This window comes from Falco biarmicus, chromosome 9, assembly GCF_023638135.1.
Source record: "Falco biarmicus isolate bFalBia1 chromosome 9, bFalBia1.pri, whole genome shotgun sequence".
NCBI lineage: Eukaryota > Metazoa > Chordata > Aves > Falconiformes > Falconidae > Falco > Falco biarmicus.
Window position 1 is genome coordinate 50,309,910 of NC_079296.1, and position 144,179 is coordinate 50,454,088.

Genomic DNA, 144,179 nt, shown 5'->3' on the forward strand with positions numbered 1-144,179 from the left:
CATTTAGCAAATACCGGCTGTAGTTCGGTGTGGTTCCCCACTGACAAACTCTCATTTCAGTGACTGCTTTCCAGAGGGTTATTGAATGGTGGTATTATATATTGTTCAAACCAGATGTCAACAGGTGTGTTGGGTTTTTTTTTGTGTTTTTTTTTTTTTAAAAAAAAAAAGAAAGGCAGGGTTTTGTCATTACTTTCCACCCTAGGGTAGCAGGAGATAATGGAGTTATATTACATTTGTCTGGCTCCTATTTCACTTGCTGTAATTAATAAAAAGCTATAGGCCACAACTTTCAGTTGCAAAAAGAAGGTCATCTTTGTGGGGTTTTTTTTGTGAATGGTCATTTTTTCCAAATACATGTTTCATAGCCATGACCCTAGTGAGTCAATCTGTCATTGCTGAGGCACCTGCTTTTTGAATCCAACTGTAGACTCATGAATAATTGTGTATTTTGGTGACCCTTTGAAAATGTTTTTTTCCAGTGGTGTTTGTGAATGAAAATTTACCATAGCTTACAAGCAGTCACAGATCTTGACGACAAAAAAAAAAAGAAAAAAAAAAAAAAAGTACAAAATGCATAGCGTATGTCTTCACGGGTCACAGTTCCTTGGTAGTATACCACATAACGTTGATAAACCCCTCTTGGTGAAGCTGCTAGCCTTTTCACAGCGATGCTCCCTCGTCGCTGGTGGTTGCTCACGGATACAAAGGCAAAGGTTACCGTGTTTCTGCATATCTGTCTTCTCCAAGTGTATTTTTCAGTTAATGTCTTCAAGGTTGTTCCAGTATGCTGGGCTGTTAGGAAGGCTTTTAGATTCTCCTCTTCCTCCTGGTGTGGCATCTGAAATGGCTGTCTGGACAGAAGGTGGGAGAAGTCTCTCCAGCAGGTAGGTTGGTTCTCTCGGAGAGCCTGTGAAATGCGGTCACTGTGTTACCCAGCAGCCAGGACGAGTTTTTGAACATATTTTCACGGTGAAGTGCAATATAACACTAACACTTGCAGGTTTGGAGGCAAAATACTTAAACAGAAATAAAATACAGGCTCATTTCAGAACATTTCCAAATACTCAGGGTATTCTACTACCGAGGCATATACTTGTTTTTTAATATGCCACATAACAGTGATTGTCAAGTATCGGTGTCCTCATTTTCAAAGTTTCTCCATCTGCCACTTACGACACATCTCTTTTTACCTTTCTGTTTTCTGTCTCTAGCAATGCTTTATATAAGCAGTAAATTAATCTGGTGTTTCACGTTACTTGCAGAACTAGTGTCTAGTCTATATCCAAGCTTTGTCAGCAAGCTTTGGTGAGGCTTTCGATATAATTCATCTTCTCTGGGCTCTGTATCTCTTATCTGGATTTACTGTGTAATTGTCTCCTCTTGCCTCAGCCCTAGCATTATCTTGTGCGACGGAAAACTAACAAGATTGCTGCTGCAGGAGTCGTTTTCCGAGACCACAGCTTTGATCACATCACCGTGCTCTTGAACTCCTTATTCACCATGTCAAGAAGTTGGTCTTATCTTCCAGCCTCAGCTCGCAGGACTCCCCCTCTGAACACTTGTTTTGATTTTTGTGGGCTTTGATGTTTTCTTATGTTTGGTAGAAAGCTGGGTGGGTTTTTTTCTTTCTTTCTTTTCCCATTTTTTTTACAAAGAAGCTGTTTATCAGATGGACAGTGCAGGATGAAGTTACGGACAGATGAATGGCAGCAAAATGACCCTGGAAATACGCCGTTCTGTCATAGCTCTGCCTCTGGGCCACCCTCCCGTTTTTCCTTGCTTTCCTACTATTAAGCCAGGATACAGAAGCACAGAAATGGCAGCAGAAAATGAAACAAAGCAACCACCTCCTTAAGCCAAGGTGGAGCTATGGCACGGTGCTACGACAATAAAAGCTCCAGGCTGTGCTGGGGAAATGGAGGGGAAGAGGAGGAGGAGATCCAAACCTGGCTCGGCCCAAGAGCACCACTGGCTGCTTTGTCTTTCTCCCACCTCGGCTTGCTCTGGTTCTGCTGAGGAAGCTGCTCTGCCATTATCACGGTGTGCAAGTTTGTACACGTAATACGGGATGGTTCAGGACTCGTAACCTCCAGCTATAAACTACAAGACTTCTTAAAGCACGTTGACTTACTCCATCAGCCAAATTCCCCACTGTCCCTTGCACAATAGATTTGCAAGTTTTCATAAAACTCATAATCTGGGCTGAAAAAACCTATTTTAATCCTTCTTTTTTTGTTGTCAGAATGGATTTTATTCAGTCTTCTTGATCAATTATCTTCTGTGGCTCCTAGATGAACTTCTTCCTTGTGTACTACGTGGTTTGGTAACCAGGCACCTTTCTGTTGCAGAAGAAAATGGCCCTGGGAACAAGAGGGCACGTATTAAAGCAATGGACCTAATGTTTGGAGAACAACTGGAGAACTTTGGGAGTAGAAAATATGGTTTATTAAGTAACAAGTTATTTCTCCACTTTAACAGAATTCCATTTGCCTGAGAAAAAAGCCGTTTCCTATTCATTTCTGGGTGATAAGGGCATCCTGGGCACTGGTACACAGCTACAAACACAGCAGCTTTATACTCCTTTTTACACAGGATTTCCACGCCTCATCCTGCCAGAGGAAGTATCTCTGAAGTCAGGAGTTATGCATGTCGAGAGTCATATGAACGTAAGTTCGTATTTTAAGAATAATTGGGTCTTTCTTCATAATCAGACACACCCTCACAACTTCTGAATTGGTTTTGGCCTTTGCTTACGGAAAACAAAATCAGAAAGTCTTTCCTTGGCTTCTCAGGATGGCGAGGCGCAGGGTTTTTTAATTCAAGAGGTCAGTGGCTTCTGACACTTCCCTTGCTACGTATCTGTTGCTCCGCTCCCGGTTTGGGGTGAGGACAAGCCGAGCTGAGCCGTGCTGTTAGCACATGGGTTTGGCTGGAGAGAGGAGGCTTGGCAGAACCGCCCCGGCTGGAAGGGTTTCAACCTAAAGCCAAAGCCACGTGCTGAAGGAAGGTTTCTCTGAGCATCCACATCTCCACGGAGCAAGAACACGCCGTTGTTGCTCTGCAGTTTCTCCTGAACAAGTTGAGATAAGCCAGTTCTCTTGAATATAAATAATATTAATTAGTCTTTTTCCCTTGCCTGATAGGAAAATTCCCCTAAATAATTCCCCTAAATGTCTTTTCTGCTCGGCTCTTAATTCTTTGAATAATCTGGCATATCTCCACAGCACTTTATGTGTGTATGCGTGTCGTATGTCATACACGGGCTATACGTAACGTCCTTTTCAGGAATCAAGGAGCATGCACTGGCCAGCCTCTCAGCTAGGAGCTGGTCACACAGGCACAGGGCTGAGTCACTCCCTGGTGAGCTGGGGCAGTAAATGTCACGTCCTCGTGCCCGTCTTCGCTTCCCTCGCACCCACGCTCCTCTGCACGGTCCCGCTCACGTGGCGCTGGTGCTTGTGTGGCAGCGTCACGAGAGAGGTCCAGAGGCTGAACTGGCTGGAAAATAGTGGGGTTTGATTGCTTTAAGGTCTTTGTGGGTCTTTTCAGATGAACATCTTGCTGGATGGGTTCCCTGGCCTGGTTCGCTATGTGCTTACTAAGGCACAGAGGGGTAGGCATGGATCTGAGGGTTTGGAGCGGGGGGTCGTCTGGCTTCAGGTTGCCTGTGCAGACGTGAAACCGCACTCTTGATTTGAAGCCTCAGGGGAGAAAGAAACACGTGAGGGGTTTGGTTTTTATTTTGAGTTACGAAATTTGACTTGCAACATCTATATTTGAAGTTACCAAGACAACCATTTGCATTGGAGGCAGCATACATCAGGTGTTCATGGTGTGTACTGTCAGTAGCTGGAAATCATTACAAGGAGAAAAAAATAAATCCCAAAACACAAACAACAAAAAACATAAAACAAAGGTATGAAGTTGCAAATATCTGAGTCTTTTCTATCTTACCTTGTTGTTATTTCAGTAATTTCTTACCTCTGAAATTTTAACTGCTATCTACAATAACTGAAGTATTGTATCATGACTTCTGGTTGCTTGCATACAATCCTTCCCTGGCGTATAAATCAACTGATTAGTTTGGAGTACTTGTTTGCCTGTTTCTTAATTCCTGACAACCCCAAAATTTTATTTCCACGATCTGAGAGGACTCGTTTGCAATGTATCATCATTGATTTTTCTGGGTTTTGTATGTTGCACAACTAAATCGGTGTTGCTGCCTGCAAAATGCTGTACAAACCAGCTCATCCTTCCTACGTTTGGGAGAAGGCGGCAGGCATAGCCATTTTTCCAAAGTGGAACAAAATGGAGTATTTTCTTTCTCCCTTCCCTCTAGAAAAACAATTCTTAAATACTTATCAAGCCAAAGAGACTTTTCTTTCTGACTGTTTCTTCCAGTCCTATTCTGTGGTTTACCTCAGCATCTGCTTTCTTTTTCCACTCTGCAAAGTTAAGCCTGGTTTTGATTAAAAGCAAGCTGAAAGGCAGATTAATGCATCGCAAGAAAAAGCAGCCTTGCTAATATGGAAAGAGAGCAGGAAGGTAATTTGTCAGTGGTCGCCTGGTCCTGGATGTGCTGTTTTCTGGTAGCAGCTTTTTCTCCCAGTAGGGCTAAGCCAATGCATAGGGGGTTTATTATTATTTTATGCCACAACCATCTCACGAAAAAACCAAGACATTCTTTGAACTGAACTGAAATCATCTGTTTATCCTTTCTGACTGCTTTGCAGGCAAATTCCTCAGCCACAAAATTATTTGCGAACATTTTTTTCTATTTCCCATTCCACCATTTTCATTTTTGATGAACGTTTAAAGTGTTCATGTTTCTGTGAGATTCCAGTGCTTTCTGATAGTATCTTACGTGACTTCAGCTTTCAAACCCAAGAGGTAGTGTGAAATCAGTGTCTTACAAATTACTGTCCCAAGCAGCCCCCATAGGCAATCCTAGTTCTTAATATTCCTTAGCTTTTAGTCAAAGAAATGCTGAATGAGTTAAATAATAACAGAAAAGTTAGGCAGAATAGGGAAAAAAACCCCAAAAGCCCAAAACCACAGCATGCAGAGTGCAAGTCAGTGAATGATGGAATGCTGAGACTGGAGAGGAGAAATAAAGGAGATCAGACTCTGCAGGAGGTGAGCGAGTTGTGCACCGATTCTGTATGCAGAACAAGATGGACATTTTTTCTGTAAACTGAAGGAGCCACGGAACTTGTCTTCTACCACCTGAAGGCAGCGTGAAGATGGGGCTGCTTCATTCCTGAGCCGGAGTGCGAGCATCTCCGAGGCAGTGGCTGCCCACGGGGAGCACAGGGCAGCGGAGCATCCTGCTCCCCAAGCACTGGGCTCCAGCACCACCCTGGGCTCCAGGCTGACCCTGTGGCTGCAGCAGAAAGCCAACGTGCAAAACCAGCGACTCCGCTGCTCAGGGGAGCAACAGAGCAGCTACCTATTTATATACGTGTAATAGATACATTTACCACTTTAAAAATTTCTGTTGTCTGCTGGATATCTCCCTAGCATAGCCTTCAAATACACATCAATATCTGGATTAATTTTTATTATTACTATTGTTATTACTACTATTATTATTTATTATTAATGATAATAATGATTGTTGTTATTTTGTCTCTTACTCCATTCAGGAAGCTGTCACGATCGCTTTCCCTTTTCAGCTTCAGTTTTCCTTAATTCTAGAAGTCCTGTCCTGTTCCCTCGGGATTTAAACAAATCACCATTAACAGCTTTTTATAAAACCCGTATTATTTCATCGAAGGAGTTTCCAGCTCCTGCAGGAGAGGGCAGCAGAGCTCAGCGAATGGAGCCGCCTGGGGGCAGCCACTTGCAGGGTGAGGGAGCAGGAACCAAAACCTGGGATTTTTCTTCCCTATATTCACTCCTTAACGATTGGCAGCACCAAGACACTAGCCAAGCAGGAGCAATCTCAGTTACAGATTTTCGTGTACCTTATAAAAGATTTTAGTGTAATTGATAAATAGCCACAGGTGGTTTGGAAAGGAAAGGAGGAGAGTGAGAGTGTCCGCTTCCCTTCTAAAGCAGCAAGAAGTAGCAGCGAGGGTTGTTATTAAACAAGAGTGCACACCCCACTGGAAATCTGTTTTAATTTGGCAAATAAGAAATGCTTGAAAATAATAAGTACGATTGAAAACATTATTTTGGATATAATGCAGGAACGGAAGGGATTGCTTTAAAACCTGGTGGCTGGTAGTGGTCAAGTCTGGTTCAGTTTATGTTGGTGTTGAAGGATTGCCTCTTAATTATTTACAATAAAGGGGAGATTTGCTTTCCAGAAAATAGTGAGAGTAGATATGATGCACACAGACATCACAGCAAGTGTATCCCATGTTCAGGTGACAGAAATAAACTGCTTCTATGGTTACCTGGAGGATCAGGGGATGCTGATGCCAATAGCCCACCGTGCACGCCTGGCAGCATTCCTGCCTACCGGCAGAGATCACAGAGGCTTGGGGTTTATGTGTATGTGGAGGAGGAAGAAAGGAGCAGAGAAAACTTATGACAGGAAAAGTTATCTCTGGTTTTCAAAGATGTATACCTCAGCACTTGCTGGTATGAGCGTTTCTGGTCAGCAGCAAATTGTTGTCCGTGAATTTGAGTATGATTTTTAGCGTATTTCAGTCAACTAAAAGCACTGGGAGTACAACCGGCCAGAGACACCGGTGCGTTTTGCACAACAAATATGCTGAAATAATCTTTTATTGTTATTAAAGCTTATTAACTCTTGCATCACGCACTGAATGCTCCTGTTGGCTTCGTGGCATCCCCTTCGAAGGGAAACCAAACTGGATTGTTTCTCTTTCAACATGCAGACTTGCCATGGTGCTTAAAGCCCTGCAGGAGAGAACGCTGAGCCCAGAGCTGTCCTGCTGCAGCAGGAAGCAACCCCTGCATCTTTAGCTGGAAAACCAATGCAGGTTTGTTTTGGGGTTTTTTTTGGTAGAAGCATCTAACATTTGTAACTAGTGACAAGAGTCCAGAGAGGTGCCGATCCCTGAGGCTCAGCTCTGCAAAAGGTGGTGGGTTTGTTCAAACTGTGTGCGTGTCCCTGCGGAGCTTCAGGTGGGTGACCAGTACGGGGAGGTTTGCTCCTGTGCTTAAAGCAAAGCATCTCACTTGCTAGGTAGAGTTTTTCTGCTAACGTAGTCAAAAGTGGTGGGAAAACAAGGGGAGCGATGGATCTGATATCGAGAGAACCTTATTATCAAAAAGGACCTTCTTACTGAAAGGTCTCACCTTCACCCTGACAGTATCTCCAAGGAGCTTGTACCATCCTCTGACCTCCCCAGAACCCCTCCGATCCCTTGCCCTTTTTCTATTGCAGGCTTAAGAATTACATGGGTTTGGGGACCAAGGAGACTATATTTGTACCTTGCACATCATCCACACCATTTCTCAGGAAAGATCACGGCTCATCAGCAAGAAAACGCACCAAAAACCCTGAAGACACGTGCTGTGCAATGTCTTTATGGAAGAAGGGTTTGCAGCAAACACAAAGATAAGTATTGCTTGATGCTTTCTTCAAATACTGATGTTTTATGAGGCAAGTAATTCTATTTTAAAGCGCAGACCTGCTCACGCTCATACCCTGAATCTAGGGATTTAAGAAATGCTTATGTATAAAGAAGCTCCTAGTCCTTATTGAATTGGCCCCCTCCAAGGTCTTAATTCGCTCTGGGGTCCCATTTGGTGTGTGCCCGAGGGACCAGGCGATGGCAGGGTGTAAGGCTGGCCTGCGGCAGGGCTGGCTTCGGCAGCTGCTGCCTGGATCTGGCCCCACCGCAGCGCGGGGACGGAGGAGAGGTGCCCCCTTGCCCCACGGGTTTGGGGGCTGCGCTCGCTTTGGGCTTGTTCACCCAGGAGTCTGAGGAGGTAGTAAGATGCTCTGAGTAACAAGCGTTATCTCTTTCATTTGCAACTCTAGTCTGAAGCCAGCTCAGACTGACAGCGCTTGCACCCCAGGAGAGTGATAAATTGCTTACATAAATAAAGATGATGTAAACACTGGCAATGTTAGGGGAACTCCCTCCCAAAAGCAGTTCTGGGCTCACTGATGCAGCCTGTGCTCAGCTCTCCTGTTATAAGAGGTCCAAGAAATTCATCTCCCTCTCCCAGCAGCGAAGCTGGGCCATGCTGGCAGGGCTGCCTCGGCCCCCCATCCGTGCTACAGGTCTGGCTGCAAGGGGCTTTGTCATTTACCCTGGTATGAATCGGGAATATCTGTTCTGAAAGAATCAGTTTCATTTCCTTTTTAAAATACCTGTTTCTCACGGCTCCTTGCTCTGTTGGTGAGAACTTCTAAAGCATCCTTTTGGTGGATGATTCACTATCTGTGAATATAAGTATAAATGCCACAATTCACCCCTGACTGCTGGAAAGGCCAGAAGACTCATGAAGACAAGCAGCCTGATTAAAAACCAGTTTACTGAGTGTTCCACAAAACTAATTCACCCAAGCTTCAACACCGTGTCTAATGCTTGATGCACGGACACTGGAAGGCTCCTTGAACACTGTCTGCTAGAGGCGCGCAGCGAACGGGACTGCTGCGGGGAGCAGCGGCAGGACTGCCTGCAGGCAGGGAATCAGCGCAGTTCCCAGCAGCAGCAGCAGTCAGAAAGGAAAGCGAGGGAATGGTTTTGCCTCCTGATTTTGCCTGCTCAGTCACCACGTCTCTAAGCCTGTGGCAGAGGAAGCTGAAACGATTTTCTTTAGGGCTTAAAGTAACTTTTGCCTTTGTTCTCCAGCCCTCGTCACGATGGATATTCAGAGCAATGCTGGTAGCTGAACACCTTGTCTCTCTAGGCAGGCTTCTGAAAGGGTCCATACGTGTAAGATGTAGGCAGTTTTTCGTTATGATGTGCAGTGCAACGATTTGGTGATTTGCATTAAATTCATGGGAATGGCTACCAAATTCTGGACTCGCCCATATGCCTTGGCATAATAGTCAGAGTACAGATAGCAAAATGAAAAAAGGCGGAAAAAAAAAAAAAATACCTGCTAACATTTTCTATATTGTATGTGGTTTTAGCTTTACTAGAGTAAGAATATTTTTCACAGTAGCTAAATGTAACTGTTAGAAGGTGACCTCTCTGTGTATCAAGTATACATCTGTATTCCAAAGTATAAAATTAGAATTGATGAGAAAAAGGGGGGGGGGGGGGGGGGAAGCCCAAATTGTTTTGTTTCAAAATTTCAACACATTTGTTGGTAGATATGTTTGACTAGCTCTGCAGCTGTTGAAAACATTTTAAAATATATCAACGACATTGATATGTATAATATATCCCTTTGCCATATAGAAATTTCAGGAAAAAATTATGTCCAAGCTATCTTTATCTGAAATCCTATAGGAGTAAGTAGTCAGTGGGAAAGAACTCTAGTGTATGGGCTGGAGCGTTTTCCTGGGACAGCTGTTGGTGTGACATACATACCCATGGACGTGGCTTTTTGGAGGCTTGTAGCGATATTGCCCCAGAGGAAAAGAGCACTTTGGAGATCTTTGCAAGTGTGTTTATTTGGCAGTCTAAAGCTGCTTAGCCAGTGAGCTAGAGAGCTCTAAAGCTTCTTAGAGAGTGAGAAAGTGATGCAAGATATTGGTCAACCTTGTTTATATTAAAAAGCACGTGTCATTTCCCCACTAATACAAACCAAACCCAACACTTAGGAAACACGGCTATGGCAGGGACTGAACACTGCTTTGCTCAAAGAGTTGCTAACATCCTTGGGTAAATGCCAAAATAAGCATGACTGGAGCAAAGGACACTGCCAGTTTTAACGCTGGGTGTCTCAGAAACTATTGTAATGGGAGAGAATGGAGGAATCCCAATAGCAGAAGACATTTTTTGGTGGATTATAGCACTTCTTGTGCCATGGGTAAAAACTTGTGTAATTTCAGTTTTCATCACCTGTATTGCTTACAGTTGGCCCAACTGTTTTTCAAGATCCAGTTAGCTGCTATTCATTTTTTTTTTTTTTTTTTTTTTTTTACGCTTTGTTTGCTTATTTATAAGAGGAACTTGCTTTCTGCTGGCTAATCTTCCCCATCTTTTTCCCGTTTCAGAGTCTTCTAAAAGATACCATGTTTTCACAGAGGAATGACTTATGCTGAAAGGCTCCATTCCCTCCAAGATCTTTCCCTCTTTTCATGTCTCTGTAGGGTTTCTTCCTTGCCAACTCTTTTCTCAAGTTCCACGCTGCTTACGTATGTAACTTTTGAGGATGGTTTTCTTCTCCATGTCTCTGTGGCAGAGGATTTTGTGGCAGTAATTATCTCAGAATGAATACTTTGTTGGGATTAAAGGTTTCGATTAATGTCCTTTTGGGTTTGTGTTTTTAAAAACATGTTCTATGTGCAAATCATGGACTGCTGTTTAATTTTGTCTTCCGAACTTTTGATTATTTAATTTTTTTCTTTGTTTTCTTTGACAAACAGTGTTACAGGTTCTCTGTGGGACTCCAGTTCAGGATTCTGTAATAAAACCAAGCAAAGAGTTAATTGCTTGGGCTCAATCCCGTACGATTGTCTGTCCTCTGACTCAATAACTAAAATCCTTAAACTGAGATAGCTGATGGGAACACTGACATTCACGTGAGGTGAATCATCTCCAAGAGAGCTTTTCAAATTCACTGTGATGCATCTTCAGGATGTAACTGAACACAGCTTTTCTGAAGCCGATTGTATACTAGCTGAGGACCTGCCCAAAGATTTCTTATATACCACGCCTTCACTAAATTCATTCATGCTAAGTTATTCAAAGAGAATCAAATGACAATGCACATAAAAAAAAAAAAAAAAAAAAAAAAAAGGGAGGAGAAAAAAAAGCCAGCAAAGCAAACTCATATTTGCTTTGAAAGTTTGTAGAAAAGGGTTGGATTCTTTTCTGTAACGTTGGCAGGTTCTAATTCAGCTCTGGCAGTAATTATTCAGAGCAAAGATGGATTCTCTATGAGACACAGAGAGAGAAAATGCACATAATTCCCAGGGAGTCTTGACAGTCTACACAATTAAACTGATTTCTGATGTCTCTGGACAGTGGGAAAGGATAAAAATGAAGCCCGTATTTGATATACATGAATTCTTTAGGTAGAAAAGCCAGCTTGTCTTCCAAGGTGCCACATGACTCTGCATCTGCCCGGTGGCTGTGGTTAGGCAGGAGGTCAGCTCTTAGGTGCCCTCTCCAGATTTGAAGTCTCATTTAAAATTGCAGCTTCTGCTGGAAAAACGTCTGCTGTATTTCCAGGTTGAATTAGTCCAGCTTCAGCTTCGAGCCGTTCGTCACGAAGTCAAGCTGAGGGCGTTTCGGCGTGCGGAAGCCGGAGAGCGGCCAGGTCGGACCCCTGTGCAAGGCTGGGTGCTTCAGGCGGAGTGCCGGGTGGCCGGGGTCCCCCAGATCCCAGCACGGGGGGGCTCCTTCTGCCGGCACCCCATGCGGGCGCAGCGGGTGCACGAGGTTTTCACTGCCGGCTCCCCTGCTTACGCCAACCATCATTGTCCGCTGCGGCTCTTCCCGAAGTACGAAAGGCCGCTGGCTACGTCGGCGCGTGCAGTGACGTTCAGCGTTGCTGGTGCCGTTGCAGGACAGGGTCAGTCTTTTCCTTTCGAAGCCCCAGCTGAAACGCGGCATGTGAGTTTTGCCAAATGGCTTCTGCTCCCCTTCCCGCTCAGGAGTGCTTTCGCCAAGGCATCGTTGCACAGCCCTCTGCCTGAAAGCCAAACGCAGATTGCATTGTGGTCAGATTTCAGATGCTGAAAATCATTTCTGACCTTCCCAGCGGTAGTGATTCCTTCAGGAAAGACTTTTATCAGGAGGTCTTCCGTAATATCGGGCAAGTCACCTAATGAAAACAGAAAAATCTAGACATGGACACACTAAAAATATTTCTCGGGCTGCTAATTGATAGAAAGTGGTCGCTCTAATGTGTCCTTACTCGCACGTTCTGGTGACATTCCTAGACACAAATAATTGCCTGATCTGTTATTTTTTCCATAGGTATCAATGGTTATAAAGAAAGTTAAACTCATTCCTACAATGTTGCTCTCCATTTCTGCATGCTGCCCTAGCATGATGTTCTGAAGCAGGCAACCTTCGCTACTCCTGTCCCTAATAGCCCAAAGCAAATTGTGTGTTCAACACTACTGGTCACAATAAAACCAGCTTTCCAGTGGCAGTTGTGACTGGTAACTCTAAGGAATATGGTTCAGTTTAAATATTGTATACAGCCAGCTTAACGGACAGTGTATAGCACATTTGGCACAATGCTGCAAGGACTCGCTTTGTCCCGTGCTGTCGAGTGAAATCCAGAGGATGAATTCAAATTGAGTGGAAACATTGTAGAACCATTGTTGATGAATTTGTTTGGTGGTTTACTCTTTTTTTAAAGCAGAAGCTGTCATCTCTTCTTGCTGGTAAATCAGCACCTTTTATTAGCTATCATATTTTCACATGTTGTACCCGGAAGAATCTTTTTATAGTGACCGTCTTCCAAATTAAACTTAAAGATTCCAGGAAAATGGTAACAAATGTTTTAAGTCAGGCAGACGTAAAGCTAATGAAGGAGGCTGGAGGAGCGCTCCTGGTGCAGTGTTTACTTTCTGCCTACAGCACCAGATAATTTCATCTGAAAAGCTGGACTAACTTACCTAGGTTACGTATAACAGGACAGGAGTTTAAATAAGGTAAAGCTGAGCAAATGTCAATAAACAATTTACCATAGGAAAGTTTCTCCTTAAGACTGTTGACTGCATCGTCTCCACAGCAATGCCCCAGCCTTTCCTAGGAGGATGCAGGACGTATGGATTCTACACCTTGCTCTGCCCCTGAGTCACTTGCTTTTTTCTCCTGTGCTTACCTGTCTGTTAAGTGAGAGTGGTTTCTGTCTTCCTATAGCAAACTGTCTGAAATCTGTAGGTTAAAAGGTGTGGCGTAACAGACTAGGAGTTCACAGGATCCTAGGGGCAGATTCAGCACTGGAAAGACAAAGTAAATGGAAAAGCGTATAATGCACTTTATTGTATAATCACTTGTTGCTGCCGCAAAATCATGGAATGAGGAAATACTGCAGCGGGTGTATTTACTGAACCCTTCCTGTGCCCTGCAGTGGGCTTCTCTGGCGAACACGATGCCTTTGCCGCTGTTCATTCACACACAGGTTGCAATGCAGAAACCTAAATGCTACCTAAATGTCCCAAGGTAAAGAATTCAAGGTTTCGTAACAAACTGGTAAAATAAGAAAGCAATGTCAACAGCTTCCAAATATACGAGCTGTTTCTGATCCACTGGTGGCAGAGAGACTTTCTGGTGACTGAACACCCAAAGCTGCTCGGATGAGCTTTCCATAGCAGGACAGACCTTCTGGGAAGACTGGTCAGACATAAAGTAGGTTGGCTTCCTAAAAAACCGGACAATTGCACTAAAAATAAGCAACAGGGATCATCTTAGGGCAAGGTAAATAAAGTCGTTGGAAGAATTTGTACCCATAAAACTGTCCTTGTCCTGAGTTTTCCAGTGTTGTCTGGCTCAACTTGGATGAAAAAATACATGAAATTCACCAAAATTGCCTGGGCAATAAAAGAAGCAGGACAACTTTCCAGTGAAAAACGTTCAGTTAGATGCGTTAGTGGGGTCTGGTAAGTTTTTTGGTGCATATGGTTTTGAATCATGGTGAATACTGTCCAAATTTGCTGTTCAGAGATTATCTACCCCTCTCAAGCCTTTGAGGTTTTTGTGCAAACTCAGGCAGTTAAACCGGGATCATCATTACTAATTCGGGTGTACACTAATGCGCAACAGGTTAATGATACTTACTTTAATATTGATGAAACGCAAAGATTGCGTTTAGCAAAACACCAAATTTCACTGCGTGTGAAACTGTATTCATACAAAAAAAATTGTGTGTTGAATATATAACAATTTTCATGGATGATCCTTGTAGATTTGAGTTTATTGGGGGTTGCTGCTTATATGTTTTGTCTCATAGCATTTTGAGCCCAAATTTAAAATCCTCTAAAGAAAACCAAACTGTGAACTACTTAAGATGATGACTGCTTTAGCGTGCCTTTGATCCCTCTGCAGACCCAGGCCTAGTTTAGAGAAGCTGTTCATGCTTTTTGATATTTTTTTCTAAAAAGGTAACAAATAAGAATCCCAATTTAAAAAAAAAAGGGGGGGGGGAGGGGGGAAGAAGCAGCCATGCTGCTATATTTTCTCGTATAAAACTATTCAGATATATAGCAGTATCACAAAATTAACAAGCACAAAAAAAGATTAATTAGTCCTTATCGAGGTATTTGGTAATCTCATTTCTGGTCATCTGAGGTTAATGAAATTTTGTTGTATGCCAGCTGGGAAGGAAATCATGAGTGGCTTTTTACTGAGCCTTCACTCCAGAATTTTACGCCGTCACATGGGGAAACAGGAATAATCTCTCTGTCAGGGATGTCCGTAATGAACTGTGAGCTTTCACATTTATTGTGGTAGCTGTAACATTGAGAAACGATGTTTGTGATCCACAGGTATTTGATTTACGGTGTTGTTTTATACTTCATCTTCTAAGTTTAGGTAGGACATGCAACATTAGTTGCGTGACCTTCAGATAGCTTCTGACCCACAGTAAACTACGAGTTTTGTGGAGGTCGCTTTGATCAGAAATGACCTAAAATCCTACGTATTTCTTTACCATCTTCTAAATATAAGTTATTACCTCTTACATTATGCCCTGGGAAGTAGTCATAGCTTCTGATCTGTCAATGAGCCTGCATTTCGGTTGGCAGATGATTGTTTGATCCTGTGGCCCAGATAAAGAAGTCATCTGTCCTGTAACCAAACTGTACCCAGAGCTGGTCAGAAGGTAAAAGCTGAATAAAAGTTTTGTTTTCAATAGTAAGTGGAGTTTTTTTGAACTGAAATTTTCATAGCAACACATCTGATTCCAAAACCAGATCTTACGGCTAAGATTGCCGTGGCTACGATGGATCTTGGTCAAATGAGGACATCAGAGTCAAGTCAGCAGCCTGGAGGTCACACACACCTGTGAGCACCCGACCACCAAGTCAGTAGCTGGCCACCAACCTAGTAAATCTCCAGAAGTATTTGCTTTCCCATTGCATTTTTTTTTCGGGGGGTGGGGGAGGGAGGGAAATCCACAGATAACCTTTTGTTTTTCTAAACTATTGTAGAATGAATTCCTGTTGTCTTGTCACTCCTCATTCAGAATCCCTTTCCTGACCCCTCTCTCTCTCTTTCTTTCAGTGTCACCTTCCCGTTTCCTCTAAAGGCTTCCCTATAGCTGGGATGGAGACTCAGGCTTACATCCCGTCACATCTTTGCTGGTTCGGTATCTCACAAGAGACCTTTGTAAAGTCTGCTTATGGTCATGCAATAAGGTAACCAGATCAGCAGGCTCGGAGCCAGCACTGGGACATGAAGTTAAGGCAGGGAGTACACGGCATTAGCCAATACTATTCTCATCATCTCCAGAAAAGTTTTCTCTGAAGTGGTTTGTTCATACCCCAAATTGGATGAAGCCAAAAAGGGAGCGCTAGCTTTAAGGCATACACAGTGTATACTTAATAAAAAGCTTTCAAGAGAGGAATGCGTGAGCTAATGCAGTCCTAGAGCAAGGATAGCTCATGCTTCAACAAGTTATATGCATTTTTGTGTCTGTTGTTGATAACTTGCCCCTACTTGTCAATGCTAATTATCTCCAGCTAAATGAATGTTCAGCTTTTAGTGGTCAAGAGATTCAATGCTTAAATGAACAATTCCTAAGCTGTCAGAGAATAGGTTCCCTCACACGTATGGGTTGGTGAGGTAGCATGTAAACACATCTACTCAGCACGAGGTCAGTTGGTGCACGAGCTCCAGTTAGATGGTATATACGTGATGGGGAGAAAAAAATGATACTGAAAACAAGACACGTTTCAGGTAGCAATGAGAGCCAAAGCCATCAGAGCGTGTGATGATATCCTTGTCAGATAGCATCTTGACGTAAAAATTGCCAAGGGAGATTTTGGAATCTGTACCAGAGAAGGTTCGTTTGTAAGGAAACCAAGGCACAGATATGCTAGGAACAGCGCAGATTGATCGTGCAGAGGCAGAAGTTTAGGTAACTGGCTTCTCACGGACTCTTACACTCTAATTTTCTGTCTGCATTAAATATTTTTGTTGTCTGTATAAATTACGTTATCTGGTTTAGCTTAAAAGACCTTTTGAGTTTCAACGGGCATCCAGGTATTCCAATGCGTTCAGCCATAAACTCCTCCACACAGGTTATACATTTGAACTAGTAAAAGCTTTTGTTAAGAGGGAAAAAGTGTGCTCCTGACTATTGGAAAGTTCAGTAGTCGAAAAACATTTCCTGCTTCTATAAATGACACATTTGAAAATAAAGCGTTTCATTACAATGGTCGTTTGGAGGCTGCAGCTGGCAGCTGGCACTTTGGGGGGGAAAATTATTGTGGCTTTGACAGTAGCAGAATAACAGTGTATGGATGAGATGGCTAGCAGTATTGATAAATATGTAATTCTGACCAAACCTGAGCTTTCCTTTGGTGTCAGCAGGCATTCTGAAGGAAGTGATAAGGCACAAATGAAAATATTCCTACAGAAAACATAATTTGGGGGCAGAGGGAGAGAGGGAGAATGCATTCTTAGCACTCCAGGGTAATCGAGGCTGGAGTGGACCTCAGGAGAGCTCTAGTCCTACCTTCTGCGCTGAGCAGGGTCAGCTCTGGGATCACACCAGGTTGTGCAGGGCTTCCTGAAGTCCTGGGCTTGGAAACCTCTAAGGATGGAGACCTCGCAGGCTCTAGGGGCAACCCGCTCCACCAGCCTTATGAGGGAAAGCTTTTCCATCAGCATGTTAAGCCACTTGACCCTAGATATTTGAAACCATGAGACAAATGTGACCACTAATGGCCTTTGAGCCACGTCTTTTTCTGTGAAAAGACAGGAACGTACATCATTGGGCTTTGGAGGCGGAACTTTGTCACTAGAGCACCCTGTTTTGGGAAAGTATTTATCCAACCTGTCCCAACGGAGCTGTTCCAACTAAGAAATTTCTGGTATGTAAACCGAGCAGGAGTCTGTTGGTTGGACCCTTGTTGGAAGGCGGTGGGCAGGAATACCTGCTGATGCTTTGCTGTGCAGTATTTCACGTGGGGTCTCACCTGGCAGGGGGGCTCTGCTCGTTGGATGGAGTCCATCAGGTAGGGGAAGGAAGAGGAGTCGCTGATTCATAGTGCCAGACGGAGCTTTTGCAGTCTGGTCCCTGTCTAGACTCGAGGAGCTTTCCTGGGGGCTTCAGGTGCCGTTGTCATGGCAGAACAGCGGATCAGGCTTTCAGAGGCTTTAACCCTGTGCCCCCCATGAGCTCCCAGCTGTGAGTTTTTAGGCTAGGTCGTGGACCTCCTTCCCTCGGAGGAAAGGTTTGCTATTTGTTTCGCCTCCCATGCTGCAAAGATTAGCAGCAAAGGACAGAAACTGCACTCGAGTTTCAACTTTAAATATTGAAAATAGCTGGGGAATGGCAAACCCACGCTTCGGAGTAGCAGGCTGTGGAGCTGAAGTGTTTGGCACGCAGCTGCGTGATGTTTCAGTGTGACTCCTCACACACTCCGGTTTAAGCATCTGTTTAACGATTTGGCTGACCAAAGCCAAGAACACTAAATATTGTATAATCACATCTCATGTTGATGCCTGTTAAAGTATGTGAGTATTATCAATACTGGGTGTCTGCAAGTAATTTGAACTCTGTTGCTAAGTCCCCAGGGTTTTCTTTTTTCTTCTTTCTTTCTTTATTTATTCTTCTCCTAGAATTTAGCCTAATTGTATACAAATATCAATGTTCATCAGTAGGAATGTAGGAGGTAGGAATTTTGAGTTTGTTTACTTGTTGATCCTGACCTCTTTTGTGGCTTTAGAAGTGGCATGTATGTGTCCAAAATATGATTTTCTTTTTAACACCTACCAGTAACTAGACTTTATGGATATTTATTAATAAAATCCTTGAGGAGGAGGTATTTTTAATATAGTGTGTCACAGTGTGATGGTATATTTTGAAGCTCTTTTCTGTGCATAGTAGATACTGACTTTTAATATTGTTTACACAAAAATTAAACCAATTGCTTGGTTTTCTGACACTTGAAGAAAAGCTACTGAAAAATCTAAATATTTACCAAGGTAGTAGATGTGTTTATGACTGATTTTGATCTGTAAAGCTTGACCAGCTTGGAATGGAGACTGATGTTTTAAAAACTGGTTTTCTTATCAAATGCTGTTGCAAATGGAAAAAATTAGTTTTAAAGGATTTAAGGAAATAACAGCAGACTCTAAAATTTTAACATGTACTCAAGTGAGTGGTCTTTACCTTCACAATCCTGTTCCTATGGATGACACTATTCATATGGCTGAAGGTTGCGAGGCTGAATCCAGAGTAAACACATAATTTAGTGGGATAATATTCTGAGTGCTTTTAAATGTTATTCAAGATGGTCTAAAGCATGTTTATAATTTACTGGAAGTGTTTGCTGTTCCCAATTTATTTTTCTTTCTCTGTTCATAGTATTTGATATATACTTACTCTGGCTTGTAACAACCCGGTGCATAACAGACTTTTCTACCCATTTTGAACACTTTCACATTAAGTAACCATACGTTAGAACATGTTCTATTTTTAAAAAAATAAAAACAAACCCCGAAGTTTTTCCATTTCTTTCATCATAAAAAAAAGGTTAAGACCTTAAGATAAAATATAAAATAAAGATACTGAAGCTTAATCTGAGCCATGAAATGGATTCTTATATGTTTATGTTTGCATTTCCAAGAAGTCATTTTGAAGACCCTGATGGCAAAATCCAGGGGGAAATTTGCATACTTAAAATGTCATTGGAATTGAGAGACCTATATCAAGAAAGTGATCCGGATTGGTTTTGTCCCTTGTGTCTTGCCCAGGTTTTGAAAGTTGAGTGCCTAGCACCTGGCGGGGCTGCCTTGATGGAGCTCTTGCTTCCTCCCAGGATGGCACCGCGTCTGCTATGGCTGTGGGCAGTGTCACCAAAGCTCACCTTTTCCATGGCTGACTCATGACCACTGCATCAGCTGAGAGGTAGGTGAACTGATCTTTCTTGCCTCCACAGTTCCCAGTTCTCCCCAAACTGTGTGGATCACTCCAGGCTCTTGGCTGTTCTGTGCTGAGGTATCGCCCATCTCTCGCTGAGGCTGAGTTACCGTGCCGCCGAGAACACAAGCTGTATGAGTACAGCTGCCGGGAGAGGGGGCGGCAGTCGGGCTTGCAGCCAGAGGGATGCTGGGGATACTTGTCTAGTCCCTGTCACTGGTGTTCCTGTCTGGTGAAGCTGAGTCATAGAATCACAGAGCGGTTTGGGTTGGAAGGGACCTCGAAGCCCACCCAGTCCCACCCCGTGCCCCGGGCAGGGCCCCCTCCCCCCAGCCCAGGCTGCTCCCAGCCCCATCCAGCCTGGCCTTGAGCACTGCCAGGGATGGGGCACCCACAGCTGCTCTGGGCAGCCTGGGCCAGCGCCTCGCCGCCCTCACGGGGAACAATTTCTGCCTCACAGCTCATCTGCATCTCCCCTCTCCCAGCTTAAGGCCATTCCCCCTTGGCCTGTCACCACGTGCCCACGTACAAAGCCCCTCTCCAGCTTCTTGCCGGCCCCTGTAGGTGCTGGGAGCTGCTCTAAGGTCTCCCCGGAGCCTTCTCCTCCCCAGGCTGAGCAGCCCCAGCTCTCCCAGCCCGGCTCCATGGCAGAGGGGCTCCAGCCCCCTGACCATCTTTGTGGCCTCCTCTGGACCCACTCCAACAGCTCCATGTCAACTCTTTTAGGACTCTTGCAAAAGATGCAATCATTGTGAGGAAATTTTAGCAACAGTTTAGATATGATGCAGAGATCTGTGCTATGCGATTTGTCATTAATGAAGGACATCATTTCTGCAAATATATCTCCTAAATGTTGTGCTTGCTGTCAGTGGTCTCACTGAAAGATCTTACTAGTGACTATAGTGTATACATTTATATTTTCTAATAACATATTAGCATGACCTACTTGCTGCTTGCTTTCATTAAAAAAAAAAGCTTAAGAAACTCATTCCTTACAAACTCATTTAAGGACATTTCACTATTTACTTCTTTGATAATATTTAAATTTCTACCTAAAGGACGTCAGTTCTTGAGAGTGCTGCTTAACCACCAGCTCTGCATTGCTGTGTCCATGCGTGGATACACACACCTGTGCCCAGCCAGCATTTTTGTATGTATGCATTTGATTAATATACTTGGGATATTTCTGCTCTTAACTGAACTGAACCTGAGCTGACATATATTTCAAGTAGACTTCTGAAAGAAAAGAGGAGCCTGGTATGGGGGAGAAGGCACAGAATCAGGCTTTTTACCTTTATCTAATTTACGGACCCTCCAGAGATTTATTTTATTTTGACTGTGATGGTGAAAACAAATTCACTGTTCTTGCAGGTTGAGATCTTATCTGACAAACCTTAGTACAAAGCACATTTTACGTTCAGGCCATGAACCCTGGAAAACAGAGGCTTATAAGGACATTGCTGACAAGGTTTAGCATTGCAGTAGTGTTGATGCCAGCATGGTTAGTTAAAATGATCTTGTTTTTAAGGTAAAGATTTGAATCTGTTTTTACACAGTAATGTCTTGAAAATAGAGGGAAAACATTACTTAGGATGAGTCATAAAAGTGCTTTAAAAATGCTATTAAGATTTAAGGCATAATGCAGATCCCATAAATCTACTCTGCATTCTTTCACTAGGAATGACAGGCTTGTATGAAAAGTAGGGATTGTAAATCAAGAATCTAAATAAGGGTGGTTGTTTCTTTCTGACATGTAAATATAGATTATACGTTAGTTGAGCCCTGACTTGATTGCCTTCTGGTTCCAGGGGGACACACAAAGTAGGCGTTTATTCTCCTGAGCAACAGTTTTACCTTGTAAAAGCTGGTAAGCTAAAATATAATTTATCATTCCTCTGGGAAGAAACTTTTTTCCCACTGATTCAGGAAGGGGATTTGCTTGGTCTCTCACTCAGTCCTCTTTTCTGCCTCCCGCTTCATTCACCTCTTGTTTAGAACTCTGTGTGTGTGTTTTGAGGAGATGGCGTTACTTCTGACAGCACTCCTGGAGCTCTCTAAACACAAATGTTACCTGGAAGGATAACCCCCACACACACACGCAAGCGAGCACACCCGGGCGCACACGTACACACATGCACACACCCTTTTCAGCGTACACAGGGAGACTTTGCTCCATTTCTGAAGTTGTTTTAAGAAGCAGCTTCCATGCCAAACTATCTTTCCAAATCCATTAAATGCCCCTTAGGAAATGCCAACAGCTTTCCATCGTGTTATCACAAATACATTTGACCATTTGCATCTTTGGCCTTAGCTTCATTTATTTTCTCCCCATACCCTTGTCTCCACTCTCCACGCTGCAACTCACACGGTGCAAACCTGCACAGCAGATACTCCCCTGCCCCTCCAGCTGCTTATCTGGACGGGGAGCAGAGCTGGCGCTCTCGCTGCAGCCAGCTTACTTCACCTTATCTGCTTTACGCTTCTATATTTAAACAAGGAGGGCTCTTTGTCACTGAACTAATATAAAACGTAACTTGACTAGATGCCTGACTCTTTAAGAAAGGGTATCTATCACTTTTATGTGGCATTTCAAAGAAGAAGGCATTTAATATGCTGGAAGACAAAGAAGGGAGTCTGTCTTAATGTACAACTAGCCGTCTAATGATTAACTTCTCTTGATACTTAATCAGTTTATGGTAGAAAAAACCCGCAGCACCATGGCATGGTTCAGTGTTGTGTTAAGGTGTCTGCTGCGCTGTCTAAAGTGATACAAAACCTGCATACAGCTGGTACAGAGAACTGTATGATACACCTCGGAGAAACAATGCAATGATAATCGAAAGCATTTAACACAGGAGGATGAGGAGGGCAGCAGGGAGCCTGCAGCCTGCAGGAGCCCAGTGGATGCAGACGTCCTTGTGCTGCTGAGGTGTTTGTGTCAGGCTGTGCCACCTCCCGCCCCCCCAGTCCCTCTGCCTCAAGGCCGGTGTCCCGCTTGCCCCGGCGCGCTGCAGGCCCACGGCAGAGCTCCCGCTCGGCGCAGTGGGGACGGGGGGGTGGACAGAGGGGGTGGGGGCAGGTGGGCCCCTGCCAGCGATTTGTGAAAGGCCAAGGTCTGCTTCTACCCCCACCTCGGCGGCGGGAGGCGCGACCTCTGTGGGGAACTGCCAACCAGAGAATAATGGGAATGCAATCCTTTTTTGACATGACTCCCTAAGCCAACCTTATTGCAGATACCTCCTTGCATATATGTTGGTTTGTATAGGGTAAGAGTCTCTTTCCTCTCCGTGCCTCGTTCCTGAAGAACCGAGAAGTTTGCTTATCTTCTCTCTGACTGCTACAGAAGTTGCAGATAAATGCATCTTCAGCCAGCTAAGGTTGGTTGGGATAATTCCTATCCCAGCAGAGGACAATAATCCTGTCCAAGCTTTTTATGTAATAAAAATACACCAAACATTTTGCAATTGTAGTCTTAAAGTACATCGATCAAAACTAAGGAAAAAGCGCTAGGAAATTTTTACAATGGGTGTGACTTTTTAATTTATGATGATTTTGTCCTTTTCTTCTCTTAAGAATAAGTTTACACAATGCAGATCTTCCATTGCCTCTATTTGCATAAAGCAGAAGTAGAAATCACCTTCTTCTTTCTTTTGGCATTTTTTTTTTATTATTATTTTTGTGTGTGTTTCACAGCTCGATTGCTGTGCCATAACAGTCCGTACAGTGTAATACCATGGAATACGGTGTCCATTTCATTACTGACCCCACCGGACTGGAGTGCTGCATTTGTCTGTATTTGTAAGAGGAACATGCTGAATCTGTTCCACCCTCATCTTAAAAGAGAGGCAAAGTCTTCATCCCAACTCCTCTTCCTCCAGAGGAAAAAGCCTTCATATGTCCGGCTTCTTTATATGAGAGCGTACTGCACATGAGAAAAAACAGGGCATTTTGACTTGCCAATGCATTTCCAGTTAGTTGAAAGACCATATACTGATTTCTTATGAGGATGATCACTATGTGTATTTTCAACTGAAATGATTTGAAAGTAAGGTAGTTGTGATAAACAGTATGGTTTTGTCGACTGTAAGCCACTGCACACCGTAACATTGTGCCTGCAGCAGTATTCAGCATGCCCCTTACGACATAGTCACGATCCTGGAAATTCAGCATGCGCTTGCCTTTCACAACAAGATAAAACCCCTGAGCTGCCTGCCCCTGGATCGAGATCCCTTAGCGGTGATTTGAATGGGTGTCTCTCTGGGTAGAGGGTGTTGGCACCTTCTGAGACTGGTTCCCATCCCAGGTGCATCGCACGGGTCACCCCAAAGGGCGTTGCAGATGTACTTGCCCTGCTTTTCCCGGGAGGGGTTCCCAGCAACGTGCAGTCCCTGCCACCGCCTGAAACCGCAGTTTGGCTCTGGCTTGCTTACGTTTTGGCTGAAACCTCTTCAGAGGTGTGTGAACTTTTGTGAACCCAGCCTGCACTCAGGACATGGGGCTCTGATTATTAAACACTTTTTCAATGTCTGTAGCAGCTTTCACCCAAAGACCTTAGGACACTTGAATGCACTCGTGATTAACTGCACACTCTGCACTCTGTCCCAGTAGAAAACACCTGGGAAAGCCGGGTCAGCTCTGGATATACTTTCCCAACATGAGGACATGGTGGAGAGGGACCTGGACCAAAATCTCATTTAAAATACCTCAGATGGCTCGGCAGTTCTGCTTTGCAGCTCTGCATTTTGAGTGGCCCTTTTCTATGGCATGATTTAAATCATGCTATAGAACAACCCCTTCCAAATTCTGGAAAAACACAGGTGCCGTATACATATATACAATAGACAAACTTATCTCTCTGATAGTCGTACAGCGAGATGAAGGACAGCCCCAGGCTTAGAGCACTGGTGTATGATTTGAAGACCTGGTTTCCAGCATTTTTTTCCCCATTACAGGATTTTTGAGGGGGGGAGAAAACAGTTCTGCCTTTCTGTTTCGTATGCATTTTTATTGCTTTATTAAACTGTTGCCATACTTGAAACAAAGAGACCATCCCACTGCAGTGCACTAAATGCACTGAAGAGTGAGATCTGCCCCAGTGTTAAGGTAGCAGTGGCCAGGTAGGGGTCATGGAGAACCCATGTTCAACCACTTCCATGGACCTGACGTGGCCATCTCTCAGCAGAGAGCCAGCAGTGGGCACAGGCTCTGCGTTACCTCCCTTGTCTTGCTCTAGTGACTTCCTGCAACACAGGGAAATCCTCGCCAACCTTTGGAACACCAAAGCCGTATCAGTCTCTCCTCCATACAGGTGGTATTTAGAGGGAGTTGGGTTTATTTTTCTTTTTCCTTTATTGTTTCTTTCAAAGCTACGTCTGTCCTGGAGCCCAAACTGCAGGTGAGTTTGCTGTCTACGTAATTGCATTTTGTACCTTTGAATATATCTGAAGGCAACTGTCAACACTGATCCTTAAAAGTCTTCTACCTCCTTTCAGTCTTTGGGACACAGCTAAGCCTAAAACCACAGAGCTGCACAGCCCAAGATTTCTGCCAGCTTCTTACGTGGCTGGGATTTTATAACGATATCACACTTAGGTGTGACTGACAATTCATAAAACCCCAGAAGTTAGAGGTGGAAAAGACTGTTAGGTCACCAGCTCCATTTCCCTGCCAGGGTGGGATATGCCGCAGGTGTTTCTGCTCTAAGACTTACAGAAGTGCTCTGCCAGCGGTGGTTGTCATTAATGAGCGTATTTGTGAGCCTAAGACTAAGTCCTAGTGGTTGTGAGCACCACCTCTGCACAGAGTGGGAGTCCCAACTGCTCGCTTCTTCCCGGACGTGGGACGTCACGGTATGAAACGTGATCTCCTGTGGTCTTTTGTCCAGAAAAGTATTGGACAATAAAGCACACGGATGAGCTGGGTTATTCGCTCAGGGCACAGGTTCTGTAGCTGGTGGGATTTAGACAGCTAGCTGTACCCACTCGGTATGATCACTTAGTCTAGCCTTCCCAATTTTTAAGTTGGGGAGGAATTTCCTTTTGCTACAGGGTAGTACAGTCACAGTTAAGTTTGCTCTTTCCCTCCTTAATAGTTTAGTACCGTGCAAGTCACTGGGGTCTTTTATTATGATATTTTCTGCAAAAGATATTTCAAGCTATTCATTACTAGCTGGATATTGTAACATTTTGCTGGAACTTGTAGAAGGAGGTGGATTTTTTTTCCTTTTTTCTTTTTACAGGTAAGAATGAAATTCTTTTACTTATTTACAAGACTCTTAATGTATCTGACAGAAAGAAAATGGAATTAAAGCAAATAGTAACTAATTTTTTTTTACCACAATATGAAATTCTGTTTGCTGTCTGATTGCACATCAAATGTTGACATTAACTAGCAGATATGCCACTTCCATGCCAGGGTTTCATTCTTGGAACATGAGATCAGGCTGGTTCTGGGAAAATAAATATTAAAGAAAACATGCTCAGTAAAGTGCTCAGCTCATAAAGGCCCCGTGCGAAGAAATCTGGGCAGCTGCTGGCACCCCCACTGGGGCTTGCTCAGCTCGCAGCTCTCACTTTCTGAGATTAGCATTACGGTTGTGTTTTTGCAGGTAGCCAACGTGATCCCGTTTCTGTTTAGAGTTACATGACTTCAGTTTCCCCCCAACACTGTATTTGGAATGAGCTCTTTTCTCGATACTGCGGGTATCAGCTCTTTTACTATTTTTCAGCTGCTTCCGTTTCACGATAACCTGGCACTTCCTTGGCTTGTTTTGTTACAAAGCAGGAGACTTGTTTTCGCAGTGTTGTTTCCTTCTCTTTTTGAGCTTCCTCAGGTTCCAGGAATGACCCTGCAGTCAGGTCCAGCGTGCTGCATGCCCACCCTTCCCTAGCAGCTGTACAGAAGCCAAGCGTGGCACATGCTGTCCTTGCCTGATCTTCGGAAGAAGTTGGGACTTAAGAAAGGAACGTGTTAATAGGACACTGCCAGTGTTTCCCCTGAGCTGACACTCTTGGCTACAGAGCAAAGACTGGTTCTAGGTCAGGGAAGTAGTAACCAAAGGCAGCCTTTGGCTGTGGGTGAGGAAAGTAACAGGCAAGTTAATTCAGCCTTTGGCTGCGACCTTTGGATACATCTAGCCTGATGGAGTGGACCCACCTTCTGTTGCCCCCTTCCCTTCTCTCCAACCCCTCCCTGAAGGGGCAGAAAAAGCCACAAAGCTATAGAGAACCAAGGAGGTTAAGGGAGCCTGAGCAGTTACTGAGGACTTCTGTCCCACAGCCATGTAGTAAACACCATATATCAAGTTTTAAATTTTATGTTCCTACAGCAGCAAGAGGTCCTGGAGAGGCAGAAGCTCCATCACACCAGTGTGCTATATGTGTGTGTATCCACTCCATCCTTTCTTTGAAGATTTCCTGAACCCTTTGAGGAACTTCCCTGCAGGTCGACCCTCCTTGCTTCCAATGATGCTCCATGGCTGTCCTGTGAACCAGGACAGGGTCTGAGGAAAGGCTAAGATGAAAACAGGTAGGTGAGTAAATATCTAATATGAAGGAAAAGGAGAGGGAAATCCTCTTCCCTAGGGTTACATTCTAAGCTGAATGGAGAGTTCTGGGTTGAAAGGTTAAGGAGAGAAATTATTTTTGTTTCAGGTGGAGCTCTTGTTGGAGGGAAGTGTTGAAATCAGAGAGCTTTGGGGTTAAGAAAGTTTCTGTGCTCAAGTAAGTGGTAGCTGAGCAATTACTTTAAATAATTTCAGTAAAAGTAGTGAGCAGGGAAATTAATTTCCTTTCAGAATGATGTGGTGGAAAGGCAAAACCTGGGGTTACAGCTCAGACAAAGGGAAAAGCTAAATGCTTTGCGTTAAATTCCTTGTGCATTTCATACTTTTACAGACATCCTTGAAATTTATAGTGTAGATGCTCTGGTTTGAAGTACAAGCTCACCTTGTCTGACCTCCCACATAACACAGGCCTTTGAATCTGACCCTGTAATTTCTGCATCAGGCACCTCTCTCCCTGTTTGAGCTATAACATGTTGCTTAGATATCCATCTAGTCTTGACTGGAAGACTGCAAATAAAGGAAATCCATCACATCCTTAGGTAGCTGTGTTTAAATCACTGAGATAAGCCTGTACATCTAAGGTTTTCCCTGAGGACAAGACAGTAACAAGAATTTGCTGAAGAGGCCAGTGCTTGCGGGAGGGTAAGAGGCTGCAGGTCCAGCCATTATTTTTGTAGAGGTGGGAAATGGGGACAATGCCAAGTGTTGCTCTAGGTCCAGTGCAACTGAAGTGTAACATCGTTCTGCAGTGGACTTGCTGTGAAATGTATTCTTTGCAAAGGTAAAGGGCTTTGAACGACCAGTGGGTGTTGGTTGGTTAATTATTTGTTTTTCGAGGCTGACATTGGTGGGGTGACTAGGCAGTAATGCTATAGTGAGAAAAAACTAAAACCTCTTTGATAAAAGGGAGGCGATGCTACCTGTGAAAACAGTTCTATTTGGAATTGTACTGTCTGATTACAGGTCATTTTTTTTCTGCCCCATTTCAAAAATTGTTTTGAAAATATTTCACTTATGTCTTTGGCATTTGAGGAGCCAAATTTGCTTTCGATACCAAAGACTTAGGTGAAGTTTAAGCCCAATGAAAAAAAAAGAAAGTTGTCTGAGGTAACATTATATTGAATATTTTTATTTCATGCTGACAACCTCCAAATGATGTTACTCTCTGATAGTGATAAACATGAACCCAAATCTCAGTTTTGTTGTTCTTTCTGTCAGAATTTCTCAAAAACTGTTTTCACAGTTTCTCAAACCTGAGCATGAAGTTTCAGCTGGACTGATTTCAATAGCATTAGACAATATACTTCCTATGTTATTTAAGTGGTATAGATTTCACCAAAGTTTGAACAAAGGTGTTGACTTGTGAACCATCCAATGGCTCTGTATCTCTTTTATATGGATCTTTTGGTATGTTTTAACATACTAATGAGGTTTCTTGTCTTTCTGTCTTTTTTCCCCCTCTTATCTACTAAATCTTTACTGTATGCATCTAATGTTCTTAGATGTGTACTTCATTCCTTTTATGTCTCCCGTTTTCCTTAATACAGACCTCCTTTCCCTTAGTGCCCATCAAGCAAACTGTAAATCCCAGACAAAAATAACATGTGGGTGGCTCCTGGGTGCAGGTGGAGCTGGGTGGTAGCAGCCCGGAGCTGAAGCTGTCTTGTTGCAGGGTGGACCTCAGCTGGTGTCCATCGGTACTCCTCTGGTGGAGCACTGTGCTCTGTTTTCATTGCATTTCACTTGAGAAGAGTTTCTGTAAGGCATGTACTCATTCTGTGAAACCAGTCCCGGGTGTCTCACCCAGAAATAACAATAGCATTTATTCTGAGGTGACATCTGTGTAAAAACGCCCTGTTCAATGGCACCACTGCCTTCAGTTGCCTCATTTCACTTTGTATTTGAACAGCATTAACTTGTATTTTTCCCATTCCATTTTTTCATGTCTTTTATTTGTTTTTCCACCGACAGGATCTGTGGAGTTTAAAGCAGATTTAAATCATCAAGATTTAGAGTGAAGTCAGTTCCATCTTCTCTTACAAATTTGTTTTTACCTGCATTAGCCTTCCCACTGATACTTTAGTTTTTGTCTTCAGCTCTCTTGCCAATTACAGACATCTAAATGAGATTTTTGCAGTATTTGAGACGACTAAGGTAGCACCTAGGCTACATTGTTCCACGTGTTTCTCTGTTCATCTAGACCGCTTCAGCATTGCATTTGCTGTCATGCTGTAGAAAGAGCCATTCCACATTTTTAGTGCATCTTAGGACAGAATGACAAGTATTGTTCGTAAATGACAGAACAGGCATCGGAAAGATATTCTGGTTAATTTAACTACAGCAGGATAACGAATCTGAAAAATACAGAGGAGCCTTCCTTAGGTTCAGGAAAACGTCTTTCAAGATTCACAAGCTTCCCTCTGCCTCTCCTCAGAAAACCGCCCAAACGAGCACTCTAGTGTGTTGGGGGTTTTCCTCATAGAAGTCTCTTAAGAAGCGGAGTCAGTGGGTCATCATCAGGTCAAGAGCCTTTGGTTATGAACGCTGCCTTTCATTTGCTTGAGTAGGCGACCACACGGCCCTGCATAACATTTGGTACAGCCTTGTATCACCGGTTGTTGGAAATGAGGTGACATGTTTATGGATGGAGGTGTCAAGTGTGCAATTCTGTAGCTCCAAATTTTGTGCAGTGCATCATTTCTCCTTGCCCATCCAACATCTCCTCAACAATGATACAAAATGACTTTGTTAAAGAGGTAGAAGGTGCTGAATTTGTTTAAGGGCAATTGTTTCAAATGCAGTTGACCTGGACTATGTGGGTAAAGATACACTTTTAAAAGCTTCTAAATAAGGGACTACGACAGTGTATCTTACCATTAAAACACTCAGTATGCCTAAGGTAAAAAGAAATAGAAGGTAAAAAATGTTTGAGTACCTGTCACATGAAGACCAAGGTATCTAGGGGGAAAAGATGAACAAGAAGGACTGTGAAGTAGAGTGTCATTCATTAATCTATCACTATATGTCAATTGCTTTGGACATTCTTAAGAGAAATTATATAGGATGTTATCTGAAGATACACAAAAGACTAAAATACATAAGAAAGTTTACCTTTCGAGTGCATAATGAAGTTAAGTAAATATGTTCAGTTAGAAGCCTAGTTTCAGGGATATGGACTAGACCTGCCAGTCTGTGATAGCTGCCTACACCAACTCAGCATGACTGGAAGAATTTTGTCTGCATAGAGTTGCTTATATGCAACTCTTCTGAAACTTCTATTATTACCACTACAATACCAAAAATCATAAAAGACGGGGAATTTAGGACTTCTATGCATAATGTACAAGTACATTAAAAGTCTTCACTCTTAGGGCTCACTGCTGCTTAGAATTGACTGAACTGGAAGCTAATGAAATACAATTTTTGAACAGAATGGCAGGAATGTGCTCTACAGAGCATTTGGCTACAAAGATGTACACTTCAGGGAATCTATTGTACCAAAAATATAGTTTCCTTTTTTAGCAGGCAATGGGGGGGGGGGGGGGGGGGGAAGTGTAGATTACTGTCCTATGGAAACTTTAGAGACTTGCTCTTCAAGGTTAGGAGCACGCTGGTAGACTTCTACAGTTACCAATGCTGTTTTCTGCGCAAAAAATTTCTGTGAAATATATTTTTCAACTTCAGAGTAGAGATAGGAATTATTGCGCTAGCCATTAACTGTTTAAAAGTTAGGATCCTATTTAGTCTAGGCAAAGGAAGTAGGTAGACACCAGTTAGTAACTCTTCCCACCTATTTGTAGATGGCTGTCTGAAGAAGGGGTGGGTACTTGAGCCCTCATTAATCTCTCTTCATGTATGAGAAGCAGGGGACCTACCATGTTGTTAGGCAGAGCATTGGAAATATGAAGTAAAGTGTTTATTTTCCAAAAAGCAATTAGGTGCTAGTGAGGTCCTGCCTGTTTTGGGCTCTGCTTCTAAAGGAACTGTTTAGAATTTGGCAAGCGCTGGCCTGTCCGATGAATGATGATATTAAAAAATAAAAGCATTGAATTTGGAAGGCAGCATCCAAATAACTCCCAGTGGTTTCTAAACCATATCTTGAAAAAAATCCCACCCTTATGCTGCTCCTGGAATAAAATTAACAGAGTAAAGTAGATTAGTACTGTCCAATATAACCCTCTGACTTCCAGGTCCCTTCCAGACCACTTTGCAAGTCCAACTTAGTCATTATCTCACGTTAAGAATTCAGAAGGAAATTGAGTACAGCCTCCGTCTACATTAGGCTAGATGTATTTTGGGTCTGTTTTCCTATGTCCTGCTTTGATCACTTATTTTGTTTGCTTCACAGGATAACAGTAATTATTACAGAAGCAAAATGAAATTAAATCAAAGTTTTTCCAAAAGGTTATAGGAAGTAGGGACTCATAGCCTAGGAAACTTTACCCAATTCAAGTCAACTACACAGCCTGTGACCACAGAAGTGTTTTAGGAAATTTTTTTTCATTTGTCTTATTTTTATGTATCATGAGGTGCTTAATAAGATGCCATGTGTAATGCTGAAGTGACCCGCTTCTACTTTACAAGTGCAATTACCTAAAGACAGGCTGGGTTTTGTGCAGTTTTCTGTTGGGATGTTGAGGAGACGGCAGGTGGTAAAGCAGCCGGTGCCAAATCTTACAGCACTGCCCTTCTGGAAAGTAAAGTGGAGGTGAAAAATGTTACCACATCTCTGGGTCACCTTTCCCCTCTGAGCCTCCCACTCTGGAGGGAAGCCTCGTTGTTCAAAGGCTCACATTGTACCCGTGGCCTTTCTAAATAACATAAACCACACTCTGCTTCAGTGTGGGTGGGCAGTTAAAGCTAAGGTAAACAACCCGCATTGCCAAGCAATATTATTTTAAGCAGTAGGCAAGATGCATTTCAACAGATGCGTTTCAAAAGGAATAACCACAAAGATATGGGAAACACCTGCGAGCCTTTGTTGTATGGGACTCTATGGTGGGACCTGATGGGAGTGCAAAGCCCACCTGCAACTTCTCTGCAGAGCTGTTGCAACAACATCTGCAAGGCAGGGGAAAAAAATGCACCTATTGAGGGGGCATGTTTTGTTTGTGAAAATGAACACGGGGGCACACAAGAGCCACTGTAAACGTGAATGCAAATTGTCTCCCTGTTATTAGTGGGGGAAGATGGGGTAGAGAATGGGCCAGAGGGGGTGGTTGTCACCTCCAGCCCAGCCCAGGATGGCACACCTGCAACCAGTTGTGTGACACAGCACCGGCTGTTTACCCAGTGTGTTTCCAGATCTCAGCCTCAAGATTTACTTACTACAATCCCCACAGGTACAGCTGTGCTTCACAGATGTCAAATTAACAGCACATTTTTGTCAAACACACCTTGTCTTGGCTAGTTGCATGTGATGTCTTGAAAATATCATCACCTCGAGTAGGGAGGGGACAAACTTCTAATATAGGAACAAGTAACTTCGTATAACAAGTTTATAATCTTTCATAGATTAAGGCCAGAAGGGAATATTTGACATCCTATGTAACACAGGGCAGACTGCATTATTCCACAAAAGGATGTATTTTAGAAAGACACCAGCTTTTGTTTAAAAAGTTTAAGTGATGGGGAAACCATGCATGAGAAGTCATTGCAGTGATTGACTGCTATCGAGTAAAAGTCATCACCTTTTTTCCAGTTTGAATTTATGTAGCTTCAGCTTCCAATCTTTCAGTCTTACTATGGCTTGGCCTGATATGTTTTTTTAAAAATCCTCAGATATTTTTTTTTTTTTTATCCATTTCACTCTAGATTACGGTCTAGCTAGTGGCAGGTCACCTTTGGAAGCTTGAATACATGTAGTATCTAAAATTATTCCAAATTGTCTACAGGTTGTTGTATTCTTTCATCTGCCTTTTGACCCGGCTCTGATGTTTCAGTAACAGTAGTAATACATACAATTCCTCCAGATTAGGTCTTTTAATTTCTTATTCCCTCTATGTTTCTTTATAAACTTGCCCCTTGGTTGTAACATGGTTGACACCTTCCCAGCTGATGAGCTGCCGTGAGACACAGCACATGTCCCCTTCTCCCCGGGCCCCTGGGTGTCCTGATCCTCATGAACACAGCCCAAAGTACAGTAAATTAGAATAAATGGAATTGCACTGAAGGAGCCCCATGCCCCAAAAGTAGGTCTTCTGCTATGAGAAGGTTTGACTTAACTCATCTAATCTGTAACAACTTAGGGAAATGCCACGGTTATGTACAATACTATTTAATGTCATTGCATCCCTATAAAACCCATCACAGCAGTGGTCTGAAGACGTGGCAGTATTACAGCTTGGAGCTGTAGAGGTCTTGGACCACAAAGTGTGTTTGTTTTGTCAAAAGCCTTTTCCTGGACTCTAGCTGCAGGCTCTAACAAGTATTTGCATCATATTTTACCAGCATGTACGGCCTTTCTCTCTCCCTGATCCAAGCAAAGTGGAGGTCATGTAGCTATGACTGATATGGGAGTAATTCTAAGGGGGGAAAAAAACCCTGCAGAGAGACTGGAAAAGGGATAGAAATGGATTATATTTGTCTACAAAACCACTGTGTAGTCATGCCCCAAGACTAAAAGATTACAGGAAATACAAAAATGCATCACTATCCTGCACTGGCTGAAGCTAATCTGCATCTCTATAGGCTTAAACAAACACTTGGTGGAAAGACTTGTTGGATGACACCCAGCTTGGGGCTCTTGTCAAAAAGTTGCTGTACAGATTTTGCCATCGTAGAATCATAGTCATTTAGGTTGGAAGAGACCTTTAAGATCATCAAGTCCAACTGTTAACCCAGCACTGCCAAGTCCAGGACTACTTATGTTCTCAGTGCTGCATCTACACATCTTTTAAACACCTCCAGGGGTGGTGAATCCACCACCTCCCTGGGCAGCCTGTGCCAGGGCTTGACAAAACCTTTTGGTGATTTTTTTTTTTTCCCAATATCCAATCTAAACCTCCCCTGGTGCAATCAAGACAGTGATCTGTTTCCTGCATCCACTTGGACTCAGATCTGTTTACTTTCATCTTTAAATAACCTATTGCTACTCGTTAAGGGGGTTTCTCAGTCCTGGAGAAGTGGAAAGGTAAGTGGGGTTCTGGCTCACATACCGTGAGTGAGGGTTTTCAACATTCACATTATAAGATCTTTGCAGAGAGCATGACCCAGAAAATATCAGGCTTCACCTTTGCTGAGCTCTCAGTGACAGGCAGTAACACACGCATCTTTTCAGGGCTAAACTGGATAGGTTTGATCAAGAAATAATTGCAAGGTAATAAACAGGGACTCCTAGGATGCAATTTTTACAGGTTTGCTTTTCACAAAGCACATTGTAGCACACATCACTGAGCTTCTACTGTTTTATACGTTTTCTCAGCAAAAGAAAGATCTTCTCTCTTCGTTGGAATAATATAAAAAATATAGAATTAAAAAGCCTAAGGACACCATCTGAGGTTGAGGGAACATTTATAAACCCTGGGATTTTTACAGGTTTTTAAAAAAATTAAGATCATATGTCTAACCGTTTGAAGTTTTCTTCCATGGGTTGTTTTCATAGTGAAAAGTCAACTTAGGAAAATGGCTCTATATTGAGATTTCATTGTAAGAAAGAAGAGAGAAGACAGGGTATATGTCTGTCCCATCCTAGGACATGGGTTCAAGTAATATATTGTGATTTGCTCAAATGTTGTTGCTGTCCTACAGGAGCCAGGGAATTTTTCTTCTCAAAGTTTCCTCTCTCAGGTAGTCTCCCCACTTCAGTTATATGGAAGAAAGGAGTGCAGTGCTATGCACCTGTGTCCTGCAAAACACTACTGACTTTGCAGTCCAGGGACTGATCTCTCATAAGACAGAGATTAATTCCGATGAATTCCATGTCCCAGCTGTAATGGGACATTACTCGTGTCTTACTTTCGCTGCTGGCATGATGTGACTATAGGCAGCGTTACAGTTGGTGCCGTATGCCACAACGAAGGCAGGTCAGAAAAGAAGAATAAATCCGAAAGCATGATGAAAAGAAAATAAGAGGATTAACCTATTTCTTTACCTCTTTACATTCTGCAGATTGTGCTCATATTGTAGTCAGTGACATGATAATCATCTCGGTCAGGGAGAAGAAAGAGTTACAGGGGACGATGCTCTGGGGAAATGTTGCTTTGCTTGAGGAAAGCTGATGTTGTATTAGCAGAATCCTGAAAGTTTAAGGGCTGCACTCCTGCTTTAAGTGCAGTGGACTGACTTTGGCTTAGAAGACTGTAGAAAATGGCAGATTTCTGCTCTTTACGCTACTGATAAGCAGAGAAGCTACTTAAAATGTTTTCTAAATTCTTGTTCTCTGACAGGTAACTGATTGCTCTTTTTTGGATTAATGGACCATTAATACAGGCTGTCTCTGCAGGCTCAGGGTCTGTTCCTTTCCTCCTGGCAAGCTGTAGCATGATACAAGTATGCAAGTGCCAAAAGTGTCTTTTCCATCTTTCTTGGTGTCACACTATAAAGTACTGGAATGCCAAACAAACAAAACACATCCCATTGCTGTCAGAAGCCTGTCATGCTGCTACTAAAATCTGGAACCATAAAAGGAAAGGTCATTTCTGCATTTTGCACAGAAACTAATGCTTTTCTTATGTTTATCAAATGCACTGAGGATTCTGATCCTTAACTGGAGCTGAAATATAGAGAAATACTGAAAATGACAGCAGCACTGTTGGAAAATAGCCAACTGACTTCACACTGGATTTTGAATCCCGTTTGGTGAAGGTCTACTTTTCTAATAACCTGTGCCTGGGGCTCACTGGAAGTCACGCATGGAGACCACTTGCCTTTTTCCCTACCAGCAATACTTCTCTTCTTTCAAGGATGACAGGCCAATAGCATCCCAGGGCGTGCTGAGCTGATGCCAGCAGTATTTCTCCTTTGTGGATCAAATAGCAGGAATCGGAATGAACCTTCCTCAAATTCTCTTTCAGGATCTCCTCCAGGCAAAACTTTGAGGTTTGCATAACTCTGAAAAGTAATTTGACTTTCCTTTGGCAATGAAAAATAAGCCACTTATTTATGCCAAGCAAAAATATATTTCTTCTTAGTAGCATTTTTCATCGCTAATATGTCGTTTCTGTCTTGCTTTTTAATTTTTTTATTTTTTTCCTTCCTCTTGCTGTAATTTTCCCCTCCTTTAAGGACATTTTTACATATACTGTTTCAGGCATGCTGAGACAAGAGTAACATATTTGCAGTAGTTTATCAGAATGCATGAATTTGATGTGGTCAGACAAAACATTTTGGTTAGTGGTTTGAATGTGTTGTTGAAAACTGAAGTATGATATGAATAAATGGAAAAATCAATTTTCCTTTGTGTCTTGAAGTACTCCCAGAAGCCCCAATAAGGCCAATCCAAAAAAGAAAATAAGAATGTCACTTTGCAATTAATAGAAATGTGGTTTTGATGCAATGTAATACATTGTCAGAATAAAAGTAAAGCGGCTATCATCTTCGTTTTTGATCAAGGCTAAGAATTTCTGTGATGCTTTTCATTTTCTCACATGTAATGTGATTTTTAGTTTGGAGCCAGCTTACAGCCACAGAGATGTCAGTAAGTGGTACCTTCTGTCATTAGAACTTTGTGCTAGCAGTTACAAGAAAGCTTAGTTCAAGATGTACAAGATCCTTTGGGCAGTTTCAAGAGATGGCTTGTGTCTCAAAGGTGGATGTTTATTAACTGAAACAAAAACAACAAAAAAAAAGATTAAGAAAAATTCACATATGTCTTCTCAGTGGTAGAGCTGTGACTGCTTCTTGCAACGGTTTTTGTGGTGGATTCTTTTGAAATTCTTGAATGTAGCAAGCTCTATAATGATCATCTCAAATTTCTGGTGATTTTCTAATGTTCTGGTGTGTTTTAAAATATCACAGAGATGCCCTGCCTTGAAACAATCATGCTCCCCTCATTCATGCTTTAATCTTTTTTGGAAGAGGAAAGAGAAAACAGTCTAGCTGTACATTATGCATTTAAATCAAGAAATGTCAGAGGGGCCGTACCAAGAGGGGAGCTGCCAAGACAGGTTAGAAAGAGGTCAAGCTGGATCACATCGATCACTAGTTACAGCTTTAACCGCACGGAGGAAAATGGCTACGGCACGACGCTGGCAATGCACGGCTTTGGCCGTACCTCTGTCAGCTCTGTGGGTGATGGAGCACAGGTTGGAAGTCCTTGATGTGAAGTATGGTAATGCCCTGTGGAGTTGAAGTTAATAATACAGAGAGGAACAAGGGAACAGAATATTAAACAAAAGGGGCAGGTTGAAGTGATTTATAGGGAGGGCTGAATTTCTCATTACTATGTGATGGAGAAAAAGTTTTTAGAGCACCAGAAGTTTTTAGGCTTTCTATGGCTAGAGGTGAGTGCTTTGTGGCGAGATGAGTAGGCAGAGGATCTCCTCGTCTTACATTGCGTAATTATTCCGTAGTGAAAAGCATCTATTCTCTTCTGTGTGCTCTCTTCAGGCGTTCACGCTCTAATCCTCCTCATAAATTAAGAGCCAGTAATCACCTACTGCTCTTCAAAGTTTCCTGCTCCTGTTTGATGTCATTATGCTTAGTTCATCCTTTACACCAGGGTTAAGCCTGGCTTGCTTTTTTTAGTGCTGCCCCTATTTAATCTTCTTAATTTATGTGATGGGCTGATATTTGTTTAGAACTCTAAAATAGATTTACATCGTAAAATGGAGATGTCACTGAAACAAAGAGAACCTCTGTTAATAAGAACTGGAGAGTAATCTTTCTGTCTTCTCTAAAGAGATTACATTCATGAAGAGAAACCGTGTAAAGAGGAAAGGGTTCACTTTGTGCAAGATTGTTTTTTAAAGAGAAAATGGAACCCAGGAACAGATTTTTGGTATCATTTTCTGTTATTGCATAGCAAATGCAAAGCATAGAACTCCATACATGTTGGCATGTATGACATGGCAGAGATGACATGATCTAGAACATCTGTGTACTATTAGATTCCATTGACTCTTATTTTTATTATAAAGAGTATGTTTTCAGAAGCAAGAGATGCATCATTTATTGACCACACAAGACAATTTTAACTCTCCAACCCATAACAACACTAACTGAATTAAAGACATCACTCAAAAGTAACTTCTCTTTGTTTTCCTGCAACCAGACAAACCTTAGGATAGGCAGCTATATCCATTTTGGGGAAGATGATGTCAGAAGGTACATTGACAACTCATTCAAAGGTCAATCCTGTCAACTCTTATGGCTGATCAGGCTGCAACGCTCATGTGCATAGCTGGTGGTGTAATCCAAGCTTGTGACAAGCCAAGCAGGACTTCTCTGGAACCTAGGTTAAGTATAATGTTATAGAATGGTGGCAATGGAAGAAAATGATGTAACAGGGTTGATCTTAACCATGAAACGGATTTCTACTGGTGTGTAGGAACTTCCAGCTTAGTCTTCTGGTGTAAACGAACCTCTCTACCATACAGCAGCAGCTGGTTGCTCCAGTGGCTCTTTGGCTGGCGATCCCTGTGCAGTTGTTATATAGGAACATCCCTGCAATCCTGACATTAATTCCTTTGTGCTTACTCAGTGCCCATGTATATACCTTTGGTCATTTAATAAGACCGAAGGAGCCGTTTTGTCACCTACCCAGTATCACCGCAGCCGAGTTTACAGTCAGTCGGGTGGAGAAGCTGTGGATAAAATTTGTCATTTGCCATTTCTCAGCTGGGCTTCCTCATCTGAATAGCAAAAAACCTCAGGCTAAGCAAGGTCATTTAATGGGAGTTATGAAACTCTAAAAGCAGGCTTAGACCATGATCAGCAACTAAATTTATTGTAACTGTTCAGATTAAGGAGACGTTACTTAGATTAGCAGTCTATGAGGTTTTGTGGATTGGAAGGATTGTTCACTGTTGTGTTTTGCTTAACAATAAATGAGAAAGGATATATCAATTAAGCTTATCAGCAGTATTGTTGGGAGAGATGGAACTTGAAGTGGCGAAATAATAGCCCTCCACCCAGGATCCTCAAAGAAATAAATCAAACTGCCAAAAGTGTGGCTTTTGCCGCAATGATTGCACTGATTTTAGGTTGTTCGTCAACAGAGCTTTGCTGGTTAGGCCTGGATTTCTTTTCTGTTTTCCTAACCAATAAAATTATGCCAGCAAAACTTTCGGGTTTTAGACAGGATCTGAGTGACGTATTTCAGTTGAATGATCTCAGAATTTTTTGTGTGTCTCTGTCTCACAAATGGCCTTTTCAACACCAATTTACCAAAGCTGGTTTGTAAGATCATTAGACCTTTGGTTGGTTTTATATATAATTTTGTAAAACAATAGCAGCATAACATACAAGGGCAACCCTATTCCTCTAATTAACTCTGTGCCTTTCAGATATCAGCGTTTCTGAAATAACCCTCTTAACACTCTGCACTTCTCAAGTAACTGTTCTTATATGTGGCAATTAGTTCTGGAAAATATCAAGAGTTACAGACTTCTGGGTTCAACTCCTGTGGGGCAGTAATGGAATTCTTAGAGATCAGCAAAAAGGGAGAATCATGGGGTCTTCAGAAAATAATTAGATAGTTGATGATGATTTACTGAGATGATTTAATTTTGTCAAATAGAGAAGAAATGAGTTTACCTCAGTGGATCCAGCTTAGTGTGCTGGTTTGCTCAGCTTTCTGTATTCCTCTAGTCCAAACTCTGTGTGTGTTTTGTGTGACTGATTATACGTGAAAGCAGCTGCTGAAGTTTCTTTGGATACTTAGTTACCTTGAATTTTCCTATGAAAGAATTCAAAGCTATCTGGGGTCCTAAATCACATTTAAATAATCCAAGACTGTGATTCAGCTGATTCAGGTCCATTGCACACCCCAAGTGGAAAAGCCTCACACAGCCTTCTGTCAAAAACATATGGACAAAATGCGGTGGGAAGTGGAATGATTAGCGGTAATCAGCCTGTTTCAGCTCCTCTGAGAGCAGCACCAGATTCCTGCCCCACGGGAGCTACTCAGATGATGACAGACAGAGTGCCTGAGACTCAAAGTGCTGAGCATCTGTGATCCCATTGACTCACTTGAAAACGTAAGTCCTCAGGTGTCCTGAAATCCCCTAAGTTTTGCAGTTATTTGGTTATTAAATTCCTCATGCATGGGCTATGTGCCTGGTTTTGTTCTCCAAAGAGGCCACTCTTTTGGAAGTCAAAGGCTCAGGTTTGTACTCCTGTAGCTTAAGCCATCCTGCCCATTAACCCAGCTTCACTTCTTTGGAAGAATCTGCCCTTTCCTATGATCCCAGTAGATTTTCTCTTGCTGTCTCATTATCAGCTTTCTCACATTCAATAACAAGAGCACAGTAGGACCTTTTTTACTCTGCTAACACTAAAAATGAGCTGTCAATCCTAAACCATTCCCACTTTATTGGAGTTGGAACTAGGCAATCTTTAAGGTCCCTTCCAACCCAAACCATTCTGTGATTCTATTATTCATTCATGTTTTCTCAAAGCCATGTCTCCAACTGTAAATTCTCCTTTGTGCTTGAATTTGCTGGAAGCCTGGGACCTCTCGCCTGGGCACTGCGCTGCTGCCTCTTACACAAGGATCCAGTCCCTATGCACTGGAGCAGAAATTTATCCTAGGGATGGAAAACCACATCAGGAACAGAAGAGCAAGCCTCTTCTGCTGGTTGGCACCCCACTGAGCTGGCATCCCCAGGCCCGGTCACCTTAGTATAATGATATTTCTAGTCAGACCACAGTGTTGTGTCCGCTCCTCCCCTGTTTTTTGCACAAGGACCATTGCCAGGGCCGAAGGAGCTGGTCAGCTCCTGGCTCATCCCTGATGTGATCCCCTCAGGGCTGCTGAAACAGGTCAAAACTGTGTCCGCTTCGTTGTGGTCTTCACCGTGAGCATCTCAGCCACACTAATGGCTCTGATGATTGCTGCCGCTGGGCACTTGGTGCCTAACGCTTTGTTATAGTGGCTGCTCAATACAGGCTTAAATTAGCATGTCTAGTGTTAGACTGAGCGTATTTATCTTGGGCTAGCATGACCGCAGTTAATAATCGTGCTGTAATTGAAACTTGCCTTTGACATCACCTTCCGACTGACTAATTGGATTGTGTCTTAGTTATTCTCTGCAAGTATTTTTTTCTGTCTTTTCTGATCAGCCTGAAAGGTAACCCCCCAGCAGTGTCAAACCCAAACCAAATTGACCTGTCACAGAAATCGAGGCACGAGTTCAGTTTTTACACTAGAGACCTTTCTGAGCGAGTTAAGAAAACAAGGTGAAAGTTTGCGCTTTGGTGCATGGTGGAGCCCAGTGACTTCTTGTGTCACCCGGGATTTTGGAAGTCGGTTTTGTTGTTGCTTTGCTTTCATCATAATTACTTCCATCAGGACAATATGGGGTTCAGAGGCTTCCAAATCAATGTTAACATTATATTCTCTCACCATATGTAAATGAACATGCGAATTCTGGAATATTAAAATGATGTTCTTGGGGTAGAGTATACAACACACCCTTCATAATGCTATTTATAAACATGGAGAGAGAAGTGAATGTCTCAGTTAAAACAGCCAGCTGACTATGTGGCTTACGACGTATAAAGCGCTTCCCTCATAATGTTTGCATTTGTGGGAATATTTCTTTTTCCTACACTTTGTCATGCACTGATTTTAAATGACTGATCTCTTGCACGATAGCTTATGTGGCTGTGATACAGCTGGCAGGCAACCTAAGGCATTCTTTAATTTTTAAATAAATAAGTTAAAATAACAGTGATTGAAACTGAGGCTATATTAAACTTGATATAAATAACCTGACTTACAAAAAAGCAGCTATAACTTTATAACTCGAAGTCACCTACAGATTCTGTTTCACTTCATCCATTATACTAAAAATGTTTGTAGGGAAAATGGACTAGATGACTACACGTGGTTTTTCTTGGAGGGACAGAAGGGAATTTTTGTCCCTGAACTCACCTGTTAATTTCTTAAAACTGTAAAGAGCAACAGGACACCATGTTGCTCTCTATACGCGCAGGCTACTTGAATAATACAGAGATCAGTTTCAATGCTGAGTCTGTTTTTCTCACTGCACTACAAGAAGCATGTGATATTTCCACTAAATGCCCGCATGAATTCACAGCTGGTGTAAACCAGCAAATTTCCATTCATTCCTTTCTTGGTGCAGTGTCACTTTGGGAAGTGCCTGTCATTGTCATCAAAAGGCTAAACAACAAGAGATCAGCCAGCAACCTCAGACACAACTGGCTCCCTGTAACTTCCGTGGAGTGGTACCGTGCATGCTGCGCAGAAATTTTGTGTGAATTTATCTTAAACAACTTGAAGTGTGTGGGTTTTTTTCCTTATTCCGGAAATGGTATAGCCATGTCATATATGCTAGAGAAAAAAATATATTACGATTTAAGTAATATATGTATTACTTGACACAAGTGCTATTTCAAACACGTGGCATAAATCCATGCTCCTCGTCTTAGCAGCTGAAGCAATCCCAGTCCTCCTGGGAGAAATGGAAATCTTGGCTAACCCTACCATGTCCTGTACCTCCCACTCCCACCCTTGGAGTGGGGTGAAAGGATTTAGGAGAGATTTACTGTGGCAACAAGCCTAAGCCTATCTATTTAATTCCAGAGCTATTTTCCTTTTTGCAAAAGGAAAGCACACAGCCTTTCCTTGTGCTCCACTTTGTGGTGTAAGACTTCTCTTGGTTAAAGCACTGTATAAATACAGGTCTTTGGTACCCATGTCACTGACTGGTTATACTGGTGGTCCATCTGCTTCATCTGCTACTGTTCCTGTTGTGATCTTAAAGGCTTGCCATCATGTGATACATTTGGGTGCTGTTAGAGTGATATCTGAGCTTGTTTCAGGTTAAGATTTTTCGTATCGTTTAAAGGAGTAGGATGCCAAATTTCCACCATACCAATGAGAAAGTAACTTTTCCCCTTCAAAAGGGGTTTTTGTGTCCTCAGCTGAAGGATTTCACTCACACTAGCTAAAAAATTTCCAGCACAGAGACTGTTCAACGTATTTACAGGCAATGGTTACTGATCAGATGCCACTCTCACCGATGAACAGGATGAAAATAGACGATAAAATTCCTTTAATTAAAATCAATATGTGAGGAATGGCTTGACTTTGCAACTTTCAAGAAGGAATGATAGATTCCTTTGGATCCTGTAGCACCCTTTCCAGCCCCAGCTGCCCTTCTGTATGTAAGAAGCTATACAATAAAGGTCCATGTGTTCTATCTTGTAAATCATGTTGATTTCTGTCTCCTAAAACAAGCTTAATATTTGGCTGAAAAATTGCCTCTGTTAGTAATATTATTTGTAAAAAAAACAGCTGGGCTTACATGTATGCTCTCTTGTTTGAGTGAAAAACTATAAAGATGGCTTGACTGATTTTCTTTCTGTAAGAGTTATTTCCTCTCTTCTCCATGTCTTCATGCAGTTTTTGGAATCCCTAAAGACTATGTATCTAACTGCAGCCGGCAAATACAATTTCTCCCCTTAAGCCCTGAAGCTCAGCAACAATGTTGTTTCAAGCACCTGGAAGCCAAGAACAGGTACTGTCATTTTTCTTCTGCACAATTTAATTTTTTCAGAGTTATTAATAACTGGAATGGTAGATTTCCATCCTTGTGTTCTCATGTGTTTCAGTGCTTCTGAAAGGTCCTAAATGATGTAAAGATTGAGGATTCAGGAGGGACTCCTGTCTATTTCCACGAGGGCGTTGCTGGAGACATGTAAAAGCAACTCCAGAAAGACTGGACTTGTAGCCAGATGGGATGACAGGTGGGTACCTTTTTTAAGATTGCCATGGGTAAAAGAAAGGACGAGAACTGAAGCTCAGCTTCAGATGCATGTTCAGCCTGCTGAGCATGAGGCTTTGAAAAGTATGATTTACTGATCTCATTGTGAGAACCTGCGCTAACTTTTGCTCCTGTATAGCAGAACTAATATGCACATAAACAATGCAGCTACTTTCATCTTCTAAAAGGAATAATTTATAGGTTAGGACCTGTAGATAACTTTATTATGCAGTCACCAGCTTCATGAAGTAGAATCTGCTTTGAATAACCATGACCATTCCATGGAGACATCTCACAGAGTGATCGGTAAAACTCCTGGTCGCTTGACAGCTGCCATAAAAGTTCTTTGTCACACAGTAGGACTATGGTGCTGTGTAACTAAGCAGACGAGGGGGTGTTTTCTGTATTATTTTCCCTGTTTTGTAGCCTTTGGCAAGCACATTGCTGTTGACTGCACACCTAGAATCCTTAGCAGAACTTGATATGCTAAATCTGTTTCATGTTCATCTAATCTATGCCATGATTAGTACTTGCAAGAACAGTACATGCCAGGAGTGAGTTAATGTTTGCATAAAAGATATAAGTTAATCAGAACTAAGCAAGCACAAGGCTACCAAACTGACTTGGCTGGTAGACAGCCTGTTAACGTAAAATGCAGACCACGTTAATTGTTAAATATGCTGATCATTCTTTCCAATTCTCATCAAAGTGAATCCAACTTTAGAGCAAAGGAATTAATTCAACTTTGTCTTAAATGGCGATAGTCCTGTTTTCATGTGTGGGTATTCCTAATCTTCCTGTCTCCCTTCTTATTATTTGTATACACCGTTCCATTTTCTGGAGACAGCAGATGCTGCCTGAAGCATCACAACAGAGCACACTGGCTGCTGCTCCTGCTCGGCTCTAGGCTGGCTGTGAGCTTACGGTGTTTCCCTGCAACTGCACAGAGATACCCCTTTTCTGCAATACTTCTAAGAAGTCGCTCTCTAGTTGTTGTTGTTGTTTGGGAATTAATACTTCAAGGATCACAAAGTTCGTTGCACCGAACACGGCAGCCTAAACAGTTTTAAATTTTGTGAACTTCAGAATATTATCAGACCCAGCTGAATGTCTGGGTGCCTTACAACTTGCTACATCCAAGTTTAGGACATGTTCTTTGGTGCAAATCTATTAATGTAATGGTAGGAACTTCTTTAGTTTTAGGTACTTGGAGCCATTTCTTTTTGGACTACAGATGCTAACAGTGATTGCAAAAAACTAAGTCATGTCTTTAATTTGTTGTAAAAATAAAATGCTCCTCCCTACCTTTTAATAACATGATACTCTGTGCTCTTTCCATAGTTCTATAAATGGTCTTAAAAAGAAAACTCTGAATCTGTGAAATGTGGCGGGTTCATTAAACATCTGGAAGTACTCTCATGGCTGTCATCACTTGCTTTCAAGACAGTGAAAAACTAGGCTGTATGATTTCTTGATATTCATACAAGGAATACCTAGTAGCATCATGGTTGGTAAATAAAAGATTAAATTTTCTACACTGGAGATTGATGTTTTAAAGTTTGCGTTTGGGCATTTCCTGAGGGCCTGTTACTAATGCATAATGTTAGGGGCTATTTGTTTTTACTTTGTAACTAGAGGAGGCAATCTAATGCTCATTAGGTAATCTTTATTGGACCATCTCTGCCGTATTTATACCGCATAGTACCCTTATTACATGCTTTGTTCCATTTATTTCATCTGTTAAAATTAGATATTTCCACTGTATTCAAAAAGCATCCATGTTCTTGGCTAGCAGGCACAGAATTTGAAGTGAACCGCTAGAAACTGTTTCTAAAGCAACTTTTTATACAGTTTATTATTCCCATCTCTTCTGTTCAGGAGCAAGTGTTCACAATGCCTGTGGTACCAGTGTCCCCATGGAAAATCAAAGGGAAGAACACAGTGACAACAGTGATTTTAAATCAAGTAAAAAACCCAAACCCAAAACAAAGAGGTAAGAAAGTAAACATTGAAATGTTTCATTTTATATATGATAAAATATGAAGATTAAAAAAGCTCCATGTTTAAAGGGCCCTTTGCTTTTTCCCTTTAGTAGTGTGAGGGGTTTCTTTGCTGGCTCTGGCCGCTTTTTGGATCTTCCATAATTGACTTTTTTAAAAAAAAAAAAAGTAAGGAGAGAGAAAGAAAAAGAAAGGAAGCAGTTCTGAGCATTTTTAACAGTTTAATCCTCTCTTTTGACATTTGCCATGTACTCCCTAGATTTACAGTCTACTGTTTCAGAGCGCTGCAGTGAAATACCAGCAACACAGAAGAAATAAGACATTAGGTCACAGCTATGTGACTCAAAGAAATGGCTGGAAAAAGCAAAACACTTTCGATTAAATACGTGAAGAAAACAAAGAATCATCCAGGCACCTTCATATAGAAAATGTCCAGAGGTTTACGCTGAAAGACACTGCTTGTGCCTTTTATGTTATGTTTCAGGTTTAAAATGTCTTTTTTTTTTTTTTTTTTTTTTTTCCATTTTTCAGAAAGCAACAAATACAGATTAAAAGTGAACATTCTTTTTCCACAGGTATTTCAGGGGAAGAATCTTCTCTGCATTTTAATAGATGTGCTGCATTCACACAGCACGCAGCCTCCAGCGTTAGCACCGGCACTGCGGCAGTGCCCGGCATTTTCTAGGACCTCCTTTTCACACGCATCATTCGTATAGATAGCAGCTCTACTTGTCACAGGTAAAAGGTTGGTAGAAAACGCCAGCTTTTTTGCTAGAACCTGCTAGGATAAATTCAAGAGCACAGTGTTTAATAATTATGTACCTTTGGAAAAAGTGCCAAGATGAAATCAGCGAGCTAGAGGACAGTGAAGCGTAGGAAAAAATACCACGGGCATAAAATGAGGCCAGATGGGCTTGACCTTCACAGCTGTGTGCTGAACCTCCTGCTGAGGCAGGCTGCTGGGCACGTTTGGAACGGGGCAATGACCCTCCGTTGATTTCACAACAGTCGTCAGACCCAGCTGATGTTCTCGTGTCATAGTTTAACCAGTGAGCTGGAGGTGGCAGTCTCCATGTTGCATGACCAATATAAAAAATAGCAGAGACTTCCTATTTGTCTGTGCAGCCTTACAGCTTTCTGTACCGAGCTTTTCTCCTGAAGGAACTAAGATAAGCAGATCCAGTGGCGGTGTGTGTTAATCCTAATAGTTATTAGTTAGCATTAGTTAATCATTTAATAATAGTTAGCTGGAGACCTTTCCATGCTGTCAAATACAACAGACTTCACCGAGATTATGAGGAATTCCTTCCAGTAATTCCTCCTGAAATGGCAGTAATGGTTCAGGACGTCATGACCTACGTTGTGAACTTAACTCATAGCATCACTGAAAGAAGTTTGTTTGTAGAGATTTTCTTTGTATTTGGTATTCCAAACAAAGGAAATTCTTTGTCATTTGCTTTCATTGCAACGTTTTCTTGGAAGATTCATTTGTGTATTTTTACTTTCTTTTTGTTTGTATGTTCTCTATGAGGCACGGAAGAAATTTCAAAACGATGTGTGAACCAGGTTTTCCTTCTCAATGCGACATGCTAGCCTTCAAAGGACTCTCGTGTGTGTGCACTTGGGACTGTATTGCTAGGCCAGAATTCCTTGGAAGTGGCCACAGATTCCAAGCTCATCAGTTTTGGGGTGTCCTTTTTGACACAAATGGCTTGGGATATCAGACAGTACAACGACTATTTATGTCCTTAGTATTTTCTTTTCTAAAACCTTCTGAAGACAACTATTTCAAATCTAAAATTCTGAATAAATGCATCAGTTGAAAATACTGGCTTAGCAGTACAGGTTTGTCCTTTCCAGCCGCAATATGCTATACTATCTCTGAAGTGAATGATTAATTAGATATTTTGATGTGTTCTCATGGTGGTTTTGTAGTTTTATGTTCCAATGAGGACTTATGGTATAAAACTTACAGAAGCTTTCCCCTAACCATTTGGCAAAAGGCCTGGCAAGGGTGATTGCTCTGTTCATTCTTGAATGTGATAATACAGATGCAGCACTCCGTAGCAGTGCAGAGGATATGCCTGTGATAGGGAAGTTTTTCACGAGGCTCCCGGCTCACTGTATGTGTTGCACAGTGTATGGAAGGGATTTGGATCCTTTACCACAAGCAGCCACTTCAGGGTTTTGTAAAGCACTTCAGCTCTGACTGTGGACATAAATGTTCTCCCCAAATTATTTTTTAAACGAACATTTTGGACAGAAATTAGATGAGCTAATCCTTATAAATTATATGCCATACCAAGTAGAATGTGACATATTAAAACTTTGGAAGCCCATTAAGGTCCACGACATTTAAACCTGTTTAATTTTTTGAAACAGGATTCCTCTCTTATGAAATAACAGTCAGTTCAGCTTTTCCAGCATTATACCTGTGCGTAATGGAATCATCCCTCAGCATGACTGGTGACTGTCCAGGGCTTAATGAAGGAGGTTCTAGCAATCATAAAACCTGATTTGTGAGCAAACAGGCATACTTCAGGAGAGCCCAGCTCTAGCTTTGTACCACATCAGAGAGATAATTTAACAACCCAGAGCTGGAGATTTTGGTGCTCCGATACCTGAGCTGACACTAATCAGATTGCTCCTTTCAGCTGGCATCTAAGGCTTCATGTCTCACCTGAGCTTTACCTTGGGATTTGTTGGGCACTTCCCAACTGCATAGTATGGATGGGCCTTGTTAATTCCTGGAAATAGTATCAGCCAGAGAGCAGACCTTAAAGAAAACCGTTTTCCAGGTTTCAGAGATTGAATTCGGTCTCGATTTGTGGCAGAAGTAGCAGCAGAATAGCAAGATTTCTATTCAGTCTAGAAAAATTGTTGCTTTTAATTAGTGGCCTAGTGCTGTATTTGGGACCTATGGCATTGTGGTAGTGTAACAGGGATTTCTGTTCCATTTTATTCCACACTGGCCCCCTAATTAAAAGGTGTTCATCCAACAAAGGAAACTAGGAAATTATTTGTGAAAAAGGGGGGTGGCTATAAATGCTTTTTGGGTTTTTTTAAAAACTCTTGGGTGGTAAAATGGAAGGGTACTGTACACTGGGAAGGTGATGAAGAAAAAGGATCCTGGAAGGACATAGCCTCAAAATGAAAAAAATAAATCTGGTAGAAGGAATTTGACTGTGCTACTGTTTTGCTATATCTACATATATATATATATATATATAGTGACATAAATATCTATATGTGCTATACATCTCTTACGTTGATGTAAGTAGAATGCAGTTGGCTGTGGAGCATCTCGATATATGCTATAAATATCCCTTATGTTGATGTACGTAGAATGCAATTGGCCGTGGAGCCTTCGGACAGATGGTGTCTCTGAAGGGCTTAACCAGAGCTGTTAACCAGGATAACCCAATAGATAGAAACATGGAAGAAGGTTCTTTGATGTAATGGGGCATCTTGGCTTGGGTTATTTATTTTTTTTTCCTCTCCCCCAGTCCTGAAGTTCTACAACATCGGGGTGAGATCCCTGAGGAAAGGATACTGAACAGAGGAGGAGGATTGCAAAAGAATGTGACTGCGAGTGTGTGCCAGAGAAATGGGAGAGAGTGCTGGAGTCTGCACGTGTTCAGGAAGACGAAAGCAGAAGAGCCTGCCATGGGGGACCACAGCCACAGTGTCCTGGCTTGTGACATTCAGTTCCAGGTATAATGCAACCTGTTTTGCCTGATATTGTGATCTACCAAGTGAATAGGATTGAGCAGCTTTTTAAGGTGTGTGTAACAGCATGGTAGAGTCAGACACAAGTGAAACCAGTCTCAGCTCACCGTCTGATCTAGCCTGATGAACAGTGACCCAGTTCCTGTATGCTCACTGGGCTGTGAACAGGTCCAAACTCACTCATGTATAACTTTGAATTTATCAAGTAGAATCCTCCAAATTAACAGATGTGTCCATTGTGTCTCCTGTTTAACTGAACTATTAGTAATTCATCACTTACATAGCATCATTCAGGAATTCCAACATGCCCCGTTCTACTGAATTTTTCCTTGCACTGGCAGTAGGACCAGCTTACCCCAGCAGTGCACTAGGTAATCCATTCACACGGAGGGCCTTAGCCATGACCCGCTTTGGCTCCAGAGGCACCATCACAAAATCCCTTGCCATTTCCCACCTGCTGTAAATGACACTAAAGATAGAGCTGATACAACATTTTACTATAAAACTTAATTATAGGTCCATTTTTCTTCATTAAATTAATGTTAAACATAATCTATTACAGAGGTTCCATTCAAAGAACAGATGGGAAATACAAAGTAATACAGATACAGATTAAACAATATTGGCAACAGTTAATACATTTACACAAAACACAAAGCTAGTGTGTGCCAAGTGTTCTTTATAACTATGCTTAAATCATGGAAAACAAAATCCTTTCCTAAATTTGTTTTTAAATTTGTTCAGATGCAAAGTACTTCAGTGAATCTACAGGGTAAAGGCCTTCCAAGTCTATGAAACTTCAAAGTCCACTCTGTTAAATGTTTTGAAGATTTTATTATAATTTCTCTTTTTACTGAGTTATGATATCAAACAAATAAATTGCTTGAGCTAGGAAGCCAAGCAGTTAGATCACAAGAATTACAGCTGAGGTGTCCGGGCTTTTCCAGTGGGAGGAACTGCTGCCTTAAGAATAGTACAGCAAGATTCTGTTTGTCTAAGAAAAAAACCAAAGAATTCAGCTTCCATATGATAAAGTGTGAACTGCTTTGTGAAGGGACATGTTGCCCACACTGCAGCCAAACGCCTAAACACAGCCTGCATCAAAGCCCTTTCTTCTTCACATTTCCGATATCTGCTCAATAGCTGTTTAATTTCTTACTGTACCCACAGCGTCCATCAGCGTAAGAGCAACCAGCACCCTTGCCTGCATGACTGCTACTTTCCCATGGGCCTGGATGGGGCACGTAAGGACCCAGTCCCAGAGAGTGGGCAAACAGTTTAGGACCACCCTGTGAGAGAATCTGTAGGGCAACAGAAAAGCGTTCCTCTCCCGTCTTGTTTGGTTTGACAAGTGACGGAAATAATCTTGGTAAAACCTTGATTTTTCCTTTATGCTGAAACAATATCCAAGGGAATTTGCAGACCCATTTACTGTAAAAAAGCCCCAGACCCAGCCAGCCTACGCTCTGCAAGACCCTACCCCTGTGCTTGCCACCGGCTGTGGCCGGGCGAGGCGGACAGAGGGAGACAGGCTGTGTGGGATGGGACCATGATGTCCACAAAATCATCTGCTAGATAGCTGGATCTTCACAAGTACTATCTGAGAACTGTAAACTCAAGCTCCCTTGCAAAAATCACAAACGCGAGTCAAAAGACCAGCAGTGACTCAAGCAGGGGAAGCTTGTCTTTTCTGGGGTTTTCTCCTTTAGCCTGCTCCTCTTATTTTCTCTACACTCTGTCTCTCTCTCATCCCCCTGTCTTTATTTGCATGCATTTTGAGGTATGCAAATTTATACAAACATATTTACACTTACACAAACAAATCCTCTTGCTTTGAAAATATTAAGTATTCAAATATCTGGGGAAGAAAAGGCGGTGAGTGGATGTTATGCACTGAAACAAAATAAAGCAAGACAAAGAAACTCTAAATTTATTGCCAAACTAGAAATCCAGTGCCTGCAAAACAATTTAAGTATGGTAATAATTCCTTGAGGCAGATTATATGAGCCCCTTACACATGAGTTATACTTCAATAGTGACATGCAACTCAGTCTAACAAGGAGATACAGCTCCAGTGCTTAGAGTGAGTAGGCTCTACCTAGAAAATGTGCCTTCCTGAGTCACTGCAGCATCTAGCAGTATTGCTCTGCAAGTTTTCAAACACACAGAAACATGGAGTTCTCAGCTATATATATATTTTTGTGTGTGTGTTATTGATGAGAAGCCACATTCTTAGAGGAAGATACAGATACTCTTTTCCAAAATACCTACAAATTTGCTGTGCATTGATTCAGACTATTCACCTGGGTGAAATCTGATCCCTAAGAAAAAATATTTGGAGTTTAGCTAAGCTGGCACTCTGATCCCCATTGCACAGCACGACCACAGATGGGCAAGGACAGAGATACTCGTAGTGCTGGGAAGAGAGGGAGGGTGGGACCGTGGTGCAGCCCCCATGGTAGCACACCTCACTGTAGTGCCTGATTGCTGGGTGACACTGAATCACTGTTGAGTTCTGGGAAGCAAGAGTCCAGCTCCAAGGGCTTTCCTACCCCCCACCCTGTTTTTCTTCTCCCTTATTCCTTCTCCAGTTTGTGAAAGCCTGGCTTGAAATTTCTATTAATCCATTTTTCTTAGGTGGGTTTTTTATATATATATATGTAACATTGCACTGTTACAAATAATAAATTCTTTCCCTTCCTTAACAGCCTCTAGCACATAGAATTTTGGCTAGCAGCTTGAATAAACATGTCCCTTTCCATCAAGGCTGCATAAACATATTGGGTGCTGCCTGATCCAAGACACCTTTACTCTTTCTTAGGCATTTGTACAGTCTACTGCAAGATGCCTTGGAAACTTCGGAGTTTCCAGCTTAACTGAAAGTGCTAACTGCAGATATTTAATGTATGAAAGCTTTTTCTCATGCTCTCTCTCTCTTTCTCTCTTACGTTCCACTTGGACAGCAATTTCATCATCATTTATTTTATATAAGCCCCACTTCAGAATGAAATAGGACTGTTGCTCTCCTCGTTTATTTTTTCCTGTCTCATCTTTGCTTTCTGTGCTCTTGGGAGGCTGTTTGTCCTGTTTTCCCACTTGGCATGGATTCAGAAATATTTTTTTTTTTTTTTAGTTGTCTCCAAGGCTACAATGCTAAAAGGCCCCAGAGGAGTTGGGTACTTGACTGGAAAGACACTAGCAATATCGAGGGCCCTGCTCCTCCTTGTTAGAAGAAATACGTTTTGCTGGAATTTTTAAAGGAAGATACAGGGCTGTAGGCACCAGCTGCCTATGAGCTGTCTCTGATCCCTTCACTTCTGTTGAAAACCCTAACACATGCATCCATCTCATGATGTCAATTTTGCCGTGAGTACTTCATGACTAATTATGAAGGTCTAAAGGCCAGCTTGTGCTAGAGCTTTGCTCCTGAGACGTGAAGCTGCTCACTGGCCCTGCGGTGCTCATGAGCTGTGGGAATGGGACACTTGGCCCTGCCAATCTCTTCTAACAACCTTCAGCAGGAATGTGCAGTGCTGCTCTGGCAAATATCGTATCAGATGGAAGAACTGTTAGTATTTAAATTATACTAGAATTAACCCAATAAACGGGTCAGACCTTTTATCCAGTCTAGACTCTGTGCCATAGGTGCAGTTTACAAATGTTACAGTAATTTGGCTGATGATTCTTTCTGGATTTTAAAGCTGTTCTGAAATTTTCTCCCTGCTAGGACTGAGAGAAAAAATTGAGGATGAGAAATAAGTTTTTGAGAACCTTCTTCCGAGAAAAAAGTGGTCAGTTCAGGATAGAGATTTTGCTAGTGGTAAAAGAGAACAGACTAACGAATACCACTCCTGGCTGCATCGTGTGAGTTAAACAGATTTTGTTGCATAAGTAATTATTTATAGAAAGTAGAACAGATCCAAAAGACAGTCACACCCAAAACGAGCTTTGCACTGTGCACACATGTACAAAGGCAAAGTCTTTGCCCATATAGCAAACAATTGGGAAAAAAAAAATTATTTCCTTGTCTGTATTTTTGACAACAGTGAACATTTCAAATGGAGACACCGAAGATTTAATTTTTCTCCAGTGCTGCCTACAATATCAAGATGTGCTTTTCAGTATAATTCTACCTTCATGGAACACAAGGAAGCATTTTAGATTTATAGTCACCCGACAAACTACTGGTGACACACTGACAAAAATAATTCATTTTACTACCTGTCTTAATAATTTTTCTCACTTTTTCTGTCAATAGTTTTCTTACTGGTTGCACCATTAATTGAACTTATATGTTGCAGTGATAATTAATATGAGTTTCATACAGTTTGAAACATGAACATTTCTGACTACTTGGAAACATTTCCTATTTTCCTGATTTTAATTAAACTATTCCATTTCATACATTTCAGTAGTATATGTTGGAGATAATCTGGGTATTTCTTATCAGAAAAGGAGAATCTGAAGGTTTTTAGGTATCCATGTATAGAAGTAGTCTTTAAATTTTAAATATATCTAGATCATATCACCTTGGTCAGATCTACTCAAGGATGTAGACACCTAAATCGGATCTTGGCAGAATTTAGGTGCCTATTTCCAAAAATAGGACACTCCATCTTTTGCATAAACCTTCAGGTGTCCAAAATTATTGACACTTTGGCAACTGGCCCATTATTTTCATCCTGTTGTCTTGTGAAAATGGACAGTAGACCTCTGCACTGCTTGGGAGCAGAGATGCATGGTAAGCTCTGGTAGAGCTACAGGAACATTCCAAAAGATCTTGTTTCAGAGAACAGCAGTGTCAAATGCTGTCCTGGATAGGACTGGTGTATACTGTGGGCTTTTCCAGTTGAACTCCAGTTATGGCTCTGACCAAATTCTTTGGCCCAAAATGTTCTAGTGTTCACTAATTTTTGAGTATGTCAGATTTCTAACCAGCTGCCCTAAGGTTTTATCAGTTTGAGTTACAGAAGTAAAAAAATTATTCTACAGCTTCACCTGAAGACAGCAAGAACTGTAGCTCCCCACTTCATAGCCCCAGAGCTGTTGCCAGCTGTTGAAAGTACCCTAGATGCCTCCTGCCTCGGAGGCAATTTGTTGCAAGGCTTTGGCTGGATGATGTTCATGTTATTATTTGTAAGAGCAAAACATTGATTATATCATGTATTAGAAAAAAATCATAATAAGGCTACAAATCCCTTCTAGCTAAGCACAAGTGTGTAGAGACAGTGAGGTGTTTCTCCAATAAACTTCTTTTTCTTTGAGCGACACTGCTCTCTTTAAATATGACTTCTACATATGTTTGTTCCATGGCATTTTTTTTTACTCCACAACTTCTCACTGAGTGTTGTGCTCATTTTTTTGTTCAGACTTCCCTGCGCATGGAGTGCCAGCCAAAAGCAGGAGCAGCACCACCAGCAGCCGCATTTGAAGCAGCCGTGTGGTGTTGGAGCACGTGAGGAGTGAGAGGCGCTGGGCAAAGGCTGCACCCTCCGATGTGTCCTCCATCCTGGTGAGCTTTGTTGACTCAGAAGCATGTGCATGGTAGTTCTGTGGCAGGTCCACAAGCTGATGCAGAGACAAATTGCCTTACCCAGTCAGCTCCCCAAATTAAAACCCGAGGCTGGCAGAACATCAAGTACCAGGATGCATGATGGCAGGTGTACAATGGAATTTAGGTCAGGCAGGGAGGAGAGATCAACAGCACAGAGCCACAGGCTCTAATTCTAACTAATCAAGAGACCAGCCAGGGGTTTAGTCCTGACAATTGAAGTGGTAAACTGAGAATAATTACATGTTTGGAAAAACATCCCCTTGGGCATTCAGAGTCTGCCCAGATCACTAGAAATGATTGTGATAAAAAGCATAATGAAATAACCAGGTCAGCTGGTGGCAGCCAGGACATCTATTGCAATAATCATAATCCAGGCTCTGCAGAGAGATTTTGGGGGAAGACTAGAGGATTAGTCAAGAGCTGGTGTGTGGGGAAGGGCAGCCATTTAGCTGTTTGGGAAACTAGACATTTTGAAAGAATCCTATATAAGGAAAAAGAACAATTTGACACATTAGATTTAGCAGAGCACTCAGAGATAAATTTCTGAATTGCTGTGAGCGATGTCAGATATTTAAAAATACTTGTTTGGAAAATTGCTGTGTATTTCAGGTAGGTGTTCAGTGAAGCCTTTGCAGGAGCATGAAGATGTCTGCAGAAATTTAAAGCACATAAGTTCAAGGAAATACCCTTGGGGTTATGAAGCAGGATGTAATGTAAATTATTCATAGCTGGAAATTAGTAATTAGTCACTCAGTGACAGAGGAGACAGGAAGCCTAGACAAAGTGTTCATTAAGAGGTTCTAGGCCCTTTTTCATGCAGGCTGCAAAGTGATAACTAGAGTCATCAGCCAAAGCAAAGCCCACAACACACCCAATTAAGAAGAGGTTATCTTGCAGGAGCAGATTGTAAGTCAGAGAGTCTTACAGCTGTGTGAATAAAGCTGTGTTCTCCAGGGACCCAGATGGAATTTCAATGAAAGGATGAAGACATTGCCCACAGGTAGGCTGCCAAACAACTGTTCAATGAACAGGGAGTCATCTGCTCCATGAAAGATGTCCCTCAGCTGATGGAAGTCATCTGTGTCCGTGGGGTCACTTGTTCAAGATCGTTTGAAGCACACAAATATATAGCACTGGGGTGCCACTGTTTAATTTTGTACTAGTACTGACTTTGGGGCAGGGGCCATAGTGACCTAAGGACTTGCACAGTGAGCACCCACGTGGTCTCTAGGGACTGTAGACTTCTGTCCGGGGAAGGAAAGAGAATGAAAGTATTCAACTAGATATGGGAACTGGGAATGTATGAAAAGAAAATAAATATAATTTATGGTAATAATTGTACTAAGCAGAGCTGCAGGAAAACAGCCAATTATTTTAAAGCCTGTTATTTTAACAATCTTAGAGGAGTTTTGTTATTTAACTAACTCGCTATTATTTTTCAGGAACTCTTTTGGTAAATATTTTGTGTTTTAAAATATAGAACCTAGAAAAATGCAATGAAACTAAAATTCTTTATTAAAATTAATAAATACATTTACAGAAAGAAATATATCACCCAATAATTTGTGACTTTGGGGGCTAAACTTTGGAAAAAAAGTAACCTTGAAAAAAAGGGTTTAAAAAATCTGCAAATTTTTCATTTGAACCTGAAAATGCACTTTTATTTAAAAAGATTATTATTAACATGTATATTGTATGTAAGTTCACTAAAGCTGTTTAAGTATTGCAGCAACTTAGTTTCATAAGTTCAGTCTATGCAATAGATTTAAGGAAATATGATAGGCAGCTGTTTCCTAGGGGATGGAGACGTCCATTCGAATTTCCCCACAAAAGATCCTAAAGGATCAGAGAACTGTATTTTAGAGTTGGTTTGGGTTTTTTTTTTTTTTTCAGTAGAAAAGAAGCTGTACTCAGCCTAACTTTACTCTGTGTGCATAATATTATCACAGGTTTGACCCACGGCTGCTATTGCTCATGCTGGGAGCAGCAGGAAAACGGAACGAGGGCTGGCAGCGTGGTTCTTAGCACTGAAGTAAATTTAACAGCTCTGTGTATTTGTTACCTGCAAATTTTCTGAGGGCTTACTCCACTTCTGTTTTTTTGGTTTACTTTTTTTAGGGGAATATACATGTCGGGAGAGTACTCAAAGCCCAAAAGCATTTGAGAGACAGTTGGTCGGCATTTAGGTGTCTGAGAGATGGGGTTAACCATTGATGGGTTCTGCCTCCTGAGGCTTTAGTCTTTACCCACCCCCAGAAAAGCACAAGGCAAAGCAACTCCACATGAGGGCTGAGAGCGTTTTCATGCTGTGAGACTTCATTAGGGGCTTGTGTTGTAATTTGTGTTTAATTTGTAGAAAGGCAAGCTGTAAGGATCCTTCTTAGCATGCTAGGTATAGACTGTCTACATGTAATGCAAAAGAGAAGAAAATGTATACAAGATCAAGGGCAACTAGAGTATACAAGGAAACTGTGTTAAATTAGGAAACACATCTAGGTCAAGAAAGGGTTTCAATGGATTGGAAAAATGAGGGAAAGAAGATTTACAAGACACAAATAATTATCAAGTGAATTTTTTGGCATGTGGACACTCTCAGGAGAGAGTCGGTCCAATAGCTATTTGAACTAAAGTCAGCCAGTTTTTGCTATATGAGCAGTGTAGCAGTGAGGATCATTTTTACAGGCCAGAGGGAGGAAATGAGAAGATTATATATAAATCAACAGAATTGGAAAAATGTAATAATACAGAATTCTGACAAATACTGTTTTAAAATACATTCACTTATTTAAAAGCCCTTACCAAAGCTGCATATAAACTTATAAGCTACCAAGAGTATGAATAAAAGGCTCTGGGGTTTTACTCATAAAAATGTGCTGACATAGATGGGTCAAATTTTTTTCCATTAAGTTTAATGGTAGAATCAAAATGTACATCCATGCATGGCTTGAAAAGAAAAATGTCCAATTTGTGAAGTCTGGTACCAGCCAGTGAACGAGATTAAGCAAATGAGAACTTAACATAGGGGAAAGCTCCTGGTTTTCTGCCATAAAAAAGAGTGATAATACTGTCAGCAGCAAATGTGATGCTATTTTCCAGTGGATGCTAGAACTATTGCATCACATTTACTATGGCAATGCAAAGTTGTTGACAAAGATATACACATTTCCTTCCTCCTGAATTTATTTTCTTTACTGTGTTTATTTTTTAAACAAAAATGTCACTTGCAGATAAGAAAAAGAAATGGAACGAGAGTAAAAGAGGCAGTCAGGCACCTCAACTTAGCCCTTCTCTAATTTTTTTTTTTTAGCATAAATGGACCTGATCACAAAATGCTAGTTTGATTTTAGTTACCCTAAAGGCTTGTGGCTATAAAGAGCTGGAGTGTTTGCTCTGACCCAGTCGTACCCTTTACTTTGTGATCTCTGGAAAACATACGGGCATGACTAAACAACAAGTGCAGACAATGATGCCTGCTCCACCCTGAGACCTACCTGACTAGACGTAAGCCCGCTTTAGACCAAAACCTGGGTAGCCACATTAAAGCCATCACATTTCCTTGGGTGTATATAAGTGCATCTACTTTGCTTTCAAAGAAGATGTAGTTTATGGCTGGCTAAGCCAGAAGATAAGTCAAACTATGACTGCATCAGTTCGTGTAGACTCACTTTTGGAAGAACATATCGATGGGAGCTATTATTCGTGGTGCCACCAGTTTTACAGCTTAAAATTGCTTTTAATTTTTTTAAGATGAAGGAACACAATAACAAGTTCTATAGCAAGTGTGTAAGACTATACACACTGCTTGAAGGACAAGCATTTATTTAGCTACTATAATGCTAGCAATTAAAATAGATGTTCAGCCCAGCTTTAAACCTGGGAGTATAATTATGATATTCAAAGTCCTCAGTAAGACAATCAAAATGGTCACGTGAAGTGTAAGTGAGCACTCGGGCGGTTAGAATCCCCGTATCTCTGCAGAACGGCATGTGGTCAAGGAGACAGAACCATTATCTGCCCTGGCAACTCGTACTTTGGTTAATCTATGTGTTCCTGAATGCAGTTATACTGGTAGTACTCCTCACAACCTCTTATCGGAACTATAGTAAAAAGTAAATATTCTCTGAGAACGATCCCTCTATTCAGTCCAAGAGCCAGAAAGCCCTTAAAACACTTGCATCATGAAAAACAATTTTCTAGAACTTGTATTTTCTCAATCCTCTAAACACTGTATATAACAAAATGTACCATTCCTCTGATGGCTGAGTCATTCATGTAATGGCAATTTGAAGTCCAATACCCACAGTTAATCATTATATCATGAAGGAACTAGAAAACTTCACAAGAAGTTGCTTCAGGATTTTTATGAATTGATTATATCTGTGGGAGATAATCATATGTCTCCCATTTCCCAGCACAGAATAATTCACATGGGAAATTGCTAGATTACCTACTATTCTGGTTACCTGTGACACTTCTTTATGTAATTGGAAATGATCTGAAGAGCAACAAAGTGGCAATGATTCTCAGCTCCCACATGGGAAACCATCAAATCAACTAGGACTCTTCCAGAAGAGAGGCAGCTGACAAGGGTAATGACAGGGTCTATAAAATCATGAATGATGATATCGTAGATGCTAAAGGTTTAGTCTGGTTTAAGAGGAAATTGAACAAGTTCATGGAATAGGAATCCACTGAGGGTAATTAAATCATGGAAACGACATCTGAAGCTGAGAGCGGCCAGAAGCAGAGAGAGCCTGAGCTGGGAAATCCTCCGTGCTTGCTCTGTTCTTGCTCTTTGCCTGTGGATGCTGTCAGGGAGAGCGGACTGAGGTAGTCAGACCTTTGGTGTGATCGCTGCCCTTATATTTTTATGTAAGAAAACCTGTGGAAAGTGCCATCTGTTGAAGTCTACATGACTGGTATGACTTTTCGGGACAGAAAGTGTTATAAAGACCCCACTTGTGTATTTGATATATCATACCGGAACGGGTATTTGAACAAATAAATACATAGGCAAAGCTTTTATTTTTAATACCCAAAGCTGCATTATTGGAACTGTTTCTCAAAAGCCAGAAGAGATAGAAAATATTTCAGTGAGTTGGTCTGCTTAAATGAAAACAGGGCTGAGCTTCGTGTATTTTGCTGTCTGAAGAGTTTTGTACCTCTCCTTCTTCAGTCCCTAAAGAGGTTCAACCATTTGCCTATTCCAAACTAAGACAAAGGAAAAAGCTTGTTTTGTGGTAATCCAGTTATGTCCTTACCATTTCTATCTATCTTCAGACAAGTCATTGGAGATGTTGATCGTTCAGACAATAAACCAGTAGAAGCCCTCGCTGCATAAACGCTGCGTAGTGATTTCAAAACCAAAGCATACACTGTTGAACGGTATGAAATGCGGGTTTGCTGCTGCTCTCACCATGATCATCGATATCACCACCTTCAGAGGTGCGCATCACTGTCTGTGCAAATGCCTTGAGAAGGGTGAGGTGACTGCATAGCCTTCAGGTACCACAGGCATGAGGAGGGGAGCTGATTTTAACCTCCAAGTCTACCACCTAGCCACAGAAACCCAGCTAATAAAGAATTACACTGAAGAAGTTACTTTGATTACAAACACAACAGCAGATAAGACAAGATGGAAGTTAATCCTTCACTAGGGAGGGAAGCTAATGAATTAAAATACCGGATAACACCAAGAAAATATTGGCTCCAGGAAAATCCAATGGGTGGGCCAACTGCTTACCAATGCCAAAATTAAGTACAAATATTTAAAAACAGTATCATCTGGAAAGTGCGGGGATAAAGATAAAACAGCAACTAAAAAAAGACCATTTGTACCAAGACAGTGGCAGAGGTGGAAAAGCCTTCATTTTATTGACTGTTCTCATCAAAGCTATAAAATGCAAATGTTGTGCACACATGTGTCTACCATCTGCAGGGCCTGGCAGCCCGCAGGCTGGCTGTATGGGCAATCAAATTTTCACATTATGAATGATAAGAAAGCAATACAGTGGCAGCGGTAGCTCATGATGTGCTCTACCATGCAGGTGGTGTTTACAGATAAGCGCCTTTTTGGAAGGAACACTTGAGGTCAAAATAATCCAGGGAGTTTTTTGAGCAGAGAAGCAAACAATATTAAAACAAATATGAGCTCATTGTAACCCTTACTGCTTAGGCCGTTGTGTTTATGGCAGGCTTCCCAAACGGAGCAGTTTCTCTTTGTAGTCATGCAATGCACCTGCCACTTTTACAGCACAAACTCACACCCCTGTGTTCACGTTGGTAATCTATCTGCATGCCCTCATTGTGGTTACAGGTTGTAACGCCCAGATTTGCCCCTTAGTATTAATTTAATGGATTGCATCATGGAGAAGTAGGTTGAAAAAGGTAACTTGTACAAGAAAAAGGCATGTCTATTTAAAAGAAGTTTAAACTAAATAAAGCACTATGTCTTTGATGAAGACTAGCATACATATTGAACAGTTCACAGCTCTTAATACCAGGATAATAAAAAATAAGTTTCATATTTGACCTCGGCTTTCAGACACAGTTATGTTCCAAGATGTGCTGTTCAATATGATTTAAAGTAGGCAGTCATCACAAAGATGAATTAGGACACATCAAGTTTGGTGAGATCAACTCTGCAATGTTATAACTCAATTTAAATATGTGAACAATCTATAGACATGAAACAAATCATACCAGCTAAAGAGCTGCCTAAGTGAAAGGTCTTTGACTCTGAATGTGTGATTTAATGCTGATTTAGAAGAGTAATATGCAGTGGTACCAGAGGCTGGCCCCAGGTCCATTAATAACGAGCAGAATCTAGTCCTTCTAATACCAGATTCTTTTGTGAAAATATTTTCTTCTTTTTGGTTCTGTGCAGGGCTACAATAAGCAATAACTTGCTGTATTACCAGTTTCAGTGATGGCAGAAGGCATTCCTGACTCTTACATCTTCTGAAATTCATCCATCTTCCAGTTACTTAATTTTGTTGCGGGTTTTGATGTCTTAACCAACCTCAGCTGTATAGTGCTGCTTCTGTCTGCAATCAAAGAAGCCACGTAGAAAAGAGTTATTTGGGAAAACTACTACTTGTTTTCTGAATCTGACAGAAAAGTGAAAAAAAAAAGTCTAAAAATTTTGAGCTTTCAACTTATCTTTGAAAGAGCCAAATGCTTAGTACTAGGAGGGATTGTTACTCTGTTCACTGTAATTGAGTGCAAAGACCTGACTCAACAAAATACAGAAGTCAGTAAGGAAATGGCTTATCTGCTCAAAATACTGTGAAAAATTCAATGGGAAGACAATGCTGGGTATTTTAAAATACTTACTATGAAAAATAAGCGTATGAGAAAGATGCACAGTAAATGATAAGGAAGACATTTAGGTCATCTTTTTACAGAATCAAAAGCAGAATTGTGTGTAGCTGGCGGTCACTTTTGGTAAACATGTTCGATTGCTCAATATTGGGGAATCTTCGCTAATTTTCTGTTTGGAGACAGTAGAAATAAAAAAAATGCACTGCCGGCTTTTTTAGCGATGCTAGAGCCTTAAAGCTGCTTTTTAACACAGATGGTACAGAGGTGGAATACAGTCTCATATTTCTTTCTAATAATAACTATCATTCGTAGGGAATTATATTTCCCAGGGTACTTATCTGTTTGTCATATACACACATTTACATATATATACATTTATATTTTTTAAAACCCCAAATATTTATGTATCTAAAAAAGACCATTTATGACAGAGTGTCAACGATCTCCTTTAGCAGGCTTCTTGGGGGTTGCATGCCTCGCTTCAGGACAGAGTGTGTGGTGCACTGCCTCAGGGATTTATTTCAACTTGCATGGCAATCTACTGTGAAATTATGATTTTTCAGTGCTAAGTGGCTGTTCCTGGCAGGAAATGTGGTTTATGAATGCTAATGATATATGATTGGAGCCCGTCTCACAGCTCTGTTCCCTCCACTGCAGAAAAAGGTTCGTCAGCTCTGTGCCAGCACCGCACACCTTCCCTGCTCTGCACCACAGGTTTTGGAGAAAGTCCCAGTGCCTGTGTAGGATTAGCCTTGGGAGCAGCCATCTACCGAGCCTTCTGAGACAGAAATTGCCCCCCCCACACACCCCAAATGCATCAGTGCAGCAGGGTCTCTGCCACTCCCGATGGGTTTCTTTTTGCAACAGCAAGGTGAGTGGAGGCAGCAGGAAGGGAAGGGGGGAGCAGCCAAGCTGGGTTTGTGGCTCTCCTTTGCCGGAAAGCAGCATGGCAGCGGGTGATGTTGCTGGAGTCTCCTCACCTCTCCCAGGACAGCCATCGCAGGCAGACAGACATGCATGCAGGAGGGATCCTGTATTAGCACTGCATGTATGCAAGCTGTTGTGTGGCTCACCTGCGGCCAGGAGAAGCCTGGGATGCCAAGTCAAACCTAGGAGAGGGGATCAGCACCAAAAAAAGTTGAGTAAAGGGAATCTAATCATCTTTGCTTCCACCCCGGGCAGAAAACCTGCCATGATATACAGAGATCTAGGACCGTTAAGATCCTACCTGAAAAGGGATGTGCACCTGAAAAGTGAAAGCACCAAAGGCACCAAATTTGTCTAGTTCTCTACCTCCAGAGTCTCTTATCTGCAGCCAAAGTGATGCCAGCAGACTACAACTATATACCAGGTGAACAGGTAAAAACTTGGGAGCATGATAGGAAGACCTTGTCCTTAGATGCCAGTGATGTTACATTTGGCTGGGATCAGCTATCATCTGCCATGCCCAGGCACTTATGAGTGCACCCTCAGGGGAAAAAGAAAAAAACAGCCAGCACTTGTGAATTAAGCCAAGAAGAAGGGAAATGTAAGAAAATAATCAAACCCTGGCAGCATCCTTTGGCTAAAGCTGTGTTCAGTCTAATACTACTGATTTTTCATAAATATGTCATATACTTCTTAACCTTATCTTACAAAGTTTACCTGGGCTTTGACTGTGTATTTAGTAACTCTTGGATATAAAGAGAAAAGAGATATCTGTTTTTCTTTCCCTTTCTTTGATTTTTTTGGGTTTTTTTTACTGAATTATTAAAATAGAGTTAACCCTTAGGAAGTACTTGTGGAAAATGGGATTCATGTTGAACCGTATCACATCTACAGATCTTCCCAGGGGACATTAACATTCAGTGTGGTAATCCTTTATTTTCTAGCGAGTGCAAGAAAATTTTCTTGTAAACTAGTGGGCCAGACTAATCAGTGGGGCCATGTCAGAAGCCCTGGTGTGGGAGGATCAGAAATCAGGGTGCCATGGTATTGCAAGTGTGTCACGTAACCTCCAGCACAGAGAGGTGAAGGTGGGTCTGTGCTACATCCTGCACTCCCTGATCCTCAGGGCTGACGCCCAGTCCCAAAGGCAGTGTATAGCAATCTTTCAACTTCACTTTGACTTGTAACAATACCTGAAAGCATTAAGTGGATCACTGATGCGTGGCACATCCCAGGTACCTCTCTCCACCCAGAACATCCCTCCTCCTCGTCCTGAAATGTGAGTTATCACAGTGGTGGCTTTCACACATGCCCAGCTGAGCGACGGATCTCCCCTAGTACTGTAAGGTACCTGGTACACTTTCTGGCACATCACAATTAATAATAAATTTTTATGTAGATAAATATTATACCACACCTTTCATCATGCAGAATAAAGGATGCACAGAAAGCCTAAATAACTCACCCAAGCCTGTGACAAAACAGATGACAGCACCCTACATGCCGTGACTCCCAGGTCAGTGCATGGAGTGAGGGGACTTCTTCCCTCCCTGGTGTTAGAGTACAAGCAGCCAGCAAAGAGTATCAACCTTTCTAAAACGTCCTGATGGAAACAATGAGAAAGAATTCCTTAGCAGTGAAATAAGACAGAGAACAATGGACCGCTGCTGCAACAAGCCCCTTAACAGTTTATGTGATGATGAACAGTGGTGTCTCCTTCAGAGGGGAGCAGACATACCCCTTAAAGATTCATGGTCTTTTCCACGGTTGTTACAAGAAACACTGAATTGGATGATTGTATTTTAGGCGCATCTGTATCTCTTTTGTGGGTAACTTTTCCTGCAACGTGTCTCACACAGTTGCAAATACCCATACATAGGTAGTGACATCAAGGGTCCCATCAGATCATGGGAGACTGATTCTCTTCTCATTTAAGCCAGCAGAGCCATAAGGCACCTTTACAAAGCCAATCCTTACCCTGGCCTGTGTGAGACTGGCTCTGTTGCATGCAGCAATAACCAGTAACAGACCCACCACTGAGACATGCAGAAGAGGAAAGTGTCATTCCTGCTGAACAACATAAAGAGAAGAGGTTTTGTGTTTTGGAGAGAAAGTTTGAGGAACAAGGCTAGCATCAGCTTAGAGATGGTACATTTCACTCCAGTAAGTCCCCCTTCATTCTTAGCTAGTTTGTCTTTTTGTTACTTTTTTATATCATCTTTTGATTTACGACTTTACGCTCGCTCCTCAGCTTTCAGACCAGTGATGGTGTGGTTCTCCAGCCCACTGACCTAGTTGTGACAAATACACATCCCTTTCATCACTAAAACAGGATCGGTTCTGCAGTCCATCTTTGCCTTCCTACCGCCACTACACATGTAAAGTGAGAGGATAAATATTGCTTCATATTATACATATGTGCTTGTGTACAGGAGACATTTCTGAGCTCTCCCACTGATGGCCCAGGGCTCCTGCATTATGAATCCTGTCCCAAAGGCTGCACATGCTGCTGTGACAGCAGGCAGCAGGACTGATAGGTGGTGTGACATTCCCTGTTAGCATATGTGGCAAAAATAAGAGCTTCTACTTTCAGATGGTCTGATAACCATCTCATCAGCTTTGGTACGCAGCACCCTCACAGGTCTGTCAGCTTGAATTCTGACTTGTGCTTCTCAGAGCAACAGTGACACATAGATAAAATTCTCATATAGCAACTAACTTTTCCCTTATTACACACAATTCCTCTTAGACCAATAGACTTTAATAGCTGAAATTTATCCTCTGGAAAACAACAGGGTTTAATGAATTTCTTTCTAGGCTTTTGTATGTCACTGGAGTTTTGACAAATCTAATCTCTACACGACAGCAGAGTATGAAGGGTCCCTTTCTCTGTCAAAGTCAGGGTTAGAAGACAGCTATCACTGAGTTAAATGTGACAGAATTTGGGACTACATCGTTCACATTTCTTAAAAATATCTCAGGTCCCGACTCAAAAGATTCTGGACCGCTGCGTAAAAACTCTATGTTTTCTTTGTCTGATACTGATTTTAATTGCAGCTAATTAATATTAGACTGTTTACATACCCTGTCTGTCTAAGGATGAGGGATTGACGATACGTAGTAGATGATACATATTCCAGCTGTTGGAATAGTGTAGTGTTTGAAAGTTAATGAAAAAAGAAATGGAATGGAAGTAACAAAAGAGTTAGTTTAAAATGCTGTTAAAATGTCACAGTCATTAAATTCAAACTGAACTGATCTTAAACATAATTTTATCGTGGTTATTTTCGCCATCTGTACAAAACTCTTGCAACACAAATCTTATTCTTTTATTGTTAAATGACACTTTTTGAACCAGCTCTGACTACACAGTGGTTTAACTTTGAATTGCCATGCTTATTTGTTAAGAGTACTAAGCAAAGTTCAAGCCCCATAAAATGGAAAACATCAAATTTTATAGCCATGAAAATGGGACTTACGATGGAAATGGCAGCTGACGCTCAACCGAAATAGATATGTTGGAGTAACAATTATATATCTGATCTTTAATTCTTCAGATGATTCATTTAAGCATCAGTTGCCAACACTGTAATTTTGAAAAAGGTAAAGGTCAAATACCTTGTTTACAAAACCACATTTCTTGGTTATTGCGTATATATCTCAATTCAGCTTTAAGTCTAAGTAATAAACCTGAAAATATTTTATGGCTGATTAAATTAAAGTGAATTTCATATTAAAACATGCTAAAACACACCTACAGAATAAATAACAAGCCCCTGAAGGAAATTTAAATATAAAGTGATTAATACCCTAAGCTGATGAATAATATGGTTTTATAAACAGCTTGTTCATGAATCAGGCACCTACGCTTGCAATCAATCCATGTGGGTGGGCCTTGCAGCTGGAAAACACTTAGCTGACAGATCTAGGTCTCTGTGTGGGTGTAAAGGTCCATACACACCCCCACATGGATGCCACTGCGGAACAAGGGCTAACCTTTCAGCCCTCTTTAGCCATTCACTAAAGTCTTTTCCTAGGCGGAAAATGCCAAAGAAGGTCAAATATCATTGACCTCAGTGTTTGTGAAGACTTTCTGCCAAGTACGAGGCAAATCTATAAACAATAAACATGACTTTACTCACATTCTTAGTCACTTCATTAGCAGAACTAAGTGGTAACTATGACTTGCAATTCTTTTCTATTTTGAACACATTTTATTTACCAAGTATTTGGTTTGCTGCTTGTCTTAATTGCACGTTTTAGTAAGGAAAAGCTGGAAAGGTCAAAACAAGGCTCTTGGAGGATAGACTGTTGTCCTTAAAAGCAATTCCTACTGGAAGAAAATATGATGATTGAGAGGTCAGTGGTGCTAGGGTAAGCACAAGATAAGTCACCAGCTATTTGAAGTAATGTTTCCTTTGATCTGCCAGGCCTTTCCATACATAAGGAAATCCAGTGGGGTGCTAAAGGCTTTGCTAATCTTCCTAACGATATGCTAAGGATGCTTAAGGTTGAAGTTAAAGAGGCCTTTCAGTGCAGCTTGACTTGTGAACTTTTGAAATACAGAACTGACCTTCCTCTCAAAGATATTTGCAAAGCATCTGTTCACATTAGCAAATGCGTGGGCAACTGTATGCATGAGCTGGGGCCAGAAAAGTCACATTAAAAAGAAAACTTTTAGATTAACCCTGCTGTTAGCAGTCCTGCCCAGGGCAGGGGTATTGTAGGGTTCCCACAGGGCTTTATGAACAAAAAGTATTAAGAACAAGGATGGTTTAAAAGCTTTGAAGAAAATAGGAAATCAAAGAGCTGAGCTGGTTAAAATCTTTGGCAAGTATTATCACAACGGTTGGTTGGCATAGCACAAACGTTCTTGGGAAGACTCAGCCTCCTCATTCTAACATCTGATTTTCAGGACAACCTTAACATTACCATGGCATTCACTCAAAATCACAGCCAAAGTCAGCCATGAGAGCAGATTCAACATTTGAATAAAGAGTCTGAAAGTAAACTTGGGAGGCATCAGCCATGACAGTTCAAGAGCCATCCAGAAAAAAAAAAAAAAAAAAAAAGAGAGAGAGAGAGTGACATGTAATCCATATTGGCACCACTGAGGTCTGAGGTGACTGACTTTGCCTGGTGTTCAGTGCTCTGCTCCTGAACATGCCCTAAGGCCTGAACAGAGAAAACAGAGCATATCTTTATCCTTCAATCCATTTGAGGTTCAGAAACTAAGGCATCTACCAGTCCGGTACTGTAAGATGACTAGTTAGTTACATGTGCTCATACTGTGCCCAATACATACAAACACCACACTTAGTTTGGCAGTCATGGTAACGTTCTTTCCAAAAAGAAGAGGTCATCATTTGCGTTGCAGCACAGGCAGGGCTCTTCAGCTAGCAGCCCACGGAGAATATGCAGCTCCCAAAGGATAACTAAGGGGCCTAGAAAGTGTCATAGACTCTCCCAGGTACAAGGTGATGCTGTTATCAAACGAGAACAGATGAGATCTGGGTCAACGGTGGCCTGGGGTGTGCAATTGTGGGATGCTCTTGTACCAGGATGGTATCAGAGATGGCCAGGGTACCCATAGAGGGAGTACACAACAGGGTAGGACCATAGCATTGGGTTGCAATGGACATGAGACACTGCTGGTGGCCACTGAATCCAAAAAGGCAAAATGGTCCAGGCAGTTGGTAGAAACAATTCAGACATCGGGACTGGGAGCTGGAGAGCAGCATCATACCGCAAGAGGGCTGGGGTCGGCTCCCTCACAGCTGGTTGAAGCCAGAGCAAACTCTCTTCTTCACACAAGATGCCTGGGGCAGCTCACTTACTCCCAGCAGGCTTTCTTAATCAACCAATTAAAAAGCCCAGTATGGGGCTTGTGGCTGAAATACCTGGTCAAGAAATAGAAAAGCACCTTCTTCTGTTGGCAACACCTACAACCCACTTGCTAGTCTATGCTGTATGGGACAGCCAACCTGCCAAGGAAGATTAATATCCTTAAACACAGGCTAAAGCACAGTTCCCAAATACTCTCAGTTGCCCAAGGACTATTTAGTTACTCCATGCAAAGTGAAATACCTTTAACATGAGAAATTCCCCACTTCAGAAACCCATATATTTTAGCGGTTGGGGTTAGAGCACAGTTGTGGGAGGTAAGAGTTGAGTCACCCCAACCAAAGGAAAATATATCCTTGGAGTTTTACATTATAGGTGAGTACTTTAATCAGTGGTCTATAGGCAATGACTTAAATACCAGTTTGGAAGCACTGCTTTAGAATTTAGGTGTCCCAGGTTTGTTATTATTTATTTGGTTTTGTCTTATTTAGGGACTTGAGTCATTACATTCCTGAGGAAAGTGCCAGCATTTTCACTTGCAGTGACAGTATGACTTTCAGCTGCTTTCAGATGGCCTATTTTTGTATCTGATTGCACATGAAAGAAGGATTTTTTCATTTGTAAAAATGGATGTTTTAAGCAAACCTACCTGGGATCAACAGGCAGGGAATTCCATGAAGCCCAGCGTGGCTTAAGGCTGAGATAGGTACCAGTCTTCTCAGTGATGTTAAGGCTCAGTTTCTGTGCAGAAACAAGGACATAGTTGCTTTGAAAACTTCACTGGCAGAAACCAAATACCTAGAAAAATTAGACAACTGGAAACCTAACTTGGCTTTGGAGGCTCCAGACTTTGGACATGTAATTTTCTGCTGTGAAATTTGGTAAATACATCTATGTGAAATTTGACAAATCCTGATTCCGAGTTTATTCCACCAACATTTTTAGTATGTGCTATTAAAAAAAATACTTGGGAGTTTTAGTGAAAATAGAAAAAAATATTCATCCTTCATGTTCACTGCTTAGGGAAGCCCTCCCGCATGAGCAGGGCCTTGCCTATAGTCAGGAAAGTGAGTTTCCTTAAAACCATGGTGTGAGTTGGTGAAGGGTAAATTTCCTTCCCCTTTTTGGTATCAGGGCTGGTGGCTTTACCTCTTGCAGGTATAGCCTTCTGGATAAAACAGAGGAGAGGAAATTCAGTGAGAGCCCCAAAAGCATTAAAAAAAGATGTGAAAGACTGGTTCTTAATCAGGGCACACGCTTCTTGTCTCACTTTGAGTAGGTTTCTAAGGGCTAGCTCCATGTAAACAGTCACAGAGGCTAAATAGGGCAGCGAAGTCAAAAGGTGAGATCATGGAAACCACTAATCATTTATTGCCTCACCTCAGAGGCCTGCCTCTCAGCTACACGCGGCTGTCACTTTCTGGCTTTAAAGTTTCCCCTGGTTTTGAGCCTTCCTGCAAACCCAGAATTGCCTCAGCCCTGACCCTGCCAAGCAGCCTGGCACGCCATCCGCTCCAGTGGGTCCCCAAAGGCACACGGTCCCCACCCCATCCCATGAGGCCTCCAGGAGGGAAACATTCCCAGATTATGTCCAGCACATGCTGATACATTATCCTGCTTATTAAAAAAGCACCGTGGCTGTCACTGTCTTTCAAAAATTAATCAGGAAAAAAAATATCAAATTGTTATTTTAAAAAATAGAGCATTAGCGTTCTTCTGTTCATGGTAGATGAGACTTAGACCATATCTCCTAGTTGTAAGTCATGACCAACAGCCATGCTAGAGATCAGTCTGGGTTGCAGTTCCTCCCCAGCCCCCCTGCTGCAGCTGTATGAGTGTCAGACAGTGCTTGTCTTTCTGTGGGTTTGAAGGGACAGGCAGGCAGAGACCTGGGTACACAGAATCATGGCGTTAAGAAGTAGTGATCAGAGTTCTTTAATGCCTAACATTAGAGGTCTAACACCAAGGAGGCTTAGGGGCATGAATACCTTGGAGGGTCACAATCTGTCAGAGTGAACCCATAACCCACAAACACAAGCTGGTTGGAAAGTCAGAAAATCCCTTTTACCTTCCCAGTTGCAGCCAGCAGCGTTGCCCTTTGTTACATGGGAAGGTCCCAAGAAGCTCTTTTCCAAGCTCCAGCACTTCACGACACTGCTAAACGTTACTGCAAGATCTTTAATGGTGCTTTGTATTGGGAGCAAAGTGTCTATAAAAAAATAGATCCCGAGCATTTCAGTTAATCTATTTTTGTGCACAGAATTGACAACTTTGAAAAATGAAAGACGACCTGCCACAGGCAAGTTTTACACTTGTAAACGGTTAACGTGAAAGCTTATTAACACTTGAACTTCCTGGTCATTATTCTCTGAGGCACCTTTTGTGGGCCACATCGTTTCAAAATAAGAAATAAGATTTCTTATTTACTTAAACCAGAAGCAGTCCTCAGAAGTACATCTTTCTGCTGCGTACGTGAAAAACTAATCCAGGAATATGGTCATAATTGAAGGTCCACAGGCACACCTATAACATTACCCTGCAGATCCTCTCAACTCTAGACTACGGTTTTCCTCACGATAGTTTCTGGTACCAAGTGTCCAACAGTCAGTGTCATCACTTCTGCTGGCCACCACTTCCTCAGGTGAGCCTGTGGAGGGCCATGTTGTTCACACACCTGTTTCATAGAGGCAGCAGTTCACCACCACCCAAAATGTTTGGAAATGTTTATTTGTGTGGATGTGTATGAACACAGAGATAAGTGTGTGGGTGCATGTTTATATCTTTAACTATGCGGGAGAAAACTTTCTGGATGGAAGCCGATAAGGGTCAAATGAAAGTAAGCACTAAAATGATGATTAAAATAATAAAAACTCATTTTTGTGTCCTCACAAAACAGTGTCTGACTGGGACTGTTAAACGTCAGTGTTAAAACGTGTAACTAGGGCATGGATATACAAAGAATTATACTAGATACCCTAACTACTGGATAAAAAAAAAAACGTGAATTGGGCCAAATCTTGATGCTATTTGCATGAAGAAAAACATTTAGTTGAAATTAAAGTGTTGCTGCCTTCACCCAGATAGAAAACAACAAAGAAAGAAGCAGAGCTGGAACAACACTCAGGTTATGTGTATGATCATAACATAACCTGTAAGGTGTAACAACCATGGCCTATGCATGTAGAAAACTGAACAAAGCAGAAAAATTCAGAGTTTTATACTTAGGAGGACATGTGGTTATGTGGTCAGATGGGAGGATGGAGTGCCTGGAGGCTGCCGGCATCTCACACCAGATGAGGATCTGAATCACCGTGGGCCAGTCACGAGCTCTTTTTGTTTCATGGAAACCAAAACGAGCCAGGCAGAACCTCGCTGGAAACCAGCACTGCGTCTAAGAAATGTTTTCCAAGTTGGGTCATGAACGTAAATATTCCTCTGGAAAGTACCTAACAGTGCATGTACTATGAAGACACACTTTCAAAAACCTCCAAAGAAAGAGTTTTTGCAAAAGCAACACCATGATGGTGTGAGCCATCTGAGGGCAGCCCCCTGAAAACTCTCTATCCCCAGTAATCTTAGGCTTCCAAATTTCCACGAGACTGATCCCTTACTGGTGCTCAAAATAAAATGGTTATTTTCTGAGCTTCTCTGTATTTTGTTAAGCCCTGAACTGCAACGGAGGCCAGAAAAGGAAAGAAAATCCTGTGGGTGAACATTTAGTTCTATGGAAGTCAATGGCCAACCTTGGATCAAGTTCTGTGGGGCAAGATTTCTTCCTGTACTTTTAGATCTATAAAAATACATTGCATGGATAAAATTAGAAATTACTTCACCCAGTTCTGGTCGTAATAATAGCATTCTGATGTAAGTCTGAGAAGAATCAAACCTGAATGATTCATAGCTTCAAGCAATATCGATCTTCCACATTAGCAGTTGGCCTCTGATCATGTGCCGTTGCTTAATTCTTTGTGTATTTATGGTAGACGCATCGGCTGTTTTTTAAGTGCTGTGTGTTTTTATGCATGTAAGTAGTATAGACTTACAGTTTATTTACACTGGGGACTTTTGGGAAGTATGTAAATCTAAGCTGTAATGCAGAACAACTGCTGCGCAACCGTTGTGTGGAGTACACAACTTGTGCTTAAGCTTCTTCCATCTGAAATCCTCTGCCTTGCATTTAGGGATTTTTCTTGCTATAGAGTATATACAGTATCTGCCAAATCTGCTTGAATTCTGGGTCTTCGGGGTCACATAAAAAAAGCTCCCATCTCTCTACTCCATCCATCTGGTTTTTTTGCAAGCCGGCGCTGTTCTGTAGCACTGGGTCAGTAGGGTGGGGAAAACGGTGGAGTGTTGCGAGCCAAACAGCTGTTGCACAAAAGACGGTTCTGCAGAGCTGGGCTGGTGAGCAGCAGTGGATGCCAGAGGTAACCCTTCTCGTAGGAAGGCCACCACTGGAACGCAGATGGGGAGACCTCTTCCCACAGCCAAAGGATGCACTTCCCAAGGACAAAGAGGAGCCGGCGTTATGTGTAGGGTTGATGCAGTAAACATGACAAGCAAAGGGGCTGTAGCTATAAAGGAAAACGGCACTTCCCAAAGGAACAGGTAGAAAAAGAAGTAAATGGGAAAAAGCCCTTGAAACGATGAAAGACACTAATGGAAAGTGATGGAAAAGGGAAGGTCATACGCACATGGCGCCTGACAGGTGAAAGCTGATTTCCTTTCGGGTTTCTGTTCAGTAACAGATGTGGCAGGGAGTTCCAGCAGAATAAAAAAAAAATCTCAGAAACCACCCCAGGAGCGTTGAGAGGTGTGGGCAGGATGGTGTCTGTCACGGAAACAAAGGCAATATTTGTATGCTTTGAAAGGGCAGCAGTTGAGGTACATGACAGGAGATGTAAAACCATTCTTGGATTTGAGCCACAGGCAGCCGGGCAGGTTTCACAGCGTACGAGGGTGGATCGGACCCCTTCTGGTATAAGGGGTCTCTGAAGTGAAAACAAACCTAGTTTGTGGCGTCTTAGCCAAGGCTGCTCCAGGCGGAGGGGAGCCGAGGGGGTCCTTCCACCCCAGCCAGCAGCTGCAGAGGCAGGTCAGGACTTCTCCAGCCCCAGCTGAATCCAGTGGCTGCATGCTAGGTTTGCATGAGGGTGGCTTCAGCAGCAAGGGCAATACTGAATACCACCAGCCAAAACCAGCATAAACCAACGAAAACACAACCCATTTGGAGTTAGGGGGAGATGAAGGGAGATGAAGAGGAGCATGGTCAGCCTCCGGGCCCCTTTCCTCACCCACAGCCCCTTCACTTGGCAGCAGGGTGGCCAGTACCACATCGAACTGGGAGTGCTGGTGGCCAAAAGGCAGCTGCATGGTCTCATCCTTGCCTCTACCATCATAAGCCTTTTACGCTGCCACGCTGTTTTAAAAATCGGTTGCAAAACCAGTAGAAGTGTTAGCAGTGTCTAGCACTGAGGGAAACAGCAAGCTGGTTTTAATCGCCTCGGGTGACATACGGTTATATTTAAACCTTGTAAGGGACTCTGGCTGGGTGTTTCTCACCACCGCTACATGTCTGCAGTCTCCAGCTTCAGGGCTACGATCATCTCGTTTATATTTCTACTTGTCAGACGTAAGCTTGAGTGTGTGCCCTAGCACCATGTGTCAGAGAGGGACAGGCATAACTACAGAGATGGAAACTTCCCAAACACATTTGACAGAAGGTCAGATAAGTGGAGAGAAGCTTGATCCAGTCAATAATTAACAGCAGATTTTTAAAGTGGGAAAACTCATCTTGTTTGTTATAATTCATTGTTACAAAACGTGATTATGTTCTGCTGAATTTATGAGGGAAATCCTCAAAGCTCTGCTTATTTTTTGGTGCCAGATGACTCAGTTTTGTTATCCTTAGCAATAATTTGTGAGAATTTGGTTTGATTTATACAAAAGAGTTTATGTCTTCATTGTAAATAAACACTGTTCATTTTGTGCCAGTAAAACTTGAAAGCTGAACCAAGAAATATGTTCTAAGATGCAGTTTAAAAGCTAGTGAAGATCAAAAATGATAAATAGCATGACAGTCTTTTTGGAAAGGATGTAAGTCTTCATGCTTCCAGGACATAAGATAACCTCTAATTAATGGGCGATAGTAAGAATTTATTCCTGTCAGCAAGTTATTTCATAATTGCCTTCTGTAAGGCTTCCTGTGCTTTCCTCTGCAGCAGCTGGTACGCTTCTGCAGGAACCGCGTGATCAAATTGATGAATGCCTGATCCAGTCCTATGTCTCTGTGAAGGTCCTCTTTACCAGAATTCTTCACCTGCCCAAGACTCAGGTTCAGCTTGCTTTGTTTGTAAAGTGAAAACCGCTAAATCCCAAGGCAGAAGAAATTATTTCCTTTCTTTAGTGATGTCTTCACTTGTTGACAGGAAAAACAAACCCCAAACCCTTCAACTTATGTGTCGGCACATAAGAAGGAATGTCAAATAACTTTTTTTCAATAAGTTTGCCTTGAAAAGCAGTTACTTGTTAATATGGACCCACAACACACATGCACAGTATCCTTATAACGGGTGGAATGAATAGCTTATCTCTTTTAAGGGTGCCTTGGTAAATGAAATGTAAACCCCAACCTTCATCTGAGCTTCGGAGCCGTGCCTAGTAAGCCTCCCCCTTTGCCCTGGGCCTCAGCTCTGTTGCTTATCATTTTCCCCTAATATTGCCACTTGTCTTCATCAAAACTACGTTTGGACTAAGATCTCATTTTTGCTATATCATAGGTAGGCCTCTCAAACAACCTAGTGATTGCAGTCAAAGATAAATCTTTTGGGGGAAAAAAAGGGAAAATTGCCCTCTGGAAGTGCCTTTGCCCTTTTGCCTTAGACAAAGAAGCTAAGGGATGGCCATAGGCTTACACTGGGTTAGCTTCACTTCAAGCTAATTGAAATTTGGTGTAATGACTCACATCTTACGTATCTCATGTGCCATTGGAAAGGAGATTTTCTGATCTCTAGCTGATAATGTAGTCTAAGATGATAACAGTTGTCCACTTTTTTTCAATATAGAAGGTAGCCCAGGAAAGGGAACATTTCTATTGAGCGACAAAACTGTGGATATACATACCTTGTTTTGGAAGGTGGTTCCTCATGGAGCTCAGGGTCTGGGCCAAATAAAGACAGACTTCACTGGACGTGAATGAGCTATTCTTGATCATCTGTGCAATCCAACAGTGGGACACTTTAGCAAGGTGTATTTGCAATTCCCTCCCTCCTCTCCTTCTTCCATGAGCGTAAAAGCATGAATTACATAGTCTTTTTTTTTTTTTTTTTCTTTTCCCTTGTTTGGACATGCAACAGGAAAAATAAATCTATTCATGTCTCACATCCCTATGATTTCTAGACATTGCACTGATTATCAGCTACTGGCTGTGCATAAAGCCTTCAAACCTTATTCTAACCATTACAGCACTAATTATTGTTTCCTTAAGTAAAATGCTCCTAAACTATAATTACCTGTAAGATTATATGTTAGCAGTTACACAAGAAATTGTATTACAGGATTCTACCGGGGGGCTGAGCTCACCCCACTGTCCCAGTCAATCCAATCTGTTGAGAAAAAAAAAAATGTAGTAGTTAGTGTTAACATTGGAAAACCAGCTCGGTATTCTCCTCAGCCCCAGTATCTGCAGGAAGCTCATTTCATATTCAGCATACACTACTCACTTTACAGTGTTGCTCTCAATTCTCAGCTGATGTAAACAGATGTTGATCTGCTGAATATTGATTTCCATCAGTTCAGGTTTTGGCTGACAACACAGAGCTCTCGTCCCTTTGTGCTTAACATGCGGTGCACTGTCAGCGACCATTGAAAAGGAAAACAACTCTAATGCTTTTTTTTTTTTTTAAGAAGAAAACACAAGGAATTTCAGAGGATAGCTCTAGCAAAATAGACACTATTGCCTATGCCCTCATGAACGTTCACTCCATCCACCTGTATGCATGAAATACACATAGCTCAGGCTGTGTCACAGCTTGCCAGAAATAAACATGCGTTGCAGAGCAGATGATGTCTCAGGTCTGTAGCGTCCCCCCCTGTATTCATTCCTGTGTCTGGTAACCAACAACGCTGACACTTAATGGGAGAAAGTGATCCCTGGTGAAACTGCAGTGACTCCTGTGGACTTGCCGCATGACAACGCTCATCTACTGAGCAGCAAGAGATAAATTAGATAGGACTGGGAATTTGGAACAAATTCAGACTTTAGAATATGTGGAGGACTGGGGCTAGAGCAGACATTTTGTCATCATCCTCTGTAAATCCACACTCTCTTCCCCTGCACCATCAGGTAGTTTCTTACGATACAAAATATATGAGCAGCTTAAAACCTCTTATTCCTGCTTATGTGAATATGATTTGATGTGACACAAGCCATTGCTCTTTAAATTGGATTTTGATATTTGCCTCTAGAATCTGGTGGTTTGGCTGCATGACATTGACTTCCAGCTAAAACAATTTACTCCCCAATTACTTTAACAGACAACATTTCACGCAATTAACAGAATTAATAATGTATTTTCATACTTCAAAATTACATCTGTGAACAGCTTTAAAAAATGCAGCATAAGATTCTAAAATTCACTTTGCTTCTCCTTAGATATTAGCTAGGAAAATCATCAGAAAGTTCCATTAAATGTTTTAAGCTCCCCCACCTACATCTATAAGCCGGCTACAAGAATTGGAAATGCATTTAAATTGAAGACTACCTGTTTTCCTCCACAAAACAGTATTATGGGATTTTTTTCTGTTAAATAATCCGCTTTTATTGCACTGCTTGGAAGAAAAAAATACATATATCTATTCTGTGCATATTCCTGTTGAATTCTGTGTGCCTGATAATGCTTTGGTAGCAGCGGAGGGTTTGTGTTTCACGCCTTCACTAGCTCTGCAGAGCACAGCCCCTTGTTCCTTGGGGTAGAATTCAGAACTGAAACTGCACGTGCTGAGGGGTTGCTGGGAATTAAAACACACTTTGCATATGCATAGCACAGGGGTGGAAAAGGGCATGGTTATGTGGAAGTAGACACAGCTACAGGGGAATGAGGCGCACTAAAGCAGTAAGTCAGGATCAGTAATTAGTGTACACTATACAATTCTGGTGCAAAAGGTGCTGTAATTTAAGAACAAATTTAAAAGTTTGAGGAGAGTGCCTTAAAATTACTAAAAGCATTTCATGATTATGAGGAGGACTTTAATTTAAGAGACAATTACCTGTATACTCACATTCTTGCATATAGAGAACCTGAAGGCATTAAAATTTTATGTCTATGTGAGCCCCTATTATGCTTTTTAATAAGACCAAGTTCTGGATTCCAAACGTCAACGTTTGTTCTTGTTTTACAAATCTTTTTCACTGCTTGCATCTTCAAGAGTTTTTGTTACTTCCTAACTTTCATGGATCATACAGGAAGAATTTAAAAAAGCAGTGATGAACTCAGGCCGAGGATCCCACAGGTGTTGCCGTGACCTCGCTCACATCCATTTAAAGCAAATATTTGGGTTCTGTGGGATTCTGAAAATGTGTACATTTTACTTCAAGCTACACAGTAGGTGTAGTGTTGAAACCAGTTTCACACAGGTGCAGCTTCTTCGGTTTTGTTGGAGTTTCTACAGATTCATTGTCAGAGGAAGTGAATAAATACCCCGCAGCCTGAAAACAGCTACAAAAGGAATTCACAGAGAGCAAGTCTTCTCTCCTTGTTGAAAGTGAAGCATAGAAATGAATTTTAAATGTATTTGTATACATATATAGAAAAAAAGACAAAGAGAGAATCCTTTAGTTGTGCAGTCAAAATTCCCTTTACAACCGTGACAGCTATTAATTAGTATTAGTCCTGCAATTATAATAGCCATCATTTTTTGCTCTGACATTAGGATTGAACTGAGGATACTAGGGAGCTGTAAGGCTGGGCATCAAGCAAGAACTCTAAATACTTTGGAAAATCTAGTCACTTGAGCACATAAAATGTCTCAGAAATCAGTGAACTGCAGCCAGTCATGTCACTTTGTTTCATGCAAATTCCTCTTCTCCAGAGATTTTTGCAAACATTTAAAAGATTAATATCCAAATATGAAGAAAATGAGAACAAACTCATCATTGAACAGGACTAAGAGAAAAGGAAATAGCTGATCTAATTAGGTTTTAAATGATGATTCAGACCAACATAAATCTCAATGAAAGGACCAAAATAATTACAGGTAATTAATGCTAAACTATCTAAAGCTAAGGAATTTAGTTAGCCTTGAGCACAGTACATAACACACCCAGTTCTTCCTTCTGTAGATAACACAGTGCATCCACTAATTTAGGTCATGGAGTTTCTTTTAACCTTGTAATTATTTTTAATGCTAACATTTCTTTTGCCATTACAGAAACAGTGCTGATAGCATAACCAAACAAATCTCCCTAAATCATAGAAGCATTTCTATTTTGTTGTTCCTGGAGCTAAAATGACATGAGTCAAAAACAGATGACATCAATCATTCTGCCACTGGATAGATGTGTATAAAATTAGCAAGACACAAACAGGGCTAGATTCCATATTTTTTCCAGCTCTGCCTGTGACTCAGTAGCGTTCCTCAGCCACAGATTTATTTATGATGGTGTCAAAAACCTAGCTCTTAAGTGGCCATTTCTTATATAAGTGTTATGGCCAAAGTGAAGCTCTGATTTCAAAGATTTAATTCTTTATGAAGATCTGTTTCATACTCATACCTTCCAGACTAGTGTAAAAGACATTTCTTTCTTTCCAGTGATTCCATTGAACACACTAATACAACTGTTGGAAAGAAAAATAAAATATTTTGCTGTTGACAAAAGCTGCAGGACTACAATCTGGATGGACTGGGTGAGAGTATGGATTTTGTTAAATGACTCAGTTTGATAGTTCAGAAAGAAAAGTACTATTTTTTTTAGGTCAGATGCTACTCCACGTATTTCCATTTCTTTGGATTATGGGAAGTAAAAGCTAATGTTCATGAGTAGTCTGCCTCCTCACCATTTAGCGGGGTTTGTAAACCTTATTTTACAGGAAAAAAATGATGGAAGTATGTATTAGAGGCATGCTTATTATACAAATAAATACTACAGGACATCTTTCATGACTGTGCTTTCTTCTAATTTTGTTGCATTCTGTGGTATTTCTCTTCTATTAAAGCAGATGTAACACCTCTTAATTCAGCTACCTATATCCTGACATGTATCCTTAGTTATCCATTTAGCAAAGTTATGTATTTTTAATGAAGTCCAACCTGATCTAGAGAAATAATACAGGGGAAACACTTTCTCTGTCTTACCATGGAAAAAAACCAACCCAACAAGAAGCATGCCGGCCCTTGGAGATAGTCAACAACAGCAGAGCAAAGTGAGCCCCGTTAGTGGCAAAGGCTAGATCCCATTTGATTGTGAATTAAGCCTAAAGGGAAGTTTGACTTGGAAAGGGACAAAGAAGTCAGTCTTACGTTTTTAAGGAGTGCTCGTTATGGAAGTATTTGCTCCTATATTGCTTCTGTTGCTTCTTCCTCAAAATGAATGGACAAGCTTCTGCTCCCCGCAGTGGCGAGGTTAGGTGTCATGAGAATATCCCTTTGTCCAAATGACGGGTGGCACAGACAGTGAATTGTCTAAAACCAAGAAATGGGGACATAGTTTACCCACTTAAAAACATGCGTGGTGCTCAGGTTTACTTTGTACGGCTGGAAGGTCTTGTGGCAGTCAGGCAAGCCCCAGCCTGCTTGGTGCTTACAGGTGTGCTCCACTGCTTCCCTTCAGCGCACGGCCCCTTCTCCAGCCCCCGGCGTGAAATGGAGCATGAGCTCATTGCAGTATGAGGCACCTCTTAACGTGGCTTTGAATTGGGTGGTAGCTGCTCTGGAAGAACCTGTGCCCTCCACAACTGCTTCGTGCCATGGGGTGCAGCTGAAGGGTTTGCTGTCTGGGGTTTCTGCTGCTGGTGGGCAGCGGGACTGGGCAGCTGCCTCTGCACCACCCTGCTGACCAGCACCTCGAGCAGCCCTCCTCAGCGCTTACAGGCAAGGTGCACAGGTGGTAGAGCGACCTCATTTTCCCATTTTCTGCTTGGGGCCATGACCCAAAAGGCCTGGGGGAGATGCTCAGGGAGACAGGCTGTCTCCCATCCCCCGTACACGGGGAGTGCAGTGGGGTGCACAGCCTTCAGCCCCCACCCAGCGTGACCGATTCCCCCTGACTGCTTTACCTCTGGGCTGCAACACCATTGAGGTTCCTCAGCGGGAAACAAACCAGATCTGTGAATCTCTGGGCTGCCGACCAAGAGTGCGTGATTTTGGTATTAATTCCACAGGATGAGCAGGAGTTAAAAGGCAATTAATCCCTGCGTTCGCACAGCTCTGGGGAAGTCGTTTCTATTCTGAGCTAGAGGAGGCTTTTGAAATGTTCCAGAGGGAGTCAGGAGCATTATTGCCTTTGGCAATAAACAGAATTAGCCCTGGCAGGGCACATCTGAAAGGCCACCCGAAACCATGCTGTTGGTTGCACCGGGACACAGCAGGAAAAGCCTGCTGGGTTCGGGCATTCAGCACATTCCCAGCTCTGACCGCGCTGCTGGGAGACATGGTGGAGGTTTGTTCCCAGTTCCCAGCAAAGGGAATGAGAACGTCCTAATATGTCATTCTTTCAGACCAGAAGCTATATAATTAAGCTGGCCACTAAATATTAAGCAGTGAACTCCATTTCTCTGAAGACCAGTACTTACCACAGTAAAATTAATAGGACGGTGAAACCAGCCTTCGCCCGCCAGGAGCAGCCATTCCATGAATGTGCACTGGGCGACCAGGGAAGCAGTTACAGATCTTTTCCTCTGACCTGTGGAAGTCAATAAAGAAACTTGTATTTTCACCATACAACTGTCGGTGCTTACTTTTAAAATTTAGTCTTCACATTAGAAAATAGAAGTTAGATACTGTTTCTCTTGCTTTGCTATGAGTATGGTTCTGCCTGCATCAGAATTTAGGCACACGCTGAGAAAAATACAAAACCTCAAAACACGCAAATAAATCAATCATTCCTGTGTTATATATCTCACTAAATACGATCCAAAAATAATTCTGGGTGTAGTTTTCAAACTTCAGCATTGCATAAACTAAATACCCTGCAGCACAATTGGACTGACTTGAATTACAAAGTAAAATAAATACACACTGGGACGTGCCTTTTGTTGCTGTTATTTCACTTTTCCTTTTGCCTTTAAAAACTTGTATTACAGCTCATAATACTTGATAAGTGAAAATTAGAAATGTTATTTAAAAAAGTGAAGTAATTTAATTTTGTGCTGTAGAATTCTAACATACGACTATGGAAATGTTCTCGCCTATCCAGATACTTTTCCCCCTCTCAAATATTTAAGCAAGGATAGGGCATGCCTGAGGGATGCATGCGAGAGCTTTTTTAAAAAAAGAATTTAACCTCTGACTTTTACAAGCAGAGACTCGATTTCTAGATATAAGTTCTTTGCCTGCTTTTCAGTAAATTTTACTGAAATCAGACATTTGGAAAACTGTACCCCAGTCTTTTATTGTGCATGACACTTGGAGTTCTTTTTTATAGACCTAGGCTGCCTCTTGCCAAAGTCAAAATGTTGGAAGCAAGGCCACTGGTATGTGACAAAAAGTATAAAGAATAAAATTACTTTGGGTGGGAATAAAAGAAATGAAGCAAGGTAAGACTTTTCCCTTTTTATGGTCATGTTTACTTCACAGACAGTAATAACAGAACCAAACTAAGCTCGCTGCCATGGGAAGATGCAGGTATTTCCGTGCATCCAACACTTTAATTATCTATAGGAGTCTTGCGATTCAGCCACGTACTCCTGGATGTGGACAATAGGAAGAGCTTCATCCCAGCACCCCTTATTTCTCAGACCCGCTCTCTACCTTTAATTCCTCACAGTTGTCTCCTTTCCCTTCATGACCTTCCACCTCAGTTTTCCCCTTTTTATTTTCCTCGTTGCCTCTTTTATGAACCTGTTGGCCACTGAAGGTATGAATAATTTGAGGGCTTGACTTATTATAGGATTACTTTTGGGTACCAGAACTCTTAAAGGGCTATTTTAATTTATATATATGAAAATATAAGTTCATACCCCACAAGTTCTATCTAAGCAGAAAAACAACAAAACAACTTTTTAGGAGATTTGCTGTTAACATCATCCTTTCCTCACGTAGATGAATGAGGGGAATCTCAGGAAATGGGTTAGGGTCGTCGTCCCATCCCCCCTTCCCACCGTGTCCAGCCAAACACCTCTCCCCCCCCCCCCCCCCCCCCTCGAGTTTTATGCTGCATTTTTCTGAACTCTGGGTTTCAGCATGGGCAAGAGCAAAGCAGGGACTTCTCTGCTGGTCATGCACTGGCTGTTTAGTACCTGGAGCACTGAAACTTTAGATCTTTGCTCACCCAGAGCTGGTCCCCAGTTTGTAATGTTTGACATCCTCTGTCAGTGGCCAGAGGCGCGCAGTAGATGGGCCGGTGAGATGCTCTGCAGGAAACGTGCCTTTCTTAGATGGGGACAGTCCCCATGGGCAGATGAAGGTTGCAGTCTGCTTCTCAGCTCCATCTGTGTGACTCATGTTGTGGAAGTAAAAAATAAATATTTTAGTGATTAGCTTTTCTGCTAAGAGCAAATTGGTTTTTTCACTAGGATTTTAACTCCTGCTGTAGAGGAACATGAGTGTGTGAGCTTAGCCCTTCGTTCTCAAACCAAATCATTGACTCCCAAATAAAATCTTCCTCACATTTAAAGCCTCCCTGCACTTTCTAGTGCTCCCATGCATACATACCTTCAGGAGGCTCAGACCTTGCGAGGGAGGAAGGAAGGAGGTGGGATGAGGGAGATCTGATGACTTCCCAGCAACGCCAACAATCCCAGCCTGTGTTTGCTGAATTTTTCTTAGCATGGCCTGAGGTCTGCAAATGCACCAAACCGCAAACCCACAGTTCAGTTTGCAAAGGCCAGAGCCCAAGATTGAATATTTACAGTCACAGAAGCAAATATTTTACACATTTCTACTATGCCTTTACTTGGCTTAGGGAAAAAAAAAAAATACCAACACCAGCTTTCAAGGCAAAATTCAGTCAAATCCATCAAGTCTCACCTGTGCTCATATTGAAGTCAAATCAAACTATGAGATTCGCACTGGTCTGAAACAGAATCAAAAGAATCTTTAGTTCACTCATTAAGAGGCATGAATTCACACCAAGTCCTGGTGTTACAATGTGTAACCAGTTCAGTGGTTGCCTACTTCTGTGTCCATGCTAGCAATAGCTCAGCTAGCTGGTTTAATGCTCACATGGGGAGCTTAGTCTAGTTTACACTGTCACAGTATATGCTGCTTTAGAATCATGAAGATAAAAAGTCTGAGTTAGTTCTCAGAGCTGTATAGGGTAACCCATCCATGTAAGTTCATCTTCATGGTTTTTATCACCTTAGAATATACTCAGTCTGGTAAAGGTGAAAGGAAACAAAAAAAGCAGACATATACTTCTTTTTGTTGTTTTTAAATTATTACCACCTGTGTCTGGGGAGTGTTTTCTACCTATAGAAATACCTGTACAGTCTTACAAAGAAGTATTCCTGGACGAATTATTCACAGTGAAGCTGCACGTCTCTATGGTTAAGATATTTTTGATATACTGGTTGGTAGGAAAGGAGTTCCCTTCAAGTACCTCTGCACTAAACTATCCAGTCTAGCCACATCCTGCCAGAATGAATTTTAAGAGGGTAAAATAAAGATCATTTTTGACACTGAGCACCTCTTCCCAGGTAAGTCTCACCCACTGTTCAGAATGGCATTTAATTTGGGCCAGCAATTCAGGAGCAGTCTCCGTTCCCCCTCCCTTTATATACAGGCTTCTTGCAGGGAGCAAGAACAGCAGAAACAGTTGCTGTGAAGCTTGAAAGCATCCTGATGGCACTCATAAATATAAACCAACATTATGCCCTTCCCAGGCTGTGCAAGGAAAGATGCTCGTCAGCCTGTCAAATAGCTCTGCTCAGCAAGACAGGGCCTGTTCGTCTGAGCGAGCAGCGGGTACAGAAACCTGTGCGTGGAGCTAATAAAACCCATGGCTCAGCAGTGGCCACAGAAGGTTGAGAACAGGGTCAGAAGTGGCCACAGGAACATCTGATAGCAAAACAAAGCACCTTACACTGAACTAATTAGGCCGCTTGGTTAATGGTTTCTGAATTGAAATACTTGTGATTAACAGATAAAAACACAATTGCCTTTCCTGAATAAAAAATAAGAGGTTTCGGAGGAGTCGTATTCTTTAGCTGAGTAATGCTGTGTACTTCAGCTGAGTACTTACTATTAACACGGAGCTGCTTCTTGCTTGTTGGGAATCAGGCCCCGCAATCTGGAAGTGCTATTGAAGCAGAACTGCTTGGGCAGTGAAGAGAGGGCATCAGGGTGCTGCAAGCCCTCTTCTCCTGCAGGACCTGCCCATGGGTGCTGCTGATGCACTGAGACTGGCTGACCATACCTTCAGGTCAGGGATGAAGGTGACAGCATGCTATCCGAGATACACACTGGGAAGAAAGTCTGCCCAAATGCATACAAAAAATATTTTTTCTTATCCTTTTGTAACAGTTGAGGGTAAGAATAAATGTAATATCTTTTATCAGGAAATATTAACAATGTGGAAATATTAGCAATGAGCAATTCTAAAATTAGAAATATTAGCAGCTTTCTATGCTGCACACAGTAAGAAAAATAATAAAGCCGTGAGACAGGACAAGAACCCAACAAGAAACGAAATCCAATGGGATGAAATCTAATGGGGCTTCTGCCCAACAGGAGTCTTTTCAATGCTTGTGTGGGATTTCGTACTTCAGCAATGTGGTGCTGTCAGCACTGGCTTCTGCTGAGCTATATTATGTGAGGATCGTGAGTGTTCATCCAGGAGTAAATCCTTGACTAGCCAGGTCTAAAAAGTAATACAAAAGTTTATTCAACAATAAATAACACTGCAAAGCCTAAACCTAAAGGGTTTATAGACAACAGAAATTGAAACTCCTCTGTCAGTCATTTTGGATTGGTGAAACTAAAAATAACACCTCACAAAGAGCTACTCTGGGTTTCCTTTTTTTTCTTTTTTTTTTCAAAATGAAAACATTCAGTTAGAAATTAACTTGTTTTGACTAAGAAATACAAAGGCAAAACATGAAAACAAAATAGTCCAGATTTGGCACTCACATTTCCAGCCAAAACTCCTGTAAATACTGCTTATGTATTCACTCTTCCCGGATTTGGGAGGCGAGCTCCAAGAGGTTTGTCTCCTTCATCTCTGAGTGAGCTCCCACAGCAGTGGTGGCTGCTGGAAAAACAAACTGGATGTGCTGTACGCAGGCACCCAGCCAACAGTACCTGGAAAAGGAAAATAATATTTTAAAGGGGAAATCCACGCAATCCATGTGTGCAGCACTAATTCGTTCTGCAAGCGCCACCATTGGAGTTTAGATGGTAAAATGTGTGTAGGAGAGAGCGGAGGAAAATAACGTTCGCTGTTCAGTACATAGTTTGCAATATATTGAAGAGTAATGTCCGGCACCACTACCACCAGTCTTACTCAGAAACTTTTGGAGTAAGAAAACTCCTTTAGTGAGTCATGAAGTTCAGGGCGTCCCTGATGCTATTTTTGACTGCTGGTACTGTGCCGACCTCCTGGCAGTTCGGATTCAATCAGGCCACATTCAGCGCTGGGTAGGCCATACTGATCTTCCCCACAGCAGGACAGGAGGACCTGGGGGATGGTCCCAAGGGGAGCTGCAGTGAATAGGATGGTGTTCATGCTAATCTGAGTGCAGTTACGAGGATATCAGGTGTTTTGCTCTTCTGAACATGAGTGCTATGCCCTTCCTTCCCGAGCGTTTACTGGCTCGCTCTGCAAAAGCTTGAGACAAAGGAATTGGGGCAGAGGAAATTAAGTCTGATGCCTTTTGCACAACCATTATGGACCTGAGTGAAAGCCTCCTAAAGGCAGTGAGAGGAGATACCTCTGTGGATTTTGGAGCAGGTTCCGTGTGTCTGCACCCTGGTTATGCTACTGAAGCCTGCTGTTGTGCTGGATCACCATGGAGATGTACAGGTTTGCTCTGCAAACTACTGTTGTTTTCTGGGTTGCAGTTAACTGGGGTCAGGTCACTAGAAGCATGTCTGTATAAACCTCACATCCCACCCCGGGATCTTTCCTGTGAGTATGCACAATCCTGCTGTTGGTAAGCACCATGGGGAAAAAAAAAAAACAATTTGCACCCTCCTCACTGGTGCATCCTGATTTTTCTCCTTACCCAAATGACTCTTTTTTCTTTTCTTATTCCTTTCTTCCTTTCCTTTCTTCATTTACATTTCTGCTTGCTCTTTCTTTCTTTCTTTTTCTCTCCTCCCTCCCTTATTACCTCCTTCCTTCCCTCTCCCTCTCTGCCTCTTTTCTTTCCTCTCTACAAATCAGATTTGATTCCCTGAGACTTTAAGGAGTAGAATCTGGTTAATGCCGCCTTGCTGCAGTAATATCAGAGCAGTAATATCACTATTTAAGTACAGTGAAGAGTTTCAGCCTGCAAGGGCCATAGTGCCATAAAATGTGATCTAAATTAATAGGATTAAGGACAACCTGTGTCTTTCAAGACTGGAATTCATGCCCCTAAAACTGTAGCCTTAGGATTTTGATAGAAAAATGAAAGACTTATGTGAAATATAATGACTTACGTGAAGACTCCTTTGTTCAAGCCAGTGACATCTAATAGCCCAAGGAAGAATGAAAACTGCATTATAATGAGAAACAATTTATTGGATAAGACAGAGGGAAAGGGGACATAAACCTTCTTTAAGCAAAAGAACCATGGAAATTGGAAAAATATTAAAAAGTAAAAGAATATGATTTCCTGAAGAAAAACAAACAGTGTTTGCTTTTTTGTTTGCTTGGATATTGTGAATTTTTAAATGAGGGCTAATTGCATCATTTTACATTTTAACATTGATTGGCTTTCCATGTCTCAAGCAAATGGCTGGAATTCTGCATGGTTAATTCCTATAACATGACTGAAATGGAAGGGTTCGTTCTTACAGAAATGTAGTTGTGTGTAGGGGTTTTATTTTGCTAAAGGAGTGATAAAAACTAAACTGAATATGCAATGAATAAATGGAAGTGAAGAAAGGTCTTTTGTTCTTTTGAGTAATCTTTACATTAAATCTCTTTTTCCAAGAAGCGGATGTAGCATCGGTTACAGCTCTATCTGAATAGTCTCACATTTTTGTAGAAGAGCCAAAGAATATACAGTTTGTAGCAAGCTCAAAAACTGCTTCAGGTGAGATGACAGATACAGCAACAACTTCCTACCCCGAGTTCCCCCTCTGCCTGACAGCCAAACCAAGCAATGCAAAATGTGAAAGAAAACAAAACAAAACAAAGCAACAGATGTATTCACAGCTGCACTTTGTATTCAAGAAGATAGGACGGCAAGAAATGCTGGCTAGTCAATGCTAAAACTCCCACAATATTAAATGGAAACATAATTTCACTCACTACATCAAGCTCAATCTAAGCTTTCATATTGTAGTAACAAAAATATTTATTGGCAGTTAAAAAATCTTTTAACAAAATCTTTCTTTAGAAAGAGTAGAGATTTAAAGTGTAGAGATTTATTCTAAATGACAAATTCAGAGCCATAATTCTTTCAGACTTCAATAGAGGAGAGTTAGGCTCCTGATTTCTACTTTGGCCACTTTAGCTGCTGGCCAAGTTGAGCTTCAACTTTCTCTTTCTGCAGATACTATAGTGATTTTCTCTCCTCTATGAAACCAGTCATTTTTTATGCTATATGGGAATTTTCTACCTTGGAGATTTCTAGTTTCTTGACAAGTTTTGTGATGATAGGGCAGTGGTTTCAAAAATTTTTGGGAAGATGGGTGGATGAAGAGACACAGGGACACAGGACTGTAAAACGTGATTTTTAAGGAACTGGGTTAAATTTCCTTAAACAAACATTCTTCCAGAAGACTGGAATACAAAGCTTATCTCTCCCTGCTGAGTGGTTCTGTGCCTGGAGCAAAGATTTTTTTTCCAGACATGAAACTGGACTCTACGAACACCACAGTTTGTGTTGTATTCATGGCAAGGTTAGCCAATTCAGGACACTGCAATGCATAAAAAGATATACTGCCTCCTAATTTTAGTCTCAGCACAAAATTCTGGTGTAGGTAGCAGGATCGAATGCCACCTGAAAAGTACCAAGGCTTCTTGCAAGAAGCCAAGTCATGGAACTACAAAACAGCTCTACAATGAATGGTAAATTAGACGAGAACTTTTTAATGTTCTCTCATTTCCGTATAAACCTGCTTTTTTTGGCCCAACTGCTGCACTGCAGTTTAAGCATGTGGTTAAATAAGAGCACAGAAGCAGCCTAGTCCAGTTGTTTACCTGCCTCCAATGAGAAATGAGCTTTAGATACTGGAATCTTTAAATTTAACAATATGAATGTTTCCTTACCCAAAAAAAAAACCCCATGATGTGTCTAAATGAAATGGTGTAAGGGATTGGCGACAATAATTTGTTTTATAGAAAGAACAGTGTTGTAAATATCAGGGACTTGCTTAGAAACATCAATTTTAGCTTGTTCCTAGGTATTCTTTAATGTATCCAGGAGGCATCATTTGTCTTGTCAAGTGAAGTCTCTTTTGCATATCACTACTTTTTTCCTCTAGATAACCTTGATTAGGTTATAGGTGGGAGTTATCCATTCAGCCACTAGGCAAGGCTGGTTTGTTTAGCAGCAGATATGGAATTTACTTGTTTTCTTGGCATGACTTCCTTCTACAGGCATGTTGGTCTCATGTAAGTAAACAGCAGATGAGGCTTTCAGAATGTTTCAGGTTTTTCTTTGATTTCAGATCAGTTTTGTGATGTAAAAGTTGCTAGTTGCTACTGAAAATTTGACTGTTTCATGGAGAGGCACTGCTCAATGTTATCATCACCAATATAAATAACTTTTTAGTACTTTCCAAAGAGGCACAAAAAGGTCACTTCTCACCTGCAGTTTGCAAGGTGAGTATTTCAGTAGTGGGAGCAGCCTACCACTGCGATGAGCCAGTGATTGAAAATGCTTCAAAGTCTTCAATCCAGTTAAGAGAATATTTAATCCAAGCTTAAGCGAGCGGGCTCTCGGGAGGGATAAGTGGCACAGCCTCTGTCACAGAATGGGTTAAACAAGACAATCTAGGCAACAAGACAGTCCCTGACAACTGGGGTATAGAATATCTCTTGTTTCTGTCATTTTATGTGCCTGCTGGATTAATTTCTCTCTGGCTGGTGTAAAAGACCACCCACCATGTGGCACATAGCCACTGTTTTTGTGGAAACTATGATAATATCAATGTATTGTGGTTCTGTCACTGGCTTCGCAGCAGGAGTGGAGAACTGCCTTGTTCTCATAGAGCCTGATGCAAAGCCTACTGAAGATGGTGGCAATAACTTTGTTGACTTCACCAGATTTTGGAGCAAGCTGTTGTGTAAAATACAGGATGATGGAGAAGAACAAGCCTACAGAACCCTTGACTTGAAGCACAGATAGGTTGAAGGGTTTCGCTAAACGAAATAACCATTTTAATTTAATCTCCACTAGAAAAATAGGAAAAATTAAATGCTTGCCATATGGCAAAATACGCTAAGCTTCAAAGAAGTAGAAATAATGAAATACAACTATGAAGTTTTCTAGGTTTGAATATTATGCCAGTTTCAATATTATAAAACATATATATAATCATATTAAAGTTCATTTTGGGGAAAAAAAAAAAGATCCCTTTGAATAATGTGAATAATGCAAACTCTTACATCACTTTTTTCACCTGTATATTTATTTTCATTTTAATCAAGAATGCTATAATCAGAAAATTTGGTAAGATTTTGTATAGCCTTCAAAGCACATCAGCTATTTCAATTTCTTCTACAGGTAACATCAACATGAACCAGCCTTTGAAGATAGAGAGGAGTGAAAAGAGAAAAACAAATAAATACACCCAGAAGCGGTGGGTTACTCTATAATCAAATGAAATATTCCAACCAAAGCTGCACCAAGGATCTGATGAAGAAAATACCCTTGTCTGGAAGCTCATCCTCCTCCTTCACCAAGTAGGACCTGACAGTAATGATGGACTCAGGTATTTTTCTCACCGGGTTTTGGGCACAGCAGTTTCTGAAGATATGAGCCATGTGCTACCTCCTTGTACTTCTCTGGCCCTGAAGGTGGCACAGACTTTCTGGGCACAAAGAGGCAGATTTAGGCTGCCCTTGACCTCTGCTCCTTTGCCCTGACATGGAGAACTTGTGCATTTTTCAGTGTGGCACTGGCTCCACCTGGGAAGCAGAAACACTTGAATGCACCAAGGTTTCAGCTGCAGGAGAGCCTGGAGCAGCTGCTGTGCACCGCGCGCTCCTGGCTCGCAGACTGGGGCTGTCCCAGTGTCCCTGTTCACACCAGCTTTGTGTCCGATTCTTCGACTACAGTTCTGAATCAGATAATGTCACACTGGCACATGCCTCCTTACTTCTCTGTCTTTTCTGCATCTACACTGTGTAGAACAGCAACTGCTGAAATTAAGACAATAAAAAGAGAAAACCAGAGCCTCTCACTCCCTTTCCAGTTCTACTTGCCTCACAAAGAAAATTGATAATCCAGATCAAGGACCTTTATGAGTAATTCAGGTAAAAATATGGTAAATGGCGTGCCAAAATGCAGTCACACACTAAACACCCACATTCCCACGCTTACGATTGCCTCCCTCAAATCTCTCTAATAAAGAGTAGCCAGGCACATGAATGCTCGTGGAAAACGGAACTCAAAGAGCGAGGAACATGGCTATTCCCCACAGTTGTTCTCCCCCAGAGATGAACAGTTACCTTTCAGTCACTGATTGCCCAGCACAACGGCTATCGTATCAGATGCTGCAGTGGATGGAGGGTCATGTCTGATGGCAGAGAGTTGTAGCACTGTACAACATTGTGAATGTTTTCTTACAAGGTCCCTTTGAGTGCAGGGTCTTTTCAGACTTGCATTCATATTTTTTGCCAGCAGTAAAAATCACAAGCAAAGCATTTCCCTTTTCCCCTGGATTATTCTTGTTTACGTTCATGGAGTAATGCAGAGAAACCCCAATCAGAACACCACTGCCCTAAGGTAGCTGACCAAGATACAAAACAACCAGTTCTGTCCCAAACAGGTTACGAGTTCATTTCTCGTTTGCATTGAAAGATCCACCTTTCCTTTACACTAACCTGCAGAAATGAAGAGCATGGCAATTCTCCAAACCGCTAGATAGGCTAGTGTCTACTCAATTTCAAAGCCTTCCCCTTTTTGAACCTTTAACCTATAATAAATATGATAAATAGACTTCAAGATAAAGCTGTACTTTCCTTATTTGTTTTTATCAGCTCTGTCAGTAATTCCATCACTAAGGCCACATTCCTGCCACTGTTTTTCCTTGGGTTTGGGTCTGTGGTGATTTAAGTTAAGACATTTGCACAGAAACACATCCTCTCTGCTGAGGCCAATGGACTTAACCCAGCTTGTCCTGGAGAAAACCCGCCCTTTGCTGTTGTACCCACAGTTTCTTCTAGAGGAGTCTCTCTGAGCACATTTGGTGCACATAAAGTGACTGCAGAAGTGCAAAATGTTATCATTTATTATTGCTGTTAAATAACAGCACTGACAGTTAAGAAAATCCTTCAGGAAAGAGCATCTGCGCATCTCTCCCTCAGCATACACCAAACAAAGCGCTGCACTGTTTTTCCCAGCAGTACAAAAAGTCAAGTTCCTAAAAGCTCAGTCAAAATTTTGGCTTTACAAAAGCAATTTTGAAATGTGTCTCTTGAATATTCATTTGGGTGGTCTACCTCCCACAGGATGTGCAGTGCTAGCGGGTTCGTTTATAAGAGTAAGTGCAATCGCAAAGCTTGTGTACATGCTTTTGTTTGGGGGTTGGCTTTTTTTTCTTTGATGGGGAAAAGTGAACTGTAACTGAAAACTTATTTCCTTGTGAAAACAGATAAATCCATTATATCAAAATTATTATTTCAAAGTACTCGGGACATTTCCTCCAGTAAGGAAAACAGTAACTTCCTTCATTGTTCTCTTTGAATAAATTTGGGAGTCGATATATTCTCTTTGACATTACTAGACACACACACACAGACAAAGGTAAATTACACCAACTTCAGTAGGAGAAATAAAACTAACGTGGAAGAGAGCATAAGCTTATAAAACTTTTAAAATATGTTCTTTTGCTAGTGCTGCTTACAACTAAATACCAACAGCTGAAGATCGCTCCACATCAGTGATGTGGTGAGTCTTAAATATAGAAAACCTGAGCCCGAGAGGCTTCGCAGTTTGTGTCACTATTGACAGCAAAGTAGAGGGCGTTTTATGCTTACTGCTACGCTAGCGGTCTAGATGGCTATGAAATTAGAAAACAGCCCACTAGCTTTATCATTTTTTAAAAGATGTTTCATTCTGTCATAATCTACATCAACATCATTGTTTAAACTGTTTGTTGATACCTGCCTCCGTGGACAACGATTTCCTTCAATCAATTTGGAGCTGAGCATTTCGCACAAGAACTAATGCTTTTGCCTGTGTGTGCTATTCCTCATGTCATTTTAAACAGACAGGGGAAAGGCTGAATATTCACAGGTGATGGAGATATCTGAAAGGTAAACTTAATCAGGAACTACCAGATAAAGTAAAATATTCGCTGGGTATCGCAACCATCCTCCTAGGTGATTTATAGCGTAAGGTTTTCTTATTCAAAGAAACCTTGTGAGCTTATAAATGTAAAGTCTCCACAGGCTTATTTTTCAGAGTGGTGAAAAAAAGCTGCCTTTTTTATATTGTCCTTTGTGATTAATAACATTAAGCTGTACTCATTCAGGAATACTTACTCTTCAATACAATAGCCATAGTTAGAAAATCCCTGGGAAAAGTCACCATTTTCCTGCATACAGAAATGTCAGTCAGAGACCACAATTACATTGAACAACAGTTTTCCTACAAGGGCTACAGAAGCTATAGCAAGCACTGGTTAAACCTTATGAGACCTTATTAATTAGCTCCTCCTGTGGACGGTCAGCACAGGTCATATGAATTTTGTAATGTCATGCAGCAAATAAGGATAAAAACTTGAGAGTTTCAGCTAACTGACTCACTCTGATTTACTCGCTAGCGAAGCAGAAATCCAGTGGAGCCTGCTTTTGGGGGAAGTTCATGTGCATCTGCTTCAGTTCCCATTTTGCTTCACTAGCTGTTTAGGGTAGGGAAAAAACATCATGAGTTTCTAGATAAAGAATGTAAACTACTGACCTAATTATACGAAACAATCTCTCAGAGAATTAACAGATTAGAGGGAAAAAACCAGCCAAAAATTAACATCAGAAGACAAAACTGGATGGCAATTAGTGGTAAAGGCTAAATAAAGCGAAGTAAGAAGAAGGAACCATGTTGACTTTCTGGACTACTACTGTTATTTCCAACAGACACCACTGTTATTTCCAACAGACTCTACTGTTGGTGGGAAACTCCTGCATTTGCTTATAAATGCAGTCTCCAGTAACCTAAATAACAGACAGTAAACACTGAAATCCATTGTTTCTATGAGGATCAAAACAGCTAAGAAAAGGCCCCAAATAGCTCATTTTTTAATTCCTTTTACAAAGACTGTGAATTATCTAACTTCATCTGGGGTGGGTGGGGGAAGTTTTGAAAATTGTTCTTAAGTGAATGGTTAATTTCAGAGCTGGTGTCTAAACAAAGAGTCCTAATAACATCCCAAGTTTCACATGCTGCTAAGAAGATACTCTCCGTAGCTGGAGCAATTAGTTGGAGCTCCAACAAGTAACAAGACCTATAAACTTTATGCAGCTGCACCGTGTTGAGGCAACAAGAAACTGTAGACAGATACAGATTGTAACTTGTTTTACAATGGAAAACATAGAAATAAACTAGAAGCCAAGACGGCTAACTTCAACTAGGGGTTTGGAGGCTGAATTAGGACTGAGTCTCTCTCTTAATGGAGGAGGGAAACATGTATATTCATGGTGAAGAACAGCTTCCTTTAATGGTAAGAGACACTGGAAATATTTTCTACCAAAATGTAAGTTAGGACTACATCAAAAAAAAGCAGTGGGCTTGAAGCTGTTCAAGAATGAGATCTGAGGATCAGAATAGAAAGTTCTATGAAAATAGCTCAGTACTCAGCAGCGATTGAAAAAAGAAAACTGAATACTTGCCTATTAGGAAAGGAACAGAAAACAAAACAACGTTACTTTGACATTTATCAGTCTGTGGTGTGTGTGAATCTTGAATGCTGTCTGGAGTTTTAACGTCTCTGTGTCTCAGACAGGCTATAGCAGAAAATGTACTTATACAGGTAGCAAGGGTAATCAAGGTAAGGCACAGGCAGATCAGGATGGTTCAACCCAGAAAAGAGACAGCTGAATGGCAGTACGCCTGTGGTAGGCTGGGTACTCACTGGTTTTCTCTGTTCATGAAATTAAACAAGCAGGCAGCATCAAAAGGAAATGCTTCTCTGCGCAGTATGCAGGTCTCCTGTGGAAGCCCTTGCACCAGGGTGTCCAAAGTCTTCACATGTTAAAAAAGTGGCTGCCTGAATTCAGAGAAGAAAAATCAGAGGAGGGCTTAGGAAGCCCAGAGGAACTAGAACAGATTTCTGGAAAGTCCCTAGACACCAAATTGTTGGAAGTCAGGGAGGTACTTCTGGGTAGGGAAGTACTACTACAGTCTTGCTCTGCTCATTAAGCCTTTTCTTTCATCCATATTTGGAGACAAGGTACTGGGTTAACTGGACCTCTAACCTGCTGCAGCTGTTTTTGTGTTATGTCAGATTCCCTTCAGCCCTGTAACAACCATCTCAATTGCCTGCATAAAGACGTAACGTTAAAATAATTTGACATAGCGTATATTTTTAAACTGAAGTTTAGCAGCTGTAAATACGGGGCACATTAAAATGGTGTGCTGGGATTTACTGTCCGGTATTCTTCACGCAGCGATGATCATAGAAATACCTGCAAAAATGCGTTGTGAGAGAAGGGCTGTAGTATCCAGACGTAGGAGCCCAGCACAGAAAATGAGCTGCATAGATCATCAAATTCAGTCCCCTAATATTCTAAGGACTCTGTCATATAACCCCTTTTATAAACTGTTCAGGCTTCATTATGGTTAAATTTATTGGTCTCCATTTTTCCTGGAAGGCTGTTCCAGAGCTTCACCGCTCTGCTGATTAGAAACCTTTTAATTTCAAAGTGAAATTTAATATGACAAGTTTATACCGTTCTGGAGAAGTGTTGCAGTTGCTCTCCACACATACATCACAGAGCAAATACCAACGAGGGAAAAGAGCAATTCAAGTTAAAAACAATAATAGCACCAAAGCATTTCTGGCCAAGCAGTTTCCTCCAATTTTAGATGCAGATCCCACTGCAACCTTTAATACTTTGGTAATAAGCTACTACTGAGGGAACTCAACCTGTTCTGATCAGCTCTGGTTTATATCTACAAATCCGTATTAACCTCTTTCCAACTAATGAATCACTGGGCCTGTCATAACTCTAATGAACAGATTTCTTTCTGAGGGCGTTGATAATCTAAAAGTGCTCACTTATTTTTCCTGCCTTGAATTACACTGTAACTGTAAGCACATCTCCAGAGAGTTTATCTATAGGGAATGAACCCAAGACCTCTGGATCTGAAAAACATGAGCGTTTCCATTTGCAGCTTAAGGAGCAGCTGTGTTAGCTCAAAGGGAAAGCGCACTCACACGCTTCTGTATATGTGACCTTCTGGAGAGGTGCAGCCTGCAGTTCTCTTGCCCTGAGACATGGCTGCTTGGTCATAGTTGTACAGCTCCTACGTCGTGTCTGATCCACCAGCCACATTTTGTGGGACAAGGGTTGTGCCTTCCTTGTACGGCACATAGCCCACCTGGGTGGTGGGCTTGACTGAAACCTTTGATCACTACAGAAATATAAATGTAAGCAGTGCTTGCAGCTCATTTGCTTGGATTTAAGAACCATGTCTTTGTGTAGGCACTTTTGATGTTCCTCCAAGCACAGTGAGGAGAGATGGGGGGCTAGTGCTCCCCCAAGCAGACAGCAGTGCAGAACAGGCTATCGTCAGCCACTTTCCAGAAATGACTATGAGTAATTACAGTTCCTAAAATTTACAAAACATTTACCAGGCTATTTACCATGTATTATTTCAAATAAACCCCTACACTATACAACGCTTTCAAACCAATGGAGGGAAAGAGAATAGTTACAGTTTTCTAACCATGAGGTACAACAATACATTGCCTTTAATTCCATTCCTAGTAATGATTAAAGGCAATCAGTTTTGGTGGTAATACACATTTCAGCAACATTCTGGTACAGAATTACTGGGCAGGAGAATAGCAACCTACAGGAACTAAAACACAATTGTTATCTGAGTCCTATCTCAGATACTTGTTCCCCCATCTGCTTTCAAATCTAATTTTCTACTATTTGTACTTCATTTGTGTCCCAGAGCTCTATCAGCCCTCCAAACCCATTCTTCCTTGGTTTACTCACTTGCTAACGGTGTCCAGACTCAGTCCTACAGGACATTCAATGAGGTTATGAGACACTCCCCTAAAGATAGGGTTTTTGGATGGTGATGTACTGAAATAACATCACCTAAGTCATCCCTTTCCTGGTTATCAGTGCATGGAAAGAGGGTGACCAAGGTCAAAGATAAATCTTCTCAGCTGTGTTGGAAACTGTTCGGTCACCGCTGAAGCTCTGGCACATTGTTTCTGCTGTGTTGTGGGGAAGGTGACCAGGCATCCTACACGGGTCATCTCTCTGACAGATGACAAAACCCTTTTGCATAGGGAGGTCTTCCCTTTTATTGGTATGTAAAAGCAACACATCACTTTACAGCCTCACCCACCAGAGGAGGTTACAAGCCTCCTTGTTTCCCATTTTGATACAAAACCAAACGGTACCTCCAGTAATGGTAGTTGCAGGTGACTTTCCACCTTCTTCTGGAGAGATTTCCTAGGCTCAGACCCTGATCCTAAGAGAAGTAGATTATAGCAGTGTCTTTCATTAGCTAAGCTAAGGGAATAAGAATAGGCAAGTGCTATCAATTATATTTCAACACAAAGCGGTACCCACTTAAGCATAAGCTAAAGGCCACAACTCCATTGTTAACAGGGGTGTTCTCATGGAAGAGCTTTGAACACACTGGGAACATTAAAGAGAAGATGTCTCGCATGTGCAATTACTCAACACATCTTTAAAACTGCAAACACTTGTTCACATGTGGTGAAAATTAGAGCTGTAAGCACTTGGGGAAAAAAAATCCCACCTGGCAGGCACACTCTTTTTTACTTTAGAGTTTTATAGGAGCTCTCAGAGCTTGTTGGTCCAGTGAGAGCTGAACCAAAGTCAATGGAGGAAACTGTGAGAGGAGAAAAAGAAAATGCAGAGAAATGTACTATTTTTGTCCTAAGTCTAACAAGTTTTTGACTGTCCCAGCCTCGTTCCCCTCATTAAAAAAAAAAAAAAAAAAAAGAGGGGAATAAAAAGAAAAATACTCATCTCTAGGTCTAAATATAAATATTGACAGCTCCTTGACTTCTTTCTCTACTGGCCTGAAATAGTGAGGAGTTTGCAAGATTTTCCATCCTATCCTACAGGTGGGTTTGCTCAGCAGTGTTCAGAGGTCTGAGTTGTTCTAGGAAAAGTGCAGAAGGATCCAATAATTCAATAATTCTCTGTGAATTCATTTCTTCTGTGTCACATAAACATTGGTCATAAACTCCAATAGTCACAAAGAGCTAATATTCACCTTGGACTAGCACCATAGTTAGTGAGTACCAAGCAGCACCTATAGCTCACATTCAGAATAATATTTTCAAAGGAGAAAAAACTTAACAAATTGACCAAGGAGTTAGACAAGACCACAGCCTTGTAATAGATCCTCCAGACCATCTTTAAATAGACCAAGAACCAGAGTCATCTAGCAATCTGCTAGGACACTATGACATGCTGAATAGCTATCTCCATAATTATTCTGATTTTCCTGACGGTGTTCCCCACTGTATGATTCCTGCTACAATCTCAGAGAATACTTATTTCCCCGTTTGGTATCAGATGTTAATATTCTGTATGTTCCTAGTTCTACCTTGTCTGTCTATGCCTTAAGTGCTGAGAGTAACATCAGGACACCACACAGCATGAAAAAACCAAATGGACACTTGGCTGTTGCAATGGCCCTTTTCCCAAGTCCGCTCTAGAAACTTGGGCTTAGGTGTCCCAGCAGACACCTAAAAGAAGAACATACTTAGAAGAGGAAACCATCTTTATTCCATCAAAGGGAGAGATCTTTATTTTACTGGCTATTTGAATTGGAAAATATTTTGGGATTTTAGACAGAATTATTTAGTCATGAAAACGAAGACTTCAATTTTCCTGCAGCAAAATAAAGAGTAAAACTGTCCATGATGAAATAAATCATACATTTGATCCCTTTTTCTAGCTGTTGTTCAACATCCATTGCCTTTAAACAGAGGGCCCATTGCTAGTCTTAGCAGTCAGATGTTTCCTGTAGAAGGGCATTAGTCAGGTGGAGACACCAAACCCTGGGTTTTGGCAGGTACTTCCACGTGAGAGATGCACAGATTACAGACTGAACTTTTCCCCCACATCTCTTCCATGTAAATACTCTGACAAATTCATTAGTGCATCCAGTTCAGCTGGATTTACTACCACATCCAAAATGACACTTTAAGAAGCCTCTTAAGCTTTTTGAAAACTTTGTAAGGAAGTAAAAAGCTATATGGAGCTTAGCTGAGATGAAGACAAGCATTTTGAGCCAAAAAGCATGGAAAGCGTTGACAGTTTAAAGAAAGAAGGAAGCTGGAGAACAGAGGAGATTCGACTAATACATTTTTGGTCCATCCAGAGGCTTGTTGCAATTACCCCTTAAATTTTCCTTAGGGACTCATTACAGGCTAGATAATAATATCTGTCTACCATTGGTCTTCCTTTCTCTTTTCTAATGACAAAATCCTGATAGCCAGACATCATTCCAAACACATTTACTTGTAACATAATAATGTCGGAATAGCATCTGTGGCAGACAGAGGTAATTTGATGGGCTGTGTTAGCCAGAGAAACTAAAAGTACTGTTCCTGTTCAATATTTCCAGTCTGGAGTGGCATGGGCAATAACTGCAGTCATAGCAGAGCTCTAACAGCTACCATCAAACTACACGACTTGTATATTGGGACTAATTAAGTGACAAAAAAGTTATGTACTGTTACTTCTCCACAGTCTGCCACTATTTAATACATGGTATAGCACACTTCGCTGTATAAAAGGCAGATTACCGAGGCTTTCTTGCAAAGTAGTAGTAAAATGAGGCTACGGCAGGTTCTTGGGAAATAGCAAGTCCTAACTACAAGCTTTTTTATCTGAGATGTTGATATAGAAAGAAGAGCTTTAAGCACTGACTCTTTACTGTGGAAATTTCAAAAGTGATGACATACAGAGGGAGTCATGTTGCTTCCCCTGAGACTTGTTTGTAATGCCAATTTACCAAATGATGTGGCAATTACATTGAGTTTGGTCACATACAAAACGTGTCCTTGAATGTGGGTATATTGCTAACATCTGTTGTTAGTACTAAGGAAAATTTGCATGGCTAAAAACTAAATCCCATTTAAGGCTGAAGGCTTACAATCTTAAAAACATTAAATAAGAAAATCAGTGCAATTCAGAAATTCTGCAAACAGACGAGGGCCTTCTGTGTTGGTTGGTTCATTCATTAATTTTACAAGTTTTACATGTAAATAGATCACAAAACTTGATATTAAGCAATGACAGGAGAAATCCCATGCCTAACCTCCTATAATTTTTTTTTCCATGTGACATTTGAAGATTGTAGCTTAGAACCTAATATCAGGTATGTTGAAAGATTTTGGAAATATATCTCTACAAAACAAATTGCATCAAAAAATATTTGTTCCTCTATTAGAAATGGTTCTTTTCAAATAAAAAAACAGGGAAACCTTTACATCAGCAATGGTCACATTTCATTACTTTTGTTTCTCCTCTGTTTTTTCCCCATGTCTCACTTTTTCTCTTCTACATCACTCTTTGCAAACAGCATCTCTTTAGTGGAGGCTTTTGTAACAGTTTGAATTAATTTCTCCTATAACCCACGACAGATATTCCTTCTAACTGTGACGGTGAAGTTGTTGGTTGCCTAACTTGTCTTTTAGTTGTCCTTAGCTTCCAAACAAATTCTGAAAAGAGCAGCATGGTACAGTTTACCAAACACGACATGGGACTGGCACCCTGAGTGTCACTACAAGAGCAGGGTATAGCAGGAGGGTATATATGCCCTGCAGTTCCTTGCAAGAGAGGGACATGTATGTGAGAGGCACTGGCAGCGCTGATTGCATCGGCTGCTCTGTGGCTGGCAATCCTTCCCCTTTCCCAGGACATGAGCTGCTGCACATACCGCTTACAACAGGCAAGTTGGGCTAAGGAAGGCCACACCAAGGCTTGCCACGTGGTTTTATCCCTGCCTTGGTTATGCCTATCAGGAAGATGCTGTACCTCATGGCACGCTATAAATTATCTGCCTCTGCATACTAAGTGATCCCTGGCATTCGTAAAGTTAAATTAGAGGATTTACCATAACTTCCTGCCAAAAAGCACTTCAGATACTTCGTGTTGGTTCAAGACAATTGTACTAGGAAGCGATAGCTGTTTTTCTAACACTGACAGCAGTCAAGGAACCCAAATCACTGCTACTATTGCACAATTCCTGTTGTGCAAACCTGTGGAGTACCTTTGACAAAACACTTAATAATTTAAAAATAAATGTATTGTAAAAAAATGTTGAAATTACATTTTCACACATTTTTAAATTTCTTTCAAGTATTTATTCAACCCCCACTTCAATAACTTAGTACTTGGATTCAGAATAGCTGCCAACATCCCATCCGAGTACCAACTCCTACCGCTGTGCTAGTGCATTTGATTCAGGCTGTTCACCCTGGGCCAGCAAAAGGACTGTCTGTCTCCCTAAACCACATCCCTGCAAAGGTACAGCTCCCAGTTTGAAATGCATACCGCTCCGGAGCTGCAAGGCAACCGCACAGGTTATTACGATAGAATGAAATGGAGTCTGGAGCAGGGATCAGGGAGAGACACACCAAGGGCAGGAAAAAGACCCACTGTGCGAATTTTGTTCATGAAGTCAAAGAGAAATGAATCATTCTCAAACAGTAGACATCTAAAGGTTGGATGGAACAATTTCTAAATATTAGTCAGACCAAAAACAACACGCTGCTGAAATAATGAGGGTATATAAGAAACCAACAAAAGCCAGGAAATTCAAAGCTGAGGCTAAAATTCCACTCTTAATTTAGGACTGTTTTCTTTTTCAAAGTTACTCTTCAGCTTGGTTGGGGCCATGTAAGGTTGTTTTCTTAATGTTTTACAAAATACACACAAGTCAAAACTTTTTGCTCTTTTTTTTTTTTTTTTAATTTCTCTGCAAATAAAAAAGGAATAAACTATTAGGGTTTTGAATTTTAGATGTGTTGCTTGCATAGCTCTAAGTTTCAGTCACAGACCCAATCTGCATTACACCGGGTTGCAAAACACAGACTAAAAGACTCCTGTCCCTGAAGTTTATAATCAGAATGACAAAAGGTGGCTGATGAAAGCAGAGCAGGGAGAACCAGACCCAACGGTGTTGTTGCACTAATGATGCACTGGCAATACAGTTGCCTGCATATGGGATTTAAATGCCAGCAGTGATTCTCAAGAGAGGCAGGAAGAAATGCAGATTATAGCAGCAGACATGTAAACCACTCTTTGAAGAAAGATAAGGTCTTTCTTGCTAGTATAGACTCAGGGTTTAGTAGAAATAGGTACTAAATAACACACTAAACTCCAGAGGGGTATTTATATGTTGGTTGCGAGGGGGCAAGAAAACAATTCAACCATTCTCCATTCCTTTTTTTCACTCCTGAGCTGGAGTAAAGGAATTTTGTTTGTATTTCCTTTACAATCTCCAGGCTGATTTGTATTTATACAAGCCAGACACAGGCATGTTTACTCATGTTGAGTTGTGCATTAGTTTGCAAACAGTCACACTGGTTTCAGCAGGGCTGTTCCTGAACAGCATGAATTACACACACAGAACAGATTCCAGCCAGGTGTCTCAGAGACCTAACAGAGAAAACAGGTTTCTTTTTCCTTTTTCTCTCTCCCCAGATGCAACCACCACCTGATATAGTCATACCACATGATGGGTGAACAATTGTTTGACAGATCAGGCTCAAAGATTATAGTAAATGGGGTTACATCAGGCTGGTGGCCAGTCACCAATGGGGTTTTCTAAGGGCTCAGTTTTAGGGCTGGACACTTTAATGTTTTTACAAATGATCTGGATGCAGGAGTCAAATGTACATTGTCTGTCCATGATATTAAACTAGGAGGAGCTGTGGGCTGCCTCGAGAGCAAAGAAGCCTTACCAAGAGATCTGGATAGAGAGCTGGGCAATCACCAGCCATATGAAATTTCAGAAGGCAGGTGCTGGCTTCTGCATCTGGGACAGGGTGATCCTGGGCATGTGCATGAACTGGGGGGCAAGAGGCTGGAGAGCAGCTCCATGAAAAGCCGTCTGGGGGTTTGGGCTGATGGCAGGTTCAACGTGAGCCAGCAGCGTGCCTGGCAGCCACAAGGGCCAGCTGTGTCCTGGGGAGCAGCCAGCACACACAGCCAGCCGGGCGAGGGACGTGACTGTCCCTCACACCACGCTGGTGCAGCCCCACCTCGAGTGCTGGGTGCAGCTCTGGGTGCCTCAATGTAAGGACATCAAACTACCTGAGTGTGTCCAGGGGAGAGTGACCAAGGTGGTGAAAGGTCTTGAGGGCAAGGAGAGGAGCGGTTGAGGTTGCTTGGCTTGTTCAGCTTGGAGAAGAGAAGGCTGAGGGGGGACCTCGTCCCAGTCTGCACCTTCCTCAGGGCGGGAAGTGGACAGGGAGGTGCTGGTCTCTCTCTGGTGACCAGCAACAGGACACAAGGAAATGGAATGAAACTGTGTCAGGGGAGGTTCAGATTGGACATGAGGGAAACGTTCTTCACTGAGAGAGTGGCTGGTCACTGGAACAGGCTCCCCAGGGAAGTGCCCATGGCACCAAGCCTGTCAGAGTTCAAGGAGCACCTGGACAACACTTGTAGTTATATGGTTTTAGTTTTACATAGTCCTGCAAGGAGCAGGGAGTTGGATTTAATGATCTTTACGGGTCCCTTCCACCCTGAGATATTCTACGATTTCATGATTCTACCAGTTAGAGGAGCGGGGTTTTGCTGAAGCACAAGGATGGTTTTCACCCCAGTACCCTTACAAACCCAAATCTCTGAATGCCGGAGAATGGCTGCGGGGGACCACCGACCACAGCAGCAAGCTCTGAGCATCCCCGTGGCAGCCCTCTCCCCCCACAAATTGCATCTCTGGCTCTCTGCTTGGAGGGGCTACAAAACCCTGCACGAAGGGGTCCTTCCCTCCTGGGCACAGTCGCTGCTTCAGCCGGTGCTTGCCTGGTCCCTCAGAGCTCCCCTCAGCTCCTGCCCAGGCTGCTGCGCCAGCGGAGCCTGTTTGCTTTCTTCAAGCACAGAGGGCGGTGCTGGAGAGCTGTCAGCCGCCTGCCCGGGGGAAGATTTAGGAAAAGGAGAAACATTTGTCACCTGGATCTCTTTTTGCAGTAAGACAGCTAAAAACACCAGGAAAGCCATGATGAAAGCCATTAACACAGCCAGGTTGATACGTCAGATATGGCCATCTCTAATATTGCCTTTTTTTTTCCCTTCCCCAGTAGAAAGTTTTTTAAGTGTAAATTTTGTTAAGAAAACAAATTTTGCACCACTGCTCCAGATCTGGCATTGTTATTGTATTGACTTAACAACGACACTGGAAAACATCAATTCTTTGACATTTTAGAAAAAGAATGGGGAGTTTGTAGTTAGGTTTCATTTTTGATTATAGAAAGGTTTCAGAATAGAAGAATATATGATGTGTCCTGAGGCTACCTGCATATTTTACTATCGAGTTACCTCTAAATTAGCCACTGAAATGCAAGAAGGGAGCACTTGCACATAACAACATGGAATGTCTGTCTTGGTCTATCATTCATTTGGCTCTGCTCTAGAGAACAAGAAGTACTTTTCATTCAGGTGTGTTTATGATGAGTAAACTTGACCAGATGTTAAGTCTCCTTTGTATTTTAAAGTGTTTTATGGCTCACATTAGTCAGCTGGAAAAGGGCAGATCATTTATATTCCCCTGTACGTTTTTTCAGGTTCAAACTTCCCCAAAGGAGCGTGGGACTATATGAAAATATATAGAAGGAAGAAATGAACTATTGCAAATGTAACAATGTATAACACAGAACTGAATAAATTCCTCTGATTTTTTCTGTACATGTTTCATGTAATGAGACTATAGGTCCAATAGTTCATGTGTAAGAGCCAACTTCTCCCACTCCCTTACCCACAAGGGATAGTCGAGCAATAATTGAAAGCATGTTCTCTTCCTTGTAGAAACAGTCCTGATGATGCACATAGGTGAGGAAAGAGCCATTGGCTTTTCACACACACAAACACGCTGATATTCCCGTATTTGAAGGCTCTGCTCTTTAATTTCCATTATGAAAGAATATCAGAATGCACATCTCTAAGGGAGTCGGCTCTTTCGCCCTACAGAATAAATCACTGCTATTATAAATAGTAGTTTGAGAATTTCTAGGTAATATAAAAATTTGTACTACAATTTTCAGAGGAATTTTGATATCCAGGTGCTCCAAAAATGATTGGCAGCCCTGAAATTTCATCCTTACTTCTGAGCTTGAATGCTTCGTTGCTCCAGGAGGGTCGGTACAATGGAGTTCAGAGCATGCCTGACTCCAGCTGTACGGAGGGGAAATGCATCTTACATCTTACCTCTGTGAGACATTAATACCACCAGTGTGTTGTGTCCACCCTGCATGCTGCCCAAAGCTGTGATGATGTTCACACAGTGCCAAGTGGACCTAGCAGGCTTTGCCTCTCCCCATGGCGTCAGCACGGGCTCAGTGCCACACTAACCACAGCTATGTGGCACTCGGTCAGCTCAGACTGCGAGTAAAGTGAGCGCACGTCTGCTCACAGCGTGCCATGCGAGCATGTTCTCATGTCTGCTACTCAGTCCTGCAATACACGAAATGTCCCACCTCCAGTAAGTTTGCAGTGCAGCTGTGGGACACAGAGACCCCGATAGCCACACTTACTGGGAATGTCTAAGACCTCCATTTCACGCAACTTCAGAGATTTCTATAGCGCAAAGCAGAGTTCCATCACACGCTGGCCAGGAACAGGGTACTTTTCTGTATCACTGTGAAAATTTGACTAATTATATTATATTATATATTATATATTATATATTATATATTATATATTATATATTATATATTATATATTATATATTATATTATACTATATCTTATATACTACTAATAATATTTCAAATATTTTTCTCATTACAGCTGTTGGGACCCATAGCCGGTTCAGACCCTTTTGTACCTTAGTGCTTGAGAAATCAGCACAATTGATGGGATTATTACGCAATTATTGCCACTGGAATTTCTGCAGTACTGTGGCTGGAGAGGCACTTTCTAACCCCCAAATAATTTGCATTTTAGACATTTCATTGTTACAAAAAGAAGCTGAAGGTAGAAAGACTCCCTTTGAATTTAAGGAAAAAGCAATCTTCTTCCTCCAGGTACACAAACTACTGTAAAAATAGTGTTTAAAGGAGCCTAACTGGTAGGAGGCAAATCTTTCCTCCAAATCATTTTGGAGTGTTTTGTCTTCCTTGTGTCTTTTCTAGCCCCGGGCCTCTTAGAAACACAAATTGGTGTAGCTGTCACCTCAGCTGGGAGCAGGAGCACCTCAGGAAAAGCAGGCATTCACAACAGTGCATTGGAAAGGACTTTACCTACATCCTGACAACATGGATCACACAATAAAGAAAGAATAATGTAAAAGAAATAAGGCATAATGGATTATAAATTAATTTACACAGATTAAATAGCTATTGAAAGAGAAATTAAATGAAAGGAATACTAATCTGTAACTTAGGCAATAATAACAGGTGTTCAATCTGTTGAGGGAAAATCTTATTTAACTTACGTAAACTACAGGAACTAAATTATTTGCAAGCATCTCTGAGTATCTACAGCACAGCATGGCTTTGTTGAGGTAAAACATGGATGTTCTATTGATCTAGTATGCATGATATCCTGAGTGTTATATCAGCTTTTTTATTATTATTATTATTTAGCACCACTCTCAAAGACTAGAATTTTCAGATTCACTGCAGTATTTTTGCTTTTTGTATTCCTAACATTATTTAATCACAAGTAAGGCAGTAAAGAGAGAAAAATATCTCAGGAAGCAGGCGTCAGATTGCTGCAAATTATATTCATGATAACAAATTACCTTTAGGGATATTTTGTCCAGTAAATAAATAAAACTATACCGATACAACAATCCAGACACTCTGAGAAAAATTTCCACCCTGACAGTAGTACAGGTGATGATACGGAGAAAGACGAAAGAAGATTAAGTTTTGACCTGAAGTATTGCAATAGTTACCCATTCTGCAGAAACATTTTGACAATTTAATCATATAGTTTCTTTTTCCTTTAATCTTAGCAAGGTTGACTCTCAAATTAGGGCTTTATTGTTCTCTTTGTCTACTGTGGAAGGAAAGTTATGCAAATTAAAGGCTTGGTAGATCCAAGGTTATTACTAGACGAAAAACAAAATCAGCATCCTTAGTTGCTCTCACATAGGCATCAAGAACTTTTGAACCCGAGGAGAGTGAGAACAAAAACTTGAGAAATTATGATCTCTGAAAACACATCAAGGAGATAATAAAATGTAGCTGTCTAATAATCCCATATTTCTCTGAACTTTTTAAGACGGTTCTAAAAGGTCTTTAGCTGTTTCCTCGTGAGAGGAATGCAGAGGAATCCTTTATGGAAGGGTCTACTGGCAAGAAGCAGCCATAAATAAATATCCCTGCATTAAGGCAGGCTCTGTAAATAGATGTTTCGAGTCCATCAGAAAAATAGTAGCAAAGATCAAGGCCTAAAGAAAAACGGTGTACTTTCTCATCTGATTCAGACATCTAGAGAAACATTTAGCTATTACAGTACGCCTTACATCAACAACCAGAGGTTTGAGCATCATATCATCTGCATTAACGCTGCAGGCGTTCGGCAGCTGCTGTCAGTCACGAGCTGCTGCTGCTGCGATTCACAACGTACATGGTGCCACCACCTTGTTCAGAAACACGGTAGAGTTCCCTAGGGCATTAGATGAGAAAAATAGCACTGTTTGCCAGACTGCCACCTTTGAACCCCAAACTCAAACCTCTTAAATTTGGTAAACATGTTGCAACATTCTTCTTATTTGTTTCTTCTGTTTATTCCAAGAGGGAGTAAATCTCTTCAAAGAAAGCAAGAAATAATAAATACCATCAAACTAGAATTTACTGGTCTTATTGCTTTTAATTTTCCACAGTTTGCATGAGGTTTTAAGATCTATGAATGCTATTAAATGTAACAAAGGTGACCTGGCAGAAGGTCCCCCAATCTGCACAATGGAGCTATAACACTGAGAATACATTATTATTTTCCTTTTAATATTAAAATTTTATTAACTTAAAGAACATGCTTTGAAATGATGCCAGGAATTTGCATTAAATCCCTAAAATGAATCAAATGAGCGAGACAGAGATGTAGCCTTTAAGTAGTTCTGTGTAGCCTCAAGATGAAAGGATTGAAACTTTGGACCCTTTTGAGACTGCTTGCCTCCAGCCTGTGTGCGAGGGATGATGGGAAAAGGCGCTTTGCTTATTCCCACTGGTCTATAAGTTGTTGGAAAGGGAGAACCACTTGTGATGTGGTTCAGCACAAATGCTTACGAGATGACTGCAGGTCATTTTTAGGTCACGGACTTGCTGAGGTAGTTTCAGGTTCAATAAAAAGCTAACGCAGAGATACAGATATTGTAAGAATAGAGTGAAGCTTATAGGTGGAATTGATTAGAGACGTTTGCACAAAAGCAATACCAAGGGAAGCTCCTGGATCCAGCAAGTTCAGATGTTAGTAAGATTAATATGCCCTGGTAGAAATACAAACCCTGAGTGTGACTAAACAAATGTTCGCATAAGGTAAAGGAAAAGTAACCACAGTGTACAAGGATTCAGAAGATGCACGAGAACACCCGGGATCCTATTTATTATTTGTCAGAAAGGTGGGGGACATTTGCTAGATTAAAGCTGTTCTGCTCAAAGGGAGATAAACTATGCATGTTTCGTGTAACTTCCTCTTGCTGTGTCTGCTACGATAGCGCTTCACGCCCAGTCCGTGCTTTATAATGTGTTGTAAGTTTTGCTGTCAACATTGTGTGATAGGGACTCTGTCTGGGCTGAGTACTGAGGGTGCACTGCCATGCTCTCTGCAGGGAGACTGGTTCTCCAACAGGTCAGACAGAGAACTAGGCCAGATCATACTGTGCCTCGCTTATAAGAGACATACCGGGGCTTCCTTTTCATGGCACCCGACATGGCATTCCCAACTCATTACCTCTGGCATGAAGTCAGGACACATCAGAATGGTGGAGGTCTGTTGATCTTAGCAACCAGAAGAACCCTTCTGCTCAAGAAGATACCAAATCCACAGGAAACTAAATTAATTGATAAACTCCCAAACCGATCACATTAAGAAATTAGATGACAAAACTATTTCTTAGACTGGAATGTGCACACCGACATGTAGATATCAGTTCACTGACATTTCCACAGCGTTTGGTACCCAAGCTCCATGACACCTGAAATCATCCAAGTTTGCACTGCTCTTTCCAAGTATCATCAGACAAGCACAAAATTATGTCACTTCATACTGGTTTGCAGTATAATACAAACACTATGACATCTGTCATGAATGCAAAATAGCAAAATCTGACATTTATTCCTATTAGATATTTACAACTTGTACAGGGCTGATACTATGTGAGCAGGAGCGATAATAATTTGTGATGTAAACTGGTGTGAATGCTAACATATGTGCAAACCCCAAAATCCTTAACAGTAACACATTTATGAATGGATCAAAGCAGAAAAGAGAAAGAAAAAAAAAATAGTCTGCCTGATTCTCTTGAAATGTGGCCAACGCAGAACTACTGACTCTCAGGTAGCTGTTCTGGGATATTACTGTCTCACAGGAGGCTCCATGAATAGCACAGACATAAGAAAGTGAGGTAGTGGGTGTCAACTCAGCTAGTATCTTCTGGGAAATATTTACAGAAAGGGAAAATACATTTATTATTTACAGATTACAAATACATAATTTGATAAAACCACGCATTATTTCACGCATAATCTGGTGTAGGCATTGTCCCCTGTTTTGCACACATATTGTGGATCGGTATCTGAGCAGACAGTGCCAGTGTGATTCCTATTACATACATTTTCCAAACATTCAGCAGTACTAGGTTCTAAACATTTGGTCATACTTTCTAGGAAAACTAGGTCCTAAATATTTGATCATACTTTCCAGGAAGACTAGGGACAAAATGGGAGGTTGTCAGTAGCTACACTGGCTTCAGTGTTTTATTCCAACAGAACTGCCATTTGAATCTATTCCTTTGAAGCCTACAAGAATGAAAAGCACCGCTGACATTTTTATGGAAGTTACTTTTGTGGTTATCTACACTATTATTTCTGAAGTAATGTTATAGAAAGATCAACTTTTAATAATTGTCTGTAAGACTGCATTCTTTAAATTTACTGCTGAAGTCAAAAGAAAACTTAAATAGTTTCAACTTACTTTTGAATGACTGATTTTGCTGCCAGTTTTAACCACTGTTTGGTGTGCCATTCATTTCAAGTGTAAATAAAACTCATATCCTAAAGAGCCCATTTGTATTCAATTCTTTTACAGTAGACTTTTAATTTGTGTGATCATTAATTTTTAAGTATTCATTAATGGAATACATCCTTGTCCAAAGTTAATAAATGGATTAATAGCTGGGATAATGAGAATTCTGGCAAGACAAGAAAATATCAGGAGGGAGAAAGAAGGGGGAACTTGACAAGTTAATGATCCATTAAAGTAAATCCTGGGTCAGTTTTGATCCTGCATGGTTCATTACTGTATAATAAATTTAATTGATAGCCATAAAAACTTAGGAGGAAGCAAGAGAGCTTTTGGTTACATTCACTGGGTAGACATTTAAGATGTTTCTTAATGGTTTTCAGTTATATCTCATTGTAAGATAAATTTCTAGTGTTAAAAGAATTTAAGTACACAAATGAAAGCAAAACACCAGCTTTTAAATTAGTGGCTGGCTGGGTGTGTCACATAAGGGTCAAGAATCCCAGAAAAAAGAAGGAATGGGAATCAAAAAGCCCATTATGCCACTGATTGTATTTAAAGCAATAGCATAATAAGACTTGATACAGAAAATATAATTAGATGTTGTGAAAATAAATGGTGGTGTTTGGGATGGAGAGGAAAGGTGGGGTACGTCTCTAGAGGAGGTCTTGGCTGGCAGCTTGCTGTGCACTTTACAAACCTGCACCACAGATCGCTGCCGGTGCGGTTAACGGGCTGAGCATGCAGTTCAGGCTGGGACTTGGATTTGGTCATGTAGCTTTCCCCACTGGCTGCCCAACTGGAGAATGTGGTTATGTCTCCAGATAGTATTTGCACAGCACAGAGATTGCCAAGTAACCCCCAACATCTTTCTAGAAATGACAGCAGCACAGCTGAACTCTGCATTGCATGAGATGTTCATACTGCATCAACGCCAACGCCCTTGCTCCCTGGCAAGGCGCACTTTGCAGGTGTGCTGAGCTGTGTACAGAACACCAAAGTGGGTTCATGCACATCTAGCCTGACAGGAACAGAGAAACAATTGCATTGAGATCTCTTGTCCTTGCATGCATTTTCAAATTCTCCTCTTTTCTCCAAAGTTCCAAGTTTGGGAAATGTTTTACAGGTCCAGGACTCAGATAGGTCCTGAGCTGTCATCAGCAAACAACCGCTATAGGTGTATTGCTGACACTGTAAAGTTTAACCAAAAACTGATAGTTAAACAACACAAAAGCCTGAATTTTCTAAAGCTCCAGATTGTTCTTGGGCATTTTGTTAACATTATTAAAGCCATACTTGGTTAAATTCCTTTTCTTTCCATGAGAACATTAAATTATTTACGTATTTACAAATCAAGATGGTTTTCCTTCATTGCAGATGCCAGCCTTATCCAGCAACAGACTATGTAATTAGAAAAGAGCTAACCAACATGATCTTGAAGATGTGGAGCATATATTCGTTTAACGTAACTGCTCTGTTACGCAGGTGTCCAGCAGGACTGAACGACAGCTAAGGGTACAGTAATGAGGACCCATTTTTAAGCATCCACTTTTCTTTTAAGAGATGCTGCTTGGCATGACATGTGGGACTACCTAAAAAAGGCTCCGTTTGGAAGAGGGACACGATATACTATAACAAAGTGAGCTCTGAATAACAGGAAAGGATGGGATAAGGTTTTAAGGACTTTGTCCACAGGGACTCTGAGGCTGCTACAGCAAGGGACTCTGGGCAGGCAGACTGGTGTAAAAAAAGCCTGCAGAAGGGTAGGATTGCAAGTAAGTTCACCAAGGGATAGTAAGACAACAGAGCAAATATCCTTGGTCAAAGAGAAGGGAGGAAAATCAGCGGTCAGATCTTACGCCCACATAATTGCTTAGGAAATGATCAAGGAACTTGTGAAGCTGGGGACTAGAACTGGCCCACAGCTCCATTCATCTGTCCCATGTCCTCAGGATTATTTTTTCCTCTTAGTACACATGTGTATTGCTGTGAGGTCTGCCAAGAGTGTCTGAAAGGCTCTTTCAGCCCTTAGCAAGGAAACCTTGGCTCAGGGCCACATGGCTGGTTTTGCAGGAAAGGAAAAGCATAAGCTCTCCTGGAAGGCTGCAGTAGACCTACAGATAGCTCAAACTGCAATTTCAGATCCAAGCCCCAAATGCATGTCCTGAACACAGAGCACACCCCATTCTCAACTCATTTTAATGCACCTAACTGGGAAGGAAGATGAATAATATTCTAATTTTCACAGCTTAGGAAAAAAATGTATTTATTATACATAGGGTCAATTATGAATCACGTCTATTAGTTGACTGAGGATCAGAATGAAAATTATCGCTCTACTCTACAAAGCTTATCTCAATCCTGCGCAACAATTCATGCTGGAGGTAGGAGAGATGTAAGTAGAAAATGAGTGGAAGTTTAGTTGTGCCTCACAGTCTACCAGGAGGTATATCCAAGCTATAGTGGAAGAGCTGCTGCAGCGTTCTGCAGTTACAGGATTCAAAACCAGATGAAACGAGGTAGGACTTTTATAGCAGGATGTTCTTGGGATTTTGCTCAGACCTGGACCTAACACCACAATCTCCAATAATTAGGCTGAAATACAATCTCAAGGAAAATAAAGTGTATAATTTTTCAGTCTTTCAACAAAATTGCTCAGATTGATAGAATACATTCTCATCCAAAAAACATCCATATTTCAAGTTCAAAATTATATGAAATACCAATGTTTAATAATTAACATATATAATCAGCTTGCTTAAAAGTACTAGGTGTGACAATAAGATTTACATTTTGACGAATGAACAAAAATATTACTAGTCACACATAAAGCTCAGCAAATCAGTGCATCTCTCAAGTTGTTTCTCATAAAGAAGTGGCAAAAGTTATTTTTAGTGCAAGTATACAAATAAAATATGATTTTTATACATGCAGAGAGATTTTGAGATAGGTATTTCAGGATTTTATATATATATATATAAAGGGGTTGCTTTCCTGCTCATATGCTGACTGATCCAAGCACACCATCACACAACACAGCCTTTGTTATATTTTCAACAAGAGCTATTTATATCTCAAGACAGCTCACTAGGTAGCTCGTTCTTTGTTACTCTTTCCCCAGTTTCTGATGAGGCGCTACGTGCCTTGCAACTTCTGCATGATGTCCTTACCTATATATGCACCCAGTATATGTTTTATAGAGGCATATAAATTTGCAAGTGAACGTCTATGCTATCAGTACAAATTATTGTGACACCATTATGGTCACTCTAATGAAGATTTTGCATTAAACTAAGCAAAAAAAGTTCAGAATAAAGCCTGAAGTACCAGAGAGGTTTTATGTTGATGTCAATACTATACTATACTTTAATATACAGTAAAAATACCAGATTTTTACTGAATGCCTCCCTTTTTTTTATTGGTGTAGGTCAGATCAGCTTTGACTTTTTTTTTTTCCTCCTTTTCAATAATTTGTATTCAGTACAGGCTGTGCTAAAATAAACCCAGAAAGTACAATGATTGTTTTAATATATTATTTCCAAAGCTGGAATTTGGGGAAAAGAAAACGAGCCAATGAGCAAACAACTTTTTCCTGGTTTTTTTTGTTCTACTACATAAGGTGCATTAACTTAACTACAACCTACTGCAGTTCCAACAGACTTAACCAGCCTGTTGATTTTTAACAATGGGCATTTTGCATGGTTTCTTGCCTTAGAATGGTGGGATTTGCATTCAAAAACCATGGTGGAGGAAACACTAATTGCCATAAGAATTCTGGCAAACTCCATTACAGTAATAACTCTGTATTCAAACATTCCATATTAAAAAAATTACCAATTAGAAAGGCACATTTGAAAAGAAATATAAGTACCTAAAATAACGATAGGTTTAATACTACTTTCATTGCTTTTCATTATTTCTCCCAATCATGACTCCAACCTTTTACACTCCCTTGCTCTTAACATAATGCAAGCCCCTCCGCGAGCCAGAGTATGTCTACAAAACATGATAAACAGGTGAGGGGACGTGAGGTGATCCTTCACGTCTCCCCCTCTCCTCCCCTGCTGTTCAGGGGCAAGAACTCAGGGCTGGCCTAGCTCAGGCACTCTGCTCTTCTAGTAGGGCCGTGAACATGAAAAGCATGGGGAGACCCTGCTTCTGGCTTCTCCCTTTCCAGTCCTGCTTTGGGATCTGCCTGCTTGGGTGGCATCAAGGGATGGGTTTCTTGTTCTTCTCACCCCTGCTATGCACAGGTACTGAATTCAGAGCTAGCTGGAAGGTTATGTGTACATTTTAATTTATTCTCTTTGTTGCTGCCCAAATGGGATAAAGGTTGCTAGCTGCTCTGTTTTTCATAGGTGCTTTCATGATATGTTAAAGATAGTGAAGCATTCAGACACTAGAGCAATAGGAATAATAAAAGAACTTATATTAATATTTCTATCTGTGTAAGAACTCACATGAGGGGTTCACATAGATGAAGGAAGCTGGTAAAGAAATTATTTATGAATAATTCTTTTTTTCTCAATGAAGTGTGCGTTGAAAGTACACAGTGGTTGCATGGTTATGATATCATGTGTGTATGATGCCATGTGTGCATACAGTGTTTGCACTAGTGAGGTATTGGAAATGTCTCCAGAGTGTAAGATCACTGTTCATTATGTAATCAAGCTGTGCTGCCAAAATTCTGTTTCACAAAGATTTACCAAATTCTGGGTGCTTAAGAAACAAAGCAAAAGCAAACTCAGGTTTTTGCTGAACTGAGACTTGCTTTACAAAAAGCGGTGTTATAAGTATTCACAGACATCCTCAAGCAATGCAGAACCTAAACTGATGGGGTGACTGCAATATGATAAAATGTTTGATCATATCTGCTGGATCTTATCCCAAAGGCTGTTTGCAGGAGATAATCTGTAACATCTCCTTAGTCTTTTGGTATAATTGCCCTTAATATTTACTGAAGTCCGTTTCCACCACATTAAAAAAATTAGATTGGTCCTTAGGCTCTTTGATGAAAGAATGTCTCATTGCTTTCCTTCTTCAACAGAATGCGTTAAGCAAAGGGAAATTTTGCAAGGCTACAGCAATTTTCATTTAGTTCTGGTATCAGAGGCTTAATGGACTGGTGAACCCACCAGTGCTCCCACTGGCCCGTGGCAAGGCTCTGACCACCTGGGCAGCTTTAGCCCTGGGCTGGCTATACACTCATACATCCTATGTTACTAATCTTCTCCAAGAAGGTATGGAAGGATAGAGAATGGCTTTTTATAAAACACTCAGCCTGTTGTATCCCTGGAGCAGGCAACCTCACCTTGGCCCATAAGATCACTCTTTATATCCCTTGACTTTAATGAAATCAGAAGGCATATTGTATAAAATAGTGTTAAACATACCTTTCTTTCCAACTACAGCTATATGAAAGATAAAAAGAAGTACTGCCAGCTTTTAGATAATTGCCCATGTTATGAGCCTTCAGCCCCTTTTTAAACAGGAATTTAGCCATTATCAAAGGTCAGCTTTCAGGCTTTCCACTGAGAAGTTTATAAAATATTTATAAAGCCAAATTTTAGTTTGTGCTAAATCTATGTTCGGCAAATTTAATAAGAAACATTTTGAACAGTCATGTACTGCTGGGTCCCAGATGATTTTCTTATGGGACTGATGAAAAAAAAAAAAATGATTACCTCTTAAAATCCTTCTTGGGCACGTCATTCTTGCTGGTGTTTAGGCCATTTGTTGAGAGAAGGTTAATCTAAATCATTTATCAAGCGTGGATCATAATTATTTTCACTGTATCTCTGTTATTTGATTAGGAAAATGCCACACTGGACCATAGATGTGCAAGTCATTGCTGTATGACGTGAGGAGGAATACCTCCAAACAGAAATTACATTATCATAAACATCAAACTGTGAGGCCAAAGGACACAGAATGACTATTCATTTTAATGGTATTTGGGTGCCTAAACTCCCAAGCTGGCTTTAAAAACCTGAAGCCAGAAAGCTGCAGAGAGATCAGACTAACACACAGCTAGTAACAGAGAGAGGTTTGAGCAGCCTGCTCTGTTTTGAGCTCCTTTGAAGTCTGTTTTCAAATTCAGGTCCAAGGTTTTCACTTCAGTCCTTCTATAGGCTTTTTATATTATTTTTTTTTTAATTTAGTCACTCTTACTGTCAATATATTGCAATTTGTGCATGTTTTGCAACTCGGTGGTACATACAGGTTAACCATGTATATTGTTGTGTTGCTGTGGGTGTTGCTATGATGCAACAATAATTTTTAAATTATCCTTATTAAAATACCCACTCAGTGAAATATAATACGAATGAAAATTATTCTGAAATATGGCAATATAGGCAGTATCCAAAGGGATAAATAATAGCTGTTTCCTAGGAACTGGATAACTCTGGCTTCGCTGGAACAACAGTATAAACATGCTAAACTGGGAATTAATGAGAGGGTATGAATCCAGACCAATACATATGACAACAATCCAAACTAACAAGGCTCACAGGAGCTCGCAAGGGGGCAGTGGGCAGAACAAAGCACCAAAAGAGCACCCAGCTGTGATGCCAAAGCCCCAAAAGCCCAGCAGACATAGCCACAGTTGTATGGAGAGGAGAAATGGGAAAATCCATAGAATAGGTTGTGGATAAGCAGTGTGCTGAGAAAACATTTTCAACATACTTTCCATGCAAGGAGTATTAATTGAAAATATTCTACATACTTGTAGAGGTGGAGTGAACAGATTTGGAAAATTTCCAGGACCTCTAACCATGGACTGCCCATGAACAGAGAAGTCTTTGGAGACCCTGGATGCGGCTGCTGTTCTGCTGACTGTGCCCTTCCCGAGCACTTCATTTTAAAAGTTCAGGGTGTAATTATCCCCCATCCTCTTTCCTCCAAATAGTGTAAATTTTGGCTGTATGGTTGGGAAGTAATATTATTTCACATTTTATATAGCATTTTACATGTCCCCGGCACTGAGAAGAGTCTGACAGGGCTGCAGTGAAGTAGGTGGGTAATTATTACCCTTATTCCCTTGCAAAGTACTGGAAGGTTGAGGAGACTTGTCCTCGGAGAGTATCCAAGCCAGAATGAGGACTCAAGGCTGTGGGGAGCTACCTGTGTTCATCCAGGCAAACCAGCTCTGGGACTGAGCAGGAGACAAGGAAGGAGAGGGGCTTTGGAGAGTGTGAGGTCTGCTGGAAGGGCTGAAATATTTTTCTAGATACAGCAATTTAAGGATAATCCTTCAAACTTCTGCTTTCGTTCTTCTCTCATTTATGACTCACAGAAAACTAATTACATGGTGATGCTCTGTTACTATACAGTTATGGGACTGTTTAGTGTGTTTTAAAAAAAAAAAAATCATAAATGTGTGTTGAACCTGGAAAACCCTGTAAGCTATAAAGTTCACAAAACTACTCCTTTATGTGAGTGGGGTCTGCCCATAACTTGATGAATGTATTGCCAGATTGAAAAGGAAAAAATCTTTAGTATGGCAAAAACTATGAAGGTTCATATGATTTGAATTAAATTCAGATAATAACCATACTTGGCTCAGTGGTGTTTGGAAAGAGAGTTTGAAATTCTCCTCGGAGACATTTCTTAGCTTAACTTTAAATGAGAGCTATGACTGACGACTACTTTCAAAGAGGAAGAAAAAAAGAGTTCAACATATTTAAATCCTTTACTAGAGCCCCTTACCCCTTTCAAAGTCTATTTCCTTTTAAAATTATATTTATAGATAAAAGGGGGGATGAGAGCAAGGAAGATATACATCTGCACAAAACTGTTCATCTATCTGTGTATTGCGCTCTATAAATATAGACATTATAAAGAAAGGTATATTACTCTGCGTGTGTCTGTGGACAAGGCATTTCATTTTGTCTGTATTTACCCAACCATTTGAGCAGGCAAGATCCTGAGCACATGCAAAGGCACTGTACTATTGGAACTGGGCTATTTGCACATGCCCAGATAATAAAAATCTTTTCAAATCCATAGCAAATTATTAAAATCTGATTTTAAACAGTATCACTTGTTAGTCAATTCACACGAACATGTTTCATTGCAGTGGCAGCAATGCTAATTATTTTCTGTAATTAAGGTCTGGCAGCTGAGAAAAGCACAGTGGGAAGGAAAAGCCAAACCAATGTGATGCTATAAACACGCTCCCACCATCCCAGTCTAACTTAGAGCAGCCTCCAGGAAGCTGTAATTTATGTTGGCAACAACACTTTCAGTAAGACCAGAGATCGGAGAAATGCCATGTGCTTGATCAGCCCCTTCCACCACTGATATCCCCTCTTTTCTTGAAGCTGTCCGCAAAAAGATGGTCTATCCAAGGATTTTCAGGTGAGTGAAATCTTCAGCTCTCCTGTTTGACAGCCTCAAACAAGCTATTAAGATTTGTTTCTAACACTAAAATGCATCACTGGCACCAAATTGCTCTCAGATCACAATGCCTGTTGTACTTACAAAGGGTTTAGTAACAGTGAGAAAAACAAATAACTTACAATGGAAGATGTTGTTTGTGCACAATCACATGATTTTCCTGTTTTACATGAATGGAAATGCACAGTTTCCCCAACTACATTTCACCAGGCCCTACCAAAATAATTTACAAGCAAGGAAATTAAAACAAAGTGTGAATAGGAAAAAAATTCCTTAAAAAACAAAGGCAATTGTGTTAGAATTTATATATATGTGTGTGTGTGCGTGCATGCATGTGTGTGTATTTCTGATACTATACATCCAGTGCTAAATAAACAACTTTCATTGCTGGTGTTTTGAAGTGCCAAGTTATGAACATATAAACATACCCTCGAATTTGTGCATATTTTGTCTCTTTTTATTTTTACTAAATAACCCTTCCTCAACGCCCAAACAGTACAGATGTGTTACAGCAGCTGTCCTTGCTTTCTCTGTAGTTTAAGTTTAGTGGATGAGCATGTGTATGAATGTCCTATCATCAGCTCATTAAACTGTACCTTCCAGATTAAACTGAAATATACTCAGAATTACGTTCTGCCCTTAATGTCTGGATGCAGCACCAATAGGCAAAGTATTTCCTCTCCAGAAGTTGTTTTCTGAGTGTGTTACTATTTTGTGACTATAGTGATTATTTAACCTGTTAGAAAGAAAACAGTTCCATATTGGTCCTGTCAGGAGGCAGAATCTGTTCTCTTCATTCAATGAATTTGAGATTGCGTCTCATATTCTTTCCTAAAATACCATTTTATCAGTGATTCATTTTGTATTATTCAACCTAAGGTCGGGGGAAGGAGGGAAGAAATAAAGGACATGTGCCAACGTGATGGAGGTAATAAGGGACACATGCAAACAAAATGTGTTTATGTTGAAACCAAACTGGCTGCGGGTATGGGACTAGACCTTCCTCCAGATGCCTTTGGGAGCAGCAGGACCAGTACGTGTGTGCTTGAGGGTAGGCTTGTCACCATGACCAGAAACTGCCAAAGGGAAGTGACAATGGGGCACAAGGGTTGGGGGATTTAGGGAACCTAGCTCCAAAATTTGACTTTTCAGAGAATTCCAGTAGTGATGGACTCAAATCATCCTGCTCTAACTGTCCCGTATTCAGGTATGCCTTATTCTCAACCATAACCGATGGCCCTGCATGCCTGTGAATGACGTGATCACTGTAACAGAGCAAAGTCAGCAAACCAGCCCTTAAGGGCATCTTGAAGAGACACTGTGATGGCACATTATCCTGGCTTTCTCCAGCTGGAGCTGAATGAAATGTCTGAGTAAATTATTGATGTTTATATTTTAAAGTCAAAACCACCTCACAGGGATCTGCAGCCCTCAGAAATAATAAAACTGGCAGCATGCTGTGATATGGTAAAAAAAAAAGGAGTAGGAAGGGGCAAAGACCTGTGAAAAAGCAATGGTTGTAGAAAGCTGCATTTAGGAAAAAAAAAAAAAAAAAAAAAGAAAGGATGGTGTCACCAGAGAAGTACAACCGTGTTGAGCAGAGAAGCTGGATAGAAACAGGACTGAGGGAAGGTGGAGGAAAAGGAGATTCTTTGAGAGAAAAAAACGGGTTGGAAAATATAAACCTGGAGCCCCACCACAAGCAGGATAAAAGGAACATGAGGCTTGGAGAGACACAAGGAAAGGAAACGGTCTGACAGCACAGAGCTTCCCAGGGAAGTCCTGAGTGCTGCAGCGGTGCTATCAGTGTCGCTGCTGCGCCTTTCTCAGCTTTCACTTGTTCCTCACCCATCTTCCATGAACTCTTACACTGACGTTTTCCCAAAATACCACCAAACTGCCCTATTTCTCCTAAAAATAAAACCTTTGTCTCAGGCGTTACATTCATGGTCTGATTCAATTACAAATTCCTCCACATGACAGCTTCTTTATGCTTTATCCATTGCTCTGAAGAGCCTATGAAGAGTGGTGTGTTATGCAATATTGCTGCCCTTCTGATAAGCTTACTCATTCCCCTAATCACGCTTTTTTTTCTGCTAAGATTCTTCTGCCTCTAACTAAATGTACTCTTTGGGTAATTAAGCTTATATTTATAAGCCTTAGAGCAAGTAGCTAAATTTTAGTTCCAATAAGATTTAAACATGATTGATGCTCAACAGGAATAGATTCAAGCACCTGCTGCAGTCTGTTCTGCTGAACTGCAAATGCTAATTGTGAAAGGACACAAGGGCGCAAGGGCACTTTTTTGGCTCACTGGTCACTCTTTTGTTACTCTCCAGAAAACATTATTCTTGTGAAATATCTTAGACACACATTACCAGCCCCTACCTGGGTCTACTCTATTATTCCAGAAGAAATGAAAATACAACGGAATATAGATAATGGCATTCAAGATGAACAGAAGGTAGCTTAAGAAGTGATCATACAAAAACCCCCACTAAAATCAGAGGAAAAAAAAATCAAACCAAGCAATATGCTAGCCTGCAATTTATCCTAATCTGTGAGTGGGATTCTATATTTCCCATCTTCTTTGCTAAGAAAGCTAGGCAAGGTATCTTGGATCTGCAGTGAGAAACCCTAGCAGTAGTATTACCAATGAGAAGACAACAGTCTGCTTCCTGCCAGCAATGAAAACAAAACCAATTATACAGTTTTGTCGTGCAAAAAGCTTGCTGGAGCAAAGAATATGCCCCATTATATGGCAGGAGTAGTAGGGGCTGAAACACTGCTGAGCAAGCACTTCTCTCTGGACCCAGCAACATGAAAAAATTCACCGGCAGACTGTGCACTGTGTAGAAGAAAGCTAATTAACTTGAACATGTGTTAAATCCAAGCAAACTACTTCTATTTTCCTTGTAGGCACTAGCAATTTTTTTGTTTCAAATATTGTTATGCATCGCAAAATTTGAATATTAATTTTACATGAAGTATACAGAGGTTCCCGTTTATGGTGACTCATACTTGTGGGTGGGTTAGGACTCTGTGTAGGGCCAGAAGTAATTTTACATTACCTGCCATCCCACTGATTCTGGCACAGCTAGAAGCCTACAAACCTCCTACTGAAAGTTACAGCAGCCTCACAGCCATCTTGAGTCCTTCCCGTATTTTCTGCTTGCCTCCCAAAGTTCCCCAAAATAATACAATAGCTCTCAAACATCAGCTTGGCTCTCTTTACCCTACCCTAGCAGAAATTAGAACTAAGTCTAATATAATAGCCTTGTGTAAGCCAGGGTTGTCTTTTACGCCATATCTCCATGGATTGTTCTCGATTTCAAGAACAACTCTGAGAGCTGTATGTAACACAGAAAAGGGCCCACTGCGCTGTGGAATTACCTACGGGGTTCTGGGTTTGAGTTCTTCACCTTACAGGTTCATTACAATATACATGTGGGTTTCGCTTCTACATTAAAGGCATAACAGGATGGTCTTGGAAACAGGAAAGGCCGTCCTTTCCATCTTCCAGCAGCAATGCCTAGTAATGTGTTGAGGAGATCTGGAAAAAGCCCAAAGACCCTTTTCTCAGCTGAATGAAATGTTAGTTCACCATCAGGAGCAGAAGTTGGCAACCTCTGCAGCCGTTCTTGGCCTAAAGCTTTACTGGCTTCAAGACCAATGTAAACCCTAATAGCTTGGAGTTCCCATTTTTACCGCATACGATCTGCTTCTAATATTCAGAATTCTGCTGTCCATACAACCTTCTATGTCCATCCTTATCTAACACTCTCTAAACCTCCTGAAAAATTTCAATCAAATCTGACACAGGGACATACGTCCTCAAAATTTATGGAAACAGAAGTCTAGGCTGGGGAGGGGGGTGGGTGGGTGGAGAATATAAAATTGCATTAATATCTCCACTGGGGACAGGGTCAGACTAAAGTGTAAAGGTATACAACTCAAGAGTGAGATCCTTAGTGCTGGTTTTTTAGGGATAATAAGTAAAATAGGTGGATGGGCACACATATAGCAGGAGTTTCACTGTGCAAGAAGGAGCGGCTCATCTCTGAAAATTTACTTTGGTGCTCAGCTGGGCTAGATGGAGCCGTTGGACACCACTGGCTCCTGATCAATGGTTATGCTGCCTGGAGAGCCACGTTTTTTGTTGTTTGTTTGCTTTAATCAGGTGTCTCATTCACAAGAGACAAGGACCATCCACGTGCATATGCAGACACAATCTGGCAGGACTATTGATTTTTCTACTAGCTTACCCAGCAGACTAGTTGTTTTAAGCTAGCTTGCAGAACTCCCAGTTAATTTTGACAGGGTTTGTAATATGCATGATGAGAGACCTGACTACAGCAAAAGATAAAAAGGGAGATAAAGTACGTTTGGTCATAACAGATGACACTTGTATTTGAAAGAATTTTTCCTGTCTGTATTACCATGACCCTGCCTTCAAAGAACAATATGCCATAATTTTGCACTGAAAAGTTAATTTTACAAAGTTAAAAGGGCAAACATATCACTTCTTATTATATTCTTTCCTCTTTGTGTATTTTTACATCTCCTATAAATTAACTTAACTTTTCTTTGTGTATGAAATATATCATATGGCTGTGTTTAAAGATTTTTCCAACTATTTGTGAAATTTATCACTCAAAAATATTCCAATAGGTGAAATCACAGTACTCTGATAAACAGTATTACTCATTGAGTTTTGTCTACAGTGGCAGTTTGTCATTTTGGAATATCTCATTTTTAGTTCAACAGCTATTGTAAACTTAAATAACTCATCTAGTAATCCTTTGAGTTCTTGTTAGGCCAACAAATAAGACTTGCCACACAATATTTCTGCAATTTTATATTACTACCCAAAAGCTGAAATTACAAAAAAAAAAGTAGGGTTTTGTAAAGATACAAAACATATTAAGAAACAAGCTTTATTTCCTATGGTCAGGTGCTCTCCTAACACAGTATCTTCCAAGAAAAACTTTTAAAAAAGTCAATTTAAAGTATTTTACCTTATACAGGCCCCAAGTTACCATATTGATAAATGGATTATTAATGCTATAGATTACATCAGAAAATATCTGGCAGTTACTTTGTATTTAAAATCAGTATATATTCCCTGGAATTGGGTTCCCTCCCCCCCCCCCCCCCCCCCATTTATAATCACACAAGTACAAGGTACTCTTGTTTCAATAATATGTGCAATTTCCAGTAGTACTGGTGGTTCATGTGTGTGCATAATGAGGGGAAAAAGGCAAATTATGGCAAGTTTTAAAGGTTTTATTGTCTTTGATATATACATGCTGTTCCTACTGAGGTAGCTAACAGAAGCTTTGCAGGAATATCTATAGTAGAACAGACCCTGCAGCTGTTAACATAAGATTATACTCATTTATCATTTCAAGAAAGGAAAATGAGACCTCTTTAAATTTCTTATGGTAAAAATTCTATAAAAGATTTTACTGTGTATATGTAAGCAGTCATTACCTATTTCCACCTACCACTGCTCTCATTAAGAACATTTTAACTCTTCTACAGGAGCTCTTTCCATTTCAGGGGTGGGTACTAGATTAGTCTCATCTGCTTTGGAGAGCAGATCGTGAATACTGTCCTAGGGCTCTGGAGACAGACCTGCCTCCCCAAGATTTTCCTGCTGCCTCTGAGACGGTTTCAGGGAATTTTAGTGTCTGCATCTATCACAGAGAGAGAAAAATAGAAATCAGTGATTCCCCTTGTGTCCTTGTGCACAGGGACATGGGCTGTGCTGAAGAAGTGAGCTGAAAGTAGAATCGTGGCAAAAGAGAAGTGACTTTTGATCAAAGCCAGCAAATATCCATGTCACACAGGCCTCTCAGATCTGAAACCTGAGAGGGAAGATGCAAAGCTATCTTTTCATGTGCCTTGGTATGGCACATTTGAGGACCTATACAGAAATACAGATATACCGATACTATACCTTACCACCGACCTCTCGAGCAATCGTCACCTTTCAAGTGGTAAGTTCCAAAGCAATCCATGTTTTTTGTCAGGGCCCTGGCTCTCAGTGACATGGATGGGTGCAGGGCAGGGGGTATATCAAGGCTGTTCTTCTGAAGAAGCAAACATGAAGGGCAGCAGGTGTTTTCTCTACCTGCCTCAGTCATCCCTATTAAGAGCTTTAGCGAGATGAGTACTAGCAGTGCAGCCTTGCAATATGAAAATAATTTAACTAATTGTTTTGTTAACTAATTAGTTGTTAACTAATGAAGAAGTTTCCTAGATAACTGATTTGATTATCGTAAGATGTACTGTAATAAAGATGGTTTAATAAAGCCAGTAGCTCTATGTGCTGCTGAAGCTTGCTGAATTGGACAGCAGGATGGCAGACAGATCTCAGCTGAAATCAGCTGCCAGGCGGGCAATGACCAATTCACTCAGGAGGAGGAATCCATCAGACTCATTACCTTTCTCACCTCCATCAAACAGATGGAAAGAGGTAAGAGGGGACAGAGGAATGACAGCCCATGCATACAAGCCACCGCCAAGGTCTGTATGGGACCCTCAAAACTGATGTCTGTCTGCTGCCAGCGACAACCTGTCCCGAGCAATGAACCTTTTTGCATATCAGCAAAATGGGCAGGGAAGTCTTCGAACAGTATGAAAACATAAGCTTGGCCCCTGTCTCTAAAAGAGAACGTTAAAAGTATATTCTCTGGTACAAATGGATTTGTTTTATATACCTACCCACCCACACCCAGAGCAAACGCGGAACCTGCATGAGAATATCTTGTGTTTGTAATCAGACGTTATTTTCTTCTGAATAAACCACAAACAAGTGTTAACTGGAAAGCCTTAATGAAACATAATGACTTGGTTGAGGGGAGAAGTCCGCAGGGGCCAGGCATGCAGCCCCAGCACACAGGCCTAGTGGTTCCCAGTACTTGTTTGGTTTTGTTCCACTTGCTTTTATCCTCTTCTCTTCCATTTCTCCCAGCAGCAAAAAGATGTATAAAGACAACATGCCACACTGCATCCTGAGAGATCAAATGCATGAAATTCCCAGGCTCTGTGCAGGGTCCCCAGTGCTGACAACTCTTTCCCTTCTGCACAAGTGCAGTCTGGAGCAACTGGCTGGGACTTGTGCATGGTTATAGAACTGGGCGGTCAGATAGAAAACTACTTTTCTAGACTTGCTGCAAGTGGTGGCACAGTGCTTAAGCCTCTAAATGAAATCACAGGAAAACATCTTTTTTGCTCATGTAACTGTTTCAGATTGCCCGTACCATCAAAAACTTCTTACCAGCATATTAAGTGAGAGATTTAAAAATTGTTTCAGAGAGGGAGATTAAAACTTGTTCTAAAACTGGAGACTCACTCAGGATTTTTTTATATATTTTTTTCAAATAAACACTTATTTGTTGGAGGTGATAGAGAGAAAATTAAGAAAACTCTTGCAGGACTAAAAATAGGCAGGTTTGGGAAAATTATGTTCTATATGGCATTTAGCCTAACTCAAAGTAAACGATGACCAAGGCAAGATTATGGATAGCTAGCGTGTTTTCTTTAACCCAGATATATCTCACTTCAAGCTCTGAAGAATGTTAAAAACACATTAAGTAGAAAATTACTAAGATGGCTAATTAAGTCTTATCAAAGAACACATCTGCAAGTATACATGCACTGGCAGCTCTTCCATCATAAGTTGGTTTTATTACAAAAAGACAAACCAGTCCTTGTGGGGAAAATCAGGCGGTTACTTCAAGAAGAAAATATTTATACATTATTAAAGGACTGATTTTTCAAGTACCTGACGTTAATTTAATGAAGATGGAAATCATGCCTATATTCACCCATCTGTTTGATGAAGGCTTTGCTGAATATTTCAGGAAGGAGAAATTGACTTCTTTCAACACCATTAGAGAGACTTAGTCAAAAGCAGGTGCTACAGAAAATTATTTTAGTGGATTACTATCCCCCATTTTCCCCTTAGATTCAAATAATATAGGAAGAAAGAAATGCAGATATTCACCTCGTGAAATGCCTGTACCACACAAGGTTCATTTATTCTTTGAGCTGATAATTGAAATCTCTTCCCCTCTTCCCCTGTATTTCTGAAAGAGCTTTAATAAATCCCTTGGAGTCTTCTGCCTATACCCACCAAAACCCTGGGGTCGACAGACACCTACAGAAACATTACAGCCTGGGAAGAGTCATTTCATATATGTAATAAAAGATTCTGAGTTCTCAGAAGCTCTAATGCAGCTTTTCCATGGGATTAGGCAGGACAAGGAGCAGCCCCGGTCTTATGGGAGACGCTGCGTAGCTGTAACCACTACTGCTCGCACTGCACATCTGCAGCGTGTGTGTTCCCTGCAGTCAATGCCAAGTAAGATCCTCTGCCTTACGTTCCATGTGGGAACCTCACCTTTCACACAGGGGTGAGCACTGCAAGGATTAACTTGCACCCTTTCCTACAGACCATTGCTCCAAAAGATACAGCTAGGATTTGCAAAACCTTTCAAGGCGTTTTTAAAAGGGGAATTATCTGCACTTAGCTAGCTGGAAAGTACCAGTCATTGGAATTCCTCCAAGAATTCTTTTTTAAAATTAAAATATTTGGAAAGTACATTTGCAATCAGTTTAAAGGAAAGGCACATTTTATATGAAAACCCTCATACTCCGACTAAAACGCTCACTTTGACTATTATTTTCTAAATGGAGTGTTACAAGATCCAAGCACAATATACTGTGGCTCGCAGAGCAGAGTTAATAAACAGGATAAAGTTTCACCAATGCAAGTTGAGATTCTGCTTCTCTTTGATTATTTCCCTTTTCATCCTGACTCATGCCACTAAAAAGTAAAAAAAGCATGCATCACAGTAAAGTTTGAAGATGAAAGTTAGGGTCATAGTTATGAAAAACAGAAACAGAGACTGATTTTCCCCAAAGCAAGCCTAGATTCCTAAAAAATTGGGAGATGGTTTCCAAAGCTGTTTATCTGACTAGTATTGGAGAACTACCAGGTACGTAGCCTTTCAGAAATTCCTGACTTTTTAGGGGATTAATACCTATCAGTACCTCACAAGCCATTTAGGAGGACACATCCCACAGAAAAACTAGTGAAAAACTCCTCCCCTAAATCATGTAATTACTTTAAAAATATGATACTCGTTAGACTTCTTGGCCTAAATCAACTCAGTGGCAGGTTTCAGTGAATAAGCACTGGGTAATGGTGACGCCTGACCCAAGTATCTCTCTCAGTGATGCTTCTTGCACAGGGCTGACAGTTTCAAATGAAGCCATAACTTTACCCCTTATGACAGAAGGCAGAAACTGTTACTGCTACAGTTATAAATCCAGAAAAGTCTTTAAATATTTTTAAAAGCAAGTAAAATGAATCTGATTGTTTATTTTAACCTTTCTTGTTTTACATATGCTGTATTGGATCTATCTGAAAGCTAAGAGAAGAAAATAAACCATGCCAGGCTATGGCAGTGCTAAGCCTAATGTTTTATGGTTTTCTAAAGTTAAGCATGCTACATTAAATGTGCTAAGTGAAGGGAAGATATAGCATTGTTATTGTAGAGGGTGTTTTGATTCTTTGAAATGTCAAAGGGTAGATGAAAATATTAAGACCTCCTTATGCTGCATCTCACTTACATCTCAGAGGATCTTAATGCACTTTAAAAATTGCACCTAAGAGAATGACCTCACCCGGCACTGGTACATGCTGATCCAGCGGGTGCTAACACAGCCCTTATTAAGTGCAGCACTGTATTTGCAAAGACCAGAATGAGGAATAACATATTCAGTTGAAAATGCAGTGGGAATTTAAGCAAAGGCACTTGGGAATCCAGCCAGAGCACAGGGCCTAACACCCAAACTCTTACAAAACTTGCTTGTGGGGTCTTTAAATGACCACAAGCAGTTGTAGCAGAACAGTAGTTTTATATTTGAGCACAGCCAGAAACACAGCACCATCCAATTATTAGTTGAGTCATGACTCGAAAAGCTAGTCTGTTCGTGGGGTGTCCACTGGCAGAAAGCACCGGGGTGGGAGGCAGAGCTGCACAGCCAGCCCCTCAGCATTACCTTGTGTACTGAGAGCATTCCAGTCTGTTTAATCCCCATACTCCTTCAGTTACTGATGTACTTGCAAGACTGCCAGCAAGACTAAAAATTAGATCCAGTGTCTGTGGCAAGGGACCAGACATATTTTACATAGCATGGGCTTAAGTCTTCCAGACTTAGCGGTGACTGAGGTATGTCTAGGTGAACGGCACACCTAGCATCCAGGGTAACCTCCTTTCTGGCTTGTTTGCCTTTCAAACTTGTGGCTGAGGCAGACGCTATCTGCTAGAGCCCAGTGCTCCTCCAGACAAGTCAATTTGCAAAAAAAAGTGCTCTACTGGTTGCCACCACCTGCACCAAATCTTTAAAGTCAATGCATTTTTTAAAAGCGCTTTCCAAAGTGAAATATTAGAAAGAATGAAAAGTACAGTCCGGCTTGGCAGTGCCTGGTACCATCTTGCAGTGCCACAAAGCCTGCAGTGTCCTGGTCCAGCATGTATGATCCCTCATACTAATTCCCTGCTTTGCTCTTTTACTGGCAATGTTGGAGCATTCACGATGAAACCCATACAGAGGGGTGTGAAATCATTGGTGACACATGAGGAGAGCCAAACACCTTGGGTCTGCTTATTCCTCTCTCAAAGCCTGTATGTACTCTGCCAACCTTCTTTGGAAAGATATGCTTGCTCTTGGCAAAGTCAGCAGGGCGAATATGTATAGCCCTTTCCTGGAACAAGTGCAATCGCTCCTGGGAAGACTTAGAAATAAGTAGTAGCTGCTTGTCCCGCCTTTTCCAGTATATCTTGCTCAATTCTTGCTAAAAATATCCAACATGAGCTCTTTTATCATGACAATAGCTGCTAAAAGGTGTAGTCCCATTTAGAGATAAGGAATAGGAATAATATGGGTAGAAAAGTGAAGGAAAAAGGAGGTTAACTTGTAGGTTCCATAGAGCTAAACAATCAATCTGATCAAGTGTTTTCTACAGAGAGAAACGGGGATTTGGGGAGCAAGAAAGCTTGGTCAAACGTCCCCACATGTGGCGGACACAGAAAGAGGACAGCAGTCCATTATTCTGAGGTACGCCAGACCAATGAATGCTGGGAGGTCTCGTGGGTAGATTTTTTGTCCTGAAGATGAACCTCTTCTTTCCTTGTCACCATGCACTGACAGAGAGCTTTCCCTTGGGGGACTGGGGGGAAGATGAGATCATTTTGTGGCCTGATGCTGCAGCCCCCTCCTACTGAACACCTAAAATTTCCTGCAAGCTGGCAATTCCAGATACAACATCAGGTTAGTTTCCAGCAATCAAGAAATAAGGCCCTAGAAGTTTATTCTGTATGGTAGGGCTGGGGGCTAATTCTGCTTGAAGGCAGAGACCCAGATGAAGCTGCCTTTAGCATTGCCGCAGCCGTGGCGGTGGTGCGAAGGGTGCTGAAGGAGCAGCCAGACCCCTGTGCACAGGCAGGCAGCCCCCAGGCCAGCCTCAGAAGCCCCAGCTAACAGCACTAGGTGGCTTCCCAAGCAGAAGTCAGGTTTTGGTGCATATAATGTGATCCAGACTCTACCTTGTCTAGGACAGGGAACAAGCAGAGGCAGAGCCTCAAAGAGCCAAGCTGGCTTCAAGCCTGGAGAAGTGAAAGCGCCTGCCAGGAACCCAGCAAATCCTGTGCTTCCAAAACATCCACCATGCTCCCCAGCTTTACATTCCCATAATGAGCAGAAATACAGTGATGCATATTCAAACAACCTGCAGATGAGCTTGTGATAAAATTTACATGAACTCTGCACCTTTAGTGTTACCAGGTGTATGGGCAGGGTTTGAGAAAACATGTGATAAAACCTTAAGTTGTAGAGAACCTGAGAGTAAATCAAATACCTTCTGTACTGTCAGTACTGGCAGATGCAGTAGATGATACCAGGAACTTCGTAGCTGTGGTTGTGACCACCTTGGTTATTAAAAGCAATGGAGTTGCACTAAGGATCAGCCAGGAAGTTTTATCCCTAAAAACAGTGTAAGTGGTTTCCAGGCTAGAGAAATTGGAGAAATGAATATCTGAGCTTGAGTTGGGTCTTAAACACTTTAAGTGTCTGTGGTGTCTCACCCACCACATTTCTCGCACCCTCACACAATAAGATGTGAAAATCATGAAGTCTTTGTACTCAGATGAGAATGCAAATGAAAATAGCATATATTCACATTCTCGATGTGTATATATTCCCATGTCTGCCCCTGAAACTCTATTGATATCCAAGTTCTTAATCAATATAAAACTTGTTAATGCTACCTTCTTTCTCCCTCTCTAGATTTAATCATGTTTTTCTTGGATAACGTGCAGAAAAGTATGCATTGCCTTGAAAATAGCAAAGCCTCCAAGATGTCAAAGTCTCCAATACCACAGAATATTAGTAAGCACTGAGGACACACAGAACCTGCAGGACATGCTTAGCGATTAACCTAAGGGCAAAAAGCCGCTGCATAAACCTGAACACAAACCCCAGCTTGTATTCAGGGACTCCACCAGCCCAGGCTGATGCTCACATTTGCAGCGAGCGCTGAACCCAAGCTAAGTCTGAGCTGGTTCAAGGTTCACTGCAAATGTCTCACAGCCACATAAACGACCCAATAGAAGCAGAACCTTGGATTCAATTTAAAAAGTCTGCAGAGCTCCAAAAAAAGCAATTTATGCTTTGCCAACTGTGTCTTAAATGGAAATAATAGTTGTCAGGTTTTGAAATTATTTTATCTCCCTTAAACAGAGTTAGCACAGCAGTGGGGACACAAACACCCTAACAGCACAGCGGTTAAGAACAACAGCTAAGAAACAGTCACTGGAATTTAAATCATCAGCTAAAATACCAGGTTTGTAACATGTTGCTTTTTTTATAAAATCAAAATATTCAGTAGCATCTTGATGTTTTAAGGAAAGTTTTGGATACATTTTGTCTTCCTTTTACAAATGCCCCCAGTCCAGAAAAGTATGACTTGTTACTTTTTAATGCTTTTGGTTTGGTTTTTTTTTTTGTCAAACTGTCAAAACAATTACCTCATTGGAAGCCACTTCTTGGCATAGAGACAGTGGAATGAAGAGACACCCTGCTTTGTGGACAACAAAGCGAGCCATTCAAGCTGGCTACCCTTGAAGAGCAGCTTGCTCCAAGATAATGTGCGAGATAAGTGATTGCACTGACTTTTTCATATTACAAAACAGGTCGATGCTTGTGAAACAAGCAACCTGCTTTTTTGAATTAGACAGCAGGAAGACAGTAACTTCTGAGAATAATAGTTAACTGGGAAAACACATTTCTGCAAAGTTTTGATTTCTTCCCACTGGTGTCCTTGAAACAGAGAAAAGAGAATTCTAATACCTATCACAAAATACATGATTTTATAAGAGGCATATGTTACCTCGGAGTGCATAAGGTACAAGCCCAAGCCTATTTCAGCATGAACAAGGAAACAGACTGATCTGATGAAGAGTGCTCTTGAGCATGTAGCCCCCCTTTTATACCATAACTGTGGGATCTTCTTTTTCCCAGTCTTGCAAAAGGCTTGTACAAGTGGCTCATAGGTGAATTAACCATTTGCTGAAACTTAAACTGTTGCAACCTCTCTCTTCCTTTCCTTACAGGAGGAAGTAAAGCAACTGCTTTGATTACTGCAAAACTATCAGACTTTAGAATGTCAAGGTTACACAAGAATAGCGCACAGGGCCTGATTCTGCAGGCCAGAGGCACAGCACAGCCTCCGTCCATAGTGTGTGTGATCCAAGCATGAGCAGTGGCATTAGCCCAGTACAGCCTCCTGACTCAGTGCAGTGATGCCCAAGTTAGCAGGTAGACAGATGTATGCCTCAGCTGGGAGATGGCAAACGCTGGAGTCACGTCTTGGTTTAATTGATAGATCTCTGACAGTCAAGATCCCTGAGAGCTGCTTAAGGTTTCTCCTAAATTCTGCTCCAACCTATAATCAAGCAGGTAGGTGTGAAGTCACACACAGCTGAAGTTAACCTGTTACACATTGAGCTGGAGCGGAGATGTACCGGTAAAATCAGCACTAGTCTCCCCCTGAACACGATCTCTAATAGCACAGCTGCAGCCAGTGTCTGCCTGCGCAAGCACTTTTTCACCACCTCTCTCCCCTGTCAGGGTTAAGCTCTCCCACCTTCCCTCATGCTGGTGGGGAAGGTGTACCAAGAGTAGAGATAGGTGCCGTCACTGCCAATACCTCTACTAGTAGATGCTTTCCTGGACACATCTGTTCGAACACTTTTCTTCCTGAGAAGCAGTTCAGAGACGTGTACACCAGGATGATAGCTAATGGGACACGAGATAACAACCCATGAGCTACAGAGCTACATAAATACTTAGTCTAAGCTTGGATTAGAGTTAGCTGGCGCTGAATACCTGTGTTGAGCTACATCAGATGAAAAACATCTTTTAAAAATCTTATTTAAGTGGACTTAAGTATTTGCCTTGAGGGAAGTGGCTCTTCAGGGTATTTACATAAGGCCAAATCCTGCCACAGAGCCGTTTGCCTCTTGGCACAGATGTCACCAAGGTTACACTTTAAGGAAACGCAGCCTTGAAGAGGAAAGCTTGAACAGTATGACTCAGCAACGTTAAAATGGCCCCATGAAAGAAGAGCTTGCAGACCATAATTAATGGACTGGAAATTATTCTGAAACAACATGAGATGAAGCGGAATGTTTTTAGACATATTTCACATGGTTCCAAGGCAGGTAACTCAAAAGTGCCCACAAAGGTCAATAAAAACGTTTCCATTGACCTCCAAGAGGTAGCATCAGATGGCAAATAAACCACTAGTCCCCAAGAGGCAAGTACTGGAAATAAAACTTCATGTATACATTTTTGAACATCCCAACCACAGTTGTTCATAAGCCATATTCAGTACAAGTGTTTCATCTTCGGAAATGACAGGCCCTCAGGAGGTGAGCTGGGCCCTCACAGGATCTACTGAGGTGCATTCCTGGCACCTTAGGTTGAAAATGTTGGCCTTAATCATTTAAATACATGCATAAATAGCCCTCACCAAAGTGAATGTCTGCTCATCTAAACACAAATACAGGTGAATTAGACAAACTACATGAAGAGATCATGTAACAGAAAGGTGAGCAGTCATTTTCTCCAGCGGCTAAAAGGCTTCAATTCTGTCTATCCTTAGTAAATCCATCTTTTCCTTGTTTTATTTTTTTAGCAAGTTTCCAGAAAAAGCAACGTCAGTGTTCCTTGTTTCATACTGGCTTGTTCCATATTCCTTTTACAGAATAAAATAGATGTGGACTTTGCCTTAGAAAACAGCATTACTAGAACTGTTTACCCATAAACTTTACTATTGAAGTGACTTTAGAAATAAGAGAATGTCAGGTAGGCTTAACCGTCCCTTTTAACGTTTGTCTTGGATTTCTCATATCCTAAAGCCAAGACTTCTGGGATATTGGCAGTAAATGCCTATCAAAGTCAACATCATCAAAACCACCTATAAACCTAAGAGTTGAGTTCAGCCCTCAAAAAGGTAGTGTTGCTATGCTTTCATCTCCCTTGAGATACTCAGAGGAAAAAGAACTTAAGAAGAGTGTCCCAATGAGTGCTGCAAGCCCTTGTGACCAAGGGCTACTCTGGGTGTGGACAGCAGTAAGGACTGGCAGCTCAGAGGAAAAATACACAGCGAGAGCAGCATCATGGTTCACCGTGTCTGAAAGGACCTTTACCAGCTACAGCTGGTGCCTCTGTTACAGTCACCATCTGGAAAGGTTTTCAAAGTGCTTTCCAACTTGGGAAAACCTTGAGCAGACTCAGGTTTGAGGGTCCTTATCAATTGTTGTGTCTCATAGGATCTTGATTCCCACCTGGTCCACAGGACACAAAAAAAGTATGTGGCTCAGCACAGCCCAGTGTGTTCAAACACCAGAGCTCAGCACCAGGCAGAAATAACCTGGATCTCAAAGCAGCGTATGTGTATCAAACCCACATTTTACCAAGCTTAGCTGAATTATACAGTTCCAAGGTTTTTCAAGTCTTCCTGAGTTTGGATATGTGCAGCAGCTAGTGAACAAAGACTTGTTCTTACAGTAGATGTTAAAATACTATTAAAATATAAATACAGACAGGGAAGAGAGACATCTGAAGAAGTCTATTCCAGAAATTAAATGTTATATTTCTACTTTCTCTTTTCCAAAAGATCCAAAGACCAACAGCAATAGCAGAAGTTATTACAAATTGTGTAAAAATTAATCTTTGTCTGCAAAAAGCTGTACTTCCACAGTTCTCACAGTACTTTTTTCTAGTTCAAATGCAAAGCATGTGTTTGTAAATATGGCATTTCTGTTGCATGTATTGCTTGAAAGTAAATCAGCCTGAAGAGATGACACTGAAACAGCTGCCAGTCCTGCTAGGACACACAGTGACCATAATGTCCTGTGACTGGAATAAATGCAAGACACAATAGATAATTTTTAACCTAAAGTACAGAACTGTCCAATTAGGAACATCCCTTAAATCAGGCACTGGCAATTATTCTGAATGTTATAGAACATCACTCTCTTTGATTAGAAATGTAAATACTATCCTCTAATTGGGGAGCAGGGGGGAGCAATTTTTGTTAAAGTTATCTTAATTAAATTCAGCATCTGGCAATGAAGTTATTTACATAGATTGAATTTCACAGCAAAATATTTCTGTCAATAATTCTTTGTGCCTTCTTGAGCTACAGAGCTGTCCTTCCTTATCATGCCACATATCACCAGTTTTCTCCTTCCTGTCTCTGTATACTGTATGCTAGATACTTTTGGCTATGTAATTAGAGGATTTTATTGTTCTGTTTTGCCTTTTTTCTTTACATAGAGACACTAATTGGATTCAGAACCTAACAAAGACCCTCAAGAACCTAAGGTCATTTGGCAAAAAACCACTGCCTTTATAGTTTCAGCTGTCTTTTATATCTTCTTTATTATCCAAATTCCCTTCATGTTTTAAATAGCAAATTACTATAGATTAGGGCAATTGATGTTTTATATTAAACTTAGCCTGTCAGAGAAGTGAAATCTTCCCAACTAAAAGATTTTCTGAATGTGGATTAAAGGCCTCTCTAAAAAGACACAGGCTCTCAGCTTGTGTTATCATTGTATCTTAGGCTCTTAGATCACCATCTAGATGGTCTGGGTAGCTGGTTAATTTTTAGGTGGGAAGTCATGAAATGAAGGGAAATTGGGTTAGTGATTCAGTAGGAGGCACTCCTACCTCTGAAGCAACATTGATCTAGTGCCCTGGTAATGTATTGCTAAAAGGAAACGTGCTGTTGGAAAGCTTGACTGTTGGCTGGGTGGAAAACCTCATGACCACTTGTGGTGATTAATGGAAATGGAATGGAAAAATTAAAGATCTTATTCCACTTTTGACAAGAGCAGGGCTGTTAAGCTGAGTCTTGTGGCCAAATTCCAGGTAGCTACATTCAGCCTAGCTAAATACTTCTAAAAGTTATATTTGAATATACTGTATTATTCTTAACTTCCTACCCTCCACTGGCATGTAGCATTTCTACATGCAGCTGAACAACAGCTTCATTGTACCTTTGAGCAGCACTGTGGCTACATGGGGTGAAGAGTTTTTGGTGTATTTAAAGTGCTCTGAGATTCTTGAAGGTGAAAGACTGTATACACATAGCATATTTTATTCTTAGTTTTAACTGACATGGTGAAGCTTGCCCACACTTAGCTAAAATTAAACACACGGTATTATTTGCACGTAGTTTTCTCCCCCTTTCCTGAATGTAACAGGCAAAAAATATCCTCCACCTAGCCTACTTTTATGACTTTCATCTGTAATGAAAGAATAGAAGTGTTTTTTAAAAATTGGTCCAGTGAACATAAACTGTCGTAAATGTAGCAGCAATATTCTACCTAGGAACGTATTTCTGAACTCTCTATACATCTACTTTCAGGTTTTATATACCTAAGATGAAGAATGTAGTGGTACTCTTGGACATATGCTTTCAGTCTCGCATTCAGTGTAGCTAAAGGTAGGACTTCCTTTCCTTAACTTCCACAAAACAGGATAGTACCTTGAACAATGACCCAAAGAAATCAGTTGATAGTTAAAGATGTCCAAAAGGGAACTTAAGCTGCTGGCCTTTAAATTAAATTTGGACCAAAGAAATCTGTATTTTGACCCAATTCTAACTTTTGCCATACCTCACCTATTCTATGTTATTATCTAATATCAGGGAAACTCGATGTACATATAATTTCTGATTCTCAAGCTATCTCCAGAGCTCAGAGTAGTCTTGGAACCAGCATTATGTTTTTGAGGTAATTTCATTTCAAAGCATGGGAAAAACAAAGCAGTGGTTGGAAAGGTTAGAAAATAGGACTAAATGTACTGATTGTTGGGAGCATACGATTTGTCTGCCTGAGCCTCCGCACCTTTTTGACCTCCACCTCTGCCAGGGCCTCCTACACCTTTCAGACCTCCACCTCCGTCTGGGCCTCCGACACCTTTCAGGCTGCGCCTCTGTCACAACCTCCCAAAGTTCTTTGACCTCCCACACCTTTTGACCTCCACCTCTGGGACTTGCACACTTTTGAGGCCTCCCGCACCTTTTTGGTCTACCATGGCTTTTGGGGCCTCCTACACCTTTTTGGCCTCCACCTCTGTCTGGGCCTTCCACCTCTGCCTCTGTCAAGGCCTCCCACACCTCTTTGACTTCCCACACCTTTGTGCCTCCCACACCTTTCGGGACCTCCACACCTTTTTGGCCTCCACCTCTGTCTGGGCCTCTCCCTCTGTCTGAGCCTCCAATACCTTTTGGGCTTCCCACCTCTGTCTCAGTCTCCCTGTTAATTGCTTTCATCAGAGTCACTGGAATGCCTTTGTAATTATACAGCTCTGGGCTCAGATGGTTTGCATCAACTCCTGAGATCCTTCTTAAATTCTTAATGACACCACACTGCAGAAAATTAGCAGTTTTGGCCCAAGGCTAGGTCATACTAATTCTCCTTTTGTGTTTTTAAAAAGGAGAGGATTTTAACGCAGCTACTGCCACTTCTTTTTATTGGTTTTGGCAAAAACTTCTGTTGAACCCTATTTGTTCCTCATTTGGAAAGGACCACACGGACATTTTATTCCTTTGGAGGAGAGTGGAACAAAGAGAATCAAATAAGGGTGATTAGAGGATAAAAAGAAAGTATGTTTGGAATGAGTCCACACTTGCCAGTGTTAGGCCTGTCTCTATCTCCTACTTCTTCAGGTACTGTTTGTAAAGTACCTTATCTCTCCCCGGCCTTGGGTTTTGTTATCTGACATGATGACAGCACAGAGCCCAGGCATCATTTTCACTACTAATCTATTCTTCCTGAGCACACAGAGCCACTGTGAATAGGTCCAGCTAGTCCAAAACAAAGAACACGTGAGAACACTCAACATTATCAAGATACCAGGGGTGCCAGAACAAGTTTTGTCTGGTAGTTGTGCTCCTTTTGAAACACATCAACAGGACAGAAAAATGAAGGATGTAGACTAAGGAGACCAAATGTTGAATCCCTTGGGATTTCTACAACCTGCCCTGCTGTGCACTACTTTATGAAGTGAAATTAAACACATCGCCTTGTTACCCTAAATAAACTGATTTTGTTGTGAAGTTTAACTTGTGCTTTAACCATTTTATTAATATTTTATGACATTTCTAATACACGTGATACCAAAATTGTATTTATTCTCCTCATCACATTTCTTTTCATGCACAAAATATTAAGACATGCCAAGCATTTTAGAAGACTCCATTTTAATGGAGTCTAATTGTTTCGGTAAAAAATATTTGTTCCTGCCAAGTACTTCACATGTCATAATAACCCAGTGCAATTTAAACAGTGGATGTCCAAAACCATAACCACGATTTTTTCCAGTCAAATACTGGAACATTTACTTGGACGCTGCATTTGCTCTTGCTAGCTCCTTACTAACTTCAATATTGCCAATCAAAGCAGCTTTGGGGACAACGAGTGTTTCCTACAACTATCAGTCCAGTGCACAGTATATCAATCGTTTGTTCCAGCTGCACAGTAATGCTTTCATTTACTTTAATCATTTCATTGTGTTCACATTTAACATATTTCTTCTCTTTTTCTCTTTTTTCTTCCCCACACCCCCACCCCCACTCCTTCCAGCAGCTCATGCTCTCTGTTTTTCATGGAATGGGAGATATAAAGGAAAATGGGAGGATACAATCACTTTAAAATTTGGTAATATAATTAATCTTTCTTTCTTGATCTTTCATGCTTTCTACATCCATGAGGTTTAGAACTGTCCTTAAAATAACAGTAACCTCAAAATCAGGTGGGTTTGAAAGGAAAGTACCCCCAAAGTTTCTATGCTATGAAATTTTTAGTCAAATTTTTCACATTTTAATTAAATGTGTTTGGTCTGATAGAAAGAAACAAAAAGGGTTCTATTTGTCACAGGAAATTTTACAAAGCTAAAATAGGGATTTTCAGTGGCAGGCAGCCAGCAAGGAAACTTGATCTCGGTCAGTTTTATTAAAGTAGCTTTACACTTTTGACATTTGCCTTTTCCCAATAAAACTTCTTGAACACTTGCAAGGATAAGAAAGTTAATATACACAAGCACAAGGGCAGATGGGCCTTGCTCATTAGTCAAATATCAACCTTGAATCAAAATAGAGAAAACCTACATTAGCTGCATCAGGCAAGTAATAAATTAAAACACACTTGAAGTTCATAGGCAAAATCTGGACTTAAAGTCCTAACTTCTGTGACACAGCCTGACAAATCAGGTCTCCCTTTACAATATGGAAATCTGACCTGCTACATAATATTGTGATAGCTTTAATGGCTAAGCCTGGTCAAAGATTACCTCCTAGAGTCTTATAAATTATTTAGAAGTACTAAAACTGACAGGCTGTACATAAAATTTATTTCACGAAAGCTTTCTCTCCAGCAGAAACCACGAGAACCGTGTGTATAATGACTGTAATCCAAACTTTCTCAAGTCTTTTCTGAGTTTCCTAGAAATCACATGCATGTTGCTGCATGCTGTGCTTTTCCATTTCTGAAAACATATGTCGTGCAGTGGAACTAATTCTGGAATCCTGTATAGCTTGCGCCTAATTCTGTCCAGCTTAGCAGCAGAGCACTTTGCAGCATATAAAAGAGACAATCAGTGGAACGTTATTAAAAAAAAGTATTTCAGATGGTCAGAATATGGTTTCATGAAACCTTGAGTGTCATGTTAGTAAAAATCTGCATAGTTTAATAGGCAATTAAAAAGCATTAAGCAGCTTTCGATCTAAAGCCGACTCCTACTATTTCAGATAACAAACAAGTGTTAAATATGTAAAATAATTTCAGTCACCTGTTTAGAACGTTTTAAAAAAATCACTGCCTTTTTGCTACCTTTGGCCTCTACGTTGCCCTTCAAAGTAAACACTGCTTACAGTATAATTCTTCCATAATAAAAACTGGGTTTATTCATTAGTTATTTATAATAAAGGGGTTGTAACTGAGACTCTTTGATACTGTAATTATTAAGCATTGCTATCGCAACAAAGATAGTAATAACATCACTGGTAGCACTTGAGAGTGTAACAGTAAATTCTGTTGCACTTTCTGGAAATGAAATGGGAAGCCATGAAAAAGAGTTTCAAAGAGTTAAATTTTTTGCTTATTTTTTCTAATAGCTGTTTGAAGCTCTAACATTAAAAAGAAGCTGTGACTGAAAAAAATTTTGTACCATAGTAAGAAATAAGAAGAAAACATAGGCCCCTGGACTACTCACAGAATGAAAGACCACAGTACTATACTTGTGGCTGTCAACTGAAAGGATGTTTCTCGGATAAATTATGCCTCTCATTATTTGTGGATATCCACTGAGATTTTCTGCTTTTACATATGGACCTTCAAACAACCAAATGCGTTCTTTTTTCAGTTAACTGCAGTCCTGCTTTCCTTCCATCAGTTTTCACTTAACTCTCTCTGTTAGGATCATCATAATTCAAAAAAGGTCAGCCCTGGTAGCCCTCATCCATTTTACATCCAGCCCAAGTTCAAAGTATTCCTCTATCTTCTGTCTAACAGGACTTATCTCTCAAAAAGCTCTGCTTCCCCGTCACTGCCCTTCCTCTGAGCAACTTAGTTTAACTGCAAATTCTCACTTCTTACACCCTGTGATTGGCTCTTTTTCCAGTTTCTAAACATTATTTTCCCAGCTTCATTCATCCCCTGGCAGGAGGAGGAAGGTAAGAGCAATCGTCCTGGAAAACAGGGCTGCACAACACCTCAATGTGTTTGAGTTGATTTCTGTGTTTTGCACCTAAAGGAGAACATATCACTAATGACTTTCTCAGTGTGCATCAGAAACAAAGAGACAAAGGAAATTGTGGCTGACAGTTCTGTGAGCCTGCAGACCAGAGAAATCTGGTCAAAACTTGGAAAAGCTTTTTTGTTCAACAGTTTGGAAGTTGTTTTCCCTGTGCATGATTCTAAAAAAATTAATCATGGGGTTGGAGGGCAGAGAAGGAGGAAGAGAAGACAGAAATAGTGTTCTTTATTGCTTTTATTGATTTTTTTCTTTGTTTTTCCTTTTTTACCTCTAGCTATAAAGAATAAAATTTTGTTTTTTAAAAAACCTAAATATTAGTAAAGGAGGTGAATATCTGTTGTTCATCTTTGTTTTGAAAAAAAGGCACTTACCATGAAAAAGGTTCTTATTTGAAAATGTTGAGAAAATCTAAAAGCTGCTTTCGATATGTTTGCAGGATTAATAGAATGATGCACATGATTTTTTTCCCAGAAATATTAAAATACAAAGTAAATCTTAGAGAAGTGTGAAACTGAGGCTAATGACTGACTATGATGAATTCTTCCTACATTTGCCCCTTATTGTCACACTAGGAATTGTGTATTTCTAATTGGGGGAGGAATTGGATTCAGCATTAATAGTGTTAGTTAAACAATATGTCCTGTTATCAGATTTTTAGACTCTTGCTTCTTTTGTCTGTGTGTGTTATAGAATCCCTACTATAATGAATGTTCAATCAATAAAGGTGGAACAAGTTACTAAATACTGTTCTTCTTTCCATGTCTGGATTTTAACTTTCCACAATAAGAGAGTGAAAAGTTGAGGAATACGTAGCTACATAAACCTCAAAAATGCAGAGTGTGCTTTGCTAAATGCTGATTGCTACACAGAGTTAAAAAATGAAATCACTTTTGCAGCAGAAGGTAGCACAGCACTCAGGAAAGAAATTCTACAAAATGACATCATCATTAATCTCTTTCCAACCCCCAACAACACTCATTGCTCAGCTTTTTCTGAATGTTGTTAGGTTTGTTTTCGCAAATGTTGTTATGCACCAAAATTCATAAACTAATCAGTTGGCTGGGTTTTAGCAGAATAGATTTTCTACTTGTTGGAGCTATTCAGGGTGGTTCTTGAATTAAGGCATAGAGCTCCATCAGTGTTAAAATTAGAATGTATGACAGCCTCAGAGACAGCTATATATCACAAAAGCAGTGCAGCTCTGCAGTAGACAGCCTTTGAACTCTGAGGGGGAAAAAAAACTACATGGAATGAGAGCAGATGGAAATTTGTCAAAAGCTTATAAATCACCACTCCCAATTTCTGAAGCTTCAGTACAGCAGAAATTATACGAACCCAGATTTGACTCCATACCAACTCCAGAGTGGATTTCCCTTGCTTCTGCTGTCCCCGTCTCTATGCTGGTTAATATAATTGATCTAACATGGAACAGTAAAATTCTTTTTTTGCACAGATATTGGTAACTGAGAAAGAAAAGCGTCCCAGGAACACTATACCATTAATCTCAAACAATGCCATCACAGAACCTGACAAGTTTGCATAGCAGTGGTGCTGTCAGAAACTGTTTGAATAATGTTGTTTGGTATATATAAATAATGAGATATTACAGAGTAATGATAAGGCTCCTGTTGATAGCCATGCTGTCTGGGAGGAGCAGAGCCAAGGTTTCAAAAATATTGCATTGTAATTTTTTATATATAATTGAATTGACTTCTTGAAAGAAGAGGCAAATGGAGGCAAGGGTGTTCAAGGTCCTACTTTAGCCATCAGAGAAATCTATTTTTAAGAAGTATGAAAGCATTCAGCTTGCAGTCTCACAAGTACTGAGCAGCAAGAGGTCAGGTCACTACACACAGAACACCAAAGAAATGTAGACAAATAGGAAGAGTCTGTCCTTGAAACTCCACAGGCAACCACAGAAACCCTCAAAATATCCTTTGATACTTCCTTTGCATCCTATGGCTGTTTTCATAAAATAAGAAAACAAATAAGAGGCTGAAAGCAGAGCATGAATAGCTCTGAAGCATCGTTCTGTTAAGGTGAGTACTGTCTAGAGCACGGCCTTGGGTTTAGCCCTAGGCAAGGGGAAATCATGCACACAACTCTCTTTTGGGAAAGTAACATATAGAGGTAGCTGTAAAGGGTCCTAATATTCGGGAAGTAAAGAAACATGAGCTGCTGGATGGAGGCTTTTGGAAGGGATAAATTCTCATGATCGGTGTTCCCTGGGAAACTTTGGACTCTCTGGGGCACCACAGTTTTGT

At 41.1% G+C, this 144,179-nt stretch overlaps 4 long non-coding RNA genes across 4 annotated transcripts; 1 reads left to right on the forward strand and 3 right to left on the reverse strand.

Moving 5' to 3' along the window:
* The first annotated feature begins 14,708 nt into the window (after window positions 1–14,708).
* LOC130155497 (uncharacterized) lies at window positions 14,709–58,808 on the forward strand. The gene is made up of 12 exons (XR_008824094.1): window positions 14,709–15,421; window positions 18,990–19,143; window positions 26,483–26,682; window positions 43,251–43,365; window positions 43,460–43,622; window positions 44,953–45,122; window positions 45,490–45,604; window positions 46,187–46,349; window positions 49,118–49,325; window positions 54,710–54,852; window positions 55,849–55,894; window positions 56,844–58,808. It is a non-coding gene; the product is annotated as an uncharacterized LOC130155497 (long non-coding RNA).
* A 7,676-nt stretch (window positions 58,809–66,484) lies between these two features.
* On the reverse strand, window positions 66,485–71,181 carry LOC130155171 (uncharacterized). Its single transcript, XR_008823935.1, has 3 exons — window positions 71,057–71,181; window positions 69,638–69,729; window positions 66,485–66,730 (listed from the first exon to the last, which is right to left on the reverse strand). It is a non-coding gene; the product is annotated as an uncharacterized LOC130155171 (long non-coding RNA).
* A 4,935-nt stretch (window positions 71,182–76,116) lies between these two features.
* On the reverse strand, window positions 76,117–78,177 carry LOC130155390 (uncharacterized). Its single transcript, XR_008824053.1, has 3 exons — window positions 76,710–78,177; window positions 76,500–76,592; window positions 76,117–76,201 (listed from the first exon to the last, which is right to left on the reverse strand). It is a non-coding gene; the product is annotated as an uncharacterized LOC130155390 (long non-coding RNA).
* A 568-nt stretch (window positions 78,178–78,745) lies between these two features.
* Window positions 78,746–84,411, reverse strand: LOC130155312 (uncharacterized). The gene is made up of 4 exons (XR_008823996.1): window positions 83,474–84,411; window positions 81,777–81,886; window positions 80,506–80,667; window positions 78,746–79,823 (listed from the first exon to the last, which is right to left on the reverse strand). It is a non-coding gene; the product is annotated as an uncharacterized LOC130155312 (long non-coding RNA).
* Between the last annotated feature and the right edge of the window lie 59,768 nt (window positions 84,412–144,179).